Source organism: Euprymna scolopes, chromosome 32 (assembly GCF_053919585.1).
Source record: "Euprymna scolopes isolate OS-2025 chromosome 32, ASM5391958v1, whole genome shotgun sequence".
Classification (NCBI taxonomy): domain Eukaryota; kingdom Metazoa; phylum Mollusca; class Cephalopoda; order Sepiida; family Sepiolidae; genus Euprymna; species Euprymna scolopes.
The window spans coordinates 47,337,462-47,465,303 of record NC_136513.1 but is presented as its reverse complement, the minus strand read 5'-3'; the positions used below and the strand labels follow the sequence as shown (position 1 = coordinate 47,465,303).

The following is a 127,842-nucleotide window of genomic DNA, read 5'->3' as shown; positions in this document are numbered from 1 at the left end:
AATCTTTCATGAGAAACACCCGTCTGGTTGAAACTACTGTCAATAATTTTCCCCACTTTATCTGTGCCTAAATCCAAATGTAGATTTCATGAGCAGAGCTTCTTTCTCAGAAGTGCACAACTGTGGAACTCTCTTCCGTTTGCCTTTTGCCCACCTGACTACAACTTGGATGTCTTCAAGTCCAACATAGACAAATTCCTTACAAACCACCCTCTTAAGTAAAATACTCTATCAAATCTCCAATACTAATGATTACTTCGATACTATCTCATTGATTACTGTACACACAATAACCCTTATCCGGGCCTTTATAAGTGGTGACCTCCATGTAAAAAAACAAAAAAAAAACAAAAAAAGAGAGCACCATGTTGTTCTGAATGTCAAAAGTAAACATCTAAGGACTGCGTTCGATGAAGATGCAATCAGGGAAAAAGTTGATGAAGAAAATATCTTTCTTCTTGGTTTCAGCCGAATATTTTTATCAGTTGTTTGAAAAACTTATTGGAATCTGAAATTGTAATTTGAATGACTTTATAAGTGGTATCCATCACTCCACGCAGTAACTGTTATTTCTTTTCGCAGCCACAAGAACTTTGCGCCTCGATATTGTGTCCTATAATCAAGAACTTTCAGCGACTCATTTCTCCTCATCATTATCGTGATTTCTATTGTTCATTTCTTCCTTTCTTTTTTTCTCTTATCTCCGTTACTTGGTTGATTTTTATGAAAAGAAAAAACATAAAAACAAACAAAAAAAGAATGCATATAGCGTAATGGCGAGAAGCCTTGACTGTCATTTGGGTGATCGGGTTTCGATCCTGGATTGAGGCACTTGCCTGTCTAGCTGCATTGATGAGCTGTGAAACAGCGAAACAGTACTGTATGTGAATGACACACATATATATATATATTTATATATATATATATATGTATGTATTTTTTTTTTTTTTCTATTACAAATGCGAACATAAAAAAATATAAAAGACATTTATGAAATACAAATGAAAAAGCAATGAAACAAGGTGCCCTCTGTGTCCGATACATCTTGCTGAAACAAAGAATGGGGAGACTCTGTCAAAACCTGGAAAATATACAACAGATGAACAAACAACGTATGAAAGTGACAAAGACACGAACACGAAGTTAATTTTATTATGAAAATTTAAACTATGGTATCAGATTAAATAAAATAAAAAAAACAAATTACGAGTATGTGGAAGGGGTATCTTAATCTACTATCTAAAAATGCCGACGAGAAATATATCTATACATATAAAAATACATCAATACAAACAATACCATGGCAAAATGAAAGAACTCGCCAATTTAATACACGAGAGAGAGATGTGCAGAGAGAAGGGACTTACAGTCTTTAATTTCCTTTTTTTTCTTTTCTTTTCACTGTGAAGTTTAACCACCATTCTATTCGCTTCGGAAGACCATTCATAACATGCAATATTCCTATGTATTATCCATCTACTGTTTCAGTTATTCTTCGCTGTATGTCATTTTGGTGCTCTGTGTTCCACATGTTTTTTTTTAAATTTTTTTTACATGGAAGTCACCACTTACAAAGGCCCGGAAGCCACTCAGGGATAAGAGTTATTGCGTGTACAGTAATCAATGGGATAGTGTCGTAGTAATCATTAGTATTGGAGATTTGATAAAGTGTCTTACTTAAGGGGGCGGTTCATCAGGAATTTGTTTATGTTGGACTTGAAGAAATCCAAGTTGTAGTCAGGTGGGAAACAGGTAAGCGGAAGAGGGTTCCACAAGCGTGCAGTTCTAAGAAAGAAGCTTTGTTCATGGAATCTACGTTTTGATTTTGGCACAGATAAAGAGTGAAGAAAATTATTGATAATGGTTTCAGCTAGACGAGTGTTTATCGTGAAAGATTGGCGAGGGGGGACCAGAGATTGGAGCTCAGACGAGCACTTGCCATGGAAATAACGACAGGCTTGCAACGTCTCTTCTGTGGAAGAGAGTTTCCTGTTTATAGTCGGCATTATCTCCTTTCTTTCGCTGTTCGGGTGGGTTTTTTCTTTTTGTTTCTTTTCTTTTCTACATGAAGTTTAATCACCATTCTATTAGCTTTGGACGACTGTTCATAACATGCGATACTCCTATGTATTATTCATCTACTGTTTTGGTTATCCTTCGTTGTATGTCTTTTCGGTACGCCCTGTTCCTTGTGTTCGTAGGGTTGACATTATCTGTTTCAATGACATCGGTTCGTTCTCACTTCTCTATCGTTGTCAGGTGGAAATTTTCCAAGTCCGCCTGGCATGAATGAGTATCTCTTTTCCTCTCTCCCTCTCTCTTCTCCATACTTTCCTTATCCTTCTCTTTCTTTCTTTGTCCGCTTAGTACCCGGAACTAAAAGGGGGTCAGAAAGTGTGTCGCTGAACATTTTTCTCACCTCTCTCTCCTATGTTCTCTCTCTCTCTCTCTCTCTCTCTCTCTCTCTCTCTCTCTCTCTCGCTTTTCATTTTTGCCTCGGTAACAATCAAACAAAAAAAAAAAAAAAAACGATACATTTTTCGTTGGCCTAGAATTAAATTTTGAAATTTTCTTAAAACACATAATCTAATTTAAGGATTATGTCACAATATAGATATCTATAATATAAAGCTGAACGTGTGTGTGTGTGTGTATCTGGTCACGAATAGGCTCCTATATGTTTGACTATTATAGAAAACTGATCACATATAATGAGAGAAGATGTATCGAGACACAGGAATGGGTATGTTTGATCTGCCATAATGATGATTCATTAAAATTGTGGGGTCTGCGTACGCACCTGGTCCACAAAGTATGGAAATAAAAAATTGAAAAATTAAAAAAAATCGTTTACAAGTGTTTTTGATATAGATGTACATAAGAATACTTTGATAAGTATGTTTTAACTTAAATAGGGATAGTATAATAAAATTGTGGGGTCTGCGTTCGCACCTGGCCTCCATAGAATGAAAATAGGCACAAACTTTAATAAAGACTTTTCATATCTATCTGCGTAAGTATACTTTGGTAATTATGTTTCAGTTTGAAGAAATATGGTATAATAAAATTATGGGGTGTTCGTTCACGCCTGACCTCCATAGAATGGAAATCCGTTTTAACAAGGTTTTGTAATATATATCCATAGAATATTGTGATAAGTGTTTCAGTGTGAAAAGGTATGGTATAATAAATTATGGGGTTTATCTATTTTATTTTTACTTTCATCATATTTTGCTTTGGTTTTGATACCCCCAAATTCGAAGCTATCTCTTTACAACCCTTCCTTTTCATAACCTATCATACTTTCATAAATCAGGATCCATTTTCTGTAGGCTGTTTTTGAACCCAGTCAACGACGGGTACTTTTGTTAGTATATATATATATATGTCAAGAATGAGAGTTCAGTAGAAATGTTGTTTTAATTTGAATAAAATAAAATCCGTATCAAGTGCGCTTGAAACGAAATCACAACGTAATAGTAGGAAAATAAATATTTTACTTGTTTGAAATTTATCACGAATATATTTCGGAGGTAGACTCCATCTTCAGTCTGTTGTTTTTTTTTTTGTTGTTTTTTTTACATGGAGTTCACCACTTATCAAGGGCCACTCAGGGATAAGAGTTATTGTGTGTACAGTAATCAATGGGATAGTGTAGTAATAGTATTGGAGAATTGATAAAGTGTCATTACTTAAGGGGGCGGTTCATCAGGAATTTGTTTGTGTTGGACTTGAAGACATCCAGGTTGAAGTCGGGAGGGAAACAGGCAAGCGGAAGAGAGATCCACAGGCGTGCAGTTCTAAGAAAGAAGCTTTGTTCATGGAATCTATGTTTTAATTTAGGCACAGATAATGAGTGGGGAAAATTATTGACGGTGGTTTCAGTTAGTCGAGTGTTTTTTGAAAAAGATTGGCGAGGAGGGACCAGAGAATGGAGCTCAGACGAGCACTTGCCATGGAAATAACGATAGAACAAAGACAGGCTCGCTACGTCTCTTCTGTGAAAAAGAGGTTGCAAGGTAGAGAAAAGGGCATCCCCCACCAAGCCACGAAGTCTATTTTGTACTCTGTCAAGGCAGGATAGGCTGTTTTTTTTTGTTTTGTTTCTTTTTTTTTCTTTTTCTTCTTCCTTGCCATGTTGTAAATTTGGAGCAAGAAGTCTGTTTGTATAGAGCCGCACGTTGTATCTGGCGGTTGTATTTTGAAATGTTTGAACTGTGCGTAGGTGAGAATAACGTCAAGAATGAAAATTCAATAGAAACGTTTTAATTTGAATATATATATATATATATATATATATATATATATATATATATATATATATATATGTATAAAATGAAATGAAAATTACAATTGAATTTAGCAAAATGATCCAAGATGGTAAAATTAAAGTAAATTATAAATATTAAAGAATTAATATTTATAAAATTATCTCAGCCAGATATAAAAGCTCGATAATACCAAATAGGAAATAGAGCTTATAATATATGCAATATATATATATATATATATATATATATATATATATGTAAAATATATTTTTGTCTTCAAATCCGTGTTCTCTTTTGTTTTCTATTTGCCTTCACCGTTTTATTAGTCTGCCACAAATACTTTCAGGCACTACTCAGGAAATAAGAGTCATTAGCCTATACACAACTTGGTATCACATGAAGATTTTCTCCCGTAGGTTTTCATTTGATGGGATAGAGCTATGTGGCACATTTTCGCTGGTAGATTCGTCTGAGCTCCTATCTATGATCCCTCCTTGCCAAACTTTCACAAAAATACTCGACTAGCTACAATTTCCCCCACTCTCTATCTGTGACTAAATCTAAACGTAGACTCCATGAACAAAGCTTCAATTCTAGAACTGCCTGCCTGTCGAACACTGTTTCACTGGCCTGCTTTCTGGCTGACTACAATATGGTAGCCTTCAAGTCTAATGTAAACAAGTCTTGTTAAGTCTTCCCCTTAAATAATCCAAATTCTACCTAATGTACGTCATTAACCACTACTACACTACCTTACAATCATTAACCCATATCCTCGAGTGACTTTCAGTTTTGATAAGTGGAGACTTCCTTGTAAAAAAACAAAAAATATCCCTACTCACGTCACATATATATATATATATATATATACACACATATACATATATCTATATATATATATATATATATATATATATAGATATATATATATATATATCCATGCTTCATGTAAAAGATAACGTAAGAAAAGATCAAGGTGTCACAGGGTAACTAGATTCTATATAGTTTATAGAAAATAAAAACAATGTGACGTGAAGGTTGCCAACATTCATAAACTAAAAAGAACAGAACAAACCACTTTTGAGGAAATATACGGGCAAAGAGATCAACTATTTTCATGAATGTCCAATTAATTACACACACACACACACATACACACACACACAATGTAATTTAATTTGTCGAAAGCGATCATTATGTCAAGATGTGTGCATTATTTTGTGGGGATTTTTATCTCTGAATTCTTGCAAGTGAGAAAATAAAAATTAAATTGGAAAATAAACAATGAAAGCTGTATTGGGAGCGACAACTTTTGAAGAGAAGGAATCTAGAAAAATACTCACACCTGAGAGTATTCTATTACTCTACAAAACCACAATTCGTTCATGCATGGATTATTGTTGCCATATATCGGCTGATGCATCTACCACTAGTTTCTTCTCCATAGACAGGGTCCAAAAAAGAGTCTTGAATCTAATTGGTCCCACACTATTGGCAAAGCTCCAACCTCTGTCCAATCACTGCAATTTTGCATACCTGTGCCTGTTTTACAAGTACTTTAATAAAATTTGCCCTGATGTGCTCACTCCCCACATACATGCATCTAACAAACAGCAAAACTCCACCTCTTAACTCTGTTAAAATAGAAGGCTTTCGCCGTCTATGGCCTAACAACTTCTTCCCTTGGGCTGCTAGATTTTGGAAATCTCTCCCTGTTTCCTGATTCCTGACTGTACTAAAATGCAGGAGTTTAAATGCAATATGAATGGACATCTCACTGTTCAACTCCCTACATATTGTGTTACAAGGAAAGGCTGTCCCCTTTTCCATGTAAATAAGAAGAACATTAGATAAGTGAAAATGAGATTAGGATAAGCCAAGACTCGAACCTTGTAGGCAAGGGTCAGAGATAGAATGTTAGAAATCAGAATGTTAAAAAGACCTATTGTTAAATTCTATTAATAAATAGTTAGATATTGTTTATATTGTAACAAGAATTGATTGTTCGTTCTTTTATGAAAACTGAATTAAAAATGTCAGCTAAAAAGAATGAACAATACAAATTAAAAATGTATTGTTAAAAAAATAGGTTAGTTAAGAATTCTTTGTTGTCAAAAGTGTTTGGAAAACGTGTGCTTAGCCATGTGAGTTGGCCACGTTTTGGAACCACACTTCTGACGTCATAGCAAAAAGGGGATTCTCAATATAGGAACTAGAGTTAGTCAGATCAGGGTAGTTGAGGCAGAACAGTTGAGTCTGCTAGTCAGCAGAGATCAGGAGAGTCAGTCAGTGGTCAGCTGCCCCTTTGGAAGCGAAGGGTAGAAAGATTAAACTATGTAGAACAAATGTGAATTCCTGATGTCATCATCATTCGACCGGTCCAATGAAATCAAGAATCATCATCTTTGTGTTTTTGTAAAACTGTTGCCGTGTCATCATTCAACACCCAAAAGGTAATGTGTGAAACATCTTTTTATGAACATTGCGTAACTCTCCCAAGAATATGTATCCCTCCTCCTCTCTAATATGTGTTATAAGAATATGTATCCCTCCTCCTCTCTAATATGTGTTATAAGAATATGTATCCCTCCTCCTCTCTAATATGTGTTATAAGAATATGTATCCCTCCTCCTCTCTAATATGTGTTATAAAAATATGTATCCCTCCTCCTCTCTAATATGTGTTATAAGAAATATAAGAACTGTGCATCTATCACCCTCGCTATATGAGTTAAGAAATACACAAAAATACATCAACATCTTTATGATGTACATACTCGTCACGGAAACGAAGATGTCATATGCCAAAAATCATGTAAATTGATCAAATATTTTCCTTTTTATTTAAGGAAATCAAATGTTACAATTTTTAGCGATTATTATTTTTTAAAAAATTATTTTGAATATAAACAAAATCTCTGTAGTCGAATTGAATTGTCATGCTTGACTGCTTGAATCTTTTGCAAAATTTAAAATATGGCGCCCACCAGCAGTTCTCCTATTCAACTCGTCGTAAAATTTGATTTACTTAAAAAAAAAAATAATTGAAGAGTTTATATGATTTTTGGAGTATGACATCTTCGTTCAATGGCAAGTAGATACAACATAAAAAATTTTCTGTATTTTAAAAAAGAACTGCATAAATGTTTCCCTCTCATTATCGCTATATTTATTATATGTATTGGCCCGATATGAATCCCCCGTCTCTCCTCAATATGAATGTCCCCATCATATCTCTTTAGTATGAAACCCCCACTACACAACAATTGTCCTTGTAGACATAGCCCCAAGTAGTAGCCCTTATGCCCCCAAGCAGCAATATGCCTTGTTTGAATAGAAGTAAAAAAAAAAAGTTTTGTTTCTTTTCTTTTGAAGTCCGTGTTGTTACAAAAATGTTAAAGTAGTTTATCATATTATCCGTTTCAATATTCATCACGGTATTCTGTTACGCGTGTTATTTACCCCCCGGTGTTTGGATTCATCGGATTACTGTTCTCATCATAAGTATCATTTTCACAACGTTTCGGTCGATGTAACCTCCGACCTTCTTCAGTTATATCTCGTCAAACTCAGGAAGCGGGTTTGTTTTAATATACATACGGATTCGAAAAATGTGGTAAAAACACAAATAAATAACAAATAAATGTTATCAAAGGCAAGATAAGTTACTCTTCTACCTATTTGGAAAAGTTTTTAATGGTTTTACTCACTTTGAATCGTGTAATCGGTTTGAAAATCATACAGTGTTTATCGATATATTTGAAAAAGACAAATAGTGGCGAGCTCTTAGTTGAACACGGTAAGTTTGTAAAAATGAGTTCAAACTAAAAAATTATACAAAATATTGTTAGAAACTCACTCAATATATATTACCGTGACATAGGCGGACATGTGGCCCTTTGGACTTGTGGGCCGGCACTGAATCCTGCTGCCACACCCAGGGTCTGCCAGCAGCCACCTGATTGCACTTGGGGATCACCACACTCTTCAGCACATCCAGGTACACTTTTGTGTTTACTTTCAAGACGACTTTGAAAATGTGAGGTGGCATGATGTGGCCCTCACTTGAAACCACACCAAAGACCATAACCGTGGCCAGAAACTTTGTTTTCATAATCCTAGGCACGTTCCTGTTATTCGTTGCAATCCAACGATGTATTTTGAGGGTGCTGGCAATGGTCCTGTTGTCATAACATGGATCCAGTAGAGAGCATGAGTTGTACAGCAGTGCCTCATCGATCTTACTCGTTGAACATTGTGTCACTTTTAAACATGATAGAAGGCTCCTATCGCTCTTGGGATTTTATACACAACTGGCTGATGGTCCAAAAAAAAAAAAAAAAAAGAAAGACAACGGTTTTCATCAAACAGAAATGGAATCATGCTGTTTTATCTGGGGCAGTAATTTTCCACCCTGTAAAAATTATTTAGGACCTCTACTCAGTCATGACCAACGGAATGAGAGCATGCTACACTGTGAATTAAATAAAGGGTTCCATTCGAAATTTTGTGCAGATTACTGAGCTTGGCAAAGGCACCAGTAGGAGATTGGAGGTTGCATCAACCAGGAGAAAATAACACTCAAAATGAGAAGAGTAGTCCAAAGAATTCAAATTATAGAATTTTTCCAAGTTGAATACAATATCACTTTTGGCTGGTCCGATTATCAGGTCATGCAGGTTCGATTATCGTGCTTTGTACCAACTTTGTCATGATGGACGCTTTTGCAATCATAGGTCTGAAGTGTAACCCCTCCTTGTTGGTTAGGACCCCTGTTTATCTGGAAATCTTGGCTCGTGTCGTCTAGTCTTCTCTGAGGTTGTTGCATGAAATCTGGTATGCTGAAAACGAATAACTCACGCAGGCAGAAAGACAACAAACACTTGTATCTAGTCTACTGAAGCTTAATTTCACAAAGTTATGTACAAATGTTTTTACAAATATGATTTATTTCTCAGTAAGCACTTTCAGAGTTTCAAATCTCTTCACAGACAGCGACAGACGGTTGGATGAGGAAGGTAGAGGGGTCATGTCTCTATGCGGTCTGTTCTTTTCGAATCAACAAGCAATCTCTCCCATCTCTAACTGACTAATTTTAGCACGACAGTCGTATATATAGTAAGGTATGTGGATGGGGTGGAAATTATATATAGTAAGGCATGCGGATGGGTGGAAGCTCTCCCAGCCAATAAGATTTTGCCACGAAATCAAAAGCTTTAGGTTTTTGCGTGGGTACAATTCCTATACCTGAAATTTGAATTCTGATTCTCACGACTCCAAGGCCAGATGTCAATTCTGACATCCGACCCTGGGTTCACCAAGGCCAGACAATGTTATACATGAAATTTCCTGTCATCAACTTATCTGCAAAACATATTTCTCTGGTTTCAAACAATATCTATTTTGACATGAAATAAAATATATATATATTTATCTTCCCTATCTTAAATCCTTGGGTTATCTGGTGTCACCCGGGAATGATAAGCTATCTCAGCATAGTTCTAAAGCTCCTCAATGGGGGGATTACATCACAGAAGGAGATAACTCTATTTTACTGAGCGAGATAACTCTATTTTACTCTTTTACATTTTTTGATACTAGAATTTAGAACGCTAAAACATTTAACATTACAAAAAAACAAACAAACAAAACAAAAATATTAATAACAAAAAGAAGGGAAAAAAAAGGAAAAAGTGACGCTAATTATAGAAGAATTGCTATTTCTTCGACTACTTTTTATTAATAAAACGCAACAAATTATACAAAATAGTTAGAAACCCACCGATTATATATCCGCCTATGTCACGGTGACATATACAGGGTGACTCAAAAAAAACAAAAGAGGCCATCTAGAACATATGCTGTAGAACGGAGAAAAAAAGAAAAAAAGGCCAAAGACCCTAGTGTTTTGATGTGATGTTTTGAATATAATAAACTAGTTATGACCAAAGTTTCATTTCATTTGGACAAAACACTAAGAATTAGAGTTAGGGCCCGTTTTTTTGGGTCACCCTGTATTGAGTGAGTTTCAAACAGTATTTTGTATAATTTGTTTGTTTAAACTCATTTTCCCAAACTTACTGTGTTGAACAGTGAACATGCCGCCATTTTTCTTTTTAAAATATATCGATAAACACTGCATGATTTTCGAACAGATTACACGTTTTAAAGTGAATAAAAACACTAAAAACTTTTCAAAATAGGTAGAAGAGTAATTTATCTTGTCTTTCATAACATTTATTTGTTATATATTTGATTTTTGAACATTTTTTCTAATCAAATATTTATTCAACAAGTGCAATATAACAATGTTTGGCAAAGTCACTGAATAATGGTGTAAGTTTATTTCGAGAGAAAAAAATATCCTGTCTAGGATGAAAATTTATAAAAAGAAAATATTATCTGAGGAAACTTTTCAAGTTTAAATCTATTGAGAAATACACAATTTGTATTGAGGAATTCACAGTTTAAATATGTAAACATTAGCTAAAAATACCTTATCCAAAATAGCCGTCTCATTTGGGTCATATTGGATAACTTTACCTTAGAATTAATTGAGAAAAAAAAACAAGAAAAAAACAACAATTCCTCTGCAATTACTGTTGCTTTTTCCTTCATTTCTTGCTATTAATATTTTTGTAATGTAATTTTAATGTTCCAAATTCATGTATGAAAATGAACGAATCTCTTAAAAATGTAAATTTGTACTTGCAATGATATGATCTCCAAAAGATTTCATTTAAATTTTGACAATTTGTTATTTATAATATAAATCTCACCTGTCTGTTTAAATGTATGTATGTATGCATGTCTGCCTAAAACTTTCGACAAAGGCGACGGATTTTCACGGGATCGGTATCATTTTGAAGCTCGACCTTTCGCGCGACGTATATCGAAAAATTGGCTAAAAACATTAATTCCTTCACTCTCAACTGGGCATTTTTCTACAAATTTTCGAAACTCATCCCCTCCTTTCAATTGACTAGCCTTAATTTAAACCTTCGCACTTCTGGTTTGGCGATGACGCAACGGCAAAGATGTCACGTGTGTATTTTTCACATTCTTTTCCTCGTTCGTGGTACGGTATCTCTAAGTAAAATAGAGTTATCTCCCTCTATCCAATGACGACGATTGCAAAAGAGCCCAATTTATGATTCAGAGTTGGACACAAGGTCGGTTTTTAATGCGGAGAAAATCTAGCTCCCCAAAAATGGTCACTTTGTAATGGGGCAAAAACAAAAATTACCTCAGTCTAAAAGGATTTCTCCTCCACTAATCAAGAACAGAAAAGGTGATGTGCAGTATCAGAGTAGATACTATACTTTGCTCCCAGCCAAAAGTCGCCCAACAATGTTACCCTGATAGATAGGATTATAAATGATTCTTGGTTTATTGAATGTACTAATACGGAAATGTGATTCCATATTTTAATGAAATTATCTTAGCATTCTGATGAATATATTTAGTGCTTATTTAGAATTCGACTTAATTAAAAAACAAAAATGCAGGCAAAGCTTTAGGGTGAACGTACCCGTCATGGAACAAAGATTTCATATTCTAAAAATCATATAAAATGATCCAGGAGATTTTTTTATGGTTGACAATCCTTATCAGAGTTCCCTCCCCTTTGTCAACTAATTTTTTTTTTCTCTCACAGATTCGAAACAATGACCAAAAAGTGGAGACTAACTCACAGAAATATGAAAATATCTACAGCGCCATCAACTTTTCTTTCTTTTCCAGACAACAACCGACATGCCTGATGATGGTCGAAGGACAATCTGACCCAAGTGTTGCATAAATAACTGATGATGAGGACAATAGTTTAAGCAATACAAGTAATATAAACAAAAAATTCAGAACCATTATTTTTATGAAAATTAATTTCTTAAAATAGAAAAAAGGTTGGGTACCTGGCGTTGCACGGGTGTTTGGAGGTGTGTGTTGAGCCAAAAAAAAAAAAAAAAAAACTAAAAAAACTGGTTACATAGTCTTTACAGAATTTTTTTTTTTAATATAATGAATTAAAATAAATTATATAGAAAATAAAATGTATGAAAGTTAATGTTTAAAAATAATTTTTTTCATATAATAAATTAAAATAGATAGAAAATAAAATGTACTAATGTTTAAAAATATAAATTTTTCATCTATAAATATGAAAGCGAAAATGTGTGTGTATGTATGTGTGTATGTTTGATCAATGTGGGCTTTTCACCGTCATATCAGACGATTGATTTCATTTGGACAACATTCTCCTAATAAACGGGGGAGCTGCTTTTCCTCCCCAAAGTTGGGTTTTCACCTCATTAAAAACCGTTCCACAGAAAATGTTAACTGCTGAATAGCCATTGCTTACGTTGTCGTAAATCTTAACTCTGCGACTTCTATTTAATCTCATTAAGCAGGCACCTGTCAATTCTACTTAAATAAATTCAAACGTCTTTCACTTACTCTTTCTTGCTGGCCGAGTGGTTAATGTCTCAAGCTTTTTTCCAACTTTGCCTCAGGGCTTTGGGTTCGATCCTACCAACCTACCAAAACTTTTTTTTTTGATTTAAGAGCACAAACACACCTCCAAACACCCGGGCAACCGCGCTAGTCTATATATATAAAAGGTAAAATGTGTGTGTGCATGTGTCTGTATGTCTCACAGAAACTTTCAACAAAGGGAATCGTACCTGACCAAACCAGTATCGTTTTAAACCTCGACACTTCAGACAACAAATATCGAAAAATTGGCCAAAAACATTAATTCCTTCACCCTCAACTGGGCGCTTTTCTACAGGGAGAGGTCGCTTTTTTTTTTGCGTGGCCATTTTTTGCAAGTCATCGAATTGTCGTATAGATTTGATTGACTTTCTCAACATTGTGAACTTCCGGTCGGACGATGGAGCATTGGTAACTCATCAGATTTTCTTTCTGCCTTTGCGTCACGGGTTCGAGCCTGCCTGCCTACTACCACTTTTTTTTTTTAAACACCTCTCTCCATCTTGCCCCCCCCCCCGTCCCTGGACTACCATTTTCCTTTTCTTTAACACCTCTCTCCACATGGTCTGCTGATTGTTGTTTTGATTCCCCCCCCCTGCTACTACCACTTTTCTTTTTAACACTTTCGCCTTCGCGTCACAGGTTCGAGCACTTTTTTTTCACACACCTACAAACACCCCGGCACCCACACTAATCTCTTAAAAATGTAAATTTGTACTTGCAATGATATGATCTCCAAAAGATTTCGTTTACATTTTGACATTTGTTATTTATAATATAAATCTCACCTGTCTGTTTAAATGTATGTATGTATGTATGGCTAAAACTTAACAGAAGCAACAGATTTTCACAAAATCAGTATCATATTGAAGCTCGATCCCTTGAACGACAAATATAAAAAAATTGGCCAAAAACATTAACTCTTTCACCCTCAACTGGGCATTTTTCGCAGATATTTTCAAAAGTCATCCCCTCTTTTCAATTGACTAACCTTAATTTAAACCTTCACCACTTCCGGTATGGTGATGGACGCAGCAACAAAGACGTCATTTTTTTTCCACTCCTTTTCAGTATGGGTTTCAGCCTGCCTGTGGACTACCACTTTTTTTTATTTTTGCTCAACACACACCTCCAACCCCGGGCACTGAGACTAGTATATAATAAATCAAAACCATTGAGGCTATTCTCTATCTCTACAAATATACTATCAAACCATGTATGGAGTATTGTAATATTTGGACTGACGAATCTGACCCATTTGAAGGTTCTTCATAAAGTGTAGAAACGTATCCGTAATTTCATTGGCCCCACACTTTCTTCTCCACCACAGTCTCTCTCTCTCTCTCACAATCGTGATGTTGCTAGTCCCAGTGTTTTCTACAAATACCATGATGGCAAGCGTTCCTCAAAATTTTCTGATCTATTCTTTACTTCCTTTGTTCTAGCTCGTTTGACTCCATAAAAACCCTATTTTAATACCTTATTGTAATACAGCTTTCTATTCCAGTAGATTCTTTCCAAGAACTGCAAGGTTATGGAATTCTCTTCCTGCTCACTGTTTTCCTTCTACCCACAGCCTTGGTATTTTCAAGTCTAAATTCAGTAGGCATCTCCTGCCTTTGCGATAACCAGCTTTTGTTCAAGTTAGCTACTTACATCAAGTGGTTTATGCCTTGTCTTGAGCGATTTCCATAAAAATAAAAATTATAAATAAAAATAAATGTAATGGAAAATAAAAATGCACATTTTTCCAAAAATAATCAAACTTCATAATAAACAAGAATCCAGTAGATGATATTGCCGAAAAAAAATTATTTGTGTGTAAGTTAAACTATTACGAGCAGTCCACTTTAAAAGCGTTTGGCTGGGTAAATATGTGCTTGTACTTAAGACTGTTTCATTTCTTTCATTTTGAAGAGTGCTAATTTGCATTATTCGAACTACTGTTCTTACCTTTACTGAAATTTTTTGACGTTTTTTTTTTTTTGTACAACATTTTGGTTGATGTAACCTTCGGCCTTCTTCAGGTGTATTTTGTTTAAACTTGAGAATCTATGTCGAACAAGAGAATTTGCATGGAATTTCAAATGGAACCTTTAATTTACACGGGCTTCAGGCTCTCATTTCATCAGTAATGATTGGGTAGAGGTTCTAATTAATCTGTGATTATATATTAGGTGTCACCCACACTGAGGATTGAACTTACAACCTCCAGAAGAGTGTAACCTAAAATTGAATTTTACCAAGTACTTTATCCACTACAAAATGGGTCTTTACGGACTGACAGGATGAGAGCATGCTACCTCTGTGGATTAAATAAAGGGTTCTGTTTGAAATTCCATGCAGATACCGGAGTTTGATAGAAAGATTCATGAATTGGAGACAACATACTTGAAGAAGGTTGTAGGTTACATCGATTGAAACGTTGTGAAAATAACACTGAAGATGAGAACATTAGCTTGAATAATACAAAAGATTTGGTTCTAGGGAGGATGCGTATTTATAATTTACCGATTGTACAAATTTTCTTTTCTAGATGACCATAATACCTCTGTGAATGTTCCGGATTTTTAAGAATTTCGAAAATGTTTCCAATCATTGAAATACATAACTGAGGTGTTAAAAAAGAAAGAAAAACCTGTTAAGAAATTTTCAACGTTTCATCTACATTTTCAGGGGACTTCTTCAGGAAATGATTGAGGAATGAAACAAAATGTATCATGATGAGCAGATGGAACTTCGTGTCTTCCCTTCTAAAAAGTGATATATATATTTTTTAACATGGCTTTGAAACCTGATTAGTTTAATTTCCACATGTTTGTCAATCACTTTCTTTTCTTGTATATAGAAAAGAAAGCGATTGAAAAAAGTATGGAAATTAAACTAATCAGGTTTCAAATCCATGTTAAAATATATATATATATATCACTTTTCAGAAGAAAAGAAACGAAGGTCTTTCTGCTCATCATGATACATTTTGTTTCATTCCTCAATCATTTCTTGAAGAACTCCCCTGAAAATGGGGATGAAAATTTCCCAATAGACTACAGGCTTTCTTTCCTTTTTCTATAACGTCATATACCTATATTAATAAGCTAACGTGTCAAAAAATTTCATTGATGTTGTAGCGGAGTGATATTTTGGGTGTGAGATTTCAACTCTGAGAACTACTGCGAGTTACAAAAAAGCTGGATATGAATGGTCACACTGAAACGGTGCCAGTGGACAGACTAAAGAAACACAGCAGTGTCGCACTCAACAAAAGCGCGGACACTGTCGGGTTGAACACACACTCACTGACACACAACACATCTGAACAATCAATCCAACTTTACAAGACAAGAGTAGGAAGGACGGTCCACTTGCTCAAGAAACTTTCAAAAGATTACTAATACTTTAATTTTTCATCTCCTCCTGCTACATAAGTAATTTTTTAAAGATTTGTGATACGCACAATTGTTCTGGGTGGGAAGCCTTGCAAGAACCAATGAGAGCTGCTGCCTACAAAAAGGGAGACAACTCACTACACACTCGTTTTTCGCAAACATACTCTCGATGCTACAGCCCACAAGCACACAGTCGACATGACACACTTAACTCACAAAGAAACACAATGGACAACTACAAACTTATCACAATGTCAAAGGATAGTTAGAGTTTGGTCAGAATTCTCATAAAAGGCAAGATTACATAACTTGCTAAAAATCACCAGAAACGAGAAAAAAATGCCCCTAAATATGCAAATAGCTCCATTCTGGTAGGCCACATAATAAAAAGCCAGGAAAAATCCCCTTAAACAAGCCGCACGTGCATGCCCCCCCCCTCTTGTGCTGCATGTGAGATGACGCCATCAAAAATAATGAAGAAATGATGAATGTGAGAAGTGTGAAGGGCCAACGTTGCCTTCACATTTTTCGCCAAGTTTCACAAAAATCTAATGAATGGGGCAAAAGTTATGAGGTAAAAAAACTGTCATTTTTAGCAAGTTTTGGCCATTTGTGACTCCTTTTGAGCTCCTGAGCATGCTGAATCCCAGTGAAAATGGACAAACGGTGCAGTTTCACGCCTTAAGACATGTATATTTGAATTCAGCACCATGGAAAACTACTATATAGACATACATATCAAGTTTTTGAGTAATATGAAAAAAGAGCTCATAAAGGTATTTTTTTAAACCCTAAAAGTTCCAGAGTGATTCGAACCAGAATTTTGCCAGGGTCACCCATACTGAATTTATATAAAAAACTATGGCCTCCACATTTTGGCCAAGTTTCAGAAAAATCTTATACATGGACCAAACGCTATGGGGGCAAAAAGTGTCTTTTTTTTCTTTTTTTTTTTTTACCTCATTTGAGCCCCTGAGAATGCAGAATCCCAGTGTAAATGGATAACAGTGTAGTTTCAGACCTTAACACATGTATATTTCAGTTGACCACCATGAAAAACCATTATATAGTCAGACGTATCAAGTTTTTGTTGAGAAATATGAAAAAAGAACAAAAAAGGAGCGTTTTAGCAATGAAATTCCCAGGGGACACAAACCAAAATTTCGCCAGGGTCATCCATACTGGGTTTATATTAAGAACAATGGCCTCCACATTTTGGTCAAGTTTCAGAAAAATCTAATGGATGGATCAAAAGTTATGGGGCAAAATGTGTCCTTTTTGGCCAGTTCGACCTCTTTTGAGCCCCTGGGTACGCAAAAAAAAAAAAAAAAGAAATTTTTACTGTGTACATCTATTTAATGAAATACAATTTGTAGCAAAATTTCAGGAAAAACTAATGGACAGTTATCTGGCAATCGTCTGGTATAACGGACGCATGGAAGCCACTGAAAACATAGATCCCTTTCTGATAAATCGGGGGAACAATAACCAGTAATTAACACACATGCAAATAAAAAGGTGCCCAGCCTTCCCCCAATCATCAGCAGACCCATGATATGTGGAAGTCATTTAACTTATTTTTCTCACAATATCTAAGCAAAGAAATAAGATGAACGTAAAAAAAAAAAAAAAATGGCTTTATTAATTTTACAGAAACAAAATGACAACTTGATAAAAAAAAAAAAAAAAAAATGTATTTATAAAAATATAAGAGTTTACATTTATAATGAAAAATATTGAAAACAGTTTTTTTACAAAATAAAATTTGAACAGTAAAAAAATTTTTAACAGCTTTTTACTTTGTGTCTTTTTTGTTGTCCTATTTAAAAGAAATATTCTTACAAGCAACTGACGATTTCAAGAACCTTCCTCTTTCCAAAAAACGTTTCCAGTTGCTTTTGGTATGTGGATCCTCCAATCGTCATATATTCTAGAATCCGTGTGCATTTTAATAAGACGAAATGATTTTTTTTGAAAAGGTTTGCTTCTTGTTTAGAATTTCCCTATTAAAAAAAAAATGCACAATGTATGTACCCCATAACAAATCGAAAACATACTCCAAAGATCATGTAAATTGATCAAGTAGTTTTATTTGTAAATAAGAAAATCAAATTTTATGAGCATTTGAGGAGTGACTGTAAAAAAAAAAAAAAAAAAAAAAAGTCAAAGAAAAATGGAGAGATAACCCAACAATAATTCATAATTTATTTGTATTTTCTTTATAAAAACTACTTGTTCAATTTACATAACTTTTGGAATATGATATTTTCGTTTTGTTATGAGTATGTACATAATACATATTTTTCTTTATTGTTTTTAATATGGGGGAATTCTCGATAAGAATCAAGTGTTTTAGTTAATTTGTGATAATATTACAGGTTTTAGATATGTTGCTTTTGCACCTACTTAAATTGCAGCAGAGAACGAGAAAATAATCACAAAAAGAAAAAAAAAAAAAAAAAAGAAGGAAAATGTAAAACAATTTATTATTAAAAAATTAATGAGAAAATAACCTGGATTGTTTTGGATGATAGATCACAAAAGTTAAAATTAATTATTTAAAGTTTTCTGTGTTTTAATTGTTTGAAATAATAGCAAACGTGGCAAAAAAAAAAAATTTCATTAAAAATTATCTTGATTTTCATGTTAAAATCAGTCAAATATTATCACATAAAACATTTACTTTCACAATCCAGCCATCTGCCATTACTGCAGTTCCCTCCCCTGCTTTTAGAAAAGCTTGGTAATAGTCAGCTAACGTACTCCTTAACTTCCAGTGTGGCTGCTACCGGAAGCGGTGACAAGGCAAATCAGTTCCTTTGCTTTTTTTTCTCTCATGCCTATCTCACGCCTGCGTATGTACTTTAAAAAAAAAAAAAAAAAAAACGTTTTTCTGATCTTTCTTTTTTTTTTATATGTAAAGTTTTTCGGTCTTATTTTAATTTAAGAATTAGGGAAATTTGTTTCATTTATTTATTTTTTTAATTTAAGAATTATTGAAAACATTTTTTGCGCTCTTATTTTTCAAAAGAATTATTGAAAACACTTTTACTGAACCATGCAGTGGTAAACCAAATATATCTTGAACCTAATGTTTACACAAATCATGCGGAAGATACCTGGAGTCTATGTAAAGCTAAATTCAGAGCCTGGGAGAGACTAGCGATGCAAACTTTTGTAAAAATTCCTGTGGCGATGGAGAATCAGATGCAACTATTTGGGGAATATTATTTATTGGATACATTTTTTTTATATTTGAAATTTTATTATTTTGATTACAACAATTTTATTTTTACTTTCATCTTATGAAATTTTAACGAAAATTAAAAACTTTTTTAATTTTGTTATTAAAAGAGCAAATAAAGACCAACCGTTATTTTCATCTTTTTATAATTTTGTTAATTTTTGTTTATTTTTCAATAATGGCCTCATATTTTATTTCAATAAATTGCTCCACAATAGAAATACTTGAGAACATTAGAAATACTTGAGAACATTAGAAATACTTGAGAACATTAGAATTGTCAGCCTTTCAGAATATTATTTATGCATTAGATATTTTTTTTTATGTTTGAAATTTTGTTATTTTGATTTCAATAATTTTATTTTTATAATTTCATAAAAATATTTAAAAAATTTCAAATAAAATCAAACTTTTTTTTTTTAGATGTTGTTATTAAAAGTGCAAATAAAGACTAATATGAATGTCCTTTTCTTATATATTTTTTCAATAAATCGCTTTACAATAAAAATACTGAAGAACAATAAAAGTGAAGGAACTGATTTGCATTGTCACCGCTTCCAGTAGCAGACACACCAGATGTTAGGAAGTATGTTAGTTGACTATAGCTAAAAACTCTTGGTTATTATTTAAGTAAAACTTGCAGTTTTTCCTTGAAAGCAATTTTCATTAATTCATTTTTCTACTATATCAGTTTTCATAATGTTTGGATACGCTACTAATTTCAACTTGACAATTAGATAACATTGCTTTTAATTGAAATTCAAGTTTTGCATTTTCTGTTATTATCTCCAACAAGCAACAAGTTTTATTTTATTTTCAGAAATCACAAAATTTGGAAAACAAAGGAAGTATCAAACTACTGCAGTAAAAGAAACTCTACAAAGCAACAGGAAAACAAAATCGAAATCTGTAATGTTAAGAAATGCCTCAACTAGTGTTGAGGATGACCTTCTCTGGATCTTCATGATATAATCATATCAAGCAAGGAAGTATCAAGTATCACCTTTTGGTATGACTAGACCGAGGCTTGAACCTTGATCTTTCAAACGATTAGTGAACACCCTAAATAATATACAACATATGTTGGCCGAAACATGTCATGTATTAACTAAAACAGTTTGCTCAAATGATGTGGATAGGAGAAGTGGAAGGAACAGTTGTTGTAGCTAGTCATGCATTAGCTGGCACTTCTGCATTACACGGATAGCACCGTTATTTTTGGTTCGTTTCACTCAACTGTCGCCAAGTGGTGCTTCTCAGTCAAAGAATGTTGACAATAAGTCAACCAAGTTCATTCAAATTGTTTATTAATTTAAAAATTAAAACTAATATATATAACTTTGTTTACCCCTACCCCCCCAAACAGTTGCCCCCCCCCAAAAAAAAACCAAAAAAAAAACCTATATTTTGTAATAGTGACAATGTTACTTTAATTAAAAAGATGTTTCGAAAAAATAAATCCAATATTATCTTAATTGGAAAAATGTTTCCTTTAAATCATTCAATTGTATGGAGAAAAAAAATTTAAAAAATCGAATTTTACTTTAATTACAATTTTTTTTTTTTGGGGGGGGGGGGATCTAATGTTGCTTTAATTCTAAAATTGCTTTATTAAAATGATATTCTCTTACAATTATATACTGACATATTTCTATAGAATAAATGTTTCTATTTCAAATATTTTTGTGTTCCGGCAGGGGGTGGGGTGGGGGGGTGAATCTTGATTGTTATTTATTTGCCATGCTATTTGACTAAGAAGAAATTGAAGTTATCGCCCCCTAACAATGGTGCCATCCGTGGAATGCAGAAGTGCCCATTAATTGTGCCTAAATCAGCACTTTATTTTCTTTTTTTTCTTTTTTTTAAATAATAGAACAAAAGTCTTATAATTAATTTGAGACGGAACTTTTTTTGAATGGATATGATAAAAAAAAAAAACTGCTGAAGCACATAAAATGGGTTAAACATGAAAAAGTTGTACAAAGATTTTGTGCTTGTTTTCATTGACAATCTTAAACCAATGCATTTCAGGTGAAAACATTATTACATACTTACATGTCAAATTAGTATAAATTTAAAAAAAAAAAATGATCTAGTAGCTGATGTGTTAGAAATATTTTTAATACACACAAAAAAATAATCAGTCACAATTACGTTCCCAAATAGTTTGTCATACTGAATTGGTCGCACAAGTCTCCCACATTAAAACGAATGATAAAATTTGATAAATTCTAATTTTTACTTGTAATTATTTTTTCGTAATTTTTTTTAAATTTATACTAATTTCTCCATGACATGTCTGTAAAAATGTATTCACCTGAAGTGTGTTGTTTTAAAAGATCACCAATGTAAACACACACTAAAGATTTTTATCCAAGAGGAAATCTACAGGGCAAACTAAACATATTGCAATCCAATTTCATGCAATAAAATTTTTTTTTTAATAAACGTAGATAGAAAAATCAAATCCATAAAAATGGGCGAAAAAGAATTTTGTAAATTTCTCAGGCCACTTCATTTTTTACAGTGTATGCAACTGACTGGCCAGTTGGCTGATAACCGGGATTGGTAAAGCCTTCTTCAGGGACTTGAGGCATCGCAAAAGCTGGACCAGAAGCAGGGTATTGCTGAACAGAGTATTGTTGACCAGGGTACATGTTACCAGGACCAGGATAGGATGGAGGAAGGTTTTGATTACCCGGAGCCTGAACCACAACAATACCACCCTGTAAAAAAAAAGAAATAACTTAAGAGACAAACAATACTCGATGACTAATGATAAAAAAATCTGAAAGATGACCCCCACCCATGGCAAAAAAATCTATATTAAAAACAAAAATAAAAGAAAAATTCAGCCTAATTCAAATTTCAGAATTCAGACTAATAAAAAACAAAAATACAAAAAAAAATCTTTTAGATGTACATATCTGTTACAAAAAAAAATAACATATTCCAAAAATCACAAAAATTAATCAAGTAGTTTTATTTTTAACTAAAAAAAATCAAAATTCATGATAAAGTTATAAGGGTCTGTCTTGATCTGCCATGTTTAATAAAGGGAAACAACTCAATTTAAACTACAGAGATTTGTAAATCAGCCTTACAAGGGTTACAATATACTATTAATCACTAATTTAAAAAAGAAAGACAAAAACATTCCATACAAAAAACTACTTGATCAATTTATGTGACTTTTGGAATATGACATTTTTGTTTCATAACAGGTAGATACATCATAATTGTATTTGTTTTTTTTTTTAATTAGATAAAATTCTGGATAAGAACTGAAAAATCTATATCATATGTAATCATGGTGATAAGAAAATGCATGCCAAAAATCACTTAAATTCAAGTTGTTTTATTTTTATAAAGAAAAGAAAATTGTCGTTAACAGCGACAACATCGCAATGCCATCTTGAAAAATGATAGAAATAAGGAAGAGAACTCCAAATAATTAAAAGTTGCGAGGTTTTAGAAAGCCATTCTTAACATAGCAGCAATAGATAAATTCTCTAAAAACTGATTTTCTTCATAAAAAATAAAACAACTTGATCAATTTATGTGATTTTAAGAATACATTTCCTTTCTGTCACGGGTACGTAAATGATACAGATTTTTTTTTTTTTTTTTTAAATATAGACTGAATTCAGGACAAGCACACACACACACACAAAAAAAACAACAAAAAACAAACAAAATCACCACCTTTCCAAACATGCATAGAATTAAATCTTTCATAGAATATAAAAAAAAAGGGGGGGGGGAGTATTTGTTTAGTTTAATCAAGACATTAAAACATGAAAATATTGGAAAAAAAAAAAAAAAAAGTATTGTAACATACACGTTATCAAATTAAGTTCTTAAAAAAATTCACTTAATTTTATCAAGTAGTTTTTGTTTTGTTTTTTCTAGAGGAAAATCAAATTTTAATGCGATTCTCTCATGGCCATCTTGCCTGTTTTACAGCCAAGGAGAGGGATGCCTTGAAACAAAAAAGGGATTAAAAAAGGACATAGAAACTCTGTAAAATAAAAACTAAAATATTTATCTAGGTAATTCTTCTGCCTATTTTACCAAATAATTTTGTTAAATTTTGACAAGCTTTAAGTGGTGATTGGAGTTATCTCCCTTGCTCCCCCCCTCCTCCTCATCAGTGAAATAGTCATGGCCGGGATACCATTGATCTCATTAAAATCTGATTACCTCTGTAAAAAACAAAAACTACTTGATCAAATTAGGTGAAAATTGTTTCTTTAATGAAAACTTTATTCCATAACGAGTAGGTACAATATATATTTTTTTTTCAATATTTTCATTTTTTAATGTATTTTTAAATACCACATTTTGTAACAGTTTTATTCACACAAAAATGGTTTCTTTTTTTTTCTTTCACTCTCTCTTTATTCGATCCATTCTTTGGCTTTATATCCTTTTACTCTTTTTTCCCCCTCTCCCGTTTTCTTTCTATCTCTTTTTTCTACATCACTCTTTTTCTCTCTCTCTCCATTCTCTATTTCCTCTATGTGTCTCTTTCCCTTTACTCTCTTCATCTCCCTTCTCTCTCTATCCCCTAACTTTCTCTCTCTCTTCTCCCTCCCACACTTTCTCTCCCTCACCAATTTTTTCTCTATCTCTGTCTTTCACTATTCATTTCTCCGACCTCCTTCTCTTTCCTCCATCACTATTTTTCTATTCCTTTTTCTTTCCCCGTCCTCTATAACTCCCTCCCTTTCTTTCTATATACTCTATCTCTCTCTTTTCACCCCCTGTTCTCTCTTTTTTTTTTTCTCCCTCCCTCTCTATTTATATATAAAAACATTACAGCATCTGGTGTGTCTTAAAGCATTTCCTAAACAGAATCCAGCTCCCCAATATGTTGGCAAATCTCCCAGGAGAAGCAGCAGACGACAGGTCTGTTATCATATTTTGCGTATTATAAATGTACTGTAAACTATATGTTCTAACACACACGCACACAGAGACTAAATGAGACATGGCTCGTTATATAACCGTTAAATAAGAAAACAAATACACAAATAAGAACGAGATATTTTAACATTTTTTTTTCTTCTTCAGGTTATTTACAATACCAAAATCTATTTCACTTTAGTTTATTTGAAAAATTAATTATTCTGGCTAGGAAAAGTTTTATGATGGCAACAATCCTCCATTCTCCAATATATAGAATTTATATTTGTATAGATATACGAGTTGCCTTCAATAAGTTTCCACACTTTTTTTGTACAGGCATTTAAAATTGTCGATTCTTGAAAATTCGGTATGTTATTGCTATACACCCCATGAGATGACTGTCCAATTTTTATAATTTCAGGTTTAAATTAACAGCTACAGCAGTAATTGGAATACACTCTACTAAAGATTGATTATCACAGCTGGTGAATTTAAAAAATGCAATCTGGATGTGAGGACACTTTAGAAGAATGATATGCAATAAAATTCTATTTTAAACTTGGAAATAAAAACGTCACAGAAACGTATGGAAGGTTTCAGACTGCTTTTGAACCATCCTGCATGAATCGAGCATCACTTCTTGAGTAGCATAAGAGATTCAAGGAAGGCAGGGAGTATGTGAGATATGAGAGGTGGGAGAGGACTAAGGTAGTTATTGGCCAGTGTTGATTGGCCAAATAAAGACTTTCATTATTAAGAACCGTTGTATGTCTACAGAGACAATAAGTGTAGTTTGATGTCCATGTTGAAACTGTACAGAAAATTATTTGCGAGGAACTGAAGATGCGGAAGATTTGCATAAAGTTTGTACCAAGGGTGCTCAGAGATCAGAAAGAAAGACTTTGTCGTGACCAAGATGGGCATCAAGGCAGTTCCTCAGCTTCTCTGTAGTTCAGACTTTGCTCCCTGTGACTTTTGGTTATGTCCTAAATGCAAAGAAAACTTTGTTATGAGATAAGTGAGGAGATGAGAATCATTGACATGCTCACACAAAAAAACCTCCTTGTGGCCTTCCAGAAGTTGTTGAAACGATGCAACAAGGCCACTGCAGCTGGAGGAGATCACTTCGAAGGGGACTAGAGTTTCATGTGTGTACTATCAATAAAAGTGCCATTACGAAAAAATATCTGGAAACTTATTGAAGGCATCTCATATATATATGTATATATATTTCTCTAGAATTACTTCGGACTTCTACCCAGTCATAGCTGACGAAACGAAAGCATGCTACTCCCATTGATTATATAAAGGCTGCCATTCAAAATTATGATAAGATACACCTGAATTTATATCGAACTAGCTTGGGTGCCTGGTGTTGCCCGGGTGTTTGGAGGTATATGTTGAGAAAAAAAAAAAAAAAAAAAAGTGGTAGTAGGCAGGTAGGCTCGAACTTGTACCGTGAAAAAAAAAAAAAAAAAAAAGTGACGTCTTTGCTGTTGCACCCATTGCCAAACTGGAAGTGGCTAGTCAATCGAAAAGAGGGAATGACTTTCGAAAATATCGCCAAAAGAAGCAACCCCTCCTTGCAGAAAAGTGCCTAGTTGAAGGTGAAGGAATTAATGCTTTTAGCCAATTTTTCGATATTTGTCGTCTGAAGAGTGGAGCTTCAAAACAATACCAATTTTGTGAAAATCCGTTGCCTCTGTCTAAAGTTTTAGGCAGACATACAAACATACATACATTTAAACAGACATGAGATTTATATCATAGATGAAACATTGTTCAAATAACAGTCAGGATGAACAGTAATCCAATTACTCCAAACAATATTAATATTTGAAAAATATTAACGATGTGGAAGGGTGAGTAGATGTGTGTGTGCGTGCGTAAAGCTTTTTAAAACAATGAAAAATAACTTACAACACTTGTTTGAGCACAGCAGCAGCAAATAGAGGAGGAGACTATGGCCAGGATAAATTCTCCAACACTACACAAGGTGCCAGCAAGTCCAATATAATACAAATGCTGAAAAAAGATAAATAAAAATAAATAAATAAAAATTTTAAACTTAAGAAAAAAAAAAAAAAAAAAATATAAATATATTTAACTTTAGAAAAAAAAAAAAAAAAAAAAAATCGAACAGTGCAATGTGTCAAACTTGATGTAACCACATTTAATTTTCGTTAAACAATTTTTGCAAACTCTTTTAGCCCACATTATTTTTCCTAATTATTACAAAAAAACTTGTATTCTCTGAAAAATTGAATTGATTTTTAGATTTAGTATTTGCTGAGATTTTTGTATACGTCAAACAATAAGTGATTTAATTTTACTTTCAGAAAAGACTAGCCGGGGGGGGGGGGGTACCCGGCATTGCCTGGGTGTTTGGAGGTGTGTGTGTGTGTGTGTGTAAAAAAAAAAAAAAAAAAAGTTTTAGTAGGAAGGTGGGATTGAACCCCGAAGCCTTGATGCGAAGGTGGAAATGAAAGGGGGAAAAGCCAGACATCTAACCATCTCAGGCACGATGGTGAGGAACTGATAACGGCGTTATGTGAAGGTCTATAAAGCAAAATAAACAGGTGCGAGGAAGCGGCATGATATCTGACCTAGTTTTGCGCTGCAAGCCAGATCATTCGCTTTTTAAGATGCGGCAAGCTCGTAAAAGTCGGGCAAATTAAATACACACCCGAACCCCGTTGTTAAGTCTTAGTTATTATGATTTAGACGCGATATAAAAAGTTTTTAGAATGAGCGAGCCGACCGAGAATCACGTCGAAAAAAGTCTTTTTTAGACATACACAAAAAGCGAACATACATACATACATACATACATACACACTTTGCCTTTCATATAGATGACTAGCGTTTTGCTTTTTATATATACAGATAGATTACAGTGGCTTATTGATTGCACAGTACACACAAACACTATATATATATATATATATATATATATAGTGTTCGCAAAATTAATATCAATAAACCATAAAAATATTGCATTTTATAACAAGATACATGTCGTAAACTTTATATATATATATATATATATATATATATATATATATATGCCTTATCTGTATTAACAATTGATGAAATGATTGCAATTTTTTTCATATTAAAAATAATTTTGCTTTTTATCTGAAAATCTCTCTCTTTATATATATACACACACACACACACACACACACAATAAAATGATGAAACCCCTGCCAACTATGAAGCAAATAGGAAACCAGCAGCTTCTTCTCTACCTAAAATACACACATTTCGGAATAGCTCACAAATATTTTGACCATTATTGTCCAGACAATGTTCATAACGTGCACCAAGTGATTTACCAATATTACGAAACAGGTCATTAGAAGTATATTTTATTTTAGACATTCGGTATATATGTAAGAGTTTTCATGATGAAAATATTTAAACCAATCCAAAATAAAATTTGTTAACAAAATGTCAGTGCATTCATTTTTTTTTTTAATTTTTATAAATCAATAAAACAAAACTTTGCATAAAAATATTCTTAAGGATTTTTAGTCTGAACATGTATAGTCTGACATCTTACAAACTTTCATTACAAGAATCATATTCTGCAGGAGAGACAACCATAGATTTTAGCTCAGTTAAGCACTTGCCATGAAAATAACAATATAACAGAGGTAGACTCGGAATAAAATTAAATGTCAATTCTCTCCATCGTAGTTCCAACCAAACAATTCTTTTCATTTCATCATTTTTTGGGGGGTTAATATCACCGGGAAGTTTCCTACAAATCTAGCAATTATCTTGTCATGAAAAATCTTTTCCATCAGCAGCCCATACGAACTGTTAATAAAAATAGAATTTCCTTTAAATCATTTTTACAGAAAAAAAAAAAAAAAATGACCTACCTGGTTGATAACGACCACACAAAGAATTAATCCAACCTGGGAAAATATCACGGCGGACAAAATTGCTGTCACCATGTAAGCAATTTTCTAGAAAAGAAAAACAAAATATTCAAATATTTATGAAATGAAAAAGTATATGTATTGGGACTAAGTGTATATCTGTAATTGAAATGTCTAGAGCAGAGAGCAGGTTTGCATAGCCTTGGGAGAGAGAGAACGGTGTTTAAAAAAAAATCAAATGTTTATACGTTCAAATAAAATTTGAATGTTTATACGTTCAAACAAAATTCAAATGTTTATATATTAAAAAAATTTTTTTTAAATGTTTATATGTTAAAAAAAAATTTGAATGTTTATACGTTCAAAATTTTTTTAAAAAATGTTTATACATAAAAAAAAAAAAAAAAAAATTCAAATGTTTATATGTTCAAAAAAAAAAAAAAAAAAAAAAAGTACAAAACATTTTTAAGATGTACGCACTCGTCATGAAACAGATGTCATATTCTAAAAATCATGTGAGTTTGGCTAGTAACTTTTCTATTTGGCTAGTAAACGAAAATATTTAGTTGTCAAAGGTCAACTAAAGATAAGTTTGTCCGTAGAGCCCCGGATAGTATCGTGAAATGTCTCTTCCCTCTGTGCGTAGGTATGGAATGGCCCCTGTTCTTTCTCAAGAGACAATGGATCCCCTTTGTAAGAGTGCTTGCAGATGTAATTGTGAAGCAAGGGTTATGCAAGCCACAACACTTCCGAGTTGACACTGCCTAATTCCAGTGGCAAGGAAAAGTCCAGGACGACTGGAAACAATGCCGAGATAAGCGGAGAGCATATACAGCACTTGGTAACCCCAAATGGTCATCCATTTTAGTACTGACCAGGCTCAATGGTGCTTAACTTCACTGATCTGACAGGAACTAATGTGTCTGCATGATTATACTGTATATATGCATATGTGTGTGTGTGTGTATTTATAAATATAATTATTTGCTATATTAATTATTGAATACCTACAGACACTAGCATTTCATCCTTTCGGGAATAATCAGTGCAGCATGTCATGATTAACACCAGTTGATAGATTCGAACCCAGCAACATAAGGCATCCCTGGCTTCATTAGCAAAGACCTAATCCAGTTGGCTACCATTAACTGCAAAACACATACTAGCAGACTGTCTGGCATTGTCCAGTAATAAAATATGCATAAATATTATATTTTTAATTCATGCAGATTTCTTATTATAAAGCCAATTCTTTATTGATTATCATATATATATATATGATTCAAAAGATGATTTCAAAAGTTATAACAAATATGACTTGGGTACCATTCACTAGAATCGAAACCAGAACGTTTAGTGCTCCAACCTTAGTAGTTATCTCTCCAGTATCATTATCATCTGAGCTACTGACAGATGAATACAAAAGATTGAAAATTAGGTGGCTTTGGGCCATGAATGTTTAATTTTGTGCATGTGCAGTAATAGGAGTAATGTTTTATTCGACTTACCCTGCCAAGGTCAACTGTTTTGTTTTCAATTTTGACCCCTTAGCAGCAATTTTTGCCGGCTAAAAACGAAATCGAAAGTGTGCTACAGGTCCAAATACCCTATATATCAAATTTCAACTCTGTAGACCAAATATTCGGAAAGGAGTTTGCTAGAGACTTTTTGTACACACACCGACAAGGTCACTTTATTCCATGTTCGAGAACGTTTTTATCTTAAATTCTATGTAATTAAACAAAACAAACAGCATAACAATTAAATGAAACCAATCATTTAATAAGAAACCATAAAAATTACAAAGAATAATTCAAATTACTTAACTTTTATGTATATTCAGTATGGATATATGTGAATATATTCAATTGATTTTAATAATTTTTAAATAGAAAAAATAGGTTTTTAATATCAACGTTAGAGCGAGAAAAAAAACTCAACTTATAACCCTCAACGTAGATACCCTCCTCTAACCTGACAAGCAGCAAAACCCCACCCCTTCACTGCAGAGGTCCCTAGATACTGGAAAGGCTTCTATTCTAATAGTTTCTTCTCTCAGACTGCATCCCTCCATGTGACTGTTCTAATCTGCAGAAGTTCAAACGTAATACAAAGAGACATCTTGCAGCTCAACTCCCTACATAGTAGTAGACATAATCCCAAATAGTAGCCCCTCACATTCAAACAGCAATATACCCTGTTTTGATTGAAAAAGAGAAACAAAAATGTGTTTAAAGTGACCTCCATTAAATTCTGCACATTTATTGAGGTGCAATGCAAATTTCGGAAATCCTTACAAACCGACTGAGGTATGTGTGCAAGTGCACGTGCTCCCTCCCTCTCAACAATAATCGACAACCCCAACAGTTTCCTTTGTTGTCTTCTTCATCTTCTATTCTGCTTGTGTTACCATCCCTCACATATTGATGACTGCCAAGGAAGCAAGCATGTTTTTTTAAGTTTTATTATCATTATTATTTTTTAGAGGAGTCACTACATCAAGGCCTGGAGTCCACTTGAGGATAAGGGTTAATGATTGTAGAGTAGTCAATAGGGCAATATTGTAGTAATTGTCAGTAGTGTATATTAGGTAAATTGGATTACTTAAGGGGACGGTTTTTCAAGAATTTGTTTATGTTGGACTTGAAGAGGACCAAATTGTAGTCAGCTGAAAAGCAGTCAAACAGAAGAGAGTTCCACAGGCATGCAGTTCTAAAAAAAAAACAAAAAACCTTGTTCATGGAATTTACATTTAGGTTTAGGCACAGATAAAGACGGGAGGAAATTATTGATAGTGGTTTCAGATAAAACTCGCAAGAAACAAAAGGCTGCAACACATTCTGGTTGCGCTCTGGGTACGTGTGTGACACTATCACAGGAAACGACCCTTCGGGCACTAAATTTTCTTTACTTTTATTCTACTGATCAAATTATTTTCTGTTTTTTTTTTTAGTTTTTCCTCCATTTTGAAATATCAATAGTATCACATACGGTCGTAGATTTCTACGAATAGTTCTGCCTTTAAGATAGCTCCATGGCGGACTAAGATCTGGCCTACTCAAAAACAAGTCTTGAAACCGATAACATGGCTTCCAAAGTTCTTATAGCCATTCGTGGCACACATTTGAGAGAGATTTTGCTGTCTGACAGTAACACAAAATTAACAAACGACACCTCCAGGGTTGGCTGTTCATTATTACACACAATGTTTAGAAATCTGCCAAATTGAATTTCTTGCGCACTTGATCAGCTCAAAATAGTTTAAACAATTGATATTGGTTGCAGAAAGGTTTCCCACTGTCCCATAGTTCTCGAAATGGTCCACCCAATCATGAATGTGTCTTGCTATGTTATAAATCTATCAGAAGTGACCGACAAAGAAAAAAAAAAAAAAAGAAAAAAAAAAAGAAAAAAAGAAAAAGAAAAAAAGAAAAGAAAAAAAAGAAAAAAAAGAAAAGAAAAAAAGAAAAGAAAAAAAGAAAAAAAAAGAAAAAGAAAGAAAGAAAAAAGAAATAAAAGAGAAGTTTGGTCACGTCTGTGAAAACATTTTGTAAGGTTGATTTGAAAATTTTAGAAAACCGAATAATGTTATAAAATATCACCATCCCACATAACTGTAGGCAACAACTTTAGAATATAAGCTGAGCATGCGAGGTCCCTCTCCACAAGTGAAAAATTTACTTTAACCATGACTAATGTTTGAGCAAAATTAAACAAAAAACAAAAAAACAACGCGTGGTTGAGAAAAGTGCTAACAAACGATTTTGAGGCAATTTTACCCCTATAATGGCCTCTAGGGAATCAACCAGAGTTATCCCGGAAAATCCGTTTATGAAAAATTTACTTTCACCATAACCAATGTTTGTGCAAAATTTAAAAAAAAAAAAAAAAAAAAAATCCAAGGTGTGGTTATTGAGAAAAATGCAAACAAATGAACGAGGATGAATTACTTTCCTTTATCGAGGACCAATAATGATGGGGGTGCGATTCATATCGAATATCCCAGTCTATTATGTTTATTGTCCTCAGCTTACAAGATCATTTGGATTTCCTTCCACATCTAATCTAGCAGCAAAATTTTACCCCTTGACTAGAAGTCCCCAGATGCTGGAAAGCCTTCTACTCTAATAGTTTGTTTCCCTAAACTTTTAGGCTTTGGAATTAACTTGTTTCCTGACTGTAATGACATGCAGAGGTTTAAATGTAATGTGAACAGACATCCAACTCACATCAGATTCTGTATTTAGGAGGATGTCGACATCTCCATGCAATGACTGTAAAAACACTGTGATATACAAGCGACTGGTGATCACTTGTGAATTTAATATTTCCAAGACACTTTCTCCTTTGGAGGAAGCCAGTTCAATCCACTTAGAATGAATGCCGTTGGCATGGCATGAAATACATGTCCCTATAGACAGGGGACCAAATAATAGGCCCTTACATCCAAGCGGTAATGTACCATGTTTAAGGTGAATACAACAAAAAAATAAAACATACAGCTTTTTAATTGTCACTCATTTAACTCATCAAAATACTTTTTAATTGTCACTCATTTAACTAATAAAAATACTTTTTAATTGTCACTCATTTAACTCATCAAAATACTTTTTAATTGTCACTCATTTAACTCATCAAAATACTTTTTAATAGTCACTCATTTAACTCATCAAAATACTTTTTAATAGTCACTCATTTAACTCATCAAAATACTTTTTAATAGTCACTCATTTAACTCATCAAAATACTTTTAAATAGTCACTCATTTAACTCATCAAAATACTTTTTAATTGTCACTCATTTAACTCATCAAAATACTTTTTAATTGTCACTCATTTAACTCATCAAAATACTTTTTAATTGTTACTCATTTAACTCATCAAAATACTTTTTAATTGTCACTCATTTAACTCATCAAAATACTTTTTAATTGTCACTCATTTAACTCATCAAAATACTTTTTAATTGTCACTCATTTAACTCATCAAAATACTTTTTAATTGTCACTCATTTAACTCATCAAAATACTTTTTAATTGTCACTCATTTAACTCATCAAAATACTTTTTAATTGTCACTCATTTAACTCATCAAAATACTTTTAAAACGAAGGACAATTTGTTGCTTGTAGACCAAATCTCACATCCCTGGTTGAGTGTCAGTTTTCTTTTTTTTTTTTTCTTTTGTTTTTTACACAAAACAGTCACCACTTATTAATGTCTAAAAGCCGCTTGAGGAAAAGAATTAGAGTAGTCAGTGAAACAACAACCTAATAATCTTTAGTGGTGGAAAGTGAGTAAAATTTGATTGTTATTTTCTTTAACAAGAACTTGTTTACATTGGACTTGAAAATGATGATATTGTAGTCAGCTGGGAAACAGACCAGCATAACGAGTTTCACAGGTGGACAGTTCTAGAAAAGAAGCTGTTGTTCATAAAATTTGCATTTAGGGGAAATTGTTGACAGTGCTTGTAACTAAAATGTTTGTTGTGAATGTTTGAGGGGGGGGGATTGATTGAAACTCAGTCGAGCACTTGCCCTAAAAGTAACAATAAAATAGAGATAGATTCGCAACGTCTCTTCCGTGGGAAAGAGGTTGCAAGGAAGAGAAAAAGGCATCACCTACTAGATTTCGAAACTGGTGTTGAACTATGTCAAACCAGGAAATGGTGCTCTTAGCAGATCCTTTTGTCTGTTTTACATTAATCATTACTTACCAATCCGCGTGTTTTCTTATGATCCATAGTTTTCCAACCAGTGCAGATTCCCAGGATACCGACCATTATAATCTATAAAAAGAAATTTTCAGTTTTCTATGATAGGTCTTCAGCAAAAAAAAAAAAACAAAGAATCATTTTTGCAAACATTTAAAATAAAATATTTTCATTTTATCTACAATCTTTTAATGCAAAACATGAAAATTGTACCAATTTTATTTTAGTAGCAATTAAAAATAAAATTATTACTATTAAAAACTGGTGTTAAAAAAATACAAACAATTTCCTCTACAAAACAACCAAACCAAACACTATGAATAAATATTTGAACATATATGGAAAACTTGGAGAATGTTTTTTTTTCAAAATTACTGGATTCAACATTAAATACGTCAAGAACGGATGAAACACCATCAAACACAACAGCTAAACACTATGAATCAAAATTTGAAGTAATAAAGAACTTGGCACATTTTTTTTTTTTACCAAAATGACCAGACTCAGCACTAAATAACACCAAATAATCTATAACATAAATCTCACCTTTCTGTTTAAATGTATGTATGTATGTATGTATGTATGCCTAAAACTTTTGACAGAGGCAATGGATTTTCACGAGATCAGTATCGTTTTGAAGCTCGATTCTTTGGATGACAAATATAAAAAACTGGCTAAAAAACATTCATTCCTTCACCCGGGCACCCAGGCTACTCTATATATATAAAAGCGAAAATGTATGTGTGCACTTTTTGTGTATGTCCGGTAAAGGCTTTTTTCGGGGTGGTTCTCGGGTTGGTTGTTCATTCTTTTAACTTTTTATATACTGTCTAAATTATAATATCTACGAGTTACAAAGGGAGGTCGCATCTATCTTTAATTTGGCAGACTTTTACATGCTATTTTCGAGATTTTTTTCACTCGCCACGTCTGTTTCGTTTTTCAGTATAAAAGCGAAACTGAATCTCTAGCATCCGATCTCTTCCTGGCACTCGTAACAGGGACATCCAGAAAAGCAATAAAGTTTGATCAATGTGGAGAAAACCTCTTATATCAGACAATTGATATTCATTGGAACACTCCCCTTTTTATAGGAAGCTGTTTCCCCCTCCCCAACATCTTGGGAAAACAAACAGCCAAGGTTGGGGAAAGAAAACAAAAAAAAAAAAACAGCCTTGCAGCGAAAGGTAACTCAGAGATATGTTTGACCTCATTATCATTAAAATTGCGCATTTAAGTTTTAATTGTTAAATTAAATCACTTTTCTATTACTCTGCTGTGGTGAGCGAGTGGGTTACATGTCAGGATTTTTTCCACCTTCACCTCAACGTTCCAGGTTCGATCCTAACTACCTACTAAAACTTTTTCTTTTCCCCACACAGGCAACGCCAGCAGTTTCTTTTTGTTTTTCCATTTTTTTTTTTTTAAAAGAAGTTCAACATCGTTTTTTTTTTTGTGACCCCCACCCACCTCCAAACACCCGGGTAACGCCGGGTACCCCCGCTAGTTTATTATTAAATCTCACCGGTCTATTTAAATGTATGTATGTCTGCCTAAAACTTTTGACAGGGGCGACGGATTTTTACAAGATCAATATCCTTTTGAAGCTCGACCCTTTGGACGACAAATATCGAAAAATTGGCCAAAAACATAAGTTCCTTTACCCGTAACTGGGAAGTTTTCTACAAGGAGGGTCAGTTTTTTCACTGACATTTTTTGCAAGTCATTCAAACCTCGCATAAATGATGTTGCATAAAAGGCGTTATTTCGACCGCCCGTGACGTCACACCCGCAGTAGGTGCATTGATAAGAGTGTTTTTGTTTTTTTCGCCTCTTTTTCGTCTGGCAATTTACGGGTTAGAGCCTGCTTACTACTCTTATTTTTTTTTTTTTACTCAACACACACCTGCAAATACCTGGGCAACGTCGGGCACCCATGCTAGTATATGATAAAACAAAGCAACCAAATCACCAATGACTATTGAAAATTTGTTGGAAATTATAAAATTTTATGTCATGTGTTCTATTTATTTAGAAACCAAATTTGAGTGAAATATTTAAAGCAAATCAGCTTAAAGAGTGAGAAAAATCTGATTGCTTTTGAAAAAAATGATATGGACATGCACGTTCATGCAGGAATCATTTCAACAGCTAACACATTGAATCTTCCTAATATAAATCACACTACATTAGAAATCAAGATAAATTTTTTTATTTTAAACCACATAAAAATTAAATTAATTAGGGATTTTTAAAAAAGTGGTATAGTAGAGGGGTTCCCAGCGTTTCCTGATCAAGTAAGGAGTCCCCAACCCTTGGAGGGGGGGGGCAGTGAAACAACAGTAGGCAGTTTGGGTGGAGAGAGAGGAAAAATAAAAGTTGTAGTAGGCAGGCAGGCAGGCTCAAACCCGCAAAAAACCGTGACATCTTTGTCAATGTCTCCATCATCCGACGGGAAGTTTGGAACATTGAAATTAAGCGAAGTCAATCCAACCGATACGACTTTCAAAAATGGCAACTAAGAACAAAACAAAAAAAACAAAAAAAACGACACCCTCCTTGGAGAAAACTGCCCAGTTTAGGGTGAAGGAATTAATCTTTTTCCTTTCCAATTTTTCATCCAAAGCGTTGAGCTTTAAAACGATACCGATCTCGTGAGGATCTGTTGCCTGTCGAAAATTTTTTTGCAAAATATACAAACACACACATTTTGTCTTTTATATATTAGATTTAATCCACTTGTTTAGCAATGTTTTTTTTTTTTTTTACAGTGATAACCACTTATCAAGGCCCGGAAGCCACTCAGGGATAAGGGTTATTGCAAGTACATTATGTTAGTGTGGAGATTTGATGAAGTGTTTACTTAAGGGGGCGGTTCATTAGGAATTTGTTAACATTGGACTTGAACACATCCAAGTTGTAGTCCGGTGGGAAGCAGGCAGACGGAACAGAGTTCCACAGACGTGCAGTTCTAAGAAAGAAGCTTTGTTCATGGAATCCGCGTTTTGATATAGGCACAGATATAGAGTGGGGGAAATTTTTCACAGTGGATTAAGCTAGACGGGTGTTTTTTGTGAAAGATTGGCGAGGGGGGACCAGAGATTGAAGTTCAGACGAGCACCTGCCATGGAAATAACAATAAAACAAGGATAGGCTCGCAACGTCTCTTCTGTGGGAGAGAGGTTGGAGGGTAGAGAAAAGGGCATCCCCCACTAAGCCACAAAGTCTATTTTGTACTCTGTCAAGGCAGGATAGGCTGTTTTTAGCAGCTTCTGCCCAGATATGGCAACAGTATTCCATCCTTGGATGTACTTGGCTTTTATATAGATAGAGAATTGTATCAGTAGTGAGATATCTTCTGGAACGGTAGAAGGATTCCACCATCTTTCCAGTGACCTTGGCAATAGACTTGATGTACGTGTTCCATTTCAGATCAGGAGTAAAGGTCAAACCCAGTAGCTTGTCAAAACATGGGGCCTCACCCAGACGAGAGCCATCCATCACAATTGATGCCAGATGGGGATCAGAGCGTTGATGATGTAAGGATAGGAGTTTGGTTTTGGATGCATTAAAGGTAACTAGCCACATCTTCCCCCAGTGAACCACGCGCTCGAGATCAGAGGAGAGAGAATCAAAGAGAACTTTGTCATTTACAGCCTTTGATGTGTTGCCGTAGATGGTCGTGTCATCAGCATAGATGTCAACGAATGATTTAAGTATGTGTTTAGGGAGGTCATTGATGTAGATCAGGAAGAGAGTTGGGTCCAGGATTGACCCCTGAGGGACTCCAGCATTAATACTGCAGGCCTCTGATTTTTGTCCATCGACCACTACTCTTATGAGCCTATCGGAGAGAAATGATTTAATGATTGAGAAAACATTTCCAGTTATACTGTAGCTGGAAATCTTGTGAAGTAGACCCTTATGCCATACCTTGTCGAAGGCCTTTGATATGTCAAGAGCAATTGTCCTAAAAAGGAAGCCTTTGTCAAGAGATTCACTAATCCTGTGGGATATAACCGTCAGCACATCTGCGGTAGATCTTGCAGAGCGGAAACCATATTGTGTGTCACTAAGAAGATTATTCCTGCTGAGGTGGTTGACTATTTCTCTATTTAATATGGATTCCAGCAACTTACTCATAACACAAAGGAGACTTATTGGTCTATACTGAGAGGGAGATGACTTATCACCTGAATTCTTAAATACAAGGCAAACTGATGAGGTCTTCCAGGGAGTCGGAAAACACTTCTCCTTAAGGCAGCGCTTAAATAGTTTTGTAAGCATGGGAGCAAGTTCTGGTTGAAGCTTTTTTAACACTATAATTGGGATGCCATCAGGGCCAGTTGCTTTACTGGAATCAAGGTTCTTGATTAGCTTGGCGACATCATGCACGGATATTTGTATGTTATCTAGCGTGTTCTGTGTTATAGGAGGAAATATGGGGAGTTGATGGCCTTCGTCGCATAGGGTAGAATTAGCTGCAAAGTTCTTTGCAAATAGTTTGGCCTTGTCTGATGCTGACGAGATGACCTCTGGTTCATTGATAATGGTTGGGATAGAACGCACACTTCTGTTCAGGATCCTATTTGTTATTTGCCAAAACTGGTGGGAACCAAGCCGCTGATCAGCTACCTTGGATTTAACAGACTGGGCATATAGCTCTCTTGCATTTTTTATTACTCTTTTACAGTGATTGCTGGCAGTCCTGAAAGCAGCTTTAGTCTCAGTGCACCTATTACGTTGGTAGCTATGGAAAAAGTGATTTCTGTGCGTGATAGCAGCAGCACATTCTGGGGAGAACCATGGCTGGCTGTTGGGTTTTTGTTGGAATTTTTTAGATGGTATGAATTGGTCTATGCCTACAATTAACCATTCGGTCAGATCTCATACTATAGAGGACACTTCCTTTTTAAACATGGAGTGCAGAGGTAAATCAGATATGAATGTACGGGAGCTATCCCAGTCAGCCATAGAGTATCGGTATACAGTACGGTGGAGGGGTACGTCTGGGGGCTTCTTACATTTCGTTTTTATCTTAACTGATACGACGGTCGGAGGATCCTAGAGGAGAATGAACGGAACATGAACAAAGCTCAGGGGAAGTTGAGAGAAAAAGGTCTAGGAGGCGTGCATATTAACCGGGTGTATCGGGCACATGGGTGAGTTCGCAAACAATCTGAGTGAGGTCATAAGCAATGGCAAAATCATGATAAAACCTCCCCTCATCATCTGTCTTATTTGAATGGGTCAGCCATTCCACGTTATGGACGTTGAAGTCACCACAGATGTGGATGTTAGCCGAGGGATGTGCAGACAGTATGTGGTCTATTTTCTCAGATATGCTCTTAAAGATAGTAACTCCGCTGTTGTGGTTTTATGAAATGTTTGGTTTTATGAAAAATTTATTTTATTTTCCTAATAAAAAAAAGTTTTTATTTAGAATTTTTCATATATATGCATAACATACATACCACTGACAAAACGAAAATATCATCTTTCAAAAATTAGGTCAAACAAAATAAAAAATATATTTTTTTAGAACTCACCCAGAGTGCAGATCCAACGACCGTTCCAAGGTAGGTCTGCAACACTTGCTCCAAGGCTTCCATTTCATATCCACTCAAGCGTTGCCATTCGTAAAAGTTGCTGTCAGCTATATTAACGTTGAAACCAATGCAAGCAGTGATGAAAATGGCCACCCCAAATATGATGTGAATGACCCCAGTGATGGTCATCGCCAGATAAGGAAATGAGACGAGCATTTTGTTGTTGTTCCTCTCTTCAAAACCAACTCAAATGACTGAAAAGAAAGAAAAAATGCGAGGTAATTCAATATATATATATATATATATATATATATATATAGGAAATTTATTTATACAAACATTGATATGTGCATACACGTTTCTGTAATCACCCGCGTTGGGGGATTACGTCTTCAGGCCAAGAATTATCGTCGAGAACTGATATTTCAAACAAAAACATTTTCTTATTTCGTTTACAAAGTTAAAATGTAACATGGGTGGGGGTTATGAGTAGTAAAAAAACGTACAACTTATCAAAAAGTAACAATCGGGTGGGGGCGGGTAATATAACTTTGCATGTGGGGTTTGATAGAAAAGAGAATTATGTAGTGAATGAGTTCGTTTCTATTTCTATTTTAGATGTATCATTTGGTGGCAGTGTACATATATATGTCTGTATTTTGTGTAAGTATGTATGTATAAGTGTATTTATTTATTTATGTATGTTTATGCATGTGTATGTATATATGTATATGTATATATCTGAACTATTAAAATAGGCTGTCCCGTATACGATGATTGTAATGTATATTACAAGAATGTATGGGTGTCTGGGTATATATGCATGTATGTTATGTATGTATACATACGCCCATAGGGACTGGAGTGGTACACTGTTTCATATATGAAGGGGTTACCACACTACTGAAGTAAAAAGGCACCTTATTATTATCATTAATAAAGGTTTTTGCATTTGTGCGTGTATTGCTGTGTTTTTATGTGTTGTGAGTGAGCGGGTATCTGTGTGTCCATGCGTGTGTATGTATGTGGGTATATGCATGAGTCTATGTTGGTGTGTATATGTGTATAGTGTATATGTCTTTGGAGATTTGGGGGCACGTGTGGATGGTGATGTGTGTCTGTGCCTGCGGATGGTCTGACTGTGTGTGTAGTATATGTATGTGTGTTTTTATATATATATATATATATATATATATATATATATATATTTATATTTACATTTGACTCGCTTGTACCTGCTTCGGACTGACAGTTAGCATTAAGAAAACTAAAGTCATGTACACTCCCGCTCCCGATGATCTGTATGTGGAACCTGATATCTTCGTCTGTGGAAAGCGCCTTGAAGTCGTAATAAATTTTGTCGATCTTGGGAGTGCCTTATCAAATGATGGCACTCTTAACGCAGAAATAAGACAGAATCAGCAAGGCATCTGATGCTTTTGGAAGGGTACAAGATAGAGTCTGGTCTGATGGTGATCTAACTCGGATAACTAAAATTTCAGTATATCAAGCATGTGTAGTACCATCCCTACTCTACGCATCTGAAACGGACCTTGTATCGGTCACATATAGAATTGCTCGAGAGGTTCCATCAGCACTGCCTTAGACACATTCTTGGTTTAAAGTGGTATAGCTTTGTCCCTAATACATATGGCTTAAAAAAGGCCAAAACAACCAGTATTGCTACAATTGTTATTAAGAACCAGTTGCGTTGGGCGGGTCATCTCATCCGGTTTGAAGACTATCGACTCCCAAAACAATTGTTCTATGGTGAGCTCTTTCTTGGAAAAAGACCCCAGCAGAAGCCCCAAAAACGTTTTCGTGATAGCATCAAGGAGAGTCTGGTGAGCTTTCATATTCCTGTTGACAGTTGGGAGTCACTAGCGTATGATTGCAAGCAGTGGAGGACACTGATATACAGGGGTGCAGAACACTTTGAAGCAGCCAAAATAGACCGAACGAAGCTAAAGAGAGCATTTAGGAAATGCCAAACCTTGCCGCCCAACCATGGAGATATCTGGATCTGTAAGGTATGTGATTAGGCTCTGTTGTCTAAGGCATGTTTTGTTAATCACATGAAAGCCCATGATAATACAGGTTCCGCTGCTGTTAGTTTCATACAAATCAGTGAACGTTTTCAGTGTCATGTCTGCTTGAGGGTGTGCAAGTCACTGGCAGGGCTAAAAAGTCATATTCGGGCACATGGATTTTAGTGACTGAGGGAGTGGCTTTCTGACAAGACGTTGCAATCATCATTTACATTTGTCTCGTCGTCGATTTTATTTGTGAAATAATGTGTGAAATTGTTCACATCATCATCATGATCATGATCATTTACTACTCCAAAAGTGTTCGTCTCAACCAAACTTTTTATTTAAAAAAGAAAAGAGTAAGAGTATGTCGGTTGGACTATGTTTACATTTGACTTGTCGATTTTATTTGTGAAATAATGTGTGAAATTGTCCACATCATCATTATTTTCTACTTCAAAAGTGATAGTCTTATAGCGAAACTTTTTTTGTAAAAATAAGAACAAGATGTAAATCCGTGCCATTTTTTTTAAATCGTGCCCATCATCATCATAATCGTCCTGATCATTGAGTATTTAAGACTTTTGGAATGTTCCTTCATGTGTATTATGTGTACGTATGTATGTGTGTATTTGTGTGCTACTATGTGTGTATGTTTGCATGTGTGTGTGCATATGTATGTTGGCATACATCTGTATGCATGCATGTGTTCATTTCTATGTGTGAGTGGGATGGAGAAGGCTCTCGTGGGGCGTGGTGAGGGCAGCCCTTCTGGGAGAAGCGGATCCCTGATTTAAAAAAAAAAACAACAACAACAAAGTGGGAGACCAGTACCCACATTAAGCTGGTCTGCAGTTTGACTTGTTGCTGGCTATCTTGCTCTTGCTTGTTGCTGGATGCCAACATTTTTAACCGAGAGAGAGAGAAAAAAAAGTCCTGTGGCGATAAAAGCTGTGACGTGTGTACGCCTGAAATACTGGATGCATGTAACAATTAATCCGCCATCATTATATGTATCTATGTATATATATGTGTATGTATATTTATATATGTATGTGTGTGTATATTTATATATGTACATATGTGTTTATATCTATGTGTATATGTATGTATATGTGTCTGTGCGTATATGTTTGTGTGTGTATGTATATACATGTATGTTTTTATGTGTGTATGTATATGTATGAATGCATATATATGTATGTGTATGTAGGTAAGTATGTATATATATGTGCATATGTGTACATATATGTATGTGTAAGTATATGTGTGTATGTATTTGTATATGTGTGTGTGTATATGTGGATGTATATGTATGTATATATGTATGCATGCATGTGGGTATGTATATGTATGTGTGTATTATGCATTGTGTATGTATATGGGTATATATGAGCGTATGCTTATAGACATGTATGTATGCATGTATATATTTATATGTATGTATACAAATTACCGTCTTGTGTATGTTTGCATGTGTGTGTATGTATATGTATGTGTGCGTAATGTGTATGTATGCATGTATATATGTGTGTGATATGTGTACATATGTATGTGTGCATGCGTGTATATATATATATATGTATGTATACCAATGACTGTCTTTAGTGTCATGTCTGCTTGAGCATGTGAATTCGCCGGCAGGACTATATGTCATTTTCGGGCTCATGAACTTTCAGTGTCTGAGGGAGTGGCACTCGTCTGACAAGACGTTGCAATCAATCATCATATATATATATATATATATATGTGTGTGTGTGTGTGTATATATATATATATATATATATATATATATATATATATATATATATACTAGCATGGGTGCCCGGCATTGCCCGGGTGTTTGGAGGTGTATGCTGAGCAAAAAAAAAGGGGGTAATTTTTTAAACTTTGACCCCTATTATGACCCCTGAAAATTTATTGTTTTGGGCTCAAATCAAGTTATTAAGTTAGATCCATGTCCACGGAAGCTATATCTAAAATTTAAAGTGTGTAGACCCAAAATTGTCGGAGAAGTTTGGTAGAGTTCTCAAAGCTCAAATCGTTGAACTTTGACCCCTTAATCGCCAAATTTCTGGCTAAAAACCGATCACATAGATTTTTCCAAATCTCAGTACCCTGTATATCAAATTTCGAGTCTGTAGACTAAAAATTGACAGAGTTATTTCGTAGGGAAATGTACACACACACACACACACACACACACACACACACACACACACACACACACACACACACACACACACACTTTCACTTTTATAGATATATAGATTTAAAATTTGAGTCTGACAGAATGACAAAATTATATTGCAAACCGATATATTAAACAAACGAACTTCAAAGAGACAAATGAACACATAAGTAAAAACAATTTGTATTAGAAAACATTTATTATTCCACGTCTTTTTTTTACAGACCTGACGACTGAGGTTCGCTCTTAATAAAAATTGTTTTTTATAGTCTTAATTTTGACTTCCTTTTTCATAAAAAACTAAAAAAAAAATCAAGAAAGAAAAGAAATTTAATTTTATTTTTTCATTAATTTCTTTCTGTGCAAAGCAATTCTTTCAAACTTACTCTGTTTCCAAAATGTTTTTATTTTATTCCCCTCCCCCTTCATTCATTTTCCTCCGCATCCTGGCAAGATTACTGTACACATAGATTCGAAAAAATAGTCAAAAACAAATATATAAATAAATGTTATCAAAGGCAAGATCAGTTACTTTTCTACCTAACTGGATATCTTTTTTGTGTTTTTATTCAATGTAATATATTTATTCAGCTCGAAAAACATACAGTGTTTACCGATGTGTTGGAAAATTCAAGATGGCGTCTCACACCCTCTTTAACACCGTAAGTTTGGGAAAAGGTGTTATAAATAAAAAACTATACAAAATACTATTAAAAACCCGCCGAATATATGGCAACCTATGTCACGGTAACATATATTGAGCGAGTTTTTAACAGTATTTTAACAGGGCACATCGTAAAAACTGACCCATTAATTTTCCTGAAGTAAAAACTATATCGTTTTTAAACTTTTAAAACTGTACATTATAAAAAGAAAACTGTTCGAGTGATTTTTTTTTTTTTTTTTACATGGGTGTCACCACTTATCAAGGCCCAGAGGCCACTCAAGGATAAGGGTTAATAGGTATACATTAGTCATTGTGATTTTAGCATAGTAAACAGTGGGAATTTTGTAACTTGGATTACTTGAAAAAGAAAACTGTTCGAATGATTGAAAATGAAAACAAAATAACAATGTAAATATATTGATAAGAAAAAAACAAAAACAAACGAAGTTTCCGTTTCAGGAACCCGAGTTTAATTTTATGTCGTAATCATTCAACTCGTTAGCGGTTTTATTCAGCGATTAGGGATAACCATACGACATATCTAATTACCAAAGCGATTTTTTTTTAATTTTTTTTTTTTTTTATTAAAACTAAACCTGTTTAGTTTTAATGAACCAATTTTTTTAAAGCCAACACTTTAGTTATTTTGAGAGCGTGCAACTGCACCCGAAAGGTTGATTAGGAAACTCCAAATCCTTTTATGACTCGGAAAAAAAAGGGCTTTTTATCGGCTTAAATGATAAACTAATGTTAAATATTAGTATTTGCCATCGATTCTGAAATAAAATGAAATCCTGACATTGTGATCATTTTTGCAGGTGTTATGTGCCAAATATTGAAATAAGAATGTTTAAATTCAATTATTGTAATTTAAGTCTTTAATTATAAAGTCGATTTTATTTATAAAATATCTTTTTAGAAATCAATCTCAAAAACAATCTGAACAATAAATCTCTTTTGTTATGGCTAAGTTTTTGTCAAGGGTAGAAATTATAATAGACAAGTATTCATCCATGATGACATTTTACCGATTTCCTGGTTTACAGGTATTCTTACTAAATTTCTTCGAAAGAATTGACATAAACAATACTTCAACTAAATACGTATATTTCATGCAATAATGACTTTTATTTCTTCTGACTTTTCCTAAACTAAACATAAAACATCGGTTAGGGTTAGGTTAACATTCTGTAAAAGTACCTTCCGTTTTTTTTTTTGTTTTTTTTTTTTTTGTACTTCTGCAGAGAAGGTAAAAAACCGATAAAAACTGGATATATTTTTCGTGTTTTTATTCAATTTAACATGTTTATTCAGCTCGAAAAGAATACAGTGTTTACCGATGTGTTGGAAAATTCAAGATGGCGTCTCACACATTCTTTAACACCGTAAGTTTGGGAAAAGGTGTTATAAATAAAAAAACTATACAAAATACTATTAAAAACCCGCCGAATATATGTCAACCTATGTCACGGTAACATATTGAGCGAGTTTTTAACAGTATTTTAACCGGTTTTTTATTTATTACACCTTTTTCCAAACTTACCGTGTTAGAGAGAATCGGCCGCCATCTTGAATTTTCCAATACATCGGTAAACACTGTATGCTTTTCGAGCTGAATAAACATGTTAAATTGAATAAAAACACAAAAAATTTGCCTTTGATAACATTTATTTGTTATATATTTGTTTTTTGGCAACTTATTCGAATCTATGTGTACAGTAATACAAACCCGAAATGAATTTAAGACCACGAGTGAAATGAGAAAAAGAAGTCAGCGGGTTTGGTTGCCATAACAACGTGACGGTAGTGAACGTGTGTGTGTGTGTGCGCGTATTTCGTGTAGTTTAGTTTCGTATAATAGTTTCGTATTTTTTTAATTTGTAAATAACAAGTTATTAAAAAATTAAACCCTTCCAAGATGGACAATAAATAAAGCCATAATATTTTATGGTAAAGGTAAGAGCGTAGAAACGATTGTTTTTAGGAGATGTGATTATTGGATTAACCAATCAGAAATCGTCTGTGGCACACACACATTTCTGTTTTTATAGATATATATAGAAGATAGATATAGATATAGATATAGATAGATAGAAGATAGATTAAATGTTAAATAGATTTTGTAAATAGTACAGTTGAAATGATTAGAATATTTCCAATATGTAATAAGGTCGAGGTAATTAGTTAAAGAGATTTAATATAATGTGATATGCAAATGAGCATAAGTCATTCGATATGGGGGTGGTTTGTAGAATAGTATATAAAGAAATTAGGCAAAGATTCTTATGTCTCTTATAACAGAAACATCCTAAAATGGGTTCTAATGTTTCTCTACCAGGAGAGATCTACCCTCTTACCTCCTTTATATTTCGTTGATGGTGGAGAGCTGTACACACAGACAGAAACACACGAACCCTATTACTTTATAAAAATATAGATGTATATCTGTGTTTTGTTGGGACGTGTGTCCGGTTAGGATCCATGGGTTTTGGAGGTTCCCAATCGACAGTCTTATTATTGTTATTATTATTGATATTGGTGGTGCCATTAGTATTATCGATGTTATAAGAATTATTATTAGGATTGTTAGTGGGATTAATATTAGTTTTGATATAATAACAGTCATGATGTATGGTACCCAAGTGTGTACATGGATGTCTGTGATTGAGGGTCCGTGCATTGATATAACTGCATATGTAGGTATAGATGTAAACATGTTATAACTGTATGTGAGCATTATATGTCTATGTATGTATATGTGTGTGTATATATGCGCAGGTGTATCAAGGTGTGGGTGTATATACGTCTATTTATATATATGTATGCGTGAGGAGTTTGATAACTTTCGGGGTTTTATGTTTATTTTTTGTTTGTTTGTTTATTTATTTTTTTATTTTGTTTTATTATTTATTTAATTTATTTTAATTTTATTCTTGTGTCGATATAGTTATGACCTGTTTTCAGTGCGTGTGTGTGAGTAAAATACAACGAACAGTGTATATCCGCTCCTGCGTATAGATATAAGCGTATGTTTGCTTCTGGTCTGTGTGTGTGTGTGTGTGTGTGTGTGTGTGTGGATTGAATGGCACTGGTCAGTACTCAATGCCCATAAGAAATGTTTTCAATTTAGGGACAGCAAGACAAAAATACTAAATCCTCAAGTACCTTATGCCATAAAAACCAAAAGATGCGATAGATAAACTTAAAAAGGTAATATAAAAAAAAAAAAGGGAAATAAAAAGATTTTTATTATCTTCAAAGACCTCACTTGTTCTCTCTCCGCTCATAACCCCCACCCATGTTACATTCTAACTTTGTAAACGAAATAAGAAAATGTTTTTGTTTGAAATATTAGTTCTCAACAGACTGACAACCTAGTGTGTCAAGTCTGAATCCAGTTTGTTTCAGAGAAACACTTTTACTTAGAAATGTTGACAACCTTCCCACAGTTCTTCCTGTAAGTACCCAATGTCTTTCTAGAAAGAATTCTACCCAGAAAGATACGAGGGGAAACCAATGTCAACAATACCCCAGACAAATAAGCAAAATCACACTCTTACACAGTAGAAATCTCCAGATATAAGAAAGTCTTCTACTCTAATAGTTTCTTCCCTAAGACTGCTAGACTTTGGAATTCCCTTCCAGGTTCCTGTTTCCCTGACTGTACTGACATGCAATTTCAGTGCTTCGATGCATTTTCTGGTGGTTTATATGAAAAAATATATTCCAAAAAGCATATAAACTAATCAAGTTTCAATGATCAAAATAATCAAATTCCTAATGAACCGCCCCCTTAAGTAAACACTTCATCAAATCTCCACACTAACGTAATGCACTTGCAATAACCCTTATCCCTGAGTGGCTTCCGGGCCTTGATAAGTGGTGATCACTGTGTAAAAAAAAAAAAAAGAAGTATTTTTATTTTTGTAAAAATCATTTTTAAGCGATAATGGGAATTTGTAGGCATTACTACATAAATCCTGCAAGTTTAAATTATTCTAGAGTTCTTTGTTTTTGTTTGTTTTTCTTGTTTTTTTTAAAAATTATTTTCAAAATGGCGGACAAGATAGCGACTCTTGTGTTACTAATAAAATTTGATTTTCTTATTTAAAAATAAAATCGTCCAATTTACAGGAATATTTTTGGGATATGATATTTTCATTTTGTCACGTTTAGATTTTTCTTTATTTTTGTTTTTTAATATAGGAGGAATTCTGGAGAAGAAACCATTTTTGGTTAAAAAAAATATAGTTTCAGCAGAATTTAGGTAGAGTCTGACTCCTAAGAAAATAATTTTTTAAATCTTCACAGAACCAACAAACAGTATGAAAACTGGAAAACTTTAAAATAGGGAGTCAGAACTTATCTTTTCAATCCAGCAACCCTAGTTTCTAGTATACAAATGACACTGTTTTTTTTTGTGTGTAAGCTTTCACACATTTTCTAAACTTATTAAATAGTGACCTCTTCACCTTAAGTGTCAATCACGAATGCATAAGTCACTGTGCCATGGTTGGCAAGTGGTTTGACCTGATAAGATAAACAAGCACTCATTGGTCCAATTGTATTTCTACTCCAAATTTGAAACGCAACTTAAAAAAAAATGCTGAATTTGTAACACAAAGAAAAAGTTGTGATTTAAATCAAAGAATGCTTTTTTTTTGTTTTGACCAGAATTTCTCCAATATTTTAAATTCAATCTATATATATAAAAGGCATACAAGAAATATATATATAAGGCAAATGCGCACACATTTTTTTGTATGTTTCAAAGGCTTTTTTTGACGCCAGTCTGGTGATGGTGGGGGGTTACTATCGCTTAGAACTGTTTATATACCCCCTAGATAATAATATCTAGGATTTGGGAACGCGGGTCGCTTCTAGATTTATTTACGTCGATTTTTACAAAATTATTGCTATTTCAGCCCATCTTGTGTTCTGTTCAGCTTTTTTGTATAAAAAGCGAAACTAATTCAAAGCTAAGGCACTGTTCCCGGCAATCGCACTGGGAAACGTCCAGAAGCAATCAGCTTTGATTAATGTGGGGCCAAACTCCTTATATCAGGCAATTGCTATTCAATCTGGATAATGGAGAGCTGGTTTCCCTCTCCCCAACATCTTGGGGAAACAACCAGCCAAAGTTGGGTAAACAAACCCAAAAGCTGTCCCGCAGCAAAAGTTAACTCCGCTACTTCTATTTGACCTCATTAATGAGGTCAAATAGAAGTAGCGAAGTTAACTTTTATTGCGGGCATGTGTAAATTCTGTTTTTAATACTTAAATAAATAAATTCAAATGCGTTTCAGTTGCTCTTTGTTGGCTGAGCAGGTAATGTGTCAGTTTTTTTTTGCACACTTTATCTAAAGGTTTAGGGTTCGAATCGTGGTGTGAGATGTTTTTCTTTTTTTTTTTTTTTTTCCTGATTTTTAAAGGTTAAATATTGAAACAGGGTTATTTAAGCTATTTTTCACATTCTATGTTTTTTTTCTTCTGTTTTTATTTTTCAGATTTTTTGAAATAAGTTTTAACGTTTGTTTTTCTGGGGGGATTTTTTCCATCACATTTGCGTTTTTTGTTTTTCCGATTTTAAGAAATTTTAACATCATTCGTTTGCCTTACGTTAGTTTTTTTTATTTTATTTTGTTTTATTTTTTTAAGTTTTAACATTTTTTTTTATAATATTTAAATGGGGTGATTACTTCGCTTATTCTTTTGTTCTAATTACCCCTCCCCCCCTGTCAAGCACACACACCTCTAAACACCCGGGCAACTCCACTAGTTTATGTATAAAAGGCAAAATGTGTGTTAGTGTGTGTGTGTGTATATACATGCATTTATTGTGTATGTCCATCACAGGCTGTTTTTTGGGGGGAGGGGGGGGGCTCTGGGATAGTCCCTCTTTCTTAGAACCTTTTATATAGTGTCTAAATTATAATATCTACGATTTACGAAGGGAGATCACATCTATCTTTTATTTCAACGACTTTTACATGCTATTTTTACATGTTTTTTCGCGATATATCTGAGTCTACGCGTGTTTCTTTGGCTTTTTAGTATAAAAATAGTGAAATTGAATTCATACTCATGCTAGGGATGTCTACAAAAGCAATAAGGTTTGATCAATGCCGGGGGAAACCCCTTATATCAGACAACAATTGCTACTTCTCTTTTTATGGGGTACTGATTCCCCCCTCCCACGTCCTGGGGAACCGCGCAGATAAAGTTGTGGAAACAAAAAAAGTGCCTCGCAGCAAATATTAAGTGCAGGATTTCTATAGCGTGATGTTTGACCTCATTAAATTCACGCACATGTTCCATTAAGTTTTTAAACGTTAAATTAAAACATTTTTCATTCCTCGCCCTTCATAGCCGAGTGGGTAAGATACCAGCCTTTTTTTTTACCTGTCCTTTCCACCTTCGCGTCAAGGCTTCAGGTTCAAGCCTACCTTCCTACCAAAACACTCGCTAGTCTAATATATAAAAGGCAAAAATGTGCGTGTCTCCCCCAAAACTTCTCAGCAGCATCGGATCGGGTTTAAACTGGTACCATCTGAAAGAGCGATGATTCAGTCAAATAATGTGTGAAAATTAGAAAAAAGCGGTCAATTAATTTGCATAGATATGATCCTTTAAAAGTAGGGAGGGTCACAAACAATTGTTCCTTTTTAACAGACTTCGGCAACCATGCATGTGTGTCTAGCGTTCTTTCTTGAATTGGTTAAATAGGAAAAAAAACAAAACAAAAAAAAAACAAAAAAACATTACTTCAATGATGTGATCGTGGAGCAGTGGATATCGGGGTCACGTGATAAGCTCTGGGTTTCATGTCCGCACATATGTAACAGATTTTTATTTTTGAAAGTTTTAACATATAAACAGCATTATTTCTTTGCATTTTTTTGTTTGTTTCTTTATTTCCTTGCTTTTATCTCCTCTCTACACCCAGGCAACGCCGAGTACCCCCGCTATTCTTAATATATAAAAGGGAAAATGTGTGTGTGCGTCCGTATGTCTGCCAAAAACTTTTGACAGACGCATCGGCCAGTGACAAAATCGGTATCGTTAGAAAGATTGCTCTCTTGGATAAAAAATATCTAAAAATTGGCCAAAAGGTTAATTCTGTGCTGATCAACTGGACTGTTTTTTTTTGCGTCAACATTTTTGCAAGTCATACGCCTACCAATCTCAATGTGACATCGTAAGTCGTTGTGATCGAGACAGCTAATGTGTTAGTTTTTTCACCTCCTTTTCCTCTTACACGTTACAGGTTCCCTACCTACTGCAGCTAATTTTTTTTTTTTTTTTTTTTTTTTTTGCACTCGCATGGGTACTCATTTTGATTGAAACAATCCATTTATGAATTTTTTTTTTTTTAGGTGGTGTCTCAATAGCCTTAGTATACCATCTCTACGCTTGGGCAATGCTGGGTACTCATGCTAGGCAAAAATATAAAAAAAATCTGTATGATGTACACACCTGTGACGGAACGGAAATATCATTTTTATTTAAAATGTTTTATATAGGCCTTTAAAAAATTAATTCTTACAACATCGTGTGGTTATTTAATTATTAATTGAACCAAAAATTTATTCATATATCTATAAAAATGAAATTGTCTGTGCGTGTGTGTGTGTACATTTCCCTACTAAATTACTCTGTCAATTTTCAGTCTACAGATTCGAGATTTGACATAAGGGATATTGAGATTTGGGAAAGTCTTTTTAATTGGTTTTTCGGCCAGAAATTTGGCTGTTAAGGAGTCAAAGTTCAAGTATTTGACCTTTGAAAACTATCAAACTCCTCCGTCAATTTTGGGTATAAACACTAGAAATTTTTGATGTAGGTTACTTAGTCATGAATCAAACTTTTTAATCTGATTTGAGCCCAAAACAAGAAATGTTAAATTAAAAAAAATTTGACCTCTGCGATCTCTACCAAATTATTCAGCCAATTTCAGGTCTAAGCAATTGAAATTTTACATAAATTGCATTCATCCATAGGGCAAGCTTTTTAATCAGTTTTTGGCTGAAAAAGGGTCAGAGTTCAAAAGATTTTATTTTGCGGTCTCTTACAAACTATTCAGTCAATTTTAGGTCTAAACATTTGAAATTTTACATAAAGGGTATTCAGACATGCAGCAAGATTTTTAATCAGTTTTTGGGTAAAAATTTGGCTGCCAAAATGTCCAAGTTAAGAGTTGACCATTGGAGATTCTACCAAACTCCTCTGCCAATTTTAGGTCTAGACACTTGAAATTTTAGATGTAAATTATCTGGACATGAGTCAGACTTTACTAATATATATATATATATATATATATATATATATATATATATATATAAGAGCAAATAGTTAATAAAACATGTTAAAAAACACTTTGAAAAAGAGTTAAAAACATATTTACTCTAAAAAGGAAACACTTGATAAGTGGATAGTCCTTAATCTGCGGAGTTTCGAAGAAATACTTTCCTTCTCATCAGAGGGTAGAAATTAGCAAAATGCGGGATCAGATTTTGCATACAAAAGTATTTGATGAAACTGCAAGTAAGTCAAAGATCTTACTTGATAACAAAAAGTGAAGCAGAGGGAATAGGGTGGAGAAAAAAGTTGATTTCACGTGAATGGATGTCTGGTGAAAGGTAAATTATCCAATGACGGTGAAATCCAAAAATGTAAATCCAAGGAAATCACGTAATTGGAAGATGGTCCAAAATAATCCAAAAAGCCAAAATCTGTGGAATAATTCATAAATATGTACAAGGAAAAAGGGGAAAATTTGAATAATATTGATAAAAGAAAAATAAGATATGCGTTTGATATGTATAGATAAACACATAACGTTAAGAACAGTACATAAGGCCCGAGAAAATCCAGGCTGAACTGCTAGTTTTTTTTATAAAACTAGAAATAATTTTGCTGTTGTTTTAATCTATCTATACAATTATTGGATGTAAAAAAAAAAAACTCTTAAAAATATTAAATTTTTTAAAATTAAATGTAGTATGAAATTTACAAATGATTTTCTTTTCAACAGATTAAACGCTTCCAAATTTACATAACACACAAAATAATTGTCTTTATTTAGAGAGTAAATATTTGAGAACTAGTAAATGAAAACAAAATTCAATATGTATTTATTAAAGTTACGTGTTGGCAAGAAAGAGTTTTTGTTTGAGAGTTTATTAATAGATTTCATTCCATCAGTTTTTATTGTGAATAATTTTAATAAGCGTTATTTTTTTGTATTATGTTTTTTTTTTATAAATATTATGAAAGATTATAAATATTATGAAAGATTATAAAGATTATGAAAGATTATAAAGATTATGAAAGATTATAAAGATTATGAAAGATTATAAATATTATGAAAGATTATAAATATTATGAAAGATTATAAATATTATGAAAGATTATAAATATTATGAAAGATTATAAATATTATGAAAGATTATAAATATTATGAAAGATTATAAATATTATGAAAGATTATAAATATTATGAAAGATTATAAATATTATGAAAGATTATAAAGATTATGAAAGATTATAAATATTATGAAAGATTATAAATATTATGAAAGATTATAAAGATTATGAAAGATTATAAAGATTATGAAAGATTATAAAGATTATGAAAGATTATAAAGATTATGAAAGATTATAAAGATTATGAAAGATTATAAATATTATGAAAGATTATAAATATTATGAAAGATTATAAAGATTATGAAAGATTATAAAGATTATGAAAGATTATAAATATTATGAAAGATTATAAAGATTAAGACAAAAAAGAGGATAACTATTATAAGAAAAGTGTGGAGGACCTAAAGAAGCTTGCACCCTCCCTCTATTTTTGCCTTTTTTCAATTTTTTGCACTGGATCATTGTCAAATGGACACTAGTCTACTAGATTATCAAAAGAAATGAAAAAGGTCAATATTTGAATATTTGTAGGGGTTCTCAGTTTCTAATGCAACGTTCTAGTAAATTGATCACCTTTTTTAGAATCACTCAGTGTTTTTAAGCCAAATTTTGCTAATTTAACAGTTGTTTTAATTTCGATTTTTAAAATCGAAAAAAAGGGCTAAACGGCTTAAAAATGTTGAGTGGTTCTAAAAATGACGATTGATTTATTAGAATGATTGATTAGAAATTGAGCACTCCAGGTAGGCAGTAATCACTGAACTTACTCAACCAGAAAAATGGGTGGCAGGGCTTAAAAGGGTAGACTTCCTCGGTACTATTTAAGTAGTATACCTCAGTCAGACGAGTGCAGGGTCACATAAATGGTCCAGCACCCGTTTAGCTGATCGTTGAGAACAGATCCTCAACTGGTATTTCTATCAAAGTCTTAACGCAATTGAAGCAGCAAAGAGACCACCCTTACTCAATAAAAAAAAATAAAGATGAGCGTAGGAGTTCTCTAGTTCTCTACCACTGCACGAACTTAAGACACCAGGGTTGGAAAGTGGGATTCAGCAACCCTGGGGAGGGGCACTCTGACCTGCAAAAAGTGCCCGGGCAGCCCTGTTGGCATTCCCCGATGAGGGCGCCTCAGGCGATTATCAATAAACTAACATCTTCTCAAAGAGAGAAGGCAAAACCTGGGAGGATGGACCTCCTAGAACTGCACAGAACTTAACGCTCATCACAAAATCAACATGGACTGGCGATTCTATTTATAACCATGTGTGATAAGAACGAACCAATCACGAGAAAATCTTTTTATAAAAAAAATTGAATCTTTGAATTCTTTAGCGATAATGTTCCGTCTTGACACGAAAGGACCACTACGTTTTTACTGATCATGATTTACACTGCCATATTTTTTGCTTGGCACAACCATCTATCATTCAAACACTACCGTGTTTGAATATAGATGGTTAAGTGGCAGTTTTAGTCATTTAGAACTGCTTTAAAGCTTCACCTCTCATTCATTTTTTGACCAAATTTCAAACAATTATTACAGTTTAAAGATCACCTTCTTAGCTATATAGAGAATTTTTTTTTTTTTTTCAATTTTCGTCAGTAAAAACAAAATTTATGATGAATTTAGTGGTGTTCAAAATCGTAAAAAAGAAAATGTAAGGAGGTGAGCAACGTTTTTATGACTGGTTTCCATAGCAACCACGTTGCTTCAGCAACTACTGTTGCTATCAATTCACCGCTCTCGCGAAAAGATAAGTAACAAGTGAAACAGAATAAAAGCATGAAAGGGAGATAATTGGGGAGGGGGGGGGGTTATATATTATTATAATTAAAAATATTGCAACATTAAGATTTTTTTTTTTAATTCAATTTATAACATTATATAATCAATTCTTAATGCTGCAATATTTTAAGTTATAAATATATTACTAAATATCTTGTCCTTTTCTTTTCTAGTTCTAACAACTAGTCCTTTACTTTTCCATATTACTTTTCATGCTTGCATTTTTCTATTGTAATTTATATATATATATATATATATATATAAATATATATATAAATAAATATAATTTTTATGAGAATGGATTTACACTAACAAATAAAAAAAAACTGGCTGGATGAAAAGAGGTTGAAGGAAATGAAAGGAAGTAAACAAGTTGGTAAAAGAAAGCATGAGAAATTGCCAGGAGGGAAAAAAAAAAAAAAAAAAAAAAAAAAAAAAAGGGGGTAACGGTTGTCATGGCAACCATTATTTATTGAGAAAATAGAATTCTGTTTTGTGTTTTTGAAATGTTCCATTTCAAATAGTGCTATATATAGAGACACCATCAAACCAATACCCATACCCCTCCATCTCCTCCAGTATTGGACTGACCCAGGATTTATTGGGTGGGTTTCTACCAGTATTTTGTTTAATTTTCCATTTTTGAGCGATTTTCTGGGATCCAAAGATTGATGGAGCTTTTGAAACTAATTCTCTCTCCTCTGATTTTGAGCGCATGGTACAATGGGGGAAGAGGTGGCTGGTCACTTTTAATGCATTTAAAACCAAGCTTCTATCTTTACATCATCAACGCTCTGATCCCTATCTCGCATCAATTGAAATGGATGGCTCTCGTCTTGGGGAGGCTCAATGTTTTGACAAACTTCTGGGTTTGACATTTACTCCTGATCTGAAATGGAACACGTACATCAAATCTGTTGCTAGGGACGCTGGGAAAATGGTGGGATTCTTCTACCGCTCCAGAAGATATCTCACTCAAGTACGTCCAAGGATGGAGTACTGCTGCCACATCTGGGCAGGAGCTGCTAAAAACAGCCTATCCTGCCTTGACAGTGTACAAAATAGACTTCGTGGTTTAGTGGGGATGCCCTTTTCTCTTCCCTGCAACCTCTCTCCCACAGAAGAGATGTTGTGAGCCTGTCTTTGTTTTATCGTTATTTCCACGGCAGGTGCTCGTCTGATCTCCAATCCCTCGTCCCCCCTCGCTAATCTTTCACGAGAAACACCCGTTTTGCTAAAACTACTGTCAATAATTTTCCCCACTCTTTATCTGTGCCTAAATCCAAGCGTAGATTCCATGAACAAAGCTTCTTTCTTAGAACTGCACGCCAGTAGAACTGTCTGCCCCTTGCCTGTTTCCCACCTGACTACAACTTGGACGTCTTCAAGTCCAACATAAACAAACTCCTGACAAACCGCCCCCTTAAGTAGGGCACTATCAAAACCCCCAATACTAATGATTACTACAATACTATCTCATTGATTACTGTACACGCAATAACCCTTATCCCCAAGTGGCCTTCGGGCCTTGATAAGTGGTGAACCCCATGTAAAAAAAAAAAAATAAATAAAAAAATAATTGCCTAGATACAACTATCAACAATTTCACACTGTTTATCTGTGCCTATAACTAAATGAAAATTCCATGAACAAACTTCTTTGCTATGTATGTTCATCTGTGAAACAATACCATGGAACTGCTTCTCAGCTGATTATAACATGGTTTTAAAGTCTAATGTAAATAAGTTTTTGCTGAGCCATCCTTTATAAAATTAAGCCCTACCCAAGTTCCACCATTACTATCTTACTGTTTACCTAACACTCATTAGCCTTTATCCTCGAGTGGCCTCCGGACCTTGACAAGTGGTGATTCCTATGTGTGTGTGTGTGTGTGTGTGTGTGTGTAATATATATATATATATATATGTTACTTGTTTTCTAACAACTTTTCCTTTTGCTGTATATGGTAAAAAAAAGTGCTCGGTCATCAAACCAACACACACACACACACACACACAAATAGTGGACTAACCCATCCAAGTGTGAAAGCCAATGAGGCCAATAAGTCGGCTCAGAGACCACAATGCATTGCACCTCCACCTTGTCCTCCTTCATACACACCCACAGTTGATGTCAGTAAAACAGAGCTTTTTTTTCGCAGGTGTGGGAATGTTTTCAACGTTTTAAAGCTTTTTTTTCCTTTATTTTTAACATTTTTTTTCACACATGTTTATCTGTCCTTATCATGGAGACAACCCCGGGTGTGGTAGTATTGTTCACCTAAGTGAAGACTTCAGCAATTGTCCCAAGCTTTTATTTACATACAATTTGCTAATCTATATAAATAATAAATATTTTGTGTGTGTGTGTGTGTGGTGGGGGGGGGGGTGAAAGATTTTATTATGACTATGTAAAGACCAAATTTAAACCTGTTCGAAAACATTCTTTAGATAGTGAAATTAAAAAATAAAAATGAATACGTAAGCTGACCCGTTTAGAAGCTCGCTTAACAGAGCTAAAATCGAGCTTAATTACGTTTTAAAAAGAAAAGGTGGGAACAACGAATCAGTAGGTGTGTCAGAAATTTTGTGAAAAATATTGAATAATTCCACCCCGTCTTTCCAAGCTTATAACTCCTTGAAAAATTTAATTCAAGCCCTAATTTGTTTTTCAATTAAAGGAGAAAGGACCAAGGTTTCATTTTAAAAAACAAAAAACGTGTTTTTTTTAAAAAAGGTTTTAAACTTCAGACTTTACAGGTAAATTTCTAACCCCCCCCCAAAAAAAAACAAAAAAACAAAAACACTACTTTTTTTGTTTTAAATTTGCATTTATTATTTATTGATCTTTTATCTTAAATTTGTGATATATAACACTTTGGTGAGTAAATTAATTATTTACTTTTTAATAGACATTTCAAAATGAATTAATTCGACCCCCTGTCTTTCCAAGCTTATAACTACTCGAAAAATGTAATTCAAGCCCTAATTTATTTTTCAATTAAAGGAGTAAGGACCAAGGTTTCATTAAAAAAAAACAAAAAAAAAAAACAAAAAAAAAAACAACACTATTGTTTTGTTTTATTTTAAATTTTAATATATTATTTATTGATCTTTTATCTTAAATTTGTGATATATAAGACTTTGGTGAGTAAATTAATTATTTACTTTTTAACAGACACTTGAAAATGGGGTGGGGGGCCGTGAATTAAAAAAAAAAAAAAAAAAAAAAACGTTTGTCTAAAATATTATATTCGGTTTATTGGAAAGAGCATAAAATTTCACATTGACCCTGAAAATATCGTAAAAATAGAATGAATAGAAAAATTTTGATAGATTTTTAAAGTTTAAAAGTTGAAAAATACAGAACTCGTAAAATTCGATTGATTTCATTACTGTTTTTAAAAAATAAAAAATATTTCTATTACTTTTTATACAATTTTAATAGTTTATTTTGGAAGTATAATCCATAAAGAAAATAAACAACCCACTTTTAAAAGAGAAATTACGAGTTTTTTATATTTTATTCGCAGTTTCGTGTTAGGGATGTCAAAAATTCCTACAAAAATTCTGATACACCTAATGAATCGGAGATGAAAAAGCAGGGGAAAAGGGGGGGGGGCTAATTATTAAATAGAAACTAGATAAAGCCCTAAGAGATTCTCTTTTTGTTTGCAAAGAGAAGATCTGTCTTAATATATATAGTTTCTAGAATTTTGAGATGGTAAAAACTTGCTAAGGATGGAAAAAAAGTTGGCACTAAAATTCGAAGCGCAAATACAATTATTTATAAGGTGCTCTCATTTAGATGAGACATGAGTATTGCTCAAAACGTCTGTACTATATAGGGAGTTGGGCAGCAAGATGTCAGTTCACGTTACACTTGAATTTCTGCATGTCAGTACAGTTGGGGAAGTAGGGACCCGAAATGGAATTCCAAAGTCTAGCGGTTCTGGGGAAGTAACTACTGGAGTAGAAAGCTCTCTTACATCTAAGGATCGCTACTGTGAAGGGGTGGGATTTAGCTGTTCGTCAGAGCATTCACCATTGTACTTGTAGAACAGGCAGAGGGATGCAACATTTTGTAGGTGGGACAGAGGCTGAAGCTTAGATGACAGTTCAAGACCTATCAGGTTGGAGACTTTTTTTGACCTTGTTTGGGAGAGAGAGACTAGTAGCAGATGCACCAGCCCAAATATGACAATACTCCATACATGCATGGGCGAATGGTGGCATTATAGAGGTACAAGATACTTTCGGGAGTTAGTAGCTTTTTAGCACGGTAGGGAGAGCCTACCTTCTTCGCAGCACTCCTGGCTATGCTCTCAATGTAATTGTTCCTGTTGAGACACTTGTAGTCTGTCTAAACTGTACGAACGAACTGACTAAACCAAGATGGCCGACTCCTATTTATATCACCACAAGCAAGGGAGGTAACCAATGTCTACATTAACATTGCTGCTGTCCTCAAGTGAATAATTTATTTCTGATTTAACAAGTCCCTTAGAAGCTCAGACGAAGCTCCTGCCTTGGTCAAACAATCAGAGACCTGATCACAACCCTTGATCCATTCTATCTGTATCTCCCCTCTACTCTTCATTTCCTTCAGCCTTGCTACATCTATTCTCAATCGTCGATCGCTTACCAGATTGTTGGAATTCAATGTCTCCACAAGTGATGCATTATCTGTCTTGCAGAGAACGTCTGGCAATTTAGATAACTGAAATACCTCTTGTATCATAACCGCAGTCAAAACACCAGCATCAGCTCCCTCATTCAGAGCAAGAGTCTCTGAGGCCAATGGGCTTTTTGTCACTCTGTCCAATTTCTTTGACGCCCAACACATGGGGGCCATTTTGTCAGTACTTCCTCCAATAAAGACAACAAAACCACCCTGTGAAGATCCATCTTCCAGACTGGCATAAGAGGCATCAGTATAACACAAAATGTGTAAATCTGAGGGCTTTCCCAATTTTGGAAATGTTATAGAACCCTTCTTGGATTTCAATTTTGATAAGGCTTTATTCGCCTCAAATAAGGCTTTTACTTTGGGATGCTTTCCAGTGTTGCTCATTTTACACACATCAAAAGCTATATCAGGGCGTGTTTGAGTTGAAACCCACATCATCTGACCTGCAAGTCTCTTCAACTCATGCTTTTCTTCTTCATTCAGTTCATCATTTTTCCTCAGTATCCTCCCTTTGCTTATTTCTATTGGAGATATGGAAGATACATATAGATCTTGTTCTACAGTGATCCCATTTTCCTGTTGATTAACATTCAGTCCAACATATTTGAATGTTCCACTTTCATGAGATCCCACCTTAAATTTTTCTTTCAATGTTGCAATCACATCCCTTTCAAACTCTGTGTTTCCACAGAAAACAAAATCATCCACGTGCATAGCAAGAATTCCAGTCAAATTTCCTTTAATATCATGCCACAAAAACAATGCATTATCATAAGCACTTGCTACTCCTTTTAATTCAATCAAAGCCTGAGTAACTCTCTTGTACCATGCCCGTGGAGCATCATTCAATCCATAGATGCATCTTTTTAATTTCCACACTTGAGATTTAGGACAAACATCAGATGGTGGCCTCAGGTACACATCTCTCTCTAAAATACCACCTTGCAAAAAGGCTGAGGTAAAATCTATGGTCTGCAGCATCCAATTCTTTATTGATGCGGTTAGCATGACCATTCGCATAGCTTCACGGCTACATGTTGGGGAGTCCGTTTTCAGATTACTATTTTCTTCATAGCCTCGTGCTACAAGGCGAGCTTTCATTGTTTTCTGATTATCCTTGAATTTTTCAGTAATCACCCATCTTGTGGATATTGTTTTTTGACCTGTGTATGGCACACATTCAAATACTTCATAGGTGTTCATGTTTTTTATTTCTTTATGCTTGGCATCCATTACAGCTTTCGACTGCTCTTGTTCAGCGGTGAGCAGGACTACATTTTCCTGTTCAGTATATTGGGGCACTTCTCTCCAATGATCAATATGATTCCAGTTGATACAAACTTGATCCTCGTTTTCATCCTCAGGTTCTATATTGATCCAATGACTATATTTGCCAGTTGATTTAGGCTGTACTGACATTACCTTTCCTTTCTTCCACTCCTCACTTCCATTTATTTTATAAGTTATGGTCTTATTTCGGCCAGGTTTTTCAGTCTTATCCCTTAAACTGGTAGAACTATCAATAACTTCTTCTCTGTCTATATCTTCACTTTCTACCACTTGATTCTGCAACTCCTCCTCCTCAACTGAAAGGTATTCATTCTTCCCTTCTGTAGTGTTTCCCAGCATTTCAGCTTTTTTTGTTCTTTTTTCGTTGTTTTTATTCACTTTCATCAATTGGCACGGATGCATTCTATAAAATGCTCCGCCATGTCTGATTAAGACAAACTGGCCTTCTCTGCCTAACACTTTTGCTGGACCACGCCATCCTTTAAAACCCTGCCTCCGATAATAGATTTGGTCTCCGGTAGCATAATCTTCATCAGCATAAGTTCTGACATTAGACCTGAGAGCTCTCCTAATTCTCTCACTGGACTCAGCTTCCAAAAAGTTTCTCCTTGCACTATGGAGAGCATTTAAATTTTTTCTCACCATGTCACTTGTAGTAGAGGACTCCATAGCAGGTAACTGGTCTGTCAGAATTGAGGGTGTATTTACATTGAAACCGAATACAAGTTCATTTGGACTGTGTCCAGAGTAATTGAGGAGGGCATTTTTTGCACAAATAGCCCATGCCAAGGCAATTTCAGGTTCACACTTCTCATCGTCAATTGTTTTTTTTCATTGCCTCAGCAACTATCAAATTATGACGTTCTACAGTACCGTTGCTGAATGGACTTTCTGCGGCAGTAGTACAGGTCTCTATGTTGAGTTTTTCATTCATCTGTCTATAGTGTTCGTTGTTGAATTCACCCCCATTATCACTCAGAAAACGAACAGGAGATCCGAAATAGGTAATCCACATCATAAAGATGTTTTTGATGATCTCCTCCTTCTTCTTTGTTTTGATCAATGTTGCCGCTGAATACCTGGTAGCGGCATCAATGAGATGTAGTATCCACACCTCATTGTGGATGAACTCTTTCAAATCCATGCAAACTGTGTGATTAAATCTATTGCCAAGAGGCAATCCCACAACCGGTCGCAGTGGAGCTTTTTTAAATCTAAGGCAAATTTGACAGTTTTCACAAACCTCCTCAATCGCCTTTATAAATTCCTTGTCATTGAATTTGCCACTTTTTTTAACCAAGGAAACAAGTTTTTCCTTCGAGGCATGAGCAAACTGTCGATGAAGTTTTTCTGCTTTTTTTTTTTTTCTGTGAAAGAACACTGACCAAAATTCTGAACATGTAATACAATGTTCTTAGTACCACTATGATCCAACAACTTATTTGTTAAGGGGAGACAATAGTGCCCTGAAGTTGTGGTCTTTAGTTCAATACATTTATCAAAAATCCAGCACATATCTTTCCGGAAATCTAGCACTATTCCTGCTGTCTTCATTGATTTGTGACTTAATAGAAGAGGCAAGTCGTTTTTCACAATATCTGCTTCGATATAAACTCTTATACCTCCGAGTGTAACCGGAAATTTAGCAACTTTAATTGCTGTGACAGCCACTCCATCACCAAAACAAAAACTCCGGTCTGAGTTCGTATACTTCACTAGTTGCAGGTCACTTTCATTTAAAGTATCCAAATAAACATCAAGCCACACTTCGCCAGCCAGTGTGCGAGTACAAGCAGAATCCAAGACTGCCATTCCAAATGTTTCCTTTACAAGATTTGAGATTTTTTCATTTGTACTGTTCAAATAAATATTTTCTTGAATGAACAACGTAATGTGTATTTGTTCTGTCGCTTCCGTAAACCTGGGCGTATTTCTAGGACACTCTCTAATTAGATGGTTCGGAGACTGACATTTGTAACACAACAACACGTTTCCACTTCGGTCACATGGATTAGATTGTCCTCGACGAAAACGCCTTTTGTTGTTACCCGGTTTAGAATAATTATAGTTGACGATTTCGGGCTCTGATTTCACTGCCGGTACATTTTCATCACGATAAATGTCACCAAATACTTTCTTTATCGATTCCTTCATGTTTTGATACGTCAAAACAGAACACGTTGTCCGCGCTAATTTTTCGTTCTCTTCCGATATGTTAACCGCGTTCAAAACAAGAAAAGCTTGCACTCCTTCCGGTAGAATAATGTAGAATTTTTTTAATCTTTGGTACAAAAACTCATAACGAACAAGAAAGTCATTTATACTGGTACCTGACGGTCTTTTATAAGTGTAAAATTCCTTAAAAGTCATGTAAGCGCGCGTGTGTTCATCCTTTAAATATATGTCATCCAGTTTCTTTATTAAGATCTTCAAGCCATCTCGTCCGCCGATGTCACTTGTTGGCAATTCACGTACACATTCTCTAATATTCGGTGGTAGCGTCAAAAACACTGCTGGCCCTTTTTTTTCCTCAGAAAGATCCGTGAACAACGACCACATTTCAACGTCTTGTTTCCAGTTCTCGTAAACATCCTCCCCCTCCAACAATGGAGGTTGTTTGTTCGAAGTTGCCATATCCGATATCCGATCTGTCGAGTGCTACAGACAAGCTGTACAAAAAAAAAAAAATTTTTTTTTTTTTTTTTTCGTTTTGTCGCACACAGAGGGATATCTCTGCTACCATTTGTTGAGACACTTGTAGTCTGTCTAAACTGTACGAACGAACTGACTAAACCAAGATGGCCGACTCCTATTTATATCACCACAAGCAAGGGAGGTAACCAATGTCTACATTAACAGTTCCAACTCATGTTTCCTGTGAACGTTAGGTCAAGGAGTTTAAAAGTACTTTCAGATAATGAGTCTTTGGCCATTTCTATTGGTGGCAGAGAAGGTTTCTTGTAAGTATTGAAAGGAACAAGTTTAATCTTGGCAGCATTGAATGTGACCATCCATTGTTGTCCCCATTCCACTACAGATTCGAGGTCATCCTCTAGTGTTTCTGCCATTTCCTTAGATATGTGTTCATTTGTTTTCCTGTTGTGCCTGTTATAGAGTGTGGTGTCATCAGCATATATACCTATCTAGAAGGTAATTAAATAATAATGTACATTATATATTTTAAGTGTAAAATAAAGCGATAAAAATGTGAATATCATAAAATGGTGTTTAGAAACAAATCATAAGAGATGTCACTTTAGTTAGATGTATCCAAAATACTTTTTTTGTTGTGTTAAATAAAAAACTGCAACATGATGAGTATTGAAAATTTTGAAAAAAATTTCTTTGGACACTCACTAGTCAATAAATCAATCCTTTTACTGTTTTTATCCATTAAAAGTATAATTGTATGTGTTTTCTCTTGTGGTAGTAACTAGCAGTTTTAAAATGCCGTTATCTAGATGAAAAAAAAAAAAAAAAAAAGGCACGCATATTTTTACATGATTGTTTATTTTGCAAAATAAGCAGCAAATCTATATCAACATTCTTGAAATTTTATAAGCAACTAGAAGACAAATTAAACTACAATTAGGAAGTTTTTTTTTTTTTTTTTTTTTTACTCCTCTGATCTATACTGAGTAAAATAAAATACAAACCAACAATGTTGACGGAATTTTCTTTGAAATTTTATAATTTAGAATTTTAAAGCAGCTTTCTATTAAATTAAAACTAAATATAACATTTGCTGACTTATTTACCTGCCAGCCACACACATAAATATATGTATACTAGTGGGGTGGGGGCTGATATGGGGTGGGGAAGACTTGGGGGGGGATGTTGGCCATCAGCCAGAAGCAAAACCAATAGCAAAATTTTGGGCATAAACTTGCATAACTTAAGTTAGTAAGCAAATCCGTTATCAATGAGACCATAAGAACACAGATGTTATTACAGTACAAATTTAGTTTTTCAAAACAAAAGAACATAACGACAATTCACAAACCGCGTCGAAAGAAAGGTTTTATCTCACCCCCTTCAAAACTACATTTCTACATGAAATAATTGACGAGTTTTTCCAATTTTTATATATTATGTGCCCGAAAGATCACTTTCTAACGATACTATGTTCGTGCCTGAACGATGCAAATGATGAAAGTTTTTAGCGGACATACAAACACATGCACACGTGCAAACGACTGAGATATGGAAGACTAGCATGGACACTTAACATTGCCCGGGTGGACATGAGCTTTGGTTTGGACATAGCTACTATACTAAGGATATCGAGTAACCCTCAGAAAAGAACGGAAGCCTCCACTAGATATTTCAGTAGCCTATGCGCTGGACCCCCAAATAAATAAATCAAAACAATTTTTCTTTCAATCAAAATAGCAGCGAGTACCTGTATAAAAAAAAAAAAATTAGCAGCGGCAGGCAGGCTTGAACCTGAAACGCGAAAGGGGAAAAAACGTTTCTGGCAAATGCTTTTGCCTACCAGACCACGACAAAATAATATTTTTAAACATGCTTTCAGTTGGCTATGCATGCATGACTTGCGAAAATGGAGTCACAAAAAGTAACCCATCCTTGCAAGAATCGGTCCAGTTGACCACCACAGAATTAATCTTTTTTGTTTTTTTCAATTTTGAGATATTATGTGTCCATGGGATCGCTCTTTCACATGGTACCAGTTTCGACTCTGTCCAGTATGACTGACAAAAGTTTTTAGCGGACATACGAACACACAAAACAAACTGACATTTGAGATTTATATAATAGACTAGCGAGGGGTACCCGGCGTTGCCCGGGTGTTTGGAGGTGTGGGGTGGGGGAAAAAAGTCAGTATGAGGATCGAACCCGAACCGTTGAGGAAAAGTTGTAAATTGAAGTGTGAAAAAAAAAGAAAAAAAAAAAAAAACGTGCGACGTTAACCATTGCCCCACCGTGAGATGCTAACGGAAACACGTTTGAATTTATTTAATTACTTGGATTTGGCAGATGCCTGTTTTAATGAGTTAATGAGGTCAAGTTTGACTGCAGGATAGTATTTACTGCGGTAACGCTTCCCAAGATGTTATAGGAAAAAGACTAACCCACATGCGGCGAGCGACAAATGTTGAATATTTATCTTCCCGAAATCGAGCAAATTAAATAGACAGGCAAGCTTCGTTGTTAACTGTATAGATATTACGATTTATATGTGATATAAAAAGTTTTAAAAAGTTGTGAAGTGACCGACCGCTTCTCTGAAAAAAGCCTTTTGTAGACATACAGAAAAAGCGAACACACATACAAACATATATACATTTTCGCTTTTATATTTATAGACTAGCGGTGGTGCCTGGCGTTGCCTGGATGTTTGTCGGTGTAAAAGAAAAAAGTTTTGGGAGGGAGGTAGGCGCAAACTCGAACTATTGAGGTGAAAGCGAAAATAAAAAGCGTGATAACTATGAAAGCAGTGGAATGAGAGTAGATGAAATTAAATGATTAAAAAGTTAAGTGACAGATGCGTATATTTAATGAGATCAAACATCAAGCCATAGCGGAACTAAATGCCGCACTTAACTTTGGCTGCGAGCCAGTTTCTTTGGTTATGCTTTGTTCCCCCAAGATGTTGTGGGAAAACCAGTCCAAATGAATAACAATTATCTGATGACGGTTTTCGGCGCATTGATCGAAAGCTGATTGCTTTCTGGACGTCCTGGCAGGAGAACCAAGGAGCAGCATTTGCTTTGATTAGTTTCATTTTATTTATACTAAAAATTATTTATTATTATTTATTTATACTAAAAATTATTTATTATTTATTTATACTAAAAATTATTTATTATTATTTATTTATACTAAAAAGCCGAACAATCACTGGACAGAATGGAATAGCGCAAATTTTATAAAAGTCGATCAAAATAAATCTAGAAACCACGTCCCTTCGCAAATCGTAGATATTACAATCTAGGGAGAAAAAGTTCCAAGACATAGTAACCCCCTGGAGAACCCTGGCGAAAAAAGCCTTTGCTGGGCATACAAAAATGCGCATGCTGCTTTTGCCTTTTATATATATATAGACTAGTGGGGGTCCCTGGCGTTGTTTGTCGGTGTGTGTAGGAAAAAAAAAAGTTTTAGTAGGCAGGTAGGCTTGAACCCGAAGCCTTTGAGGCGAAGGCGGAAAAGAAAGTGAAAGAAAGCGTGATATCTTACGACACTAAGAGAGCAGAGGAAGTGAGACTCGTTCAAATTAAACGATTAAAAACGCATAAATGAACGTCTGCTTTTCTAGGTCAAACATCATGCCATAGGGGAATGAAATCACGCTTCAAGCCAGTTAAGCTGGAAGCTTTCTGCATATTTTTGTTACCCCACGATGTTGGAGAAAACCAGCTCCCTATAAAAAGGGGAGTGTCCAAATGAATAGGAATTATCTGATATGAAGGGTTTATTCGACATTGATCAAAGCTTATTGCTTTTCTGGATTCCCCTGGCATAAGTGCCAGGGAGATTCATTTTTCGCTTTGACGGAAAAGCCAAACAAACAAGCAAGAGGAAGAAATAGCGCGAAAATAGCATGTAAAAGTCGCTCAAATGAAAGATAGACGCAAACTCCTTTTGTAAATTGGAGATATTATAATTTTGGGAGTATATAAAAAGTTCTGAGAATTTAAATTTTTTAAAAAGATTCTGAAATCATCAAGCTCTTTCTATGTATACCATTATTGAAATATTTTAAGCAATTTCAATTTTTCATGTGTATTGCTAATTGGATCCATTGGATGAACAGTTAGGGATTAATATTTAAGTTCCACTTTTTCTAAGAAACTCTTGGACCAATCTAACTGAAATTAATTTAATGATGCACATCTGCTCCTGACACACATCCGTGATAGGAGTGCTTTCTTAAAGAGTCTCACACCATCAATAACTCCAGCAGAGAGAAGAAACGTTCAGGTCATAAATGCATAAGTTCGGTCATCATAGCAATGCAATTTACAAGCACCTTATATTCATTTGAGCAGAATAAAAAAAAAATAGGATGTATTACTTTTAGAACGCCTTTCGTACTATGTCCAGGAGAGAATGACGATGGCTATTCAGGATTAAAGCTTGAAGACCAATACTTTTAAGAGGAGTGGTTTCATTAATGACAAAAATTGCAGGTTCTGCCACATGGAAGTAAAGAGTGATAGCACTTGACATCTTTTGTTGCTAAGGTTTAACTGAGGAACGAGACACAAAAGAGTGTGTAAATGTCTCAACAGAAACATCTGTTGAAAATTGAATATCCAGTATAGCATGAAATCCTGGAAACACATACAAGAAGAACAGTTGGAAAGAAGTCATAATCCATCCATTATGACTATGAAATATTAACTACTTACCTAGAAAACGGAGCTGTTAAATCTAACAATAATAGATCTCCATCATTCCAGTAATAAGAGCTACTGGGGTTATGAAATTTGCAAACTATACCCAGTGAAACAAGCGCAAAAGAGATCTAAACAATGACACTTAAAAGAACGGTTAGAATCCTAAAAAAGATCTCTTGGTTTGAGTCTTGGAAATAGTGGGTAAATGTATGCCATCAAATAGGATGATTCATCCCTATTCAAAACAAAAGTATAAAATTGAAAGACAAAAAGACAAACAGAATAAGAAAAAATAAAGAGAAAAAAGAAAAGAAAACTAAAAAGGAAAGAGAAAAAAGGAAAGAGAAAAAAAGTAGAAAAGGGAAAGAGAAAGAGGGAAAGAGAAAGAGAAAGAGGGAAAGAGAAAGAGAAAAGAGAAAAAGGAATGAGAAAAGAGAAAAAGGAATGAGAAAAGAGAAAAAGGAATGAGAAAAGAGAAAAAGGGAAGAGAAAAAGGGAAGAGAAAAAGAAAAAGGAAAGAGAAAGAGGAAAGAGAAAGAGGAAAAAGAAAAAGGAAAGAGAAAGAGGAAAGAGAAAGAGGAAAAAGAAAAAGGAAAGAGAAAAAGGAAAGAGAAAAAGGAAAGAGAAAGAGGAAAAAGAAAAAGGAAAGAGAAAGAGGAAAAAGAAAAAGGAAAGAGGAAAAAGAAAAAGAAAAAGGAAAGAGGAAAAAGAAAAAGGAAAGAGGAAAAAGAAAAAGGAAAGAGGAAAAAGAAAAAGGAAAGAGGAAAAAAAAAGGAAAGAGGAAAAAAAAAAGGAAAGAGGAAAAAGAAAAAGGAAAGAGGAAAAGGAAAGAGAAGAGAAAAAGGAAAGAGGAAAAAGAAAAAGGAAAGAGGAAAAAAGGAAAGAGGAAAAAAGGAAAGAGGAAAAAAGGAAAGAGGAAAAAAGGAAAGAGGAAAAAAGGAAAGAGAAAAGAGAAAAAGGAAAGAGGAAAGAGGAAAGAGAAAAAGAGGAGAGAGAAAAAGAGGAGAGAGAAAAAGAGGAGAGAGAAAAAAGGAGAGAGAAAAAAGGAGAGAGAAAAAAGGAGAGAGAAAAAAGGAGAGAGAAAAAAGGAGAGAGAAAAAAGAAAGAGGAGAGAGAAAAAAGGAGAGAGAAAAAAGGAGAGAGAAAAAAGGAGAGAGAAAAAGAGAAAACAGGAAAGAAAAAAGGAAAGAGAGAGAAGGAAAGGAAAAGAAGGAAAGGAAAAGAAGGAAAGAAAAAGAAGGAAAGGAAAAGGAAAGAAAAAGAAGGAAAGGAAAAGGAAAGAAAAAGAAGGAAAGGAAAGAAAAAGAAGGAAAGGAAAGAAAAAGGAAAGAGAAAAAAAGGAAAGAGAAAAAAAGGAAAGAGAAAAAAGGAAAAAGAGAAAAAGTGAAAAAGAAAATAGAGAAAAAGTGAAAAAGAGGAAAAGAAAAGAGAAAAAAGAGAAAAAGAAAAAAGAGAAAAAGGAAAGAAAAAGAAAACAGAAAAACAAAAAAAAAGGAAAAAGAAAAGCGAAAAAGAAAAAGGGAAGAGAAAAAGAAAAGAATGTAATAAAAAAGAAAAAGAAAAGAGAAAAAGGAAAGAAAAGGAAAAAAAGAAAAAAGAAAAAAAGGAAAAGAAAAAAAAGGGATAGAAAAAAAAGGAAAAGAAAAAAAAGGAAAAGAAAAAAAAGGAAAAGAAAAAAAAGGAAAAGAAAAAGGAAAAGAAGAAAAAGGAAAAGAAAAAAAGGAAAAGAAAAAAAAGAAAGGAAAAAAAAGAAAAGGAAAAAAAAGAAAAGGAAAAAAAAGAAAAGGAAAAAAAAGAAAAGGAAAAAAAAGAAAAGGAAAAAAAAGAAAAAAAAAAGAAAAGGAAAAAAAAGAAAAGGAAAAAAAAGAAAAGGAAAAAAAAGAAAAAAAGAAAAGGAAAAAAAAAGAAAAGGAAAAGAAAAAAAGAAAAGGAAAAAAAAAGGAAAAAAAAGAAAAGGAAAAAAAAGAAAAGGAAAAAAAAGAAAAGGAAAAAAAAGGAAAAGGAAAAAAAAGAAAAAAAAAGGAAAAAAAAGAAAAAAAAAGAAAAGGAAAAAAAAGAAAAAAAAAGAAAAGGAAAAAAAAAGAAAAGGAAAAAAAAGAAAAGGAAAAAAAAAGAAAAGGAAAAAAAAAGAAAAGGAAAAAAAAGAAAAGGAAAAAAAAGAAAAGGAAAAAAAAAGAAAAGGAAAAAAAAAGAAAAGGAAAAAAAAGAAAAGGAATAAAAAGAAAAGGAAAAAGAAAAGGAATAAAAAGAAAAGGAATAAAAAGAAAAGGAATAAAAAGAAAAGGAAAACAAAAGAAAAGGAAAACAAAAGAAAAGGAAAACGAAAAAAAAAAGAAAAGGAAAACGAAAGAAAAGGAAAAGAAAAAAAGGAAAAGAAAAAAAGGAAAAGAAAAAAAGGAAAAGAAAAAAAGGAAAAGAAAGAAAAGGAAAAGAAAGAAAAGGAAAAGAAAGAAAAGGAAAAGAAAGAAAAGGAAAAGAAAGAAAAGGAAAAAAAAGAAAAGGAAAAAAAAGAAAAGGAAAAAAAAGAAAAGGAAAAAAAAGAAAAGGAAAAAAAAGAAAAGGAAAAAAAAGAAAAGGAAAAAAAAGAAAAGGAAAAAAAGAAAAGGAAAAAAAAAGGAAAAAAAAAGGAAAAAAAAAAGGAAAAAAAAGAAAAAAAAAAGAAAAGGAAAAAAAAAGAAAAGGAAAAAAAAAGAAAAGGAAAAAAAAGAAAAGGAAAAAAAAAGGGAGAAAAAAAGAAAAGGATAAAAAAAGAAAAGGAAAAAAAAAGAAAAGGAAAAAAAAAGAAAAGGAAAAAAAAGAAAAGGAAAAAAAAAGGAAAAAAAAGAAAAGGAAAAAAAAAGAAAAGGAAAAAAAAGAAAAGGAAAAAAAAGAAAAGGAAAAAAAAGAAAAGGAAAAAAAAGAAAAGGAAAAGAAAAAAAGAAAAGGAAAAAAAGAAAAGGAAAAAAAAGAAAAGGAAAAAAAAGGAAAAAAAAAGAAAAGGAAAAAAGAAGAAAAAAGAAAAGGAAAAAAAGAAAAAAAAAGAAAAGGAAAAAAAAAGAAAAGGAAAAGAAAAGGAAAAAAAAAGAAAAGGAAAAGAAAAGGAAAAAAAAGAAAAGGAAAAGAAAAGAAAAGGAAAAAAAAAAGGAAAAAAAAAAAAAAAAAAAAGAAAAGGAAAAAAAAGAAAAGGAAAAAAAAGAAAAGGAAAAAAAAGAAAAGGAAAAAAAAGAAAAGGAAAAAAAAGAAAAGGAAAAAAAAGAAAAGGAAAAAAAAGAAAAGGAAAAAAAAGAAAAGGAAAAAAAGAAAAGGAAAAAAAAGAAAAGGAAAAAAAAGAAAAGGAAAAAAAGAAAAGGAAAAAAAAGAAAAGGAAAAAAAAAGGAAAAAAAAAGGAAAAAAAAGAAAAGGAAAAAAAAGAAAAGGAAAAAAAAGAAAAGGAAAAAAAAGAAAAGGAAAAAAAAGAAAAGGAAAAAAAAGAAAAGGAAAAAAAAGAAAAGGAAAAAAAGAAAAGGAAAAAAAAGAAAAGGAAAAAAAAGAAAAGGAAAAAAAAGAAAAGGAAAAAAAAGAAAAGGAAAAAAAAGAAAAGGAAAAAAAAAAGAAAAGGAAAAAAAAAAGAAAAGGAAAAAAAAAGAAAAGGAAAAAAAAGAAAAGGAAAAAAGAAAAGGAAAAAAGAAAAGGAAAAAAAGAAAAGGAAAGAAAAAGAATGAGAGACACACACACAGATTACAGTCGTTGTACATCTTTATATTCATTTCAATATCCTTGTTTCGGTTAAAAGTCACTTTTTATCAAAGAAAACTCACATCCATTTTCTATGCACCAATTAATACAATCAGGGAGTAGGAAGAAGACAAAGAAATCATTTTCTTTTCGCTACATAAGTTTATATTTTCTTCATTGGTGTTGTCCTGGATGTATAAATATCTAAATTTAGAAAAAAAACTATTTGTTTAAAAGCGGTAGCTATAGTAAATGAATTACGACATAATTTTCATTTTTCAACACATAAAAATAAGAGAGAGAGAGGAATGGGCTGAGTGGAGGTGAAAGAAACAATTGAGATGGAAAAGTTGTAGAGAGAAAGAGAAATTTTAATATAAAGATGTTATGCACACTAATTAACTTATATTTAGTTTTTTTTTATGAATCCAGGCAATGCTGAGTAATCCTGCTATCTCCTATAATATAAATCTCACCTGTCTGTTTAAATGTATGTATGCATGTATGTCTGTCAGAGAGAAAAAAAAAAAAAAAAAAAAAACAGCAACAAAAACATCGAGATTCATGACTGGTTTGTTTTACGTTTTGCATCTGTGGATTTCTTTTTGTGTTTATTATCGTGTGTATTTATTGAATTGTAACATCATCACTATCGTCATAACCATTATACCGTTTTTTTTGTTTTTTTTAACGCTTCTCTCGATTTTAAAAAGAAAAGAAATAACAAAAAACTAAACAAACATGTTGCATGCGTGGGTTTTGTTTTATCTGGAGTGGAGAGAGCTCCAGAAAGCCATGGTGAAGGAAGCCTCTCTAGGAGAAGCAAATCCCTGATCTAAAACACAAAGCGGAAGACCAGTACCCGCATTAAGCTGGTCTGCAGTTTGATTTGTTGCTGGCTATCTTGCTCCTGCTTGTTGCTGGCTATCAACATTTTGAACCGAGAGAGAGACTAGCTGTCGTACAAAGCTAAATCTCTGGAATAACATCTTTGTACAGATACTTCCTCAGACATTTGTCCAAAAAAAAAAAAAAAAAGAAAGAAAAGTCCTATTGGCGATGGCTGTCCATATAAACAGGAACAGAAGATATTATGCTAAACGACACCCACTCCAGCTGTTGCTGGAATGTGAGAACACTTATTGACAATGGTAAAAGACTAGAACGGAAGACTGCAATTTTGACTAAGGAATTGCAAAGATACAATATAGACATTGCTGCACTCTCTGAGACACGTTTCGCAGGTGAGGATCAACTGGTTGAGCACGAGTCGGGCTACACGATCTTCTGGTCTGGTAGAGCTGAAAAGGAGAGGCTGGTGTTGGTTTTGCAGTTAAGAACTCCTTAATTGACAAGATCGAACAGCCAGTAGCCATAAATGATCGTGCAATGACATTGAGAATGCCCCTTGCTGCTGGTCGTTATATGAATATTCTTTCTGTCTATGCGTCGACTCTTACTTCGCCTGAAGACGATATTACGTCCTTTTATCATATGCTTAGATCTGTTATCACCGGTTTGCCAAGCGCTGAGAGTTTGGTGGTTCTTGGTGACTTCAATGCACAGGTTGGATCAGACAATGAGACTTGGTCTCCATTGGGTCCATATGGCATTGGTAGAGTCAATTCAAATGGTATGCTGCTTCTCCATCTCTGCAGTGAACTAAATCTTGTTATCACCAACACTTTTTCCCACCAGAAACACAAGGAGACCTGGTTCCATCCCCAATCTAAACATAGCCATTTGCTTGATTACATACTGTGTAGACGTGGTGATTTTGGAAATTTTTGCAAAGTTAGAGTAATGCGTGGTGCTGACTGTGGTACTGATCATTTAATGGTCAGAGCTAAACTGAGAATTACAGTTCGCAAAAAAAGCCGTTTCAATGGTGTCAAAGTGCCTAAACGTATTGATGTTTCCAAATTGAAGGATCCAGTCGTACGAAGTTCCTTGAAATCTGCTTTCAACCAGGTGGATTTCTCAGATTGTAACTGGGAGACAGTAAGAGATACAATATACCAAAAAGGTGTTGAAGTTCTTGGATTGAAGGTTCCCAGACATAGAGATTGGTTTGCTGATAATTTCGATCAAATTAAGCCTCAAATTGATAGAAAGCGGAAAGCTTATTTGAAACTTCTCAACTCTTCACCTCTGAACAAGCCAGCGCTCGCTGCCCACTTTTCTTCTGTTAGGAGTGAGGTTCAGTGTTGTGTGCGCCAAATGAAAAACAAATGGTGGTCTAACCTCTCCAGGGAGATACAGACTGCCTACGATCATAGAGATGTCAAGACATTCTACACTTTGCTTCATCAGGCTTATGGTCCGAAATCCTCTTCAACTACACCACTCCTGGCGAAGGACGGGAAAACCTTGCTGAAAACCTCAGATGAAATTAAGCATCGATGGCATGAACACTTTCATGATCTTTTTCATAACCCATCCAATGTTGATGTTGCTGCAATAGAAAGTATCCCTCAATGTTCCTTTTGTCCAGAAATTGATGTTGAACCGACTCTTGTGGAAACAGTTGACTGCATAAAACAGATAAACTCGAACAAAGCCCCTGGGCTGGATGGCATCCCTGTTGAGCTGCTGATACATGGTGGTGTCAATGTACATTGTGTGGTTCACTCTTTGATACTGTCAGTATGGCAGGGTGACCCGGTTGCCCAAGATTGGGTAGATGCCATCTTGGTTATGTTGTACAAAGGAAAGGGTACAAGATCTGATTGTGGAAATTATCGAGGTATCTCGCTGCTGAGTGCGGTTGGAAAGGTATTTGCACGGCTCTTGCTAAACCGATTGGAAAAGTATGTATGTCCTAATATCCTTCCGGAATCCCAGTCTGGTTTTAGAGGTGGGCGAGGAACTGTGGATATGGTGTTTTCTGCTAGACAGCTCTTGGAAAAATGTATTGAACAGCGTATGCCTCTTTGCCAGGTGTTTGTGGACTTAACCAAGGCGTTTGACACAGTCAACCGTGAGGCTCTCTGGAAAGTGCTGGAAAAATTTGGCTGTACACCTGCTTTTACAGACAAGTTCAAGCAACTTCATCATAGTATGAAAGGTCGCGTCAACTTCAATGGTCAGCTTTCGGAAGAATTCCCCATTGATAATGGTGTGAAGCAGGGTGATATAGCTGCACCAACATTGTTTTCGCTCTATTTGACTGCTGTGCTCTGGTATGGTTTCCACGATTGTGATATGGGTGTTTATATTAGATTCCGAACGACTGGAAAGGTGTTCAACCTCAGAAGATTCCAAGCCAAAACACTTGTTAGTGATGGACTTGTTAGGGAACTGTTGTATGCTGATGATGCTGACCTGGTAACACACTCCCCAGTAGATATGCAACAAGTGATGGATCTCTTTACAATTGCTTGTACCTGCTTCGGACTGACAGTTAGCATTAAGAAAACTAAAGTCATGTACACTCCCGCTCCGAATGATCTGTATGTGGAACCTGATATCTTCGTCTGTGGAAAGCACCTTGAAGTCATAAAAAATTTTGTCTACCTTGGGAGTGCCTTATCAAATGATGGCACTCTTAATGCAGAAATAAGACAGAGAATCAGCAAGGCATCTAATGCTTTTGGAAGGCTACAAGATAGAGTCTGGTCTGATGGTGATCTGACTCTGACAACTAAAATTTCAGTATATCAAGCATGTGTAGTACCATCCCTACTCTACGCATCTGAAACTTGGACCTTGTACCGGACACATATAGAATTGCTCGAGAGGTTCCATCAGCACTGCCTTAGACACATTCTTGGTTTAAAGTGGTATAGCTTTGTCCCTGATACATATGGCTTAAAAAAAGGCCAAAACAACCAGTATTGCTACCATTGTTATTAAGAACCAGTTGCGTTGGGCGGATCATCTCATCCGGTTTGAAGACTATCGTCTCCCAAAACAATTGTTCTATGGTGAGCTCTTTCTTGGAAAAAGACCCCAGCACAAGCCCAAAAAACGTTTTCGTGATAGCATCAAGGAGAGTCTGGTGAGCTTTCATATTCCTGTTGACAGTTGGGAGTCACTAGCGTATGATCGCAAGCAATGGAGGACACTGATATACAGAGGTGCAGAACACTATGAAGCAGCCAAAATAGACCGAGAGAAGCTTAAGAGAGCATGTAGGAAATGCCAAACCTTGCCGCCCAACCATGGAGATCTCTGGATCTGTAAGGTGTGTGATCGGGCTCTGTTGTCGAAGGCAGGTTTGGTTAATCACATGAAAACCCATGATAATACAGGTTCTGCTGCTGTTAGTCTCATACAAATCAGTGAGTGTTTTCAGTGTCATGTCTGCTTGAGGGTGTGCAAGTCGCTGGCAGGGCTAAAAAGTCATATTCGGGCACATGGACTTTTAGTGACTGAGGGAGTGGCTCTTGTCTGACAAGACGTTGCAATCATCATGTCTGTCTGCCTAAAACTTTCGACAGACGCAATGGATTTTCACAAGATCAGTATCATTTTTAAGCTCGACCCTACGGACGACAAATAACAAAAAAATTGGCCAAAAACAATAATTCCTTTATCCTCAACTGGGCACTTTTCTACAGGGAGGGGTCGTTTTTTTTGCCGATATTTTCACAAGTCATCTCCTTTTTTCGATTGTTTAGCCTTAATTTACGTTACTTCCAGTTTGGTAATGGGTGCAACAGCAAAGACTTCAGGGTTTTTTTTTCACGTTTTCTGCCTCCTTCGTGGTACGGGTTCAAGCCTGCCTGCCTACTACCACTTTTTTTTTTGCTCAACACACACTTCCAAACACCAGGGCAACGCCGGGCACTCAAGACTAGTGCATAATAAATGTACATAAAAATCAACCAAATTCTTCAACTTACAATAATAGTAATCTACTAACTTGATGATCCTCATGACATCCTTCCGACAAGTTCAGACGACAGTACTTTAGAAAACACCAATCAAAATTAATCTAACACAAATATTCACCCTGCTCCAAAATGTGTATGATGTATATACCTATGACAAAACGAAAATATCATATTCTAAAAATCACATAAATTGATCCATTATTTATATTAAAAAAAAAAAAAAAATTTTTTATGAGAAACTGTCTTGCCCGCCATTTTGAAAACCATCTCAAGAAACAAAGTGAGACAACTAAACAATAATTCAAACTTGCAAGATTTATGTTGTAATGTTTACAAATTCCTATTAATCGCATTCAAATTGATGTGATATAAATTCCCATTAATTATTTCAAAATGATTTTTTTTTAATCAAAATAAAACTACTTGGATCAATTTACAAGGTACGCACATCATGAAGATTTTTCTTTTTTTTTTTATATATATATAGGGTAAATTCTGAACAAGAACTATCAAATGTTTTGGATGGTTAGAGGAAGGACAGGTGAGTAATGCATAAAAAAAAATATTGAGAAAAATGATTGGAGGATAAAAGGACGTCACAAATGTTTCATAAATAATTTGTTTAAAATGCAACAGCAGCCGTAACGGTTGGCTGCTACTGATCTATCCACCTATCTTTGCATGACATAAGCAAAAGATTTTTTTTTTTTAATAGACGTGGAATTCTGACACGAATCCAGTCATGCACAACTGAGAAGTGTGTATTGTGTCAATCAAGACACCATTATCAACGTTTTAGTAATACATAAATGGTATTCAGGCAGACAGGATAAATCTAAGTTTCTAAATAGAGAGGAGTAATCAGAGATTGGAGATGTTAACTCCCACGGAATCAAATCTGTCACAATAGATTACTGACTTATTCTCTCATGCGTAATAAATTGGCAAGATATTGCATGGACAACTAACAAGTGGGAAAAATGCAACAGATGGCCGGTTAAAAACACCGAGTGTTGGTCATAATTATGGCATAAAAATGAATAAGACAACTTTTATATAATTTGGCTTCTTTGGACGACTGTTCTCAACTGGAGTGTTATTTTCAATACACACACACATTTTTTATTTGTTTTATACAAGTATTTATATGTTGCTACACATTCATGAGCATGTTTCAGTCAGTTACAAGTAACTAGGGAACTCTTCAGGTGATATTGCTTATACAAAGGCATAGTCTGTTGTATAAGCAATATTGTCTGAAGAGGTCTCTAGTTACTTGTAACTGACTGACTGAAACATGCTCATGAATGTGTAATTGCTTATGGAAAACAAATTAAAACTATTATAAATGAATACAAACTACTTTGGTATTGAGCACTTTTGTAGGAATCTCATTAAAAACTTCATTAGTTGCTTCATCTCTGAAAAATATTAAGCTGGAATAATATATACATACATCTATAATACAAATCTCACTTGTCTGTTTAAATGTATGTATGTATGTATGTATGTATGCATGCATGTATGATTATATATGTATGCCTAAAGCTTTTGACAGAGGTGACGGATTTTCACAAGATCCGTATCATTTTGAAGTTCGACCCTTCGGACGACAAATATCAAAAAATTGGCTAAAAGTATTAATTCCTTCACCCTCAGCTGGACACTTTTCTACAACGAGGGGTTGCTTTCTTTGCCGATATTTTGGAAAGTCATCCCTTCTTTTCGATTGTCTAGCCTTAATTTAAACTTACGTCACTTCCAGTTTGGTGATGGGTGCAACAGCAAAGACGTCACATTTTTTTTTCACATTCTTTTCCTCCTTTGCGGCACAGGTTCAAGCCTGCTTGCCTACTACCACTTTATTTTTATTAGCTCAACATACACCTCCAAACACCCAGGCAATGCCAGGCACCCAGATTAGTGTGTGTGTGTATATATATATATATATATATATATGACAGTTCAAAGTTAAATAAACTTTAATAGATCATCCTATCAATAAGAAAAAAAGAAAAACGTGGAAATGGGATACACATAAATCAATTGCTCTGTTTAGCATCTGCATAAACACAACATAAAGTTTTATCTGTGGAATTATATAAAATTTCATCTGTATTTTCTATCTATATTCATGATGGGATGATTCCAATATTTTTCTCCGATTCTGAGACAATTACCGAATCTGTTCTGGATTCCAAAACTGCCAAACATAATAAAATTTCATTAGAGAGTTGGTGGGTGATTTAACGGAGCATCCTCATCTACTTTTACATGGAGATATGATTTTCTTTTTGATAAACTTTTTTTTACGCATTTCATTTATGCATTTTATCCAAGATTTTCATTTATATTTTTCACTTGTACCATTTATATGAAAATTTGTTATGACCTGAACATTTTAGTTTGACTGGTAATTCAAAATTAATACAAGGTGGAATGATAAAATTGTCACCATAGAAAAAAAAAAAAAAAAAAAAAAAAAAAAAGACATGATGCGCAAGTCGAAATAAACCATTGGGGAGTGGGGCTTGCTATAAAATTTCCGCATGGGAACATGTGCTTCAATTGCTGTTTTGAACCATTCAGTGGTCTCATATATGGCAAAATAGATTTACTGATTGGTAAAATAATTAAGTGATTGATTTTGTGCTACGAAACAGATATTGTCATGAAGTGTAAATATCACCTGAATTAAAGGAATAAATTATTAGATAGTCAACATCATGAACTTTGGAATATAGTCTTTTGTCATTATATATATTATATATTTTATTTTTTTTTACTATAATAATTAAATACCTACAGACACTAGTGTTTCATCCTTTTGGGAATCTTCAGTGCAGGGTGTCACGATTAACACCAGTTGACAAATTCGAACTTGGCAACACAAGCCATCTCTGGCTCGATTAGCAAAGACCGTATCCATTCGGCTACTATTAATCGCATGAAATAACGGTGAATTTAAACATTCTAATTTTTAAATGTTCTTTACGTCAGCCAGACAGTGATCTAATCGTTATACGATGATCTATGCATAAGAGCTAAATTGACAGACTTAATTGAACTGAAAGTGCTCAATAAGAAACGAATTTCTTAAAGGGGCTGTTATAATATATATATATATGGTTCCTTATCTGTGGTAAAGGCAGTTCATCTAAGAAAAGGAAAACTTGACAAAGAAAGGGTTCTCTGATGATGGCCCCCATAATTGAACTGTTACTATCAGCAGTTCATGTCTTAGAAGGCAAACAGGTTATCTTCACACGGTTCAGAAGACTTACTTAAAAGGTAAACTTTAACTAAAACACCTGAGAGTCTAATTTGGGCCAATCGTCTCATTCAATTTGCCATTGAATCTTCTGTACCTTATTCCAAAAAATGGATTGCATGCTGTGCAAACTCAATCTATATATAAAAGCGAAAATGTGTGTATGTATGTGTTCACTTTTTCTGTATGTCTACAAAAGGCTTTTTTCGCCGTGATTCTCGGTTGGCTCGCTCCTTAAAACTTTTTATATGCTGCCTAAATAATAATATCTACGACTAAGGAACTCGGGTCGCAGCTATCTTTAATTTACCCGACTTTTACAAGCTATTTTCGAGATATTTTTTGATCGCCGCGTAGTGAGGAAAACAGAAACTGGCTTCCAGCGCAAAACTAGGTCAATCATCACGCGACTTAATGTTCTCGCACCTGTTAATTTCGTTTTATAAACGTCAACTTAACACACTTATTAATTCATCTATTCCCGTGGTCGAGATGGTTAGGTCGCAGGTTTTTTTCCCCATTTCCTTTCCACCTCCGCGTCAAAGGTTTGGGGTTCAAGCCTACCTTTCTACTAAAACTGTTTTTTTTTCTTTTACACCTCCAAACACCCCGCCAAGGTTTTTTCTTTTTTAAGCAGGGTTCTTTTGATCTAACCCCCCCCCCCCAACAACACCCACACACACCTCCAAACACCCAGGCAATGCCAGGAACCCCCCCCCCCCCCCCGCTAATACATAATAAATCTCGGAAGGATGGTCAGACTCTAAACTCGAGTAGACAGCCACCATATATCTACATACGATGGTCGTCCTAAAAGTAAGGCCTATATTAACTCAAAAGCTAAAATGTTCAAGGGCTACAAAGACGGGAATACTACTATTAAAACAAACGACCTTTTGTGCCTCAGAATTTATTTTTCTACATAGTCAATACCATTTTTGTTAGCCTCTTTTGATGTCTTGATCATAAAAATCTTGAGTTTGTTTTGTCACTAACATCTCGTCACCACTTTAAAATCGACGAACCTATCTCCAAACTGTGCTGAACTGCATCAGCTTTGCAAGCGTTTATCAGGCGACGGTGAATGTCGACCAGTTCAAATTTTTTCTGCATGGAGGAATTCAACGACATCTCTGCTCCTGATGCATGTCTATGACAGAGGCTTCTTTTTTAGAGTCTCACACTGTTAATATCTACAACAGAGAGCTGAAGGTCATGAATGCATAAGTTCAGTCATCATAACAATGCAATTCTCTCTGATTCATTCTGACAATAAAAATACAGTAGGCATTACTTTTGAAAAGTTTCTTGCATATACGTATGGAAAGTAAAAAGACGCTGGCAAATACTGGACATGTAGAGATCGATTTTCATACAATCTCCAGAATGTGTGCATCTGTTTTCGCCTTAAAACTAACAAAAATGTCCTGAAGTAACTATAAGTTAAATTGTATAGTAGTACAAAAATCAAAGTCGAGTTTAAACTTTTCCTATCAACAATACCAATGGCCAATGACGCTTTATCTGAAAGTACATTTTTTAAACTCCTCGGCCTAACGTTCACAGTAAACATGAGTTGGAACAATTACATTGAGAACATTGCCAGGACCGCTGCGAAGAAGGTGGGTTCTCTCTAGCGTGCTATAAAGCTATTAACGCCTGAAAGTATCCTATACCTCTATAAGGTCACCATTCGGCCAGGTATGGAGTATTATTGTCATATTTGGGCTGGTGCATCTGCCACTAGTCTCTCGCTCCTAGACAGGGTTTAAAAGAGAGTCGCCAATCTGATAGGTTCTGAACCGTCTTCTAAACTTCAGCCTCTGTCCCATCGACGAAATGTAGCATCCTCTGCCTGTTCTAGAAGTACTTTAACGGTGAATGCTCTGACGAACTGCAAGCACTTGTGCCCCCGCGACGTAAATACCCCCCGACAAGCAGCTAAATCCCACCCCTTCACGGTAGAGATCCCTAGAGGTAAGAGAGCCTTTTACTCCAGTAGTTTCTTTCCCAGAATCACTAGACTTTGGAATTCCCTTCCGGGCCCCGGCTTCCCCAACTGTACTGACGTGCAAAAGTTCAAGTGTAACGTGAACCGACATCTTGCTGCCCAACTCCCTACACAGCACTCCTGATGTTTATGTCCCTGGTAGTAGCCTCCTACAACAAAGTAGCAATGTTCCTTGTTTGGGGTAAGAATGCAATAAAAAAAAAAAATTAAATTAAAAAAAAAAGAGACCCTTCACCATTTTTCAGAATTTTAAGTTGTGTGTGTGTGTGTGTGTGTGTAAATTCTTTTTTTTTTTTTTTTTTTTTTTTTTTTTTTTTAGATAAACTCATCAATTTTCAATTTGACATTAAGCAAAAGTTTATTTTCAACAATTTTGTCATATCTTTTTATTAGACGGGAGTTGCTAGTTTTCAACTAAGAGGTCTGCCTGTCATATCAACTATTTGACAAATTATAAACATTATGGCTCCAGCCTTAAATCACATATTTTAAAACGCATAACATTCATAAACAGTTTCCAACCTTAGAGTTTATTATCTCCACAAAGGAGGTTATGTTTTTTATAATTTATCGCAGCTAAGCAGAAAACTCCAATCTGAAGAGTAACCACTCTGTCCTCTACATAAAAAAATAAATAAATATGGCCACTAAAAATTAATGGTGAAAAAAAAAAAAAAAACCGCCTACACACACACACACACACACACGCACACACACACACACAAAAGCAAAAACCATAACAATGTCCCTGAAAATAATAAAATAAAAAATAAAATAAAAAATAAAATAAATTAAAAAAAAAAAAATAAAATAAAAAATATAAATTTCCCAACCTTAGAGTTTATTTTTTTTACCTCTACAAAGGACGTTATGTTTTTGGTCAAATTTGTTGCTTTGTCAACATATTTGTTTGAGTACAATCTAGCCTCGCTTGACCAATCGCCACTAAACCTAACCAAAATATCGATCATAGCTTAATTTAGAACTCATTTCACTTGAGGATATCCAGGTTAAGGAAAAGGTGAAAGCAACACTTTCGAATAGAAACCCTTTATTTAATCCACAGAGGTAGCATGTTCTTGTTCTTTCAGCCATGATTGGGTAGAAGTCCTAAGTAATTTGCAATTATATTTTGAGTATTGCAGCTGCATTGAGGATTGAACCTTCAACCGTTAGAAGAGTGTTACTCATAACTAAACTTTACCAAGTACTTTATCCACTGCATCATCAAATCTAAAGATGAGAACAGTAGTACGAACAATCTAAATACGAATTTCAGTTTTGTTAACTGTAAAGATTCACTACGTGGCTTATATTATAGCCAATGAAGACCCAAATCCCATATCACTTTGACAAGTTTGATCAAGGTCAAAATTTTAATGTCCTGTCCTTATGCGTTAATCCAAGCACTGCTGTTTTAGAGCCGGATTATCTAAGGGGGATAACTTGCATTGACTAAGACAAAAAAAAAATATAACATATTTTGAAATAATTAATTTAGGACGCTAAATAATCACTTGAACAAGAAATAATTTTAAATAAAAAAAAACAAAAACTCCTCTCCATAAGAAAATGAAAAATACACGAATACTATACCTGAACAATACTATCTTAACCTAAAAATGAAAAATACATGAATACTATACCTGAACAATACTATCTTAACCTAAAAATGAAACAATGTTAAATAAAAAAATAACTAAACTTATTAATTAACATACACAAAACCGATAGTAAATGAACTGGTTCGGCAATTTCTATGACTAATTTCATGATCGCTGATCTTACAGCCACAGAGGATGCTGGTAATCGTTCATAATTTGAGACTTATCAGTTGAGACCTACAAACATTACTGTAAAATCAGTGATACCATTATTTTGTACATACATTGACAAAGTGGGACCTATTAGATTGAAAACTCTTTTTTGGACCCTATCCAAGAGAAAGAGACTAGTAGTAGATGCACCAGCCCAGCTGTGGCAATAATACTCCATGCATGGTATGCGAATGGTGGCTTTGTAGAGGTACAGGATACTCTCAGGTGTAAGTAGTCTTCTAGCTCGAGAGAGAGAACCTACCTTCTTTGCAGCAGCCTTTGCAATGTCCTCAACATATTTGTTCCAGTTCATATTGCCCGTGAATGTTAAAGCCGAGGAGTTTATTTTTAAAAATATATAAATTTTTGGAATATATTTTTAAAACTTATTTACTCCAAATAAAACATATTGCAACTTGAACGTAAAGGAACTACTATTTGAGATCATATCTACAGGGACACTATGTAGGGAGTTGAGCAGCGAGATGACCGTTCTCATTACACTTTTAAATTTGCACATCAGTACAAGGAGGGAAGCAGGAATCCTGGAAAAATCCTAAAGTCTAGCAGTTGTAGGGAAGCAGTTATTAGAGTAGAAGGCCTTCCAGCATCTGTGTAGGCGGTGGGATTTTGCTGCTTGTCGAGATAGTAAGGAGTATTTACGTTGCGGGGGACATACGTGCTACGAGTTTGTTAGATCAAAGCACATTCGATTAGAATATTGATAAAATAGGCACAGAGATTAAACATTGTGATGATGGGACAGGGGCTGGAGTTTGGTTGATAGTGCAGGAACTATGAGGTTAGAGACTCTTTTCTGGATCCTTTTTAAAAGGGAGAAACTCATGGTAAATGCACCAGACCAGACATGGCAACTATACTCCATACGTGGGCGAAAGGTGGCTTTGTAGAGATACAGGATACTCTCAGGTGTGAATAGTTTTCTAGCGTGGTAGAAAGAGACAGAGAGATCGATCAGCTTCATTGCAGCAGCCTTGGCAATGTCTACAATGTATTTGTACTAATTAATATTGCCAGCGAATGTTAAACTGAGGAATTTGAACAATAAGCTCTCAGGTAGCAAATTATTAGTATGGCAATAACACGTTTTTGTTCTATGATGAGTATGTACATAAAAGATTTTTCTGTATTTTTGTTTTTTTAATTAGGTTGAATTCTAGACTTGCACCAAAATTATTTTACAAGTTATAGTGGACAGTTTCATATATAAATTTAATGGAAAATGATCATTCATTTTCAGAGCAAAGCTGTTACTAACTTTTTACGACAAAAAAAAATCAAATATTGTCATATTACCAATTCTCCTCTCACCCCCTCTTGCCAAATTCACACAAAAAAACAAAAAAAAAAAAAAAAAAAAAAAAAAACACTCATCTAGCCACAACAATAATCAACAGTTTTCTCCATTCTCCACCTGTGCTTAAATCTAAATGCAAATTCCATGAAAAAAAGCTTCTTTTTTAGAAGTGCGCGCATGTGGAACTGTTCTGCTAGCCTGCTTTCCAGCTGTTTACAAGATTTGATTAATCAAATCATTTCAAGGATTCAGCTGTACAATATTGTCAAGCCAAAAAATTAATTGTCCAAAACACTTTTTTTTTTTTATGTAGACATCCTATGTCCATGCAAACTTATTCAAAAGCCAAATTAGATAAAGTTCGCTGGAGATGTTCTAAGTGTAAAAAAACAACTTTCAATAAGAAGCGAGATTTTCTTTGAAGAATCACACCTTTATATATCAGTATTATTATCATTAATTTTTTTATTTTGTTAACTACCTGTGACATGTTCAGCAACTTTGAATGGAATTTCGTTTAAATCTGCAATTCAGTGGTACGGATATTGCAGAGATATATATGTACTAGCAAAACGGCTAAAGACGATGATGGATGGCCCTGGGCATATATAGTACAAGTTGACGAAAGTATATTATTTAAAATAAAAAAAATAAAAAAAAATAACCATGATGGTGGAGTCCACAAAACAAATATGGGTTACAGGGTTTTATGACCAAACCGAGACAGTAGATTTTTTGCCGAAAATACCAGACTGCTCAGCCAGAACACTGAAACAGGTTATCATGAAACGTGTTACTCCTGGCTCAATTATTTATACAGAATAATGAAGGAGCTATAATAATCTGGAAAACCTAGGATATGTGCACGGACTTATAAATCATTTAAGACGTTTTGTTGATTGTCACCAGAGTTTGCACCAACAGCATTGAGGGCTACTGGTTTTACATTAAAAAAAGACTAAAATATAAAACTATAACGGTATCAGTAGAAATGAAGTGATCTCATATCAACGACGCCATGTATAGAGAATATGACATGAAATACATAAAAATATTGCACAATTTTGAACAATTTTTATAACATGTCTATAAAAAATATGACATTTACAAAACCATTGACACTTATGCATGACAGGACACAGCACCATATTTTTATTTTGGTTTCACTAATCGGCCAGCAGGGTGCGTTTCTCAATCAAAGAACAAACAGTAACAATTAGTCAACCAATTTAATTTCATTTAAATTGTTTATTAATTTAAGAATTAAAACTATATTTCTTTACAGTGACAATTAAAAAAAAAAAAAAAATGGTTTCCGGAAAAAAATCTGATTCCAAAAAATTCAAACTATATATTTTTTTTTTTTACAGTGACAATTCAAAAAATGTTTTTATAAAAATCTATTTTCTTACGGTGAGTTTCCATTAAAATGTCGTGAGAAAAAAATTTATTATTTACAATTATATTTTGAAACAATCCACTTTTACTCTAATAAAAAAGAATTTATATAATGTTTTGGTTTTCAAATATTTTTATGTTATTTTTATGTTATTTATATATATACTCCAATGCTCCAAAATTCATTGTTCTCTCGTTTGGAATCTAGATAATCTCTCAAAAAGTTGTAAAGAAAAAGAAAAAAAGAAAGAAAAAAAAAATGATGAGGGGTGGGTGGGGGATAGACTGACCTCCACCCCCCACAATACAAATCACAAATTAATAGTGGTGGTAAGTGGGGAGGGGATGTGAACCCAACGTCAAAACAAGGCTATTGTAAATTTGCTCAAGAAATGCAGGATTGATCGACTAGAATTTTGCATGGGACGTTGCATGTGAAAATTGAACCCCTCCCTTTTCCAAATCTGTAAATATTGATTTTTTTTCAAAATAATCTGGTAGCTTAGTATCCAATTGATGATAATCCACAAGCAGGGCACGGAAAGTTCATGTGGATCATTTTTCGTTATTTTTGGACTTTATACTAATTTCGACATGATACGTAATATTTTCACCTGAAATGCATCGGTTAGCACCTAGATTATTTTTTTTTATTGGTTTTATAGGAAAGAGCCTGCAGTTTGAGGGTGGGTTTTTCTTTTTAGATCTAATGCATAGGATTTAGAAATGGACGATTGAAAACTACCAGGGGACGTTCATTGATGATTTAAAAAAAGAAAAAGGCCTTCTTCAGACTAAATTTAAGTTTTTCAAAACAAAATTTGATATATAAATAATATCACATATTTAATTGTCATGCCAAAAATAGTAATATACCCAAAAATTACGAAAAATCATTGAGTTGAAAGTTATTTTGGTATTTTTTTTACATTAGGTCCATCTCCACAATTTTTTTAAAAATAACATCTTATATGGGTTTTCGACTATGCTGAATAAGAAAATCTCATTAAAATTTTGCAGAGACAAGTAGTTTTCGAAACAAAGACCTGTATTAAGCACTGTAATTCACTGGCGGCCATTTTTGTATGCACATGTGATAAACAAATAAGTCCACCTCTACAATTTAAAAAAAAAAAATCTTAAGAATGGCTTTCGGCATAACCCCCCCCCCCAACCTCCCCATGTTAACAGCTTTTTGAATGAATTTGAAAATGGCAACTTTTCACTACGCTGAATAAGAAAATCTCATTTAAATTTTGCAGAGATTAGTTTTCGAGATATAAAGACCTGTATTATACACTGTAATTCACTGGCTGCCATGTTTGTACACACATGATAAACAAATCCACTTTTTTTGTGACTGACCCCCCCCATCTTATTCTTTTTTAGTATTTGCGAGTGGGTATATGTTGACAGCGAATATCAGTAAAATTTGGGACAAATATTTTTCACCTCCCACCCTACAAAATGGAGTGTTTATTCTGAAATTTGTCCTTAACATGGTGAGCTTGGGGTGTCTATTCCAAAGCCGTTTTTAACATTAAATTACTAAAGGAAGTAAAAAAAGTTGTAATTGTTTTACATGTACATTACTAATTTCTTGGTTATGCAAAAAAAAAAAAAAAAAAAAAAAAAAAAAAAAAAAAAAAAGATTTGTTTCCATTAAGTGGCAGTGTTGGTCGCAGAGAAGTAAATCTGACGAACTGAAAACACTTGTACCTCCCCGACGTAACTAAACCCGACAAGCTACTAAGTCTCATCTCTTTACAGTAGAGATCCCTAGGTGCAAGAAAGCCTTTTACTCCAATAGTTTCTTCCCCAGAACTGCGGGTCTTTGGAACTCCCTTCCGGGATTCTGCTTTCCCAACTGCAATGATATGCAGAAGTTCAAGTGTAATGTTAACAAACATCTTTCTACTCATCTCTCTTCATAATGACCCTGCTAATTAAGTCCCTGATAGTAGCCCCCTGCTTCAAAGTGGCACTGTGCCTTTTTTGGGGTGAAAATAAAAAAAAAAAAATCTATTTATCGCACACATGTACAAACATGGCGGCTAGAGAATTACACTGCATAATACAAGTCTTTATATCCTGGAAACTACTTGTCTCTGTAAAATTTAAATAAAGTTTTCTTGTTTATTTAGTCAAAAGTGCACCTAATGTACAAAACAAAACATTATTTCTAGTTAAAAGTAATTTTGACGGAAAATTGGGTAAAATCACATTTTTCTTAGACGTTATAGAGTAGGCAGTAGAAGGTTATACGCAGGGGACATAACTGTGAAACGAATATTTTAGATTACTTTGTGTCATGACTGCAATATTTGTTATCTATAATGACAGACTTTTACTAGAAACTGTGAGAATTTTATTCTCACATAATTTAGAACTCTGGCAGAGCAAAAAATAGACCTGACATCAAAAAGCGCACTTACCTGGTTGATTAAGGAAGATTGTCTCATTATCTAGATTGCAAAATTATGTTGTGTTATTTTGCTGCTCAGCTGAGCCTGGTAGTTAAGATCCCATAAGAAATGGTAAGGAAAAAATCTTCAGCAAAGACTATTATTATTCCATAGCTTTAGGTTCATTTAAACGATGTTTCAATAGAAAAAGGCGAATAATTCCGTTGAAGACGTAAAACCAAAATCAACATTCTTAACTGATTAGAAATACGATATTACATCAAAAAAGAACACCCAACTTAATAGGTTAAATCGTCTCAAATGTACCATAAGAATATTGGGCACCAAATCCTTTAAATTAATAATAATATTAAAAATGAGTTTCTCATGCATAAAAGATTTACTCGGATTGATGTTTTTAGTTTAAACATGCCCGCACTTGTAGATTAAAAATTCAAATCAACCAATAAGAAAGGCTGTAATTAAAACAATGTGTTAAACCAATCAACCATTGAAGTGACACGATTCAAGTCGTGCAATTTCTCACAAACTGCAAAAGGAGGAAAGAAAAAGGAATGGATATCCACTACTTTTTCTTTCAGATTGTCAATTAAGTGACAAGAAAATAATTCTGGTGGTCGCAAGGACTTAACTATAGTAGTTTTTTTTAAAAAAGGAACTATGTGCTTTTGTCTGCTTTTGATAAATGAATTTATAGCCAATAAACCTAGATTACTAATCTATTAATAATAACAAGAACGATAACTTGAACATAAGTCAAATGACAGCTCAATAGATTCTGAAATTAAGAAATCATTTGGGGTCTGAAAGTACTTTTTCCGAACAATTCGGACAAATCCACCCACGAGAGTATCCTGTTGTTTTCCCATAACACAGTCAAAATGATACCAACAGCACACAATTGGAGATGATCCGTTATTTGCGACGGAACAAGTTGGACAGAAGAAGAGACCACCTTCCTCCATAAATTCTGCTGAAGACAATGCAGAAACAACCTTTAAATTCAAGGGAAATAAATGTTTAAAGATATGAACCCTAACCAGAACCATCCTTTGATACACAGGCCAAACGAACTCTGCGACTATTTCGATTAATGAGTTTAAGTACTTTGCCAAGACTCCAAAAGGATCCAGTTGTTTTATTAGATTTTTATTAACACGATGTCTCCCACTGACAGCTTCTGCAGACGATCGCTCGATATATTAGCATCAAACTCAAGGACAAGTAATCATTGTGCCATGTCTTTCTGTATTTTTCAACATACCTGCGTCTCAATTCAAGAGATTGCAAAAGTTTTCCTCTAGTGAGAGAATCCACTGAAATTGTCTGATCGATAATCATTGATCAACAAACGTGGATTTTAACCAGTTTGTAAAAAATGTTTAGATGTTACAATTTTGAGACCCCCTTCAGAAGCAGTAATATATGTAAGCGGTTGATCATTGATTGCTTTTTCCACATCGGAAAGGATAGTTAAAAAGTCAAAATAGTTGACTTTCTTTCTACTTATTAATTTTTTCAAACATTGCTTGATTGTTTTTATCATCCTCTCCCATGTACCTCCTTGCCAAGCGAAATAAAGACGAATGGTAAGGTGACTAATTGAAGTTGACCTAGATTTTTCTTTGAACTCATCTGAAACGAAGATTTCAGATAACATGATGTCAGACGCTAAGAAGGTCCGAATAAACATACGTAGGAAAACCAAACAGATTGGTAAACCTAATAAATGCTAATATAAAGGATCTAGTGCTCATCTCCGGTAATAGCTCCAGATGTATGGCACAGACTCATGTAGGTGAACAACAAGATGTACATTTTGACATCTTCATCGTTGCATTTTATTAAAAAAAAAAAAAAAAAAAAAAAAAAAAGACCGGTCTATACCCACTTGTTGAAATGGGTGAAGAACAAAATCTGCCTGAGAAGTGGGCAGTTATATGGCAACAAATTAATTTTTTTTTACAAGTTATATAATTACAGAGAATTTTCTTTACCGACTGCCTCCATGGGGGAGTCCAGAAACCAGATAGCCTCAACTTAGAAAGAGTTTAATTGGTTCCCAGAGGCAACAATTTGAATGTATAATAATAACCAATTCAGTTAAGCGATGATGTTTTCCCAAAAGTATAGGAAATTTAACTTCAAAGGAATAAATGCTGGAATTCTGTATACAACGTTTAGTTTGCAACAGACCATCCTTATCAATAAACAAACCAAGAGCTGATACTCTTGGAGGCACAGCCGTATTTGAAGGTTGGTTCAAATATTCCAACTCAAAAGGGAAATTCTCTCTGTATACAATTTAGCTTTATGGTTGCTATTTGTGTGTTGGTGTCTCAACTTACCACAGAACTGCAAAACTTTGTCAAGGACATTGATTGCTCTAATCAATGATGAGAAATCAGAAATATTGGTAAATCGTTCTCATCAGTAGAGGAATCATCAGAGCAAATAGAGGGTATAATTTTTTGTTAAGACAAGGCAAGGGAGACACGCGCTTCAACATTTTTGATCAAATAGGAAGAACATTGCCGTAATGATCAACAAATTCGATCATAGGGAGGCAACTCAGTCAGAATTTACCTCTTAGATTTGGGCTTCAAAAATATAAGGCCAGTTACCATTTAATGGGATTTTTTTTTTTTTTTTTTTACAAGGTGGTCACCTATCAAGGCCTGGAAGCCACTCAAGGATAAAGGTTATTGCAAGTACAGTAAGTTAGTGTGGAGATCTAATAAAGTGTCTACTTAAGGGGGCGGTTCATCAGGAATTTGTTTGTTGGACTTGAAGACATCCAGGTTGAAGTTAGGTGGGAAGCAGGCAGACGGAAGAGAGTTTCGCAGGCGTGCAGTTCTAAGAAAGAAGCTTTGTTCATGGAATCTACATTTTGATTTAGGCACAGATAAAGAGTGGGGAAAACTTTTGACAGTGGATTCAGCTAGATGGGTGTTTTTCGTAAAAGATTGATGAGGGGGAACCAGAGATTGGAGTTCAGACGAGCACCTGCCATGGAAATAACGATAAAACAAAGATAGGTTCACAATGTCTCTTCTGTGGGAGAGAGGTTGCAGGGAAGAGAAAAGGGCATCCCCACTAAGCCAATTTTGTACTCTGTCAAGGCAGGATAGGCTGTTTTTAGCAGCTTCTGCCCAGATATGGCAGCAGTATTCAATCCTTGGACGTACTTGGCTTTTATATAGATAGAGAATTGCATCAGTAGTGAGATATCTTCTGGAGCGGTAGAAGGATTCCACCATCTTTCCAGCGACCTTGGCAACAGACTTGATGTATGTGTTCCATTTCAGATCAGGAGTAAAGGTCAAGCCCAGAAGCTTGTCAAAACATGGGGCTTCTCCTAGACGAGAGTCATCCATTTCAATTGATGCCAGATGGGGATCAGAGCGTTGATGATGCAAAAATGAGTTTGGTTTTAGATGCATTAAAGGTAACCAGCCACCTCCTCCCTCACTGAACCACGCACTCGAGATCAAAGGAGAGAGAATCAGAGAGAACTTTCTCATTTACAGCCTTTGATGTGTTGCCATAGATGGTCGTGTCATCAGCATAGATGTCAACGAATGATTTAAGTATGTGTTTAGGGAGGTCATTGATGTAGATCAGGAATAGAGTTGGGTCCAGGATGGACCCTTGAGGGACTCCAGCATTAATACTGCAGGCCTCCGATTTTTGTGCATCAACCACTACTCTTATGAGCCTATCAGAGAGAAATGATTTAATGATAGAGAAAACATTTCCAGTTATACTGTAGCTGGAAATCATGTGAAGTAGGCCTTGATGCCATACCTTGTCGAAGGCCTTTGATATGTCAAGAGCAATTGTCCTAGAAAGGAAGCCTTTGTCAAGAGATTCACTAATCCTATTAGATATAACCGTTAGCACATCTGCGGTAGATCTTGCAGAACGGAAACCATATTGCATGTCACGAAGAAGGTTATTTCTGCTGAGATGGTTGACTATTTCTCTATTTAATATGGATTCCAGCAACTTACTCATAACACACAGGAGACTTATTGGTCTGTACTGAGAGGAGAGGACTTATCACCTGAATTCTTAAATACAGAGCATACTGATGAGGTTTTTCAGGGTGTTGGAAAGCACTTCTCCTTAAGGCAATGCTTAAACAGTTTCGTAAGTATGGGAGCAAGTTCTGGTTAAAGCTTTTTTAACACTATAATTAGGATGCTGTCAGGGCCAGTTGCTTTACTGGAATCTAGGTTTTTCATTAGCTTGGCGACCTCATGCACAGATATTTGTATGTTACCTAGCATGTTCTGTGTTATAGGAGGAAATACAGGGAGTTGATGGCCTTTGTCGCATAGGGTAGAATTAGCTGCAAAGTTCTTTGCAAATAGTTTGGCCTTGTCTGATGCTGACGAGATGACCTCTGGTCCATTGATAATGGTTGGGATAGAACGCACACTTCTGTTCAGGATCCTATTTGTTATTTGCCAAAACTGGTCGGTGGGAACCAAGCCGCTGATCAGCTACTTTGGATTAAACAGACTGGGCATATAGCTCTCTTGCATTTTTATTACTCTTTTACAGTGGTTGCTGGCGTTCCTGGAAGCAGCTTTAGTCTCAGTGCATCTATTACGTTGGTAAGTATGGAAAAAACTGATTTCTATGTGCGATGGCAGCAGCACATTCTGGGGAGAACCATGGCTGGCTGTTGGAATTTTGTTGGGATAATTTAATTGGAAATTTTCCAAGCTGTTTCACCGATACATTTAACTATATGGAAATGTTTTATTTGTCCAAGCCAATAATGCCATGAAGCACAGTGCCGTTTAAAATCCTTATAGTCATGACAGAAACAAAAACCTGCCCCTGTTATAAAAGATATAATCTTGTCAAATTTGTTAACTTGAAATTTTAAATAACGATTGCCCATGAATAGGGCAGCGAAAGAAAAGGGTTTCTGAGATCCTCAATTTTAGGGAGGCCAAGCACAAGGAGGTCCATGGATCTCGTACCAATAAAAGTGTTCACAGGCATTACTACAGGTCTACGTACTAATTTTTCCCTAGATCTCAATCTCTGTAAAATAGCCTGAGAGAAAAAATATTTTTACTTCTAGTGTCCAAAATTGCAAAGGAAAAACACTGGAAGTCCATTTCCTTTCAATGACATACTGATAACAGGAAATATACAATTATCCTCATCAGAGGCGGTAGTCCTTCCTACAAAGGACTTTAGGCACATTGGAGAGAAGTGAGTACTCAACCCGCAATTAATGCAGGGGTAAGGAAGTCCCTTCTTTCCCTTACATTCTTGACTCAAGTGATTACCAAGACACTTCGTACAGACTTGAAGCTCTTTGGCTCGCAGAACCTTCAAGTCATAAGAATATTTGGAGCAATCCTTAACTGTATGGTCTGTCAATTTACAAATTTTATACTGTTCACCAGTATTATTAAGTTTTAAGGAATCCATGACCTTTTTATGATTAACGGTCTTATAACCAGAGCTGGGGCCAGAAGAAAAAAAAATGTCAGTTTTGGCAGGAAACTTTCCCGCTTGTTTACATTTAAAGGCACTGCCTGTAGAAATTCTATTATGTCAAAAAAGTTGGACATAATAGATATAAATGAATGATCGCTCTTTTGTTCTGGACATTAATTGCCTTCTGAAATTAATAGGGAACTTACGGAACAGATGTGAGCAACCATTGATACAAAAGCAGAGTCTTCTGTGAAAAAACCTTTCCTGAAAGATTTGTCCGATTCAGACAAGTCTATTTTAACTTGTTCTACAAAGGTCTTCAGTTCTTCCAATTCTGTTATCTGCACTGCGTGAGGAATAATTTCCTCTAAAATTCGATCCTTGATAAGACACTGATTCAGGAATTTTTCTTTCAAACAATCCAAGGCTACAGTATAATTATCAGAGGAAACATCCATATTTGAGATAAAGTCAAAGGCTTTCACCTTCAACTTAGATTTAAGGAGAAGCAATTTATCCGCCTCCCCTAAATTGGTGGTACAAAATTCAAATCTCAGGAAGGGTCTAAATTTAAATTGGTCGGCTGACAGAGATCCACTAAAATCTGAACATTCCAAATCCAACCCTAAAGGCTTTTAACCTCACGGCCAGACTTCAATTCATGCAATTTTTCCCTAATATTAAAAGAAAATTGTACTGAATCCTGACAAAGCGATAGTATCTCGATCTGGGAGTACTTTAAAATGATCTTATTAAAAAGGTCATCCAATTCACCCAACCATTTTCCGATATCCACTACATTCGACTCAATAGAGGTCAGGGATGGATTATTGTCTTTTAGCTATATCAATCTTAGCGAATAAATACTAAGAAGCTGTTATGATTATTAGAAATGTTATGTAGACTGAAAACAGAACGTAAATTAGCTACAACAAAATTAATGTGAAAAAGGAAGAAAGGAAATTATAAAAGACTTTTGCTAAACAAGATCAGGCAATATCCACAAGATTGAACAAACGAGAAGAAAAAAAAAAAAAAAAAAAAAAAAAAAAAGGAGAGAATAAGACCTAATCCCCCTCTAATTATCAACCAATTTATATTTATATGGGCAAGGCAATTAAATTGATAATTGAAGAGAAAAAAAAAAAATCGAAGAGAAATAATCCCGTTCTCTAAGAACGATTCAAAATACAGGTTCGCAATAAATGTTTACAAAGCAGAGAAAAAAGAGCTCTATTTCAAAATGGTATGAGCTACCACGCGTTGGGAAAAAAATTTAGTAACAAAAAATGAAATAATTTAATTTTTAAATGAAAAACGTCAATTTGGTATATCTTTTTTTTTTTTTTTTTTTGACATAAGTCCAACTCACCATTCACATTGGAAATGCCGACTTTTCTAGGTTTTCGGGTATGTTTACAACGAGAAATTCCTCATGTTAAGAATGACTTTCGGAATAGACCCCCCCCCCCATCAACCTCCCTCCCTATGTTAAGAACGGCTTTCGGAATTTGGTACTTTGGATATATGACTTTTGACAATGTACTTGCAACATAGGCAAAGGGATGCGACATTGCGGCGATGGGACAGCGGTTGGAACTTGGCTGATAGTGTGACACCTATTAGATTTCAGACTAGCAGCACAGATGAGGCAAGAATATTCCATGCGTGGGCGAATGGTGGATTTGTAAAGATAAAATTTAACTTGTGGTCATGTTACCTAAAAAGTATTATCTAGGTACAGGCAAAAATGGGCGGATAAAGATAGAGGGACCTGGTTTTGAAAGCCGATTTATCATAATTTTTTTGTAGGTTTCCGACTACTTTTTAATTGTATTTGAAAGATTAAAGATTAAAGTTAATTTCCTGAAGGAAAAAAAAAAATATTTGTACACATGAAAAAAAAAAAAAAAAGTTATGAAAAATTTGTAAATGTTAAACAACAGAAACGCGATAATACTAGTATTATCGCATTTCTTTTGTCTAACATTTACAAATTTTTCATAGCCTCTTTTAACATGGGGGGGGGGGATATTTATTAATTACGATGTTGGCCAGACAGAACTTTTCTAAAATAAAAACAATTTGCTTGTGGCTGTTAAACTGCACTAGTACCATAGTTTTTACTACTTTTTTTTATTTTAATTAAAATAATAATTTGAAAAGATAATACTAGAAGTGTGTTACAAAACTTAGGAAAAATCGATTTCATTTTCTCCACCGTTTCAAAACAAAGAAAAAAAAAAAATTAAAATACTTTCTTTTTTTTTTTTTTTTTAATTATTAAATCCCATCAAAGAACGGTTCTAAAACCTATTTCCAATCAATACTTATTCCATAGTTACATAATTTTTCAACTTCGCAAAAATTACCTATTTTTCCTAGACACCAATCTATAAAGCCTACTACTCCAAAGAGAGCACCCTGAAATGGGAACTAAAATGACTTGGAAACTGCATCAAGTCAGGCCGGTATTTTTTTTTTATCCTTTCTTTCCACCCTAACACTCACCTTTAAAATGACAAATTCTGTAGGTTTTTGAGTATGCTGAAAACGAAGATCATATTTAAATTTTGGGTAAACAAGTAGTTTTCTGGATATGAAGACCTTTTGTAAGAAATTTCCAGTTACATGCCATGGTTCATTGTTTTAGGCCACCTACACACAATTCTAGTAGACGGCTTGGGATTGGTTTATTTGTACGATGAACACTTGGTAGGAAAAGGACTCACTAAGAGCGGCTCCGAGAAGGATGGCTTATTGAGAAAGGAGTTGCCACTATTTCTTCACGTTACATCACCTAAATGTTTGGTGAAATAAAGGACTTGGATCTTTACAAGCCGAGACATCCTTATTACAGAACGGCCTCTTTGAACATTTTCATCATGTTTATATCTACTAAATATTTTAACTTTCCTCAATCAATTAGAGTCCCAAGGGACTCAATTTATGCCTAATTAAAGGCACCTGGATTCTTGCCGAGAACACCATGAATTACCATGGATCCTTTCAAAGGAATATGAATTACCGCTCCACCATAAGGAGTTTAAGTACCGGCTCCCTATTTGGGAGGCAAAACTGGTCCACCGTTTTCCAATGGACTATACCAGAACCAATGACTTTTCTTTGCTGTTATAACTGAATAAATTATAAGTTTAAAAGGTATGGCTTTTGTAATTTATGCATTTATTTTGCCTCTGCCAGGGTGTATGGAGTTTGTGAGAATTAAATTTCTCACACTTTAACATCCAATGTAATCCATTATGTTTTTATTGGCAAGCATGTTTTTTTTCTCCCCAACCAAACAAGTACACGCGCGTGTTACAAAACAATCCCTCCTCCCCATGTTAAGTAATAAATTGAAAAAAAAAAAAAAAAAAGGTCTTAATATCCAGAAAACTATTTGTGTGCTCCAAATTTAAATGAGATATTTGTTTTCAGCATACTTGAAAAAGCTGCAAAAATCATTTTGACGGACTAATCACGTGAGGCCTCTATAGCGAAAAACACATTGGCTCCGTTGTTGTAAGTAGTTCGTTCGAGGGAGCGTTCGTTGTTCTGAAAAGGAAAGAAATTTTGGCCTATTTTTGTTTATTTTGGCTTGACATTTGCGTTTTTCCGATTATTTTGATATTAGGTTTTTTTGGAGGAATGATACTTTTTTTGTTTGGCAGTCTTTTTGGATATTTGTTGTTTTGCCATGTTCTTTTGTGTGTATGTAGGGGGGGGGATAAAAAATTTCAATTTGGCTTGAACTTGCGATTTTCGGATCCTTTTGCTATTGTTTTTTTTTAAAGCCAGATTTAAGGGTGCAGGGCACGGGGTTATGGACACAAGTTCCAAACATTTAAAAACATTAGAAATATTGGGGGAGGCACTGAAACCATAAAAAAAAAAAAAAAAAGTAACGGTAACATAAATGCATAAGCACAAGATTTTTTTTTGTTTTCATTTTTGTTTGTTAATCCAGCTAAATTAAACAAAAAAAAACTGAAAATCACGAAATTCAAGCGAAATTGAAATTTTAATTTTTTTCGTTTGAATAAAGAAAATAATTATTAAAACAAAAGTCGTGCTCTCGTAGAGTAGATTTTTTATTCACAAAAATAAAAGGTGTGCCCGATACTACTGGTTAGTATGCAAGCCTCCTAGACCTTTTTCTCTCAACTTCCCCTGAGCTATGTTCATGTTACTTCTATCTCCTCAAGTATCCTCTGACCACTTCGTTGTATCAGTTAAGATAAAAATGAAATTTATTAAGTCCCCAGACGTACCTCTTCACCGTACTGTATACCGATACTCTATGGCTGACTGGGATAGCTCTCGTACATTCATATCTGATCTACCTCTGCATTACATGTTTAAAAAGGATGTGTCCTCTATAGTATTAGACCTGACCGAATGATTAATTGTAGGTATAGACCGATTCATACCATCTAAAAAATTCCAACAAAAACCTAACAGCCAGCCATGGTTCTCCCCAGAATGTGCTGCTGCTATTGCGCACAGAAATCACTTTTTCCATAGCTACCAGCGTAATAGATGCACTGAGACTAAAGCTGCTTTCAGAAACGCCAGCAACCACTGTAAAAGAGTAATAAAAATGCAAGAGAGCTATATTCTCAGTCTGTTAAATCCAAAGTAGCTGCTGATCAGCAGCTTGGTTCCCACCAGTTTTGGCAAATAGGAAACAGGATCCTGAACAGAAGTGTGCGTTTTATCCCAACCATTATCAATGAACCTGAGGTCACCTCGTCAGCATCAGACAAGGCCAAACTATTCGCAAAGAACTTTGCAGCTAATTCTACCCTATGCGACAAAGGCCATCAACTCCCTGTATTTCCTCCTATAACACACAACACGCTAGATAACATACAAATATCTGTGCATGAGGTTGCCAAGCTAATCAAGAACCTTGATTCCAGTAAAGCAACATCCCAATTATAATGTTAAAAAAGCTTCAACCAGAACTTGCTCCCATACTTACAAAACTGTTTAAGCGTTGTCTTAAGAAGTGCTTTCCAAAACCCTGGAAAACCTCATCAGTATGCCCTGTATTTAAGAATTCAGGTGATAAGTCATCTCCCTCTCAGTACAGACCAATAAGTCTCCTGTGTGTTATGAGTAAGTTGTTGGAATCCATATTAAATAGAAAAGTATTCAACCACCTCAACAGAAATAACCTTCTTGGAAACACGCAATATGGTTTCTGTTCTCCAAGATCTACCGCAGATGTGCTAACAGTTATATCTCATAGGATTAGCAAATCTCTTGACAAAGGCTTCCTTTCTAGGGCAATTGCTCTTGACATATCAAAGGCCTTTGATAAGGTAGGGCATCAAGGCCTACTTCACATGATTTCCAGCTACGGTATAACTGGAAATATTTTCTCAATTATTAAATCCTTTCTCTCTGATAGGCTCATAAGAGTAGTGGTTGATGGACAAAAATCAGAGACCCGCAGTATTAATGCTGGAGTCCCTCAATGATCTCCCAAAACACATACTTAAATCATTCGTTGCCATCTATGCTAATGATACGACCATCTACTGCAACACATCAAAGGCTGTAAATGACAAAGTTCTCTCTGATTCTCTCTCCTCTGATCTGAGAGCGCGTGGTACAGTGGGGGGAAGAGGTGGCTGATTACCTTTAATGCATCTAAATCAAGCTCCTATCTTTACATCATGAACGTTCTGATCGCCATCTGGCATCAATTGAAATGAATGGCTCTCGTCTAGGGGAGGCTCCATGTTTTGGCAAATTCTGGGCTTGACCTGTACTCCTGATCTGAAATGGAACACGTACATCAAGTCTGTTGCCTAGGTCACTGGAAAAATGGTGGGATCCTTCTACCGCTCCAGAAGATATCTCACTAATGAGGCAATTCTCTATCTATATAAAAGCTAAGTACGTCCAAGGATTGAATACTGCTGCCATATCTGGGCAGGAGCTGCTAAAAACAGCCTATCCTGCCTTGATAGAGTACAAAATAGACTTTGTGGCCTTGTGGGGGATGCCCTTTTCTCTTCCCTGCAACCTCTACCACAGAAGAGACGTTGCAAGTCTATGTTCATTTTATCGTTATTTCCATGGCAGGTGCTCGTCTGAGCTCCAATCTCTGCCCCCCCCTCGCCAATCTGTCACGATGAACACCCATTTAGCTGAAACCACTGTCAAAAACTTTCCCCACTCTTTTTATTACATTTTCACCCCAAACAAGGCAAATTGCTACTTTGGTGTAGGGGGCTACTATCAGGGGCAACAACTAATGGGGTACTATATAGGGATTTGGGCAGCAAGATGTCTGTTCACGTTACACTTGAACTTCTGCACGTCAGTACTGTTCGGGAAGCAGGGACCGGGAAGGGAATTCCAGAGTCTAGCGGTTCTGGGGAAGAAACTATTGGAGTAAAAAGATCTTTTACATCTAGGGATCTCTACAGTGTGGGGGTGGGATTTAGCAGCCTGTCGGGTTTGACGAGGGTGCTCACGTCGTAGGGGCACAAGTGATTGCAGTTCGTCAGAGCATTCACCACTAAAATACTTGTAGAAAAGGCAGAGGGATGCAACATTTCGTCGATGGGACAGAGGCTGAAGCTTAGATGCCAGTTCAGGGCCTATCAGGTTTGCGACTCTCTTTTGAACATTGTCAAGGAGCGAGAGACTAGTAGCAGATGCACCAGCCCAAATGTGACAGCAATACTCCATACATGGGCGAATGGTGGGCTTATAGAGGTACAGGATACTTTCGGGTGTTAGTAGTTGTCTAGCACGGTAGAGAGAGCCCACCTTTCTTGCAGTGGCCCTGGCAATGCCTTCAATGTAATTGTTCCAACTCCTTTTTCCTGTGAACGTTAGGCCAAGGAGTTTGAAAGATGTACTCTCAGTTAAAGAGTCATTGGCCATTGCTTTAGGTGGTAAAGAGGGTTTCTTGTAATTATTGAATGAAACTAGTTTAGTCTTGGCAGCATTGAACGCGACCAACCACTTTTGTCCCCATTCCACTACAGATTGGAGGTCTTCCTCTAGTGTTTCTGCCACTTCTTTAGAAATGTGTTCATTCGTCTTCCTGTCGTGCCTGCCATAGAGTGTAGTGTCATCAGCATATATACCCATCTCAGAGGCAATTTTATTCGGGGGAGGTCATTTATGAATATCAGGAACAATAGAGGCCCAAAGATAGAACCCTGGGGCACTCCCGCATTTATATCATATTGTTTAGATGTACGACCGTCGAGGACAACCTGGATTTTTCTCTTATCTAAGAAGGATTTAATTATGTTAAGTATTCTACCAGTGATACCGTATGATCTAATTTTACTGAGGAGACCCTCATGCCATACCCTGTCAAAAGCCTTAGATATATCTAGAGCTACCGCTCTGCCCTCCCCGCTTTGTCCAGTGAATGGTATATACATTCAGAGATTACAGTTAGGATGTCTGCTGTGGAACGGGCTTGTCTAAATCCATATTGTTTGTCAGTCAGAAGTTTAGCATCTGTAAGGTGATGAACTAGAGCATGGTTAATTAAGGTCTCAAATATTTTGGCAAAAAGTGGGAGGAGGCTAATGGGGCGATAATTTGATGGGTCAGTCCTTTCGCCAGAATTCTTGAATATTGGTACCACAGAAGCAGTTTTCCAACAGCCCGGAAAGCAAGCTTCATTAAGGCATTTGTTGTAGAGTTTGGAGAGACCTGGAGCTACTTCGGCTGAGCACTTTTTTTAATAGCACAGCTGGGATAAGATCGGGTCCACATGCTTTTGAAGTGTCAAGGTTTTTTATGATAGCATGCACCTGAGCAGGGGTGATTTCCAGATCGTCTAGCGTCTGTCTGCATAGGAAAGTCAGGTAGGGGGTGGTTGGAAGGGTCCAGTGTGGAGTTTGAGGCAAACCGACTGGCAAACATGTTAGCCTTCTCGGTTGCTGAGGAGACAACCTCGTGATTGTTGGTTAGTGGGGGAATTGTTGATTGCCCATTATTTACTACACTGTTGTAGATTTTCCAGAAGTCTCGAGTTCCTAGTTTTTGTGCTTCAATGCGCTTTTTAGTGGTTTCCATAAATTCTCTCTTAGCTGTCGCTATTTCTTTCTTAACGTTATTTCTAGCTCCTATATACTTCAGTCTGTTTGAACGGGACTGATGTCGGTTAAACCTACGGTATGCATGCTGCTTTTGAGCAATGGCAGTTGCTCAAGTCGACGTAAACCATTGGGGAGAGTGGGGCTTACTATAAAATTTCCACATGGGAACATGCGCTTCGATTGCAGTTTTGAACCAGTCAGTGGTCTCGTTTGCACACTGTTCAGCAGGGAGAGAAAAAATATTTCTCCATGGGGCATCTCTGATTAGTTCCCTGATGGCTTCCTAGTCAGCCTTTTTATATCTCGTTGTTTTGAGCACTGGCTCTTCAGTTTTGGCTCTAGAGTTTAGGGCGATTTCAACCATTATCACTGCATGACCAGTGTTCCCAAGTGGGCTGTGGGCCTTCGTTATGCAGTCATTGGGAACTGTGGTCAAAAACAGATCTAGAAGTGATGCGTGTTGTTCTTCCTGGTCAGGGAAACGGGTTGGAAACGTAACAATTTGTGATAGGGAGTGAGATATAATGAAGCTATGAGTTGTGCTGCCCGCTGCATCTGTGTAAGTAGAGAATCCAAGCCAGTTTTTGTGGTGGACATTAAAGTCACCAAATACATGTATTTGTGTGCTAGTGTCGAGGGACAGTGCCGTGTCTATGCTGTCAGAGACTTTGTTTATTACGGTGCAGTCCTGAGTCAAGGGAGAACGGTAGAGAAAATAATAGTAGCTAATATTGTGTTGCATGTTTAGTCTAAAGCACATAAAGGCTTGATCATCTGTTTCTAGGTTTATTTTTCTAGTCAGGGGGAGGGTATTACGAATGTAAAGTCCAAGTCCGTGCATGTGTCTGTCAGAGTCCTTATGGCAGAGTGGGAGATATCCAGGCATGTTAAAGTGGTTAGAGGGGATGGAGGAGTGTAGGTTAGTCTCACTTAGTGCTAAGATATCCTTTATCTATGCCTAAATCAAAATGTAGATTCCATGAAGAAAGCTTCTTTCTTAAAACTGCACGTCTGTGTAACTCTCTACCGCTTGTCTGTTTCCCTCCTGACTTCAACATGGATGTCTTCAAATTCAACATTAACAAATTCCTGATGAACCGCCCCCCCCCCAAGTAATGACACTTTATCAAATCTCCAATACTAATGAATACTGCAACACTATCCAATCGATTACTGTACACAAAATAACCCTTATCTCCGAGTGGCTTCTGGGCCTTGATAAGTGGTGACCTTCATGTAAAAAAAAAAAAAAAAAAGAATACTTATAAAGGTTTTTGTATATCACCACAAGTACTAATCTGGACTTGCACCAATTTTCCTATAACTATAATCCATGCCCCCCCCCTCAAACCCGGCAAAACAAAACACACCCATCAAAAAAAAAAAAAAATAAAAAAAAAATAAATAAATAAAATAAAATCCCCCCCCCCAATAAAAATAACATAAAATAATCCGAAAAGCGTAAAGTTCAAGCCAAAATAAATAAATAAAAAAAACAAGACCCACACGCCAAACTTCTTTACTTTTTGGAAGAATGAACGCTCCTTCGAACGAACTGCGTAAGCATCGGAGCCTATATGCGTATTTGGCTGGGGGGGGGGACTCACTTGTGGGTGAATTTTTACGACGTGCCCCAGCGTATTATAAGCACCCCAACCTCCCCATGATAAGAATGGCTTCCGAGATGGGTTATTCCGAAAACCGTTCTTAACATGGAGAGGTTAGGGTTATTCCGAAAGCCGTTAGCCATCATTTTAAATGTAAGCGTTAAGGTGGAAAAACAGTAAAAATTTACCGCCATATTTGTTATTTTGATTTGGCCGTTAATGACGACGCAGGTTATTATTCAACTAGTATTGATTAAAAAAAAAACAAGATATCGTTAGAGAATGTTAATGTTGATATGATGATGATAGGGGACCACCACCATCACCATCGGACATTTTCGCGGAAAAGTTTCGCTTCTATTTTCCAAGAAACACCAAAATTAGTATGGCAAGTTTGTTGCGGACCAGGATATAAATACCCTAACTCGCTACGAAAAAAAAAAAAATAAATAAATAAATAATGAAACAAATTGAATGAAGGAAACAAAAAACTCAAATGCTGGAATAAAATAAACATGTCGTTTATTTTCTGTTGAGAAATGAAAGTCTTGGGTGTACACGTGTTCATTCGGCCGTTGACAACTACGCGCATGGAAGGAAAGGAGAATGCAATAGAGAAACGCGAAGTGGCAAGCCGGCGTGTAGAAAGAGAGGGTTAAGCTCAGTAGAGAGTCGCGCACATGTCTGTGTTGATGGACCAAAGCCGAAGGGGAGATAGAGTGAGAAAGTCAATCCAGTTCATGGAGAGAGAAAGTGTATAAAGTGTACGTACGCTTATCCCACATTACAGTAGCAGGGAAAGTGACGTTAGGGCGCGCGGTCGGTTCGTCGACTCAACAGGTCGAACGCTGGTCCGGACGAAAAAGGGAAGTTGACAGGTTTTGTTGACTTTTATACTGGAGTTAGTGTTCTGGGTGCGCATGTCTGGTTTTCACAAGAAAAAATACACGATTAAACCCGGTTCTCCAACTTCCAACGTAGACCCCTACTACCATGTCTCCTTCACCAACATCAGGGGTCTACGTTCTAACCTTCCAGAGGTTGAAACCCAATTACAGGAGACTAAACCAGACCTTTTATTTTTAAGTGAAACTGGCATTGTACAGGCTATTTCCCTAGAAGAGTTCGCAATTACAGGATACTTTAACTTAACTTCTAAATCTGACCCCCAAGATCGCCATGGGCATGGAATATGTGCCTATATTAAAGATAGCTTTCCATGTGGTAGGGACATTTCCAGGGAAGATCCTAACTTACCCTATATGTGCTTCCGGGTTGCTTTAGCTCACACTACTGCATTTATATTTACTCTCTATCGCCCCCACAACAGCGGAGTTACTATCTTTCAAAGCAAATCTGAGAAAATTGACCAAGTCCTATCTGCTTATCCTTCAGCTAACATTCACGTATGTGGAGACTTCAATGTTCACAACGTCGAATGGTTGACCCACTCAAACAAGACCGATGATGAGGGGAGGTTCTGTCATGATTTCTCCATTGCCTATGACCTCACTCAGATTGTTCACGAACCCACCCGTGTGCCCGACAATGACGGCCAGTATGCGAGCCTACTAGACCTTTTTCTCACAACTTGCCCTGAACTATGTTCAGTTTCTGTTCTGTCGCCTCTTGGATCTTCCGACCACTCTGTTGTATCAATTAAGATAAAAATGAAATGTAATAAGTCCTCAGACGTACCTCTCCATCGTACAGTATATTGATACACTAAGGCTGACTGGGATAGCTTCCGTACATTTATATCTGATCTACCTCTGCATTACATGTTTAAAAAGGATGTGTCCTCTATAGTATTAGACCTGACAGAATGGTTAATTGTAGGTATTGACCGTTTCATACCCTCGAAAAAGTTTCAGCAAAAACCTAACAGCCAGCCATGGTTCTCTCCAGAATGTGCTGCTGCCATTGCGCACAGAAATCACCTTTTCCACTGCTTCCAACGTAATAGATGTATGGAAACTAAAGCCGCTTTCAGGACTGCCAGCAACCATTGTAAGAAAGTAATAAAGAACGCAAGAGAGTTGTATGCTCAGTCCGTCAAGTCCAAAGTAGCTGAGCAGCGGCTTGGTTTCTACCAGTTTTGGCAAATAGCAAACAGAATCCTGAACAGAAGCGTGTGCTCCATCCCAACTATTATCAATGGACCTGAGGTAATCTTGTCAGCATCAGACAAAGCCAAACTCTTTGTCAAGAACTTTGCAGCTAATTCTACCCTTTGCGACCAAGGCTGCCAACCCCCAATATTTCCTCCTGTATCAGAAAACACGCTATGTGATATACGTATATCTGTATGTAATGTTGCCAAGCTAATCAAAAACCTTGATTCGAGTAAAGCAACTGGCCCTGACGGTATTCCAATTATAGTACTCAAAAAACTTCAACCTGAACTAGCGCCCATACTTACAAAACTGTTTAAACGTTGTCTTAAGGAGAATAGTTTCCCATCTCCCTGGAAAATTTCATCAGTATGCCCTGTATTTAAGAATTCAGGTGATCGCTCATCCCCCTCTCAGTACAGGCCAATAAGTCTCCTGTGCGTCATGAGTAAGTTGCTAGAATCTGTGTTAAATACAGAAGTAATCAACCATCTCAACAAAAATAACCTTCTTAGTGACACACAATATGGTTTCCGTTCTGCTAGATCTACAGCAGATGTGCTTACAGTTATATCGCATAGGATTAGCAAATCTCTCGACGGTGGCAACCTTTCTAGGGCAATTGCTCTTGACATATCTAAAGCCTTTGATAGGGTATGGCATAAAGGTTTACTTCATAAGATCGCTAGCTATGGTATAGCTGGAAAAGTCTTCTTAATTATTAAATCATTTCTTTCTGATAGGTTCAGAAGAGTAGTAGTTGAGGGGCAAAAATCAGAAGCTCACAGTATTAATGCCGGTGTCCCTCAGGAGTCCATCCTGGGCCCAACTCTTTTCCTGATCTACATTAATGATCTTCCAAATCACATCCTTACATCATTTGTAGACATTTATGCTGACGACACTACCATTTATGGTAGCACATCTAAGACAGTAAATGACCAAGTTCTCTCCAATTCTCTCTCCTCTGATCTTGAGCACGTAGTACAATGGGGAAAGGAGTGGCTGGTTACTTTTAATGCATCCAAAACCAAGCTTCTATCTTTACATCATCAACGCTCTGATCCCCATCTGGCATCAATTGAAATGAATGGCTCTCGTCTTCAGGAGGCCTCAAGTTTTGACAAGCTTCTGGGCTTGACCATTACTCCTGATCTTAAATTGAACACGTACATCAAATCTGTTGCCAAGGCCGCTGGAAAAATGGTGGGATCTTTCTATCGATCCGGTAAATATCTCATAGCTGATGCTATTCTCTATCTATATAAGAGCCAGGTACGTCCAAGGATGGAATACTGTTGCCACATCTGGGCAGGAGCTGCTAGAAAGGACTTGTCCTGCCTTGATAGAGTTCAAAATAGACTTCGTAGCCTCGTAGGAGATGTCCTTTTCTCCTCCTTGCAACCTCTATCTCACAGAAGAGATGTTGCGAGTTTGTCTCTGATGTATCGTTATTTTCATGGAAAGTGTTCGACTGAGCTTCAATCTATGGTCCCCCCTCGCAAAACTTTCACAAGAAACACTCGTCTAGCTGTAAACACTATCAATAATTCCCCCCACTCTTTATCTGTGCCTAAACCTAAACGTAGATTCCACAAACAAAGTTTCTTTCTTAGAACTGCGCGCCTGTGGAATTGTCTTCCGTTTTCCTGCTTTCCGGCTGACTACAATATGGTTGTGTTCAAGTCTAACGTAAATAAGTTCTTGATGAGTCGTTCCATATAAGTTATCAAATTTACCAAATTTTCATTACTAATGATTACTATATTGTCCAATTTCTACTGTACACTCTTTAACCCTTATCCTTGAGTGGCCTCTTGGCCTTGATAATGTGGTGATGCCTGATGCCTATGTAAAAAAAAAAAAAAAAAAAAAGACATCGCAGCTCAGCTCAGGCGTGTGTATGTGCATGAATGTGAGTGTGTGTATGAGGCTGTGTATATGCGTGCATGTGTGTGTGTGTGCGTACGTGCGTGCATACATGTGGGTGTGTATATGTGAGGGAAAACATGTTCGACCAAGTTTTCTCGGAAAAATGTCCATATATGGACGAGATAATGGTCGATAAAAATGGCCCGAATGAATAAATGAATTTAAAAAAAAAAGGCACGAAACACGCATAATTCGGCAAAGGAAAATTGAAAATTAGAGTATTTCCTGAACAAGAGGCGACAACCGACGTAAATATATAAAATAAAAAGAATTTTCTTGTACTCACCTAACGCTAGACATTATTTGTTTTTTAAATCGAATAAATGTTTTGAAGGTTAGTAAAACCACTCCAAACATATCCAGGTAGGTAGAAGAGTAACTTCTTTACTTTGATAAAATCTGTTATATTTTTTTTAATTTTTTTACCACTTTTTCCTATCTCTGGGATTTTCTTAGTTTACAAAAAAACTACTTGATCAATTTATGTGATTTTTAGAATATGACATTTTCGTTCCATAACAGGTACGTACGTACACACCAAAGATTTGTCCATATTTTCGTGTTATGTTTCGTGTTGTCGTTAAACCAAGTGTAATCGTTTTAAAATATTTTAAATCGGGGCAAATGTTTTTATTTACATTTTTAGAGACGACGTATCCGACTTATTCAAAGTAACGACTGATTTTACCTCAATGTCGTCAAACATCGAAAATTACGCCCCAAAAAAGTTACGTTGAAAAACTTATTAATCGATCGAAAATTTGAAATTAACACGAGTCAGTACTTATGCACTTACGTTACCGTGCTGAAAGCCATTCTTAAATTTAAATGCGATATTCGTTTTCAGCATACCCGGAAAAGTCGTCATTTTAAATGGTGATTGTAACTTTCCACCTTAACCGAAAAATTATATTTGTTTTATTTTTATTGTACAATAATTTATATCAGTTTGAAATATGTAAACATACAAAGGGATGGTACTTGTACAGTTTAATCAAGGCATTAAAGAATGAAAATATCGAAAAAGGTTACATTGTACGTATCCGTTAGGGGAATGAAGTTCTCCGAAAAAAAAAAAAAAAAAAAAAAAAAAAAAAAAAAAAAATCGGTAAATTTTTAGTTTACCGACCCCTCGGCATTCACCTCTAATTTGTCGACTTTAATAGATTTTCGGATACGCTGAGAACGAATATCGTATTTATATTTTGCGCAAACACGCAGTTATCCATATTTGTAGACATTCAGTGCCAACGTAATCCTTATTTTTAATGGCGGCCATCTTGTTTTCCAATAACGAAAACGCCAAAACGAGAGCTAAATATGCCACATGTAACTAGAATCCCCCCTTCCCACCACCGACCACTAAATTTTTTTTTTTAGGGATATTCGATATTGCTGCCCACAAATCTGATAATCAAATCCGTCGCAAATTTACGGTTTGCAAGGTATTAACCCCTTCTAATTGATCTTTAAAAAAAAAAAAAAAAATTTCACGAGCTGTTTACAAAAGCATATATTTTATGTTTTTCGTTCTTTTTTTTTGGGGGGGGAGGGGGTATTCAAATATAGAATATGTATAGTTTAACAAGTGCTTTCTGCAGTTTAATTAACCGTTTTTCCATGCATGGAGGGGCGGGGGCGGGTGTGTTGTGGCGGCCGAAACTACACATATTCTATAATTGAATACCCCGCTCCCGTCAAAAAAAGAATAAGAAACATAAAAACGCTCGTGAAAATTTACTGACAGTAATATTTTTACTATTAAATGAGGTGAAAACTTAATTTCATGAAAAATCTTTTTTTTTTTTACATAGGCATGCATCACCACATTATCGAGGCCAAGAGGCCACTCAAGGATAAGGGTTAAAGAGTGTACAGTAGAAATTGGACAATATTAGTAATGAAAATTCGGTAAATTTGATAACTTATATGGAACGGCTCATCAAGAACTTATTTACGTTAGACTTGAACACAACCATATTGTAGTCAGCTGGAAAGCAGGAAAACGAAGACAATTCCACAGGCGTGCAGTTCTAAGAAAGAAGCTTTGTTCATGTTTTTGGACAATATAGTAATCATTAGTAATGAAAATTTGATAAATTTGATAACTTATATGGAACGGCTCATCAAGAACTTATTTACGTTAGACTTGAACACAACCATATTGTAGTCAGCCGGAAAGCAGGAAACCGGAAGACAATTCCACAGGGCCTGTACAAAGCTTCTTTCTTAGAAGTGCACGAGTGCACGCGGCGTGCACTCGTGCAGTTCTAAGAAAGAAGCTTTGTTCATGGATCTACGTTTAGGTTTAGGCACAGATAAACATTGATAGTGTTTTCAGCTAGACGAGTGTTTCTTGTGAAAGTTTGGCGAGGGGGGACCACAGACTGAAGCTCAGTCGAACTGATTGTCATTTAAAATGTCCGCCATGTATTCATGCACCTTGTGAAACGTCAAGTGACTACGCGCGTGGGCGCATTTTAGTAAGAAAGTGAAAAAAAAAATTAATGTAATTATGAAAGTGAAAAAAATATTGTCCGTTTTTATATCGAGAAGCGGAAAAATATCCGGAAGGGTGTGGGTGGGATGGGGGTTCATTTCAACATTGAAGCTGAAAAATGTTTTGGGGGCGAAGTTTTGGCTCTTTTGGCGTTTTTTCCTAAATGGGAAACAAGATGGCCCCAGCAAAAACAATAGTTGGATACTGAATGTCGTCAAATATGGATAAATGCGCGTTTGCGCAAAAAAAAAAAAAAAATAAATAAATGCGATATTCGTTCTCAGCGTACCGAAAAACCTATAAAAGTCGACAAATTAGAAGTGAATGCCGAGGGGTCGGTAAACTAAAAAAAAAATAAAAAATAAAAAAAAATAATACCAAAAATCACTTAATTTCATCAAGTAGTTTTGTTTTTTTACAGTAAAAAAAACAAAAAACAAAAACAGAAGACAATTTGTTATGATACCAAATAAAAGGTTCGATTTTTAAGAAAAGCTAGTATTAAAGATAAGGGGGGGGGGTCGGCGCTTTAAACTGAGTTATCTCCCCCTGGCGTTTTAAAAAATTCAAAACGCGCAGTTATAAAATGTTTTTCCGCTGTATAAAAAAAAAAAAAAAAAAAAAATTACTCGATCAAATTAAGTGAAATTTTTTTTTAGAGATCTCAAGTCCAAAATAGATACGTACAATATAACTTTCTTTTCGATATTTTCATTTTTTAATGTCTTGATTAAACTGTACAAGTACCAAATGGATATAGTAAAACTTGAAAATATTAAAAAATAAGACCGTAACATAAATGCATTAACACTCATGTGTCTTTTTCGTATCTCCTTAATTAAAATATATATATATATTTACAAAATTATTTAATCACAAAATTAAATCCATCACAATGCATTTCAGTTTTTTTGTAAATAAGTCGGGCAATCGGGCATTTTTAATATTTTGTTAATTTTCGGGTAAAAAAAAAAAAAAAAAAAAAAAAAAAAAAAGACGAACCTGAACAAGACCTCCCCTCCCCATATTTTAACTGGTATTCTGCAGTTGGTATTTTTTATACGATCTAACCCAGCATAGTATAAACACTCCCAACCTCCTCGTGTTAAGAACGGCTTTCGGAATAAAAACCTCTAATCTTGAAAACTAGGAAGGGGTGTGTGATTCTCGTTCAGGTCTGCCAAAATAATAATTAAAAACAAAAAATATTATTTCATTTACAATTAGAATTTTTGGTTATCTTGAATTTTTCAGCTTTAAGATGGCTATTATTGAAACAGTATCATTGACAAAAAAAAAGTTTGGGTCCAATCACGGCCACCGAGAGTAAGTGGTGGTGGTGGTGGTACAGTACAGTTTTAGTTGTTTGAATGGCAGCAATCAAAAAGCAGACAAATTCAAGATATAAGTAAAATAATTTAATTACGGAATCTGATCCATCTGAATGCATTTTTCTTTTAGTCATTTGGTACTAGTGCAGAGATTGATCCGTGCTGAAATAATAACGTTATTATTTAAAAAGCCATTCTTAACATGGGGAGGGTGTTTTCTGTTTTGTACTTTAACCTTACAATTGAATAAAAAAACATTAAACTTGGAAATGCGATTTTAAAAATAGCGCGGATCACTCTCTGCACTAGCACCAGTCATTTTAATCTTTCATTAACAGGTGATAAAAAATTACTTCATGACTCTTCGACATTTGGAAACGTTTAAACTTCCATAAAATAATTTATTTTGAATAATTTATTTTTTAAGTTATACGAATTTCAACACGACACGTAATTACGTAATAATGTTTTCACCTGAAATGCGTCGGTTTAAAAGAAAACCCAATCTACATAAGCACTAAATGAAAATTCGAAAATCCTTTTTTTTTCTTAAACTAAACATTTCATTTTAAAGTTTTGTATTTTTAACATTTTTCTAAAAGGAAACAAAAAATTACATGAACGCAAAAAAAAAAAAAAATTCGCACAACTTTTATAAATATTTTGAAATTATGGTATTTTCATAAATAAATAAGTTGTGAAAAAAAAAAAGGAGGATTAAATAAATACTCGTGCTCGAAACAAATCAGTAACATAATTTAAAAAAAAAAAAAACCTGATTATCATTTTTACGAATAAATTTTTTGATGAAAAAAGAAAAAAGGCAAAAAATTTACCTTTGTTTCTAGGTTTTCACTTCTTATTCAGTCAAAACTGGAACACTTGACTGAAAACTGTGTATTCAAGTGAGGCGAAAAGGAAACATGACGTCACATGTAATCAACCAATCAAAAACGAGGAATTTAATCTTATCAGAAACTCTTTAAGTATGGAAGTCGAGTAACGTCACAATTTCCCAACTTTTTCGCCTCACCCTAAAGATGCCAATAAGTCCTAACTAAGCCTCTTTAATAATTTTTTTAGTTTTACACACACACACACACAGACACACACACGAAACATTTTGGTTATCTTGAGCTTTTCAGCTTCAAGATCGTTGTCATTGAAACGTTTATTGGCAATTCGGAATCTTAACTCATTGTTCTAAGGGAGGTAACTCCATTTGGTGCTTGTTGAGAAAGCGGCGACAGATCGATTTTTAGATATGTCGTTTTAAGCAAAAACAATATTACTTGTAACGAAAATAGTAATATATCCAAAAATTACGAAAATTCATTAAGTAGGAAGCTATATATAGTTTTTCTGTTCTGTTTAAAAGCTAAACTCTTTATTTTTTTATATTATTTTTTTTTTTATTTTTTACGGAAAATTACATTTTTCGTAGATGTAGAGTAGACAGTATTGCAGAAACAGAAGACATAACCCAGATAGAATATTTGGTAAAATTTTACTTTAAGGCCCGTGTCTCACGTTAACGAATCTTTTCTTTTTCTTTTTTTTTTTTTTTACATAGGCATCACCACATTCAAGAGGCCACTCAAGGATAAGGGTTAAAGAGTGTACAGTAGAAATTGGACAATATAGTAATCATTAGTAATGAAAATTTGGTAAATTTGATAACTTATATGGAACGGCTCATCAAGAACTTATTTACTTTAGACTTGAACACAACCATATTGTAGTCAGCCGGAAAGCAGGAAAACGGAAGACAATTCCACAGGCGTGCAGTTCTAAGAAAGAAGCTTTTTCATGGAATCTACGTTTAGGTTTAGGCACAGATAAAGAGTGGGGGGGGGGGAACAATCGTTTCCGCCACAGAGAAATAGTTTTCATGATATGAAGAAATTACCTTTTGAAAAACTGAATGATCACTTTTCCATGTAAATTTAACTTATAATTGGCACCCACGTTCTGGCCACTTAATGAGGGGCCATTTTTTTCTGCTTTTTATCTTTCAATAAATACACGAGGAATTTGAAAAACAAAAATAAAGAAAAATCTGCATAAATATACGTCTAATTCCTTGTTATCAGTGGCGACCATTTCTGTATGTTTAAGTGCGTGCCTATTTTTTCTGTAAACAAGTAGTTTACCGTATATTAAGCAATGTAATTCCTTATGTTATCACTGGTGACCATTTCTGTACGCGCAAACGAGCACATGTTTTTGACACACGCATGTTAAAATATGTGCTCGCTTGTGCATACAGAAATGGCCACCACTGATAACATATAGAATTACTTTGCTTAATATCTGGAAAACTACTGGTTTTTCAGCAAATTTTAAATTGTTCGCGAAAGATTACTACGCTATGTAAGAAGGCAGTTTAGTACGCGAATGCATGCATATTTAACAGCCTTAGTTTATGCTACCGCATGCCCGCGCGTAGCGTAAACGAAGGCTGTTAGATGGCAGAAAATAGTCTGAGGGTTCAGGGTTTAATACCATACAAACGGTAAATTTGCCTTATTTGTATTATCATATTATTTTAAAGCACACCGAAATCTACAAAAAAATTTTTCTTTTTTTCTATACCGACGTGAGACGGGTTTTAAGGTAAAATGATATCAAATATTTTAGATTACTTTTTTTTTTCTTCCTTTGAAGATTGTAATGCTGGGTATGGGGCAGCCAAACCAGCTGCTAACATTGCCCTGCTATTTATTGAAACCAACCGAGAGCTCTTTTTAGTATCCTCGTTGTTGCTTTAAGTGCAATTGTCTGGATCACTTTTCTTCTTCATAAGCCCCCCTGTGGCACCTATAATAACTCGTATGATTGATATCTCTCTAAGATTCCAGTTTCTTTTCATATCATACATGAGACCTTGACATTTAGCCGGTTGATGTATTTTTGTGGCCAGTCAATGATACCAAAACTATGTTATTACTGGCATGGAAAGCTCGTTGATGGCAGTAATTTTATTTTTATTTGTAAGCTGTGTTTTACAGATTTTTCTCTATTTTTTCATTTTTCTTATCATTTTGTTTAAGCCAGGGATGGGGCATCCTACCAGATGCCAAACATCGTAATGGCGTCCAACGTGCCACGTTATCTCAACCAAACTATTAATAATTTAACAATACCGTTTAAGATAATGTTGGTTGAATTGCAAGAATCTTAAATCTAACAAAATTCCAGATAACAAAAATAATTTAATTACGAAATTAAATCTACCAGAATGCATTTTCTTTGTGTATGTGTAAAAAACTAACATTTTTCACTTTCACTTTTCTTAACAATTGGCATGAAAAGATAAATCGTGACCTTTTTTTATTTATTAAAATTTAAGTTTCACGCACATTAAATCACGTCCAGGTCTACCCCCCCTTTTTTCTATTCAGATTTCTAAACTTTCATTGTTTTTGTTTGTTTTTTGTATTTTTTCCCCACAAATCATGTAAATTTATCAAGTATTTTTCTTAATTAAAAAAAAAATACTGACGAAAGGAGACCATTGTGTTTTGATCAGTCATGGTTAATAATTAAGGGCGAGACAACTTAATTCGAAGTACCGAGATTAAAATCAGTTTTGTAATGACTATAGTTTCATATTAAAATCGCTAAAAATAGTTAAAAAATGACTTTCTTTATAAAAAAAAAAATACTTGATCAATTTACGTGATTTTTGGAATATGACATTACCGTTCCGTGATGAGTACGTACATTATAAAATTTCTCTGTATTTTTTTTCTTTTAATTAGATTGAATTTTGCATAAGAACCTAAGTTTCTTTCTGCTTTATTGTCCCATTTTAATGTCTATTTTTTCCTTTCTCGCCTTCCATACTTCTCTCTTTCTTCTAATCTAAGCCTTTTCTCCCTTCCTCTGCTTACTTTATTTAACCCTTTCCTCTTCATATCTACCGCGTTCGTTCCTTCCCTTTTCTCTCTGTGTCATCTTCATTTTTCTTCCACTTTTTGTTTTATATGCCGGACTCATCATTACCCGCCTCTCTTTTTCCATCTCCTCCCCTGTCTTCTCACTCTTTTTCCTGTTTCGTTTCCACTTCCTCATTCTCGTTCCCTTCCTCCCCTTCCTCTCTATCATCTACATCCATTTTTTTTTTACTCTCTTAACTCTTACTACTTTCTTTACCCCTCCGTCTTTTATCTTTCCTCTCACTTCTCTTTTCTTCCACTAGAATTCCTCGTCTGCTGGTCAAACAAAATAGCAACTTACGACGCCCAAGCATTTATTTATTTATTTTTTTCGTTAATATTACGAAAATGCTACTAACACTGTCATTATCATATACAAAATTGTAAAAAGGAAACAAAATAACTAGTAATACAAACCCAATTTAATATTTAAAAATAAGCTATAGATTTTTTGTTATCTTGAACTTTTAAGCTTTAAGATGACTGCCAACTTATCTTAATAAAATTGGTACTTTGTACAGGTTAATCAAGACATAAAAAAAATGAAAATATCGAAAAAAGGTTATATTGTGCGTATTCGTTATGGAACGAAGTTCTCCGAAAAAAATTTCACTTAATTTCATCAAGTAGTTTTTTTTACAGCGAAAAAACAATTTGTTATGATACCGAGCAAAAGGTTCGATTTTTAGGAAGAAAAGCTAGTAATAAAGATGGGGAGGGAGTGTCGGCGCTTTAACTGGAGTTATCTCCCCGTGGCGTGTTCAACAAATTCCATAATGGCTGACTTCAACGCGCTCATAAAAACGTGTTCTTCTGCTGTAAAATAAAAACTACTCGATGAAATTTTTTTCAGAGATCTTCATCTTCATATCGAAAAAAGATTATATTGTATGTATCCGTTTTGGATACATACAATATAATCTTTTTTCGATATTTTCATTTTTGAATGTCTTGATTAAACTGTACAAGTACCATAAAATGAAGTCTTTCATAACAGTTTGGTCACGGCCAGCCACTCTTGGTGGCCTCGGTTTGGTCCAATTAACAATTAGTACTTATGCAGTATAAGAATCATGCCTTCGTTGAAATCGTCCGGCCAGTTTACGGAAAACACAGAAATGTGCCGAAGAAAAGTTTCGTTTTTTGTTGTTGTTTTTTTCGCGCCAATTTTTTTCACTGAAAAATATATTATTTCTGTTAGGAAGATAATTCAGTGAAAAAATTGAAAATGAAAACAATTTCAATGAAAAATTAACTAAAAAAAATGAACGCAATAAACTTGAATAAATTTTGAACAATTTTTATGAAACTTTAAGACAAAAGCAAAAAAAAAAACAAAAAAAAAAACGATAAGTTTCAAAGCAAACCGGCAAAAGACTATTTTTTTTTCATGTTTTTTTATTTCAAGATATTTATTAACCAAGTAAGATGCGCTTTTTAAATTTTCTGCTCATAAAATCAGCAATAAGCACATACAAAAAAAAAAAAAAAAAAAAAAAAACGATAAGTTTCCAAACAAATCGGCAAAAGACGCTAAATGTTTTCATATTAAGAAATAAACAACAATATGGCCTTAGATCTTCTCAATAGCAACGAACGCTCCCATTGGTGATGCAACTTTACGGTTGTTTGCCCAAATAGTGCATCTAACAATTCTGGTGCCCGGAAAACTCGTCCCGGGAAAACTCGTACCCGGAAAACTCGTACCCGGAAATTGGTTTTAAAAAGAAAATAATAAATTTTAATATTTTTTAAAATATAATTTAGAGAGAGGAGGGGGGGGTAAAAACTATATCTCCCTCCGAAAAACAACCAACAAAAAATGAAATTAAAAAGATTCTTGATAAACGATAGCGGAGTTTTCGGGTTTGTATTACTGTGCACATAGATTCGAAAAAGTTGTCAAAAAACAAATATATAACAAATAAATATTATCAAAGGCAAGATAAGTTACTTTTCTACCAAACTGGATACATTTTCTTGTTTTTATTCAGCTCGAAAAACATGCAGTGTTTACCGAGGTGCCCGGAAAACTCGTCTCGGGAAAACTCGTCTCGGGAAAACTCGTCTCGGGAAAACTCGACCCCTTTCGCTAGGTAGGAAAACTGGTCCCTTATTGAATAAATATCTGGTTTTGTTTTTTATTATTGTTTTTATGACTCCAAAAAACATCGTTAAAATAAGAACAAAAAAAATTTGTAATTAACTTTGTATGAACATAATAAACGCTTTAAAATAAGTGAAACCACTAAGAACTTAGCCAGTTAGGTAGAAAACGGACACTTAGAAAATCGATTTTATTTAAAAAAAAAAAACAAAACATTAAACAAGTAAAAATTGCTTAAAAAAATATTATGGGGGGGGGGGCTAGTCTATTTTAAAAAACAATATCTCCTTCTAGAACGGTCATAAAATGTGTTTTCAATCGATATTTATTCAATAAGGGACCAGTTTTCCTACCTAGCGAAAGGGGACGAGTTTTCCCGAGACCAGTTTTCCGGAGACGAGTTTTCCCGAGACGAGTTTTCCCGAGACGAGTTTTCCCGGGACGAGTTTTCCGGGCACCGTTGATAATTGATAAAATTATAATTTTAAATAACGCATGATGAGTGCATTTGGTATGAGAGAAAACAAAAACATAACAAAAAAAAAAAAAAAAACTATCATAATTAAAAAACCAAAACAAAAAAGTAACGAAGGATCGAATAATCACTCCCTGTTTTTTTAATTTTTTGGTTTTGTTATTTATTATTGTTTTTATGACTCCAAAAAAACATCGTTAAAATAAGAACAAAAAAAAATTGTAATTAACTTTGTATGAACATAATAAACGCTTTAAAATAAGTGAAACCACTAAGAACTTAGCCAGTTAGGTAGAAATCGGACACTTAGAAAATCGATGGTTATCCTGACGCTCCGCACTTCTTTGTTTACCTTGGAAGTGACGTCACACAAATCTTATAATACGGATGGCTACAATTGTAAAAATAATTTGTTTTATTTTTCTTTCAAATGAAAGAGCTCCTTTTTTCTCCCGTTTAACTTTTTTTTTCTCCCATTTCTTATTTTGAGCGGAGAATTTATTTTATTTTCATTTTGAGCTCTTTTTCCGATCCGGCGTCACCTTTTATAGGTACTCCTGCACCTGCACTCCTGCAGTCCTCCTGCACTTTACGACCCGAGCTATTTTTTAACGCTCTTATTTAGAAACCTATTATTTAACATGGGGAAGGGAGAGTGTATTGTAACTATTCTGTACTTTCACCTAACAATTCAATTAAAAAAAAGGTAAATATGAAGAATTACTCCACCCTCGAAAATTCCTTTAAAATTACCACTCATGAAGGTTTTCGGGGTCGCTGAAAACGAAAATAACGTTTGAAATTACGGCAAACGAGTAGTTTCCAAGATATGAAGAAATGTTAGTTTTAAAAAGTGGGGGATCACCTTTCTATATTAATTTAACGTAAAATTGGGGGGGGGGGTCCTTTCTACCATCGGAAATTTTTTTTTAATTACCTGTTTACATTTAATGGGAAGCGGTGTAAAATAATAAACAGTTCTTCTGCTTGGTTAATGTCGGCACGTTACTTATGTTAAAACGGTTAATTAAACTGCATAAGCACCCGTTAAAAAAACTATACAAGTAAAACATTTTTAAAAAAAAAAGCATTAAACAAGTAAAAATATTTTTTAAAAATATTATGGGGGCTATAGTCTATTTAAAAAAACAATATCTCCTTCAAGAACGATCATAAATCATGTTTTCAATCGATATTTGGTAAATATCCAGATACGCTACTACAGAACACCGACCGCTCTCATTTGTTTTTTTTTATAGGTAATTGAGGTCGCTGACAACGAATCTGATAGTCAAACTTGGGGCAAATTTACCGTTTGCATGGTATTTACCCCTGAACCCACGAACTACCATTTTGCAGCTTCCGTTTATGCTACGCGCATGCACGCTGTAGCATAAACGACGGCTTCACCAAGCAAACTACGTTGGGGGAGGGGATTTTTTTTTTTTTTCCAGGACATAGAATTTTCTAATTTTCAAAAATACATTATAGCACTTCTGGGTGGAAATTTTAAAATTAGCTGAAAAAGAAATAAAACAAGAAAAGGAAAGCACTCCAAGTTGGAGTGGGGGGGGGTAATTTATCTTCTTTTTTTTTTTTACCTGGAACATAGAATTTTCAAATTTTCAAAAAGTAACGCACCGACATTTACCAATTAGAACACCATTTAACATTTTCCGAAGATTTTACTGTGTACATTGGGGGCGCGAGCGGGAGGGGGGGGGTGATGTTGGGGCGCGCGATTTATTGTACTTTTCTTTAACTGTAAGTCATTAAAAAAATGTCAATCCGTAATTTTTTGATTGGTACGCCATGTGAGAAGGCAGTTTGCTAGGTGAAGCAAGCCGTCGTTCATGCTGCAGCGCACGCGCATAGCGTAAACGGAAGCTGCAAAATGGTGGAAAGTTATTCGTGGGTTCGGGGGTTAATACCATGCAAACGGTAAATTTGCCCCAAGTTTGACTATCAGATTCGTTGTCAGCGCCTCAATTACCTCTAAAAAAAACAAATTAGAGTGGTCGGTGTTCTGTAGTAGCGTATCTGGATATTTACCAAAAAATATGTGGTCTCGTTTATGAACATAATAAACGCTTTAAAATAAGTGAAACCACTTAGAACTTAGCCAGTTAGGTAGAAAACGGACACTTAGAAAATCGATTTTATTTAAAAAAAAAAAAAAAAAAAAAAAAACATTTTAGAAGTTTGAATAATTAATTGTTTTTTTGGGTTTTTTTTTTTTACCCAAGATCTGCAACGAGAAGAAGAATCGGTTATAATGCTTCACTCTATAAACTTCTCCTCCTACCCCAGAACCCCATATTACCATTTTATTTTTTTTTCATTTATTTATTTATTTTTTTGTTCTTATAATTTTAAATCTTTCTCTTTGGTTGACGGTCTGAACAGATTCATACATCCTCTTTGGATACCGCTTGGCTGTTTCCTTCCTGACTTCAACATGGATGTCTTCAAGTCCAACATAAACAAATTACTGATGAACCGCCCCCCCCCAGTAATGACACTTTACCAAATCTCCAATACTAATGAATACTGCAACACTATCCCATTGATTACTGTACACAAAATAACCCTTATCCCCGAGTAGCTTCTGGGCCTGGATATGTGGTGACCTTCATGTAAAAAAAAAAAATTTATTTCCCTCCTCATTCTCGAGGAGAAGCTTATATAATCTAATTTATAAAACTCACTATGTCTGTCTGTCTGTGTTTATATTTACAAACTCTGAAAATAAAAGTCGCAGAGCATCACTAGGGTTCTCAAATGATTGGATTTTTATGGACAGTTCTTTTATCGGTCTTTAGCTGGTTAAAATAGATTTTAAGGAGTTAGAAAGAGGTTAAAATAGTTTTTAAGGAGTTAGAAAGAGGTTAAAATTGTTTTTAAGGAGTTAGAAAGAGGTTAAAATAGTTTTTAAGGAGTTAGAAAGAGGTTAAAATAGATTTTAAGGAGTTAGAAAGAGGTTAAAATAGTTTTTAAGGAGTTAGAAAGAGGTTAAAATAGATTTTAAGGAGTTAGAAAGAGGTTAAAATAGTTTTTAAGGAGTTAGAAAGAGGTTAAAATAGATTTTAAGGAGTTAGAAAGAGGTTAAAATAGTTTTTAAGGAGTTAGAAAGAGGTTAAAATAGTTTTTAAGGAGTTAGAAAGCGGTTAAAATAGTTTTTAAGGAGTTAGAAAGAGGTTAAAATTGTAAAAATCGTTGTACATTTTGTATACTCATCTTAATTTATTTTTAATTTTTAATCAGTTCATATGCGTGTCACGTTAGTACGGTGGTAACGTCACCAGCTTTGAATGCTACAGTTTTGCTTTCAGTTTCGATTCTAGCTGATGGCACCCAAATACTTTTTTATTTTTTACTTTTGAAATTACGGCTCTAGAATATATAGACGAAATCTGGACAAATTAAAATATCATGTTTAAGTGTATTTTAAGGCCGGACAAAGCCCCCACCCCCCGCTAGTACCTATGTATAAATCTATTGTATACTGTGTCAAATGGAACGACAAAAGGATGTTGTTGGTGTTTTTACTTGTTACAGGCTCTTATTAATTTTAAGGCACGACAAATTTACGACAAAACACAACTGTTCCTACTGATCTTATATTCATGTGATATTTAGGCACGCCATTCGAGCAACCTGCGATTTTTATGTCAAGAAATTGGCACACCATTTTTTTTTTCACTAAAATTCTAAATCATAAATAAACAAGTTTTTTTTTTGTTCCCCACCCCCACCCCCACCCCCAACTGACAGGCTGATATTTGGGAGAATTAAATAAATATATTGAATAAATATATCAACAAATTGTTGGTATATTTTTGCTTGTCACTGGGGGAGGAAAGAAAGAATCAAGATGGCGCCGCCCACAGCTCTTATAACTAAGCAATCTCGCAAAGTGACCGAAAATCTCATGGCTCGTGTGCAAAATCTAGCCGTTCGACTGAATAAAACGAGGCCAAGGCGGGGGGGGGGGGGGCACCGACGAACGGTGACAAGAATCATTGAAGACGGTTGTATGAGAATCCTTGGAGACTATTGTTGCGTCTTACTAAGTCCTTTTACTATCTTGCCCTTATTTTTATTACTTTTTTTCTCCCCCCCCTTTTTGTTACAATATTTAAAATAAACGCTTACTATAAAAAAGTTGTTTATTTTTTGGAAGGATTTTTAGTGGAAAAAAAAAATTAAAAAAAATAGGAGCAATTTGCTGTGCCCTTAATGTGTCGTGCCTAATTTGTTGTGCCTTAATTTATCATACTCAAATATTATTGTGCCTAATTTGTTGTGCCTTAATGTGTCGTGCCTTATTTGTTGTGTCTTAATTTACCATGTGTAAATTTGTTGTACCTAAATTTGTTGCGCCTTAAATTAATCGTGCCTAAATTTGCCGTACCTTAATTTGTCATGCCTAAATTTGTTGTGCCTTAATTTATCGTGCCTTTATTTATCATGACTTAATTTCTCGTACTTTAATTTATTGTGCCTAAATTTGTTGTGCTTAAGCATCATCACACAGACAGAAAATCAGCAGGTTGCAGTTGTCGTGCCTTAATTTGTCATACATAAATAATAAAACCAGCTTGCTACACTATTGCCGACACTATTACAAAAAAAAAAAAAAAAAAAAAAAGAGAAAAGGGAATACCACTGCATCTATTAACACGATTTTTGTCGTGAAGAACGATCACTGACGATACTAATCCCACGAGACACATCAACAAAACTTCGGCATTTTTACATGACAAAGAATCGTCGTTTCAGGAAGATAGACAATTTAGATTATGTATAGAATACTGAGAAATTGGAGATTTATCTCCTTGAATAGATTTTAAAAAAAGGGGGGGGGGAGGGGCTAGAAAAAGGTTCTACATCTTCTTATGCCTATGTGAATATTTGTAATCATTCATTGTGAGCTACGGACATTTCCGACATTAAACATGTCTGATTTTTAATCTGTTCACTTCTCATTATGGGAGTGACCTTGTTACCATGGCAGCAATACATTTTCATAAACTACATCCATCAACTTCCTATGATAAATATAAAGCTTTAACATTCCAAACGTAAAAATGAGATTAACGGAAACACTACATCAAACTTAATCGTTACAGACCAACAAAAACGTTATTTAAAACTAAAATCGTTACAGATGAACGAAAATATTATTTCAAACTAAAATCGTTACAGACCAACAAAAATGTTATTTTAAACTACATCGTTACAGGCCAACAAAAATGTTAAATACTATTTCAAACTAATACAAAATTTCAAACTAGATTCCCCATTAGGTTGAAACGTAAGTTCATGCAGAAATTTTTATTTTGATTTCAAATAATGTATTTTTAAAGTTTTCGTTATAATACCTTTACTTTATACATTATTCTAAAGAGTGTTTTTCGCTCAATATAATCGTTTAAATTACAATCGTTTTAAAACAATTATGTCTTTGAATATAAGATGGAAAATGTAAATTCATACAATTTTCTTATTTCAATTCAAGCTAGGTTGAAAAATTGCTGAAACAGCTTGCAATATCAACAAAGCATTTGGCCCAGGAACCACTACTGAAGACACAGCACAATGGTGGCTTTAGAAATTTTATGGCGGCGAAAAGAGTCTTGAAGATGAAGAGCATGGTGGTCAGCCATCGGATGCTGACAACGATCAATTAAGAGCCTTAGTCAAAGCTAATCTACACACAACTGTTCGAGAACTTGCTTCTGAATTAGATATAACGTATGCAATGATTTCCAACCACTTGAGAGAGATTGGAAAGACAAGGACAACCAAAAGAAACATCGTTATGAAGTGTCATCTTCCCTTCTTTTATGCAACAAGAACGACCCGTTTCTCGATCGGGTTGTGACTTGTGATGAAAAGTGGGTTCTTTATGACAACCGGTGATGCTCAGCTCAGCTCAGTGGTTAGATGCCAATGAAGCTTCACAACACTTCCTGAAGCCAGAGTTACACCAAAAGAAGGTCATGCTGATTGTTTGGCGGTCTGTAACCGGTCGTATCCATTACACTTTTTTGAATGCAGGCGAAACCATTACGGTGGTGAAGTACTGTCAACAAATTGCTGAAATGCATCAGAAACTTCAACAACAACACCCAGTATTAATCAACAGAAAAATCCCAATTCTCCTCCAAGATAATGCCCGACCACATGTAGTTAAACCGACCCTGCAAAAGTAGAATGAATTGGACTACGAACCTGCTTCATCCACCATATTCTCACCTACGTGAAAAAAAAAAATGCCGGAAATTATTCTCTAGAGTAGATAAACTTAGGACTTTATTTAAGTAGTATACTTAATATAAACTATTACTGCAAGCTTGCCTGTATTGAAAATACTTTCTTCTTGCTTGCGAATCATACTATCTTATATAGTTAGCCTTATGTTCAAGTACATTCGAAATATAATACAGTGCAAAGAAACAGTCACTCATGAAACGAACCTCCTAAATTAAAACCTTGAATAATTATTTAAACTCTAATGTAAATTTATATTTAGCAGACTTTACAAATTGATAATAGTTAATTATTGGATTTTAATTAATTTTAAGATGAAACTTTAATGATTCAAACTAGATAGATAACGACAAACTTCCACCCATTAATATGGGAGGGGAGATTATCACCAAAAGTGTCATGAATTATTAACTTCGCACCGGACTTACTACTTAGATATAAATAAGTCACTTGTACCCATTCCCTTTCCTCCCCCACTTTTTTTTTTTTTTTTTTTTTTAATGGAGAGTAGATAATACAGTGGATGTGTTATCGGCAGCTCCAGTAACTCTCGCTTCTCCTATTTTGTCATTCAGTCCTCATTCAATGAGTGATTTTTCTGACAAAGGGTGAAGAAAAAGCTGCTTAAAGGTCGGTACTACTTGGTGACCAGTAGTCTGAGATGTCGGATATTTTTCTGTCTCTGTCTGTCCTTGTTGCCATGTCACTAGTAAGGGTGCTGGAGGTAAACGTTTTGTCTGGGCTGACGTTATCCGCCTGATAGTCAGGGACCCGAACCTTGGATTAACCACTAAGGAGGCTGTCCTATCAGCAGGCGCAAAGTACTGGGACTGCTGTATTGCCATTTGGTGAGTGGATCTGGACCATGCAGTAGTCTCTGGTGGGGCCTCTCGATGCCATACTAGTGGGTAATTGTTACGGCTTTACCTTTTCGTGTGCTACAAATAAAAAAAAAATTTTTCCTGTCTTTTTCTCTCTTACTTTCCCTCTCTGTACTGCTCTAACCAAGTATGCCGACCTATTCCACAAATCCCCAAACCTCAACATGAAATATCTCCAGAATAAAAACTCGATTAAACCTAGAACCCCATCTTCCAGCGTAGACCCCTACTACCAGGTCTCCTTCTCCAATATCAGGGGTCTACGTTCCAACCTTCCAGAGGTTGAAACCCAATTGCAGGAGACGAAACCGGACATATTCTTTCTAAGTGAAACTGGAATAGGGCCGACCACTTCCCTAGATGAGTTCATAATTAATGGATACTCCAATTTAACAGCTAAATCTGACTCCCAAGATCGCCATGGGCATGGAATATGTGCCTACATTAAGGATGGCTTCCCATGTGGCAGGGATATCTCTAGAGAAGATCCTAATTTACCCTATATGTGCTTCAGGGTTGCACTTGCTAACACCACTGCATTTATATTTGCCCTCTATAGGCCCCATAACAGTGGAGTTACTATCTTTAAGAGCATATCTGAGAAAATAGACCACATACTGTCTTCACATCCCTCGGCTAACATCCACATCTGTGGTGACTTCAACGTCCATAACGTGGAATGGCTGACCCATTCAAATAAGACAGATGATGAGGGGAGGTTTTGTCATGATTTTGCCATTGCTTATGACCTCACTCAGATTGTTCGCGAACCCACCAGTGTGCCCGATACACCCAATCAATATGCAAGCCTCTTAGACCTTTTTCTCTCAACGTCCCCTGAGCTATGTTCATGTACCGTTCATTCTCCTCTAGGATCCTCCGACCACTCCGTCGTATCAGTTAAGATAAAAACGAAATGTAAGAGCCCCCAGACGTACCCCTCCACCGTACTGTATACCGATACTCTATGGCTGACTGGGATAGCTTCCGTACATTCATATCTGATTTACCTCTGCACTCCATGTTTAAAAAGGAAGTGTCCTCTATAGTATCAGATCTGACCGAATGGTTAATTGTAGGCATAGACCAATTCATACCATCTAAAAAATTCCAACAAAAACCTAACAGCCAGCCATGGTTCTCCCCAGAATGTGCTGCTGCTATCGCGCACAGAAATCACTTTTTCCATAGCTACCAACGTAATAGATGCACTGAGGCTAAAGCTGCTTTCAGGACTGCAAGCAACCAATGTAAAAGAGTAATAAAACATGCAAGAGAGCTATATGCCCAGTCTGTTAAATCCAAGGTAGCTGATCAGCGGCTTAGTTCCCACCAGTTTTGGCAAATAACAAATAGGATCCTGAACAGAAGTGTGCGTTCTATCCCAACCATTATCAATGGACCAGAGGTCATCTCGTCAGCGTCAGACAAGGCCAAACTATTTGCAAAGAACTTTG

General features: G+C 34.9%; 1 protein-coding gene across 1 annotated transcript; it reads right to left on the bottom strand.

Moving 5' to 3' along the window:
- Positions 1-19,724: 19,724 nt before the first annotated feature.
- LOC145256318 (uncharacterized) lies at positions 19,725-113,678 on the bottom strand. The gene is made up of 6 exons (XM_080115048.1): positions 113,542-113,678; positions 39,455-39,708; positions 33,909-33,980; positions 28,192-28,278; positions 26,222-26,326; positions 19,725-22,116 (listed from the first exon to the last, which is right to left on the bottom strand). The coding sequence occupies exons 2-6, from the start codon at positions 39,668-39,670 to the stop codon at positions 21,895-21,897; spliced, it is 702 nt and encodes a 233-aa protein (XP_079971174.1). The 5' UTR covers positions 39,671-39,708; positions 113,542-113,678; the 3' UTR covers positions 19,725-21,894.
- Between the last annotated feature and the right edge of the window lie 14,164 nt (positions 113,679-127,842).

Excerpts from the sequence above, each read along its gene's own strand:
- LOC145256318 (XM_080115048.1), bottom strand. The coding sequence starts at position 39,670 with ATGCTCGTCTCATTTCCTTATCTGGCGATGACCATCACTGGGGTCATT. Across the intron at positions 28,279-33,908 it reads ATAAGAAAACACGCGGATTG|AAAATTGCTTACATGGTGAC; the intron begins GTAAGTAATGAT and ends TTTCTTTTCTAG. Across the intron at positions 26,327-28,191 it reads GTGTGGTCGTTATCAACCAG|CATTTGTATTATATTGGACT; the intron begins GTAGGTCATTTT and ends ATCTTTTTTCAG.